This window comes from Ornithodoros turicata, chromosome 3 (assembly GCF_037126465.1).
Source record: "Ornithodoros turicata isolate Travis chromosome 3, ASM3712646v1, whole genome shotgun sequence".
NCBI lineage: Eukaryota > Metazoa > Arthropoda > Arachnida > Ixodida > Argasidae > Ornithodoros > Ornithodoros turicata.
In genome coordinates this window covers 34,139,514-34,283,692 of record NC_088203.1, presented here as the reverse complement: position 1 = coordinate 34,283,692, position 144,179 = coordinate 34,139,514, and the positions used below count along the sequence as shown (strand labels likewise).

General features: G+C 45.7%; 4 protein-coding genes and 1 long non-coding RNA gene across 5 annotated transcripts; 2 read left to right on the top strand and 3 right to left on the bottom strand.

Moving 5' to 3' along the window:
- Positions 1-3,042: 3,042 nt before the first annotated feature.
- Positions 3,043-12,277, bottom strand: LOC135390191 (putative defense protein Hdd11-like). Its single transcript, XM_064620157.1, has 6 exons — positions 12,098-12,277; positions 10,769-10,976; positions 7,130-7,278; positions 6,968-7,068; positions 4,594-4,658; positions 3,043-4,542 (listed from the first exon to the last, which is right to left on the bottom strand). Exons 1-6 carry the CDS (start codon positions 12,254-12,256, stop codon positions 4,406-4,408), a joined length of 819 nt encoding a protein of 272 aa, XP_064476227.1. The 5' UTR covers positions 12,257-12,277; the 3' UTR covers positions 3,043-4,405.
- Positions 12,278-17,771: 5,494 nt separating this feature from the next.
- LOC135389282 (uncharacterized) lies at positions 17,772-20,338 on the bottom strand. Its single transcript, XM_064619345.1, has 6 exons — positions 20,175-20,338; positions 19,922-20,092; positions 19,676-19,826; positions 19,024-19,187; positions 18,275-18,470; positions 17,772-17,924 (listed from the first exon to the last, which is right to left on the bottom strand). The coding sequence occupies exons 1-6, from the start codon at positions 20,336-20,338 to the stop codon at positions 17,772-17,774; spliced, it is 999 nt and encodes a 332-aa protein (XP_064475415.1).
- Positions 20,339-27,585: 7,247 nt separating this feature from the next.
- LOC135390190 (uncharacterized) lies at positions 27,586-28,815 on the top strand. The gene is made up of 3 exons (XR_010421760.1): positions 27,586-27,904; positions 28,455-28,492; positions 28,712-28,815. It is a non-coding gene; the product is annotated as an uncharacterized LOC135390190 (long non-coding RNA).
- Positions 28,816-52,759: 23,944 nt separating this feature from the next.
- On the top strand, positions 52,760-53,407 carry LOC135389281 (uncharacterized). The gene has a single exon (XM_064619344.1). The coding sequence runs from the start codon at positions 52,760-52,762 to the stop codon at positions 53,405-53,407; it is 648 nt and encodes a 215-aa protein (XP_064475414.1).
- A 5,816-nt stretch (positions 53,408-59,223) lies between these two features.
- LOC135388401 (fatty-acid amide hydrolase 2-A-like) lies at positions 59,224-122,929 on the bottom strand. The gene is made up of 7 exons (XM_064617961.1): positions 122,484-122,929; positions 102,968-103,181; positions 97,806-98,015; positions 97,620-97,739; positions 87,733-87,890; positions 64,113-64,208; positions 59,224-63,434 (listed from the first exon to the last, which is right to left on the bottom strand). The coding sequence occupies exons 1-7, from the start codon at positions 122,682-122,684 to the stop codon at positions 62,835-62,837; spliced, it is 1,599 nt and encodes a 532-aa protein (XP_064474031.1). The 5' UTR covers positions 122,685-122,929; the 3' UTR covers positions 59,224-62,834.
- Between the last annotated feature and the right edge of the window lie 21,250 nt (positions 122,930-144,179).

The following is a 144,179-nucleotide window of genomic DNA, read 5'->3' as shown; positions in this document are numbered from 1 at the left end:
CCAGGCTGGAGCACTCATTCTTTCGACTCAGTTGTGTTCAGAGAGCTATCACCCTTGTGCTTTTGCTACCGTTTGCTGTTTATTCGACGACTCGCCGGCCCATTTCGCTTCGTGACAATATACTGAAACGCAAACTTTGGGGAACTTTCATTACGTTGAGTGGGGCGTAAAACATTTGTAACGGTGACGATTATGCATACTTGCAATTAATGCAATCAATATGTACCTATAACGAGTCAAGTATACCCAACAACATTCCTGACATCCCTTCCTATCAAGTACCATCTTCTTAAGACAGGCTTGTGCTACATGGAATATTAACTGAGAGGAATGCACGAGACCCCCTCACAAAACCTGGACACATTACGAATATGTTGCCTGAAATGTCATATTTCATTTCCAAGAAACATCGCTGTAACGCTGTCTAGATGTCGCAAAAATACAACGCAAATGTTGCCTCCACATTATAGTTGTGTTGGAGAAATATGGGTGTAACGCGGTCTCTAACGTTGCAGAAACAACACAAACGTTGCCTCAATATTGTATTTCTGTGGGAGAAATATGGCTGTAATCCTGTCTCAATGTTGCAGCAGCATAACACAAATGTTGCCTCCATATTTTATTTGCGTTGACGGAATATGGCTGTGACACTGTCTCAATTTTAACGCAACATAACACAAACGTTCCCTCCATGTTTCATTTGTGGTGAAGGAATGTGGCTGGAACGCTGTCTAAATGTTGCGGAAATGTTCTCAAGCATGTTTTTTTGCAAAAAAATTTCAAGGACACATTACCGACCTTCGCGCAGTGTTTGAGGTAACGTTTTCACAACTGTCTTGCAAAATATTGCGAGATATAGGGTACGGTCAAGTGCTTGGATGAAGTTCGTATTTGTGGTGAGGATCAAGTTGCTCGAAGGTGACTGAGGAACGTTCAGACACTGTTTCCTAGCAACATTGGAGAAACATTGCACAGCACGTTGTAGGAACATCGTAAAATGGAAAGTAACGTTGGCCCACTTTTGGTAATATTATAATAATGTTAACGAATGTTGCAAAACGTTGCTCCGCATTGGACATTTGCAATGTTGCTTTAACGTCACGGCAACAATGTGTACTACTGGGATCTCGACTATACACCTGGAGGGAGGCATTGGTTGTTCCCATCTTGAAACCAGGCTTGCCCCCAAACTCTCTATCCTCCTTTCGCCCTGTGAGTCTGACAAGCTGTATGGGAAAACTGATGGAGAAAATGGTTGTGCATGGCCTCGACTCACGGCTTGAAAAGCAAGGTGTCTTCCCTGACGAAACGGCTGGATTGCGTCGCCACCGAAGCTCTATGGATCCAGTTCCCGACTTCGTCTGTATACAGTCCAACATGTTCGTGCTCATCGGCAACTCGTCGTATCGGGTTTCCTGGACATCAAGCGCGCGTATGATACCGTCTCGCACATTTGTGTGCTGCACGCCTTGCCCTTTGTTGGGCGGGTGGGGGTATCCGGTGGACTCTTCATCTGGCTCCTTACGGACCGAACTGTCGCTTCCGTACTTTCCAAGGCCAAAGCCCTAAACATCCTGTTCATCAAGGCGTCCCCCAAGGAAGCATTCTTAGTCCAACTCTCTTTAACGTGGTGTTGGCTGGCCTACGATCGGTAATTCCCCGCGAAATGTCGATTTCCGTGTATGCAGTTAACGTCGCCTTTTTGGACAATAGGAAAATGACGCCGAGTCATTCAGCGCCGCTTGCAGCTGGCTTTAAATAATGTCCATACGTACCTCACGCAACTTGGGATGTATTATTCGCACGAAAAGTGCGTCGAGCTGCCTTTCACACGCGAAGAACTATGACAAATTTTCCTCTTTGGGTTGGCGCCAAGAAGGTTGAGCCTGTCCGTTTCCATCGCTTCCTTGGCGTGGTACTCGACTCGGGCCTGTGCTGGGCTCGCCAGATTGAGCACCTTGAAACCAAAGTGTGGCGATGGCTCGCTGCAATTCAACATATTTCAGGCTCAGGATTGGGCTGTGATCAGCGCTCCCTGCTCGCAATTCGCGCAGCGTTCATGAGGGCGACCGGGCTTTACAGCCTTCCTATCCTACGCAGGATCTCAGCAACATTTTTAAATACCTTTCCAGCCCAGTTTGCTCGAAGCCTTCGTCACTGCCTTGACGTTCCAAGAATGGCTGAAACACAGCAAGCCCTGTCTGACGCTGGTGGACTCCCGGATGAGGTGAAACGGCTCGGCACTTCCTGTGCCTGCGTGCTCACATTCTCCGTCACCCGCTCCTAAGGAAAATTCGATACCGCCTTGAAAGCGACTTTTGTCGTGTAGCGGAGAAGACACGCCAGAGTCTCACAGGATATCAAAATTCGGGGGTGGATATCTTCACGCACGTGCATGTTTCAGGATTTTTTAAATGTGGAATGGCTTTAAACTAGGATGATCTCTCATTCTGATCTTCCGTTTTTGCCTGAAATCCCCTAATTGAAGAGTTCAGAAATGAATTTTAGAAATGTAGTTGCACATACTTTCTTCGAGAGGATGTCAGCCTGGCCGTAGAACTAAACTACAAAAACGATATCTATGCTGCTCTCATGGCTTTATTTACCCGGTATATATATATCAAGTTGTAAGCACGATCAAGTTGTAAACATATGCTCAACGTGCAGCCACAAGCTTCGGCTATTTTTCCTTTGTATATATATATATATATACATAGATATGAGTGTTTTACCTCAGCTACCGCCGTTGGTTTGCGGCACGATGGTTGTGAAATGGACGGTGCGTCAACACTAAACTTTTTGAACAATGTAAAATTCTCTAGAATATATCAATCACAAGCTCTCACTGTGAGACTCTACCGGGAGCAATATCACCTCTGGGCTCTGGCCCAATCTTTATCGCTCCCAATGCAGTTGCTGTTTCGTCGGGGCATCGACGGTGATGCAGTATCCAGCGGCGTTCCACCATCACGAATGCGGCAAATTTAAATCACTAATCATTTGGAGGTCCTCATTCAGTTCACCGAAAGTAGAACAAAAGAAATAGAATATTATGTTTTATATTATTATTTATGTTGTGCACACAATGGCCGAACGCGCGTCACAAACGCTATTCACTGCGTGTCTAGTGCCCTCAGTGGTATTCGAAGCATGGAAATCACGAGGAACGAAACATCTCGTCCCTAATCATGAGTTCTTTTAGATGCTTGCAGAGTTAGCGGTGCAACAGTTGCAGTGTGGCAAAAAAAAAAATGCTTGCACTTCACATGTAAACAAAGTTAGCTGTCCGACGGCTGTCATGCAAGATATTTTCTTCGGAGGCCGCGGCGCGGCGCCATCAGTTTGTCTCACTCTCTCACACCTCGGACAGAGTGAGACTGTTAAGCTTGGGAAGAGACCCAGGTGTCATGACCTAAGAAAAAAGCACCACAGCGAAAATCAATCGAGGACAAATCTTAAGATAGAACTACATTCGACAGAAATGTAGAACTTGTGCATGCAAAAAGATGAAATAGTTATATTCGCATAACACATATGTGGCGCCTGTGAGGAACAACAAAAAATCGTGCTTATATATACGTTTCGAATGCTCATCTATCAGGAACTCCTGACGCACAGCAATCAAAACGTTTGCTCTACTGGTTTAGCATCAACAGCAATGTTAGCCCAGCTTTCAATAGGTGTCAAATCAACCTACGCAAACCGTATAAACGAATAAAGCGATCAAATGCCTGTATGGTGATGCTGTAGACCAAGGCCTCTTTCACTTATGAAACACACTTTGCGTGGGTTGTGACATCGTCACCGCAGACAAATTCGTCAACGCTAAAAACGTGCTTCACAAGCCGATTTCCTTTCCGTTTGTTGGTTTCAGCGAAGTAAGCAACGTCTCTAATCACCACAAATCCCAACATTGTACCATGAACGCTTTGCAGAAACAACAGACTGACAGCGAAACTGGCAGAACGCGGGATCACAGAAGAGCGATAGAATCTCAACACGAGAACCTTCCACGCGTGGGACTGTACGAAACGGTTTGGCACGCCCCCAGCAGCCCACGCTGTTGTCACCAGGTTTTGTAATTCTTGCATCCACTTTGCGCTTCCACGGTCGCTGAATGCACACCACCTATTCTCGCTTCCAATTCCAAAATCACACTAATACAAATATAGCCTGAGTTTTCATATCTCACACATTTTGGTCAATGAAGCAGAAAATAGGGGTGTTTAAAATATGCGTGTTTCGAATAATCAATATTTTCTGTTTACATTGTACTGAAGTATAATAAACGCAGTATTGTAGGTCATGTGCACAATATAGATTGGTAGTCCGCCATGATGAGGAAATAGGGCTGGTCAATCATACTCCCTGCTTTGCAATCTCCTGTTGAGGTCAAGTTCGAAGCTTAAACGCTATTGATCCATAGGAAACACAGCACGAACTCGAACGAAGGGAGACGGAGGCGCAGAGCTGCACTTTTTTTTTCTGACGCCGGCTTCGTTGTCGTCGTTGAACTCTCCGTTGAACTCCCTGGCGGACAATCTGCAGACGAGATATGGAAGATAAATTGTCTCTCACATCCAGCATACTCACCAATGTCTAACTGAGGTGATTTTATCTCTGTAGTGAACTCAGGTCTGTCCCTTGCCACTGTGGCTCTGAAATTGTTACCAGCATTAAAAGAATTAAAGAAATTCAATTATGAAGGATTCAAAATAGATGAGGTGACTCGGCAGAAGCTGCAAGCTAGTCCCCTTCAACGAAGTATGAAGACAGTCAGAAGTACAGATGATATGTTTATCTATAACAGAGCATTCATGGTCTAGAGCATGTTAGGAGAAATGGTGCCGCATGTTAGTGCCCTGCTCGGAAGGGGGAGGCGGATGTGGTGGCAGACGCACGTCATTTGGCATATAATACACAGACAAGGACGTGTTTATCGTAGTTCACAGTCGGTGTGTACGCGTAGAATGCATTCTGCGTTAAAGGGACCATGAAAGTATATTTGACAAGCCTACGATCATTTGCAATTTGTTCCTCTGTGCTAAAGCATGCACCCCGTGAAATATGAAGTTGAAAATCGTCCAAATAGCGAAAATATTCTATATTCACCACGGCCGTAAACGGCGGCTACTACGGCCCGCCTGCGAGGCGAACTGGCCGTGACATCATACACAAAGGATGTTGTCGATTCGCAGAGGGGCTTTTGCGAACAAATTGCAAAATTTGCAAGCCAGCTTGCAAACTTCCCCGTGAAATATTCTAATTTGGCCTGAAGATGAATTGTATCTAATGGTTGACACAAAATCCTACCATTGTAATGTAGCGGTTGACTGTTAGCATGGTTATCGGAGCACGTTTTCCTCTCTGAACTACTACTTCGTCAGAAAATCTTTCTGTCGGTGGCCTTTTATGAGCTGGTGCGTATGGAACGATTCCTATACGCTGTGTATGTAGCATCTTCCTCCATCGCCGACAATTTCCCTTTCGCCATATTTCTACTGATTTCGACGGCAGATATACGACGTCGTTGTTGTCCAAACCGAACCTATATGCACCCACGTGGTCCCGCAGGGTGTGCCCTCCCGATCGTCCACTGTTGGCTGAGAGGACTGGATGGCGATGACGTAAGCCCGCTTCGAAGGGATGTATCCGGCGGTCCCGCTCCGCTATTTTTGCATGGTAACTGTGCCCCCGGTGCATGGAATACGGTTAAAATTCGATGTGTGTATGATAGTGAGGATCATCAGAACAGTTTCCGGCAGAGTAGTCAGAATTCGCGCAAATCATTGCATGGTCCCTTTAAAGCACCTCAGGCTCGGCACAGTGATTGTGGCATTGATTTGAAGCAGCATCAAAACTGGTCGACAGTCATTTGTATGGCAAATTTGGATATGGGCGGATAAAGATGAAAGAAGGTAATTTTTGCTCATGTTAGTTGCGTACATGACGGGAAAAACGCTGGACACTGAGCGGTTTTACATTTGTGGAATAGCATGCCGAAACGTTTCTAAGTGAACGCAGTGCGTAATATAAAGAAATTCTTAGTGAGTAGCCAATGCGAAAGAAGAGCAACAAATGGCGAGTTTGTGTGGTCATATCCGGGAAGATTTTTACCATATTCTGAGCACTTGTGTTCTCTTGGTTAAACCATAGGTATCTGACGTGTCCTGGTGGCGCATTTCTAGAGCCAGGAATCTGCCAGGTAGCACTTTTTGCCCAGTTCAAATCTGACTGGGCATCACGTTACCCAACTGCGTCCGTTGTCCTTTCATCCGATTTCCCATATTGGCTCTGAATGTTCCCTACTATACAGGCACGACGAAGTTAACACGGGTTAGTAGACGACGGAAGCGAGACACGAACGACGGCAATGGCCCTAATCTGATTCAAGAGACTAAAACAGGTAGACCTCCGGCAGGCGTGCTCCGGTCGCAAAGGCCACGTCACCCAACGCAGGCACCAGACTAGCAATTTCCGAGCGCTAGACCGTTTTGTCACGAAATAGCCACACGGATTCGCCAAAAGGGCGGTGTTTAAATTTTCGTACAACGTCTGTGCATGTGGGCCGTGCGAACGCGCCGTTTTACATGCTACTGGAAGGACCATGTGAGCTGGGGCTAGATTTTGAACTTTTCGCTATCCCGTAACGCTTGCTAAACGCTCGTGCTCCCCGGTTGTCGGCCAATGCGCGTGACGGAATGAGCGCGCAAATTTTGAAAAATAGCTATAACTATCGCTATGTGCACATCAAGAATGAGCCCCTAGTGTGTAGGATAATTCACACTGCTGCGTTTATTATTGTGCTTGCCTGTTCCGTCGCGAATCATTGCAATGGAAGATCCTTCCAGATGGAACAAAACACGATATATGCAGCCGTAAACGCAGTAAGGTGAATCAGGCTTTTGTTGGAGCATAATTACACAAGGCGTGCGTTAGGACCCCCCGTTTTGCATAGAGTGCTTACCGAAAGAGAAGAGCGAGAGGTGCAGCGCACGGAGCTGTCGTTGTCTTCCACGCTGCCGTGAACTTTTCCTTCTCCTCTTTGCTTCTGTGTGTTATTCCGCTCTGCAAACAAAAAGGAAAAGTTATGAGGATGCCTTCACGTCAACATATCACATCTACTTACCCCCTGGGATTTATCGCAGTCTACCGTTTGGGCAACAGTCTGGTTGAATGCAGAGAAGACACCATTCACGAATTGATCCATCTTCTTTGCGTTTACGCTACGTATGAAGAATCCCCGGAACTTGTTACCAGGCACCGCCGTCAATGAAACTGTGAGGGTCGCACAGCAATTTAATTTAATTATTTGTGTACTCGAACATCACTTATAAACGAGGTATCCTAACCTCAATGGACTCGAACCATTATCCTGGTACGTCAGAGCACTGAACAGACATTTCCCTAGGACGTTACAGTAAGGGTTTTATCCAGTTTCAGAGGGAATGGAATATACATACAGGACATGAAAAATGTTACCAACCGCCTTTGGGGAGGGATTTCGGCAGTCCTAGCGATCCAAACACATCGGGTTCGTAAGATATTTGGTTGAATGAAGAAGGCCTAATACTAACATTGCTAATCCTGATCAACGATTGAAATTTCTACGTTGATCAAAGCTCAGTGGAGCTATTAGTGATATCAAAGACAAAATAGTATTGCCCGAGTGGTATCATTATCGCTTTTGCTGATGTCGAACAACATCAGTTTTGAGTTTTTTCTAAAAAAGCTAAACAAAAGCACAGATACCAGTCTTTCAGGTCGTTTATAGCACAAGTTAATAACCACCAGTTCTGCAAAAGGAAATGGCCACTGGTTCTGCACTTTTAAATATAAAATCCTCAATATCAAGCATTGCACCATCTGAGACAATGCTGAACCGCATCATCTTGACGAAAGCGATCCGGTGCCACCACTGACTATGGCCGCTCCTCCGGCCATCGTCGCTATGTTGGCTGCCGAGATTCACGACAGCTGGGTATCCATTGCAAACATCACACCAGGAGGCAGCACCCTCGTCATCATTGTGACTTTCGAGGAAGATAGGGAAAAAAAACATCATAGAGGTCGGTGAAGAATTTGTACACGACCAGACACTGCTAATCGCGTACATCCACTTCTAGACATGCACCGCTAATCGCGGGCAAGCTCAATAACACTGCTCTTAGCAACAACAAAAAAAAAAAAAGAAAAACCTAGCTGTGAACATGTGCTACCATCAACACTACTCATCACAAAAATGCCTAGCTACAAACAAGTGTGGAGCAATTCCACACACTGCTAATCGCGTACATACACCTGGAAGGCTAATGGCAGGGCATATGTACGTATGTGATTAGCAGAGTATGACTTCTGTTAATCATTGAATTTCCTACCCGTTCATGTTCACATTGAAATGTGTGTTTGCAATTAGCAGTTTCTGGACTTTCCTGGAGTGTCTGGACCCTTTCTTTGCCTGTTGTACGTCGAAACATAAAATGATAGATGATAAAATGATGGAAAATGATACTGCTTCATGAGTCCTGTCGTCACACTGGAGCCAGAATTTACGACAACACCACAGTTTGAAATCCGACTTCAAAAAATTTCACCCATGTCGTCCCTTAACTACATGTTTGTCGACTACCCCGTGAAACAGCCTAATTTTACTGCACTGTGCTCTAATGAAATTGTGACTTGCACGGATATTCTTTGTTGTAACAAAGTTGTGTGTTGCTCTTTCATTCATCTACAGGTTTCCCTCTCCTTTGTGCTGCCGAATACCGATTCTACCTGAATCACGTCAGATTTTGATATCGGGCGTCGACCTACAGAGCTGTGTGCCAAGTACCGTCAGCATGCACAATTAATCATTTTTCCTTTAAACTCATGCGTGCAAAGATGCAAGCAACTTGATGTATCTGTTAATAGTTCATTTGCATGATGCAGATAGCACAATCGTCTATCTGCTGCGTACTTCACTTCGCTATACTTGAAACGAATTCATAAAAACGAACGCAGGTCACTGTTCAGGATAGAAGCGCTAAATGACACGCAAAGACAAAGACCACAGCGCCGTCAACACTACTCCAAAAAGCATGATGACGTAAACAAGAGTCGAAGCCGCGGAAGCCGCAAATGACCAATTTCACAAAACTCCGAAGCTTCTTGCATAACTTCGAAACAAGTTTCCTCAATTCAGAAACCGACGATTTCGCATAATCTGCCTTCGCAATGCTTATTGTTGACATCAGGTGCATTACGCTTCGCTTGGACCGGTTGGATGGCTTGGATTGAATCTGTAATCCACTTGGATCCAAACAAGGATTCAACTTTGAGCATAGTGTGTCCATACACGTTATATTTTGCGCCAAGTATGGGGGAGAAATTTCTGTGCTAATAACTGTGAGACGTCTCGTGGCTGCCGCCCACGTATGACGCGCTGAATAGAGAGAAATGCATGGGAAGATGGCGACTTGCGCCCATCTGTTATGTTGGTGCAACATTGAGACAGTGTTACAGTCATAGTTTTCTAACACAAATACAATATTGAGTAACACTTGTGTTATACTGCTGCAACATTGAGACAACGTCACAGCCATATTTTTCCAACACAAATACAATACTGAGAGAACATTTGTGTTATATTGCTGCAACACTGAGACAGTATTACAGCCACATTAGTTCAATGCAAATGCAATATGAAGACAACATTTGTCGTATGTTTCTGCAACGTAGAGACACCGTTACACCCATATCTATCCAACACAAATACGATGTGGAGGAAACATCTCTGTTGTATTTTTGCAACATTTAGACAGTGCAGTCTATCTCCATATATAGCTCTGCTGCTTGATGAGAATACAGGTCTCCCCCAGTCAGGCGGGAGGGGCACGGTACTTATGTGTAGTCAGCCATGCATCTGGCTTCCCACGCGTCGAAAAATGTGTATATACGGGGCCGCAAAGTTGTTGCAGTGTTGTGTACACATGTTGCTCGAGTGTTATAAATTAATGTTGCAAATAAAGTGGCAGTCGTGCACATCAGCGACGTTTGGGCAACGTGGAAGTATGATATTCATAAAATGTTGCCGTACCATTAGGTGCTACCTGGGGTGCATTCAAGAAATATGTAACCCTTTCCAGTGTTGTTGGAACGTTACACAACTGTTGCCTAAATGTTGTGCTGTGAAAATACGGCTGTAATAATGCAGCGGAAACATTACCTAAATATTGCTTGCGTTGAAGAATATTGTTGTAATGGTGACACAATGCGGAAACATGACGGAAATGTTGTCCCAATATTGTATTTCTGTTAGGGAAACATGGTTCTAGTGGTGTCACAATGTTGCAGGAACGTTTTCCGGCAACGTTGCTGCAACATATTTTCAAGAGGAGTCATGTTTTTGGCACCGTTTGAGTAAAACGTTACAACAATGCTCCGACAACACATTCTGCTACAGAATGTGCCAATTGTGCTGCTGTTGTGCTACAGCTGTCGCCGTAAAGAGTGAAGTCCTGGCGACCTAGCGCTACCCTTCAAATGTCGCTTATACCTACATGCGAGTAACAAAGGTCGAATAATGTCGAAACAGCACTACAGTGCTGGTATGATGACGTTATATATGTACATTAAATTACATACGTAGATTACATTACATTTCTCGTACATTACTTGCTGCCTAACAGCTTCATCTCCTTTTTGTTTTTCTTCGTACTCGTAATGAAAGCATTTTTCTTACATAATGTACTCACTTGGCAAAAATTTCAACAGCGGTTTTTTTTACCTGCGACTTGTTTGGTATCCGCACTGTATGATGCCTCGAGCTTGTACAAGTTGTTTATAGACGGGGTGGGTTTATAGAACGTGACACCGGGCGTCGTAGCGTTGTAGCTTTGATTTTCAAGATGGTGTGGCGTCATTTTCTCGCAAGCATTAGGTGGCGCCCCGTAGCCATGAGCCTTGATTTCTCCCACGAAGAACACCAACGCCAGCTATGTCGTGGTGGGAAGAAAACATCACGCAGTGAGTCATCTATTGGCCAACACTTAACCGAGGAAGTGCCATCTTGACGCCTCTCTCTCGTTCTCTACGTGGGATTACAGCCAGCCTAATTGCCGAAAGAAATTTCAAACGCATCAAGCCTATGGCTACATGTGATTGTCTATATGGCTGATGGTGGCCACTTTTCAGGCCAGGTGAAAGCGCGGCTGTGATTCGTGGGGATTCTAATGATTGCGTCGCATGGATCAGGCCTTCAGGCCTAGCTGCCGTTCAGCTTAACAGCAAAAACATGTTTCCGTGCGTACAAAACGCTGCGCATTCAACCTGAAACGCCTAGAAGTTTAAGAAGTTCTTCACTGGTTCTCTTACAGCCTGCACGAAAATATGACAGCATGGCAAGGTCCCGCACAAGGTCACATGGGTTCCGCATATGGTCTGCTTCTGTACTCAGAAACAACTCAATAGCTAAAGACACAGATGTATATCTCCGCCAGAAAGTGTTCGCACATTGAGGGTGGGGCATACGAGAATGTGGCGGACGTGAAGCAAAAGGGGAGGCGATCCACATGTTTTGTTAGCGCGAATATTTTACGAGTTTACTTTAAAACCATGCAAGTGTGTCAAAGTACGTCGTTTCCGACGGGTCTTTTCGCAAGATGAGCAGTGTACCCGCAACAGTTTGAAGCATGCGGGCGCGCTACGTTGCAACTCTGCGGAGCTATTATCCCGCCTGTGCCACTCACAGACGTGTCACTATTGGTGGGCGGAGTTGACCTGTTCCGTCCCGAAGCATATAGGTTACCATGAGTGGTAAAGATATACAAAATCCGCATATATCGCTTGCATAGTGCACATAGAAATGTCCAGATGTGGAATGGCATGGTATAGTGCCGATTGAACGACGCATGAAAAGTACCCTCAGTTCAAAATGCTGTTGAGGACCTTGAACAGAACTTCAGGTTTTACGTCGAGAAAAAATTAGGACCATAAGCAATACGCCCTTATACTTTACCTTACCTTACGCCTTAACCTATACTTTACACACAATAGAATCTATGATGAGATACAATGCAGCTATTATGCGATCCAAATGAAAGAGCGGTGTGCTTACCGTGAATGTCGTCCCGTGCTTTCTTTTGCCTGAGAGAAAGTCGTGAAACCATGACGCCCTTTTGAGTACCATGGCCAGCATCCAGAATATGGTCTTCGGAATACGGAGTGGAGGAACACGTAGCATCAGGTCCTCTTCTTCGTCGGTAAGTCGTGGCATAGAGCGCTCAGTCGATACATCATCCCTATCAAGAAAAAAAGAAAACGAAACGAAAAGTGAACAAAGGAAACAGAGCAAATTAACACATCGACTTATAAGGGTCCTGGTGGCTTCGTAACGCGTGGCTTATAGCATTGGAGATATTATCGCTTATAGCTCGGAAAAAGTATTCCTCCATGTACAACAAAAAAATCCGTCTACAGGTAGCGTGGATACCCTGTATAGTGTCGTTCCAGTAGTATATGAAAATGCAGCATCTCCCGCAGTAGCTCAATACAATATTCTGAAATGTTTGAATATGCCAAAGAGGACGCCCATTGTAAAAAAAAGGCACGGTAATGTATAGACTGAGAGCTGAGAAGTTAATTCAAATTGCCTGCAAGTCAGCCGAAAACGCCCAAAGTTACTTATTCCAAGTTAAACGCCCAAGTTAAAACGCGTTACTTTTGGGCACACTGTGTGCAGCCATGCTTTTCTCCCGCATGCCTTTCAGATAGGTAGTACAACATGCTGTGTAACAAATGCTTTGTACAAAAATGCGGGTGCAGCTATATCAGATCAGATTTATTCCAGCCCAACAGAGACACATGCCCAGAAATATCCCAAGCAGCACAATGTACTGAAACTCGAGTGCAGTAGGGGTAGACGGTATGTGTCTTATCGATGTTCTTTAGTTTCACGAGCCTGTTCAAGGCCTTCCACCTACCCGTCCACCCCTATTGCACCCGACTTTCAGTACATTGTGCTGCTTGGGATTACCCTTTGCTCCTCCCCCTTTTTTTTAACATGCGTAGATTATCTCACTCAAGGTTACTATTCCACAGAGTCCGTGAAACCTGGAAGTTTATTATGTTACCTCGTAGAGGCACACTTCTGGCTTGGATAGCTGAGGAAGAAGCGGAAGCGGAGGCACAGGTGGATGTAGGGCGAATACAGCTGACTGCAAGTCAATCATACAGAGGAAATGAAATGTACAAGTGAGTATGCAACAATGTCATAAACGCAAGATATACCACCAGATTGTTGACAGTATCGAAAATTCAAACAGAAAATTCAGCGATTGTCCAAACAAATGAGTACGAACCGGAATGTTCCTGGTACAGCATGTGGGGCGGTTCAACTTCGCTTGAACTGCGCTTCTGGGCTGGGCAGCAGAGGCAGGAGCAGAAGTAGAGATGGAGCAAATACGGCTGACGGAATACGGCGCGAATATGGCTGAGCAATTTTTCCATCCTATTCCTTCCACAGCAGACGCAACACCTGGGCTTCGTAGCAACGTTCTTGCACAAGAAGGGAGATCGATAAACGACGGCTGCGTCTTGAGCAATTTGAGCTGTTTTGCCAGATGTACATATGACACTGGCGATGCAAGCGCCCACAATCTCAGCCGCTCTTGAAAGTCAGCTTGCGGAGGAACACTGGATAGGGGAACGCCTCCCCCGTATTCTTGGTTCTGACAACTCGGTTCCGTAGATAGTTCAGATCTCACTCAACACGGTGCCAACGTTGCGAAAAGACATAGATAGACTAGAAACCACGAAAATGTTATCTGGCGCAGCTGTGTTCTCAACGGACACAGAACGCATTTCGTCTTCGAAGGGCACGTTTTGGAGGAAAGTTCAAACAGCAAGTGAGCGCACATTGATTGCTGATAAGTCCTGATTGCTGATTGCTAAATGAGATGGAGCTGCAGGCGCCCTTAGGGCAGCCACCCTGCTCCAAGTTTTCCCCCCGATTTTTTTTTTTCAGTTAATTACTACTACTACTACTGCTGATAAGTTTCCTTGCACCGCTTTCCGTAAGTGACGATGAAGTGTTTGTCTACATTTCTCCATAGTGAATTACCTCTCAAGACTATGTATCCCACATAATCCAAACACATTACCTCGGCTGCAAAGAGTAAAGCGGGAGACGCGCTTTGGTTTTAGCTACATCCGACTGACGTGGTCGTAGCTGGTCATGATGGGCCTGCATCCGCAATAGTAGTCACATAATAACGCAATTCAAGAGTGTGCAAAGTTTAACTATGCTTACTTTTGCTTGCCATTGCTAACGAAATGCATTCATAGATGCATTGATATCTGCAGGAAGTTCCACAGCAGACGCGCACGCCACACATCACAATGCACGCCGAGTGTCCTCATGTCCTCACCGCCGAGTGTCCCAATGTGGCATCCACAGGGCGATTTCCCGGATTTCAAATGCCGCGTTTCAAACGCACATCCTACCAATGTAGCAGAAACGTCACCTGTGGGATGTTGGGAGCTGTTTAGGATATCCCTACAAAGTTTCGTGTTGTGTGGGCATTTTCTCCTCGATGAGACACCCCAGTAAACCATAGACGTCCATGGACGCCCACAGAATAGTGCAAAATGGATATTCGGACATCCATGGGCTCTACCCAGAAAGCCTAGGGATCGCCATGGGATATCCATGGGAGTATGGATGTCCCAGGAACATCCATGGAACATCAATCATAGGATTTGAGACCTCAACAGAATATTGGAAATCATGCATTTTTCTTTAAAATTACATAATTTTTTTTGTTGAATAAAACGCACAGCAGATGTTAAGCCTCACACATCGTTTATTTCAAGTACACACCTCATATATCGTAATATCAGACTATACATAATCCATGTGCAACGTGTGCAACCTGCTGGCTGGCGGGTGCTTCACCAAGGAATACGTTGGGATGAGTACAATGAAAAAGAAAAGTCTGTATTAGTGTCCAAATTGTAAACCTGCAGAATTCAACAATGCATGCCCCTGTGTACGTGCCTGGGCAATTATATCGCTTTGCAATCTGCTGCAATCTGCCAAGCCATTTGCTCAATGTACACGATAGTGTGAATTGGTGTTACTCGGAATCAATTTCACAAAACAACGTTCTTTCTGTAAAACTTTCCTAACTACACACTTCCTAACTTACATTTAACTTCACTCAGCTCGTAAGCAATCTACACAGTTGTACCATGTTTTGCTACCTGATTCCTAAGTAACGTTTTAGATCAGAGCGAAGGGATTGACAATGAGCTAGGATAATCATAACCGCAGCTCAGTGTTATGTGGCATTAATGAAACCAGGAAGCAGTAAACGTAGTAAAAGCTTACGGTTAAAGCACTGTGTCGTGACAGCTATAGGCTCCGTGCGCTACCCAGGGGCGCTGCTAAAAATTGACTTCTGCGCCCTCTGCGGCGAAAGTAGGCAACGTTGAACTTAGTTGGCCAGACGGAATGCTCGCGATTGATAGCGGACAGAGGAAAGCAACAGGTTTACTCGATGACGGAAATCTGTGTTCGCTGTGGGTTTCAGCCTCTTTGTGAGGCGGAATTGTTTTTCAAAGCAGCAAACCTTCATAAGGGTGGCCTACTCTAGAATCGAGGCGTGTAACCGCCGTGGAGGAGGTGAAGAGCCGGGGAAGCGACAGCACTATTAGCGGAAAATGCCTCGCAACAATCTACGACGCATCCCTTCAGGTAAGCGTGCTGGTGATTCTTCGAAGAACAGCCGTCAATATTTGTCATTCCAAGGCTGGAGACGGTCATAATGAATCACGTGTCGTCAGTTTATGCGTGCGTCCGGTAGACGCGTAACCACCTTTATTTGGCAGGTGGATGAGGCTCGTCGGACAATAGTCGGAGGTCATTGCAGCTCCAAAGGGGGAGTGGTTGCCTAATGCAAGAATGCTGCCGCTGTGGCAGGGGCGGATACAGGGGGGCCCTGCCCCCCCCCCCCCCCGAGACATACCTCTACCCCCCATTCCGGCAGATTTTCCTGCCGCTCCCTCCGTTCCGCACACGCCGCACGGTGGCGTTCCTTACAGCTTGCTAAGCTTCGCAACATGTATTTCATAAATAAAGTTCTGGTGTGAAATGAAAGCGCAGCAGCTCGCCGTCTTACATGGCGCCCCCCCCCCCTCCCAGTCTTCTCTCCTTTTTTTTAGTGCCCCCCTCCCCCGAGGATCTTCCCTGGATCCGCCCCTGCGCTGTGGTGACGTTTGTGAATCGCCATGCTTACATCGTCGACGGACGTGCCGCAATGGTAGGGCACGCCGTTTGAAAATACCAGTGCAGGAAGGAAGAGAAGACTTAGCGAATTGTACCCAGGTTAGTAATTGCTTCTTGAACACCGCGTTGAAGTAGAGCATATCAAGGTGAAACCTTCTATAAATAATGCTTGGTTACAGACAACGACGACGTTTATTTGGCCAAGACCGCGCCAGTGCCCCCAGTGTATGTGCTCAAGCATTTCCAGGGTATCAGTAGTCCATGGATGGATATGCTAAAGCTGGAGTCAGGGACAGCTATTGATAAAGAGTGTCGTGCAGCACACTTTGACAATGTCGACACCGTAGAGGAGCAAGCTGACATCGAAAGTCTTTCTAGGGTACTGAAAGGGCCAAATGAGGACAGACAAACATTCCACGCACTGGCCCCACACACAAAAGAAGAAATAGACTTTGAGGCAAGCTTGTGCGAAGAGGAGAAAGTTTTTTTTTTAGTAAATACGTAAGCATTTCAGAGCCTGAAATCTTAAAACTGGCCTACGAAACCCGAAACCAGTCTACAAATTCCAAGTATGCAAGCTGTGGTCGCTGCACAGAAGTTTGCATGCACAGGGGTGGATACAGGATTTTACTGAGGGGCATCCAGCCTTGGCCAGCATGGTAGGCACAAGATATCGGTCAATTAAACACTTTGTGAAGATAGAAATCCCTCTAGATCCACCCCTGAGTCTCTATGTCATTGTGCTGTAGCAAGCAGAATGTTGCATATGTGCAGCATGAGGTTTTGGAACAAACAAAATTTGCACCATGTGAGTTGAGTGTTTTTATTTTTTTATTAAATACAATTTATACTTCTCCAGGTGGCATGCAGCCAGGAAGGTCCGCCTCTTAAGCTCTGTAGCACACAGGGCGTGGACCAGACAAAAAGCTCATGCATTATTGGCGACCGCTCTCTTGAACTCGAAGCTTTTAAGAGTCAAGCAACAGAGTATGGTAAGCCATTAAATGCAGGGAGTTCATTGCGAAGCCTCACCAGTTGATGAATTATACAGGTCTCAGAAAAGAAGGGGAAGCAAGAGACAAATTTCGAAAGAAGCATCATGTTCAAGTGATGCAGGTTAGGGTGTATACAATTTCCTGTAATGCTAACTGCTCTGTAACTATGGCTCTTCCCTTTCAGGTTGGAACGACTTTGCATCCTGCGTAGAACTGGCTATCATGCAGTCCCGATGGGATCGTCGAAATATACAATGAGACCCACCTGCTCGAGATCAAATGTCCATTTTCCCTGCAGAAAAAGATGCTTGTGAACTACGAAACTGAGGAGTGCTTTGTAGATTACCTGCAGTTCTGTGCTGGTAAACTTTGCTTGAAAAAGGCTCACCCATACTACAAGTAGGTTCAGATCCAAATGTATGTGATTAATGTACAAAGATGTTTTTTCTTTGTCTACACAAGCAAGCAAGATATTACTCTACTTGTTCCCCGTGATGCTGCAAGTTTGCCTACACAGAACAAATACGAAATATGTCACTCAGCTTTGGCACCAATGCAGTGGGCACACGATTGTTCAACACATTATAGACCATGATTCGTTGTATCATACGCTCTACATGAATCCTGACCTGTGCAATATTGTAGCAATCCATCATTTCCTCCTCTGTAAATTGTCACAAGCTCCCGTGGCATAGTGGTTAGAGTGATCGCTTTCCACGCCGAGACTAGGAGGTGACACGGGTTCGAATCCTGTCACCGGCTGTGCTGTCTGAGGATTTCCATGGGTTTTCCGAAGACTTTCCAGACGAATGTCGGCATAGTTCCCCTTGAAGTCGGCCCAGGACGCATATTAACCCCCCTGTCCCCCACTCCTTCCTGCTATCCTCTCCTCATCTGTCCACGTCTATACGCCGCTCATAGCCACAGTTGCTTCGCGGAGCTAACACGGAATTTAATAAAAAAATTTTAAAAAATGTCTTCCAGAAAAGAAGGGTGGCATGACTAACATAACTGCCATAGCTGTTTTGATAGTGGGAAAACCTTTGTCGGCAAGAACGATGTCCCCACTTGTTACGTGCTTTAGAAATCCTGAATCCACTGTTATGAAAGAGTCTGAGGTGCGCCCACCATAGCCTTTTGACACGAAGCTAATTGTACCATTTGGCAGCACAGCAACTAAGAACTTTACAGAGTGGGAGCCTTTGTAACTTGTGGAAACCTCAGTTCCCACAACCTCGGGGCGTCAGCCCGTCCGTTCCGTGCGCGAAGAAACAAGCAGCACAACAGAGATTCAATGCAACATACCAGGTTTATTGACCTTCAGCCGTCGAGACAAAGCCAAGCGAAAAATGACACCAGTTCTAACGAGACCCCCGCTTTTATACGACGTTCGTCTGCCACGCCCCCACGTCTGCCACGACGTTCGTCTGCCCCGTCTGCTGTCGCTGTGGCACTGCGTGCCCCGTATCTTTTGATTAGATATCCTACAAACTTGAGAAAAATGCACGCTGCCTCTCTGGAGTGTCTGGTGTTTCTATCCTTACTTCAGTGCAGTCTATGATAAATTTGCATCGTGGGTAATGCACTGTGAAGCACTTGGGAACAGAGTCTTATGGCCTCTGGGCCATCTGGGGTCGTATCTGGGGTCACGTATCACACTCGAGTGCGGCGGCCCGTGGGGCGGTACCAGCCGTGAAGTCGTGGACTTGGAACTTGTTTCTCATGAACTTACATGAACATACTCATGAACTTACATCTTACATCAAAGTTCTCAAAATTAAAGAAAAGATTCGAGACGCAGTAGTTCTGTGCACCCCAAATAGAATGCCTATTGACGTAAAAGATATTCCTAGCTTCATCTTCACCAAGAAAATAAGGAGCTTGTTCGGTAATGTGACATCGGTTTCCCTCACTCGGAAGCTAAGCTAGAAAGTAGGCTGAGCAGCAAAGCAAGCACATTCATACTAATACCACACAAGTCCTGCAAAGCCTGCGGAGAGTCCTTCAAACTCTCAATACCCTGGACAAGCGACAGCCTCTCAGCATTCCCTGTTGCTGTTGACTTCGTTGTGGGTGCAGCAAGAACACTTGCAGCAGCTGTGAGGATATGTGTCACTTGCGTTGACGCACCGTCAGTGGAAACCGCTGAGATGAATACGGAGAACCTTGCTTGGCTGGCTACACTTTGCTCATCAGTCTGGGCTGCCTGGTTATGAAGGAATTGTTTGAATGACGGAGAAGAAATTGGATGAAAGGCACTTATTGACACCAATAAATTGAGGATCAAACTTTTTGCTCTTAGTGCTAAACATTACATATTTTTTTGTCTCTGCTGCAAAATCATCATATGATGTAGTTCGCTTTACAAAGCTGCTGAACAAGGACGACAGATTCAACATATGGCAATGCTTACCACTGTGGCATGTATGGCTGAGAAGACCTCTTGATCTGCAGCCACGCCTGAGATTATTTCTTCAGATGGCAGGACATCAACATCCGTGGCGCTCATGTCTTCCAGCTGGATGCAGTGCGTTTGCTTTCTTTGCTGGCCCCGCTTCTGGGACCTAAATTTGCATATTGTTATCCCGCGCACAGCAAGGCGCACAAATCTAACTTCGTCACAGTTAAAATTTCTATTGATGCAAAGACATGTACTTGCCTTTCGTATCGTGCGAGATCTAGGTCCGCTGTACTTTTAACTGCATAGACAGAGGGAAAGATTGACGGGACGTAAGCCGGGTGGCGCTCAATATCGCTCTTGACCCTGCCGACAAAATGCACGCTGCAAACTCTTGAGCCTTTGTTCGGCTGCCATGGGCTGCCATCCTCGCTGTAACATGTAACCGATTGTTTCGTTACAGCCAGGTTACCCAACAGCATATTAATGCATTTATACTATAAGGTATACGTACTTCTCTCGTCGAACGGCTTGTATCCAACGCTGCCTCCGATCGCGCTCGTAGGGCCGAGACGGGAAGCGGTAGAACTTCAGCGTTGGATTTATTCCTTGGTTGTTCGAGCAGCCCACAATACAGCAATAGGAGCCACGTGAAGCGCCCACAGCGTTCCCGCTCATAACGCCAAAGCAAAATGCAGTTACTTGTGATTACAATGAACGCGCAATGGCAGGTACTCCAGGAGAATGGTCCGCGTTCAGTTCCCTTATGCGCATTTTCGCCAGATGGCGCTCTGCCATCGCTCCGAAACAGTAGTGCACGGAGCCTATAGGCATGGGGAAGGTTTAATCTGCAACCCGCCCAGTAAACCACAAATGTCCCGGTGATGTCCGTGCAATATCGTGAAAAAGGTATTAGGATATCCCAGGGCTTACTTCAGAAAGCCTGTAGACGTCACACGTACGTCCAGGAGACTTAATTTGTCCCACGGTTCTCCACGTTCCAGGAATGTTACATAGGCGTCAGCACAGGATATTTTTATATTCCTAGGATGTGGTTAAATCCCTGAGCTTGTATCAAGGCTTGATCAGCTCTGACGGAACGGACATAATTAAGTGCATTACCCCCTAAGTGAGCAGAAACCACTTGGGTATCCAACAATACATCAAGAAAAATCTTTCCAGGAACAGTACTGCAAGCAATACTGTTCTGCGACCGCAACATGGTCAACCAAAGCAGATCGCGTTAACCAACGTGCTCTCACCCTAGAAGAGCAGGTTCGTTTTTGCCCTATCTGACACATACGCGGACATGAAGGGAGATTTAAGAAAAAATCATTCCGGTACAGCACCGCCAGCGGTACTGCCTCGACGACCTTTTTATCGGCCGCGCATTCATAGACACGACCCACCCAGGGGCGGACCGCGTTATCAAGAGGCCCCTTTCCAGTATATGAGGGACCGACTCCTTTTTGCCTCCCTCCACCGCTTACGCGGATTGGAAGGGAGTCCAGAGCAAAATGATAGAGCATATACCGCAATACAAGATGTTGATAGCACATTCGTTAAGCGTATTGGGGCGTAAAACATTTGTAATGGTGAAGGGGTGCGACTTTGCAAATAACCCATCTATCTGCAGTGTCAAGGTATACCCGATAGCATTTCCAAAATTCCTTCTTTTCAAGTACCATGTTTTTAATTCAAGCTATTGTCCAAACCCAGAGAACACGCGGCTTCATTCGGACATCCGAAAAAGATCCCAATGTCCCTCGTCCCAAGCTTTCACTCTCGCGGACATTTTCGGGATGTGCCAGAAGTGTAATTGCTTTTCGTGCTCGACGAGATCCCACGCACGAACGCTGGCGCACGGAAGATGGATCTTCCCTCCCAAGGTTTGCAGTCCCTTCTCTCTGACTAGATTCCACATTCGAGGAGGAAAGCGCGATGGTGTGCTTTCGTGCCTGCCCGGCAGATGGAGCTGTGACATAAAATTTCCTGTCACTGCTTCCTAATAACCCTAGAAAGCTTTTGGAAGAGAACAAACAAGTAAGAAACTGTCACTTATCTGTTCTGTAAATTCCAGTTAAGATTCCCAACATTTTGTTGACTGCAATGGTAATAGGGGTGAAATACTTCTGATGCGAAACCGTACGTGTCTCTTTAAACTGCATCATTGAAGTGGCGGGAAATGTTCACTTCTTTTGTTTCTGCTAGTTCCTGTTGCTGAACTGAGGTACAAAGCAGAGCAATGGACAACGAAAGAGGTACAGGTGGGCAATTCCGCCAGTTTTACTTTTTTACGCATTTACAACTGTAGCTTTGTTGCCTAACCGTGTAAGACATGTAACGAGCCACATTCATGCACTCGCATTTCAAAGTAAACACTTTCTTATATGAGACGCTATCTCTGTGTTGGTATGGCAAATTCGAAAGCTACCCTACCCTACCCTAGCTGCCCTAAAGCTACCCTACCCGAAAGCTACCCTAGCGTAATACAGGCAGTTGGGCGGAGTTTGGATATCATAGAAGCTTCCACGAACAATCAGCGAGGGTACGGTTCATTCAGGTCAGCTAGTACGGGGATAAAGGTGTCTGTGGATGTTAGTGGTCCGACCCGGAGGACATCTTTCGTATCTTGTCGGCCTACTGAGGATGAGCATGAGGATGAGCAGCGCAGTCAAGACGCTCCAGTAGAACTTGTAGAACGCAATCTTGACCTACCTGTTAGCTCATCTGAGTTGTGCGGAAATGAAGCAACCGAAGAAATTCCCGTGCCGTTCGAGGACGAGCTGCAAAGGTGGGCGATCCCTAGAAAAACATCCAGCGGGAATTTCCAGTCTGGATTATCGGACCGGTTCCTGCCTACAAAGTCAAATGGAGCAGCCCTGTAAACAGGCTTGTGCACGGATGAAAGTCAGCTTGTACCCGGACGGAAACAAGGTGTTTCCGCCATGGTCCATCTGGGTCCGGCTTCCATCCAACAGTGGCTTAGGTCTAGTCCCAGGATGTATCCAGGCTAGACCAACGCAAATTCCAGTCTGGTTCCAGGCAGCTGCTCCGGCGTGGAATGCAGTGACATCCTAGCGGGGAACCCTATAGCTACCTGGTTATTATCTGCTAAAATAACATCAATGGCTGGGCACGGATCCCATAGGCTTCTAACAGGATAAAAAGTGCACCCCGTTACTTACTTCGATAAGTAATCAACAATAATCAACACGTTCTAAAGCAATTTATTGTTTTCCAAACACAATAAACGAATCAACCTGATCCGGACTCAATCTGTGCTAGCTTTCTAGGTGCACATTGAGGAAACCGATTTACTGAATGCAGTTAACATTGTTACTGGCAACACAAACGTAGTGCGATAGACATGACTGTCAGAATTCTGCAGCCGCTGGCAGCACAGCGTCGTACTGGTGGCATAGCATATTGCCACGAATCATCTTCGAGAAACTTCCAGGGCAGGCACGAAACGGTACATCTCATCCCGGTGCATGCTGAAGAAGGAGAAAGAAGCTTCCAGACGCATCGCCTGCTGCACGTGCTGTTTCTAGACTTTTCGGCGCGACGCTTAAATGCTTGTGCGCTCCAGGCTGGAGCATTCATTCATTCTTTGGACTCAGTTGTGTTCAGAGAGCTATCACTATTGTGTTTTGCTACCAAGTAGTCTAATAAACCGTGTGATGTTCATTCGACGACTCGCCGGCCCATTTCGCTTCGTGACATTTCTTTTGGAGATGCAGGGTAATCCCTGCTCAACTGCCTGGAAGAACAGAAACGTCTGAGTCGAAGACAGCGTGGTCTACCTTCGGAATTCAGGCCATTGGGACCCCCAACCCGCAAGAAGATGAACACGACAGCCACCATCGGCAGCGCGGCACGGCAACAGCTGGGCGCATTCGCGACCCGCCTAACCTGCACCACGCAGCTACCAGCCACGCGCACAAGGAACTCGCAAGACAAACGTACGGCGAACGCCAGACTTGAGGCCGCTCTGCTACCACTGTGAAGAAGCCACCCGGGTCCACCGCCGTTTCCCGTACCGACGACTGCGTCTACCCGGATTTTCACCTGACGCCTCCCGCCTTCAGCGCGTAGTCATCCCGCCGCAACTGAAGAGTCTACGGCAGCAGCATGCTTCTGCTGACTCACGACGCGACCAGTCTCCGAGCTCGACGAACAGCAATACAGACCGCCGCGACGCTCAAAACCTTACCAGTGACCTGCAAATACTCATCGACGACCACGAGACAACTGCTTTAATCGATAACGGCGCCGACGACAATGTTAAATGACGACGTTGGCTACGAGGCTTCGCAGGATGCAAACGAAATGCGATGAGCCGACACAGTTCTGGCATCGGGACGATGCCAGGGGCGGATTACTGGCCACTTGTCGGTGCGTAGCGTAGCGTCGTCTCCATAGTAACGCGTGCTGCACGTGACCCGCTTCGTCGTGAGAAGGAAGAAGTGACCTTACTCGCAGCCTGCCACCATCGCCGGGTGTGTGGCGTTCGTAGCCATTGGGCGAGGAGGTCAGCCGACGCAAAACGCTGCGGTGTTCGTCGTTGAAAATGGCGCTTGTGTACGGGTTTCTAGAAGACCAAGTAGCCACTTCAGTGCAGTCAACGAGGACATTTCGTGCTCACAAGGATATCTTCACGTCGTTGTCGGAAGAGCAGTTTGTTTCCTTCTTCCGACTGTCCAAAGCCTCGTGTATACACATACAGGATGTATATGGAAACATTGACATGACATCGAGTGTTCCCCATATAGGGAATGTTATATACCCGCATTAGCTGAGTTCGTGTGTATGTAACCCACCATTGTGAAATTAACCCTGTCTTGCACAAGCATGACATTTCTTTATTTATGAAATATTTGGACACAGCAGTACAAAAAAACTAGCAATACTAGCGCTATTCATTTGTGTGCCTTTTCTGCAGAAGCTTGTGCGCAAAATATTGTGATATTGGAGCCAGTGCCTGCGGGAATGAGCCAGCACGTATTTTATTATCCGTATTGTTAGTAACTCTTTCATTGGGCATACTTGGCATAGGCGATCAATGCTTCCTGCGGTCCACCGTTGTTGTTCCACGATTCTCCTTCGTTCTTCAAGGTGTTGGTGGACATTGATGGTGGCACCTGCCTCCTCCTCCGTCGACATCTGCCTCCGCTCCGCACATTTTGAGCTTGGCTGCTTGTTGTAGCCGGCAACTCTCTGGAAGCCCCAGCAGGCTGTGTAGTCGTGAGCTGTTGCCCGAATCACTGCTTATAGTTTAGTTGTAGAACTAAAAAGGAGGACGAGATCACTCGACAAGCTCAGCAAGCACACCGTAAGTCCACCAAATAACTTCATCCTCGTCAGTATAGCAATCTTCCACGCGCCGTATAGTGCACAGATCACCGTCCTCGTCTTCTACGAATGTGATGCTAAAATAAAATACGAAACTAATTCTCAACACATGTGTAGAGTGAAAAGAAAAAGAGACACCTCCGAGCGCCGAAGGATTCCCTTCGAGCCAGCGACGGCAGCAGACGACACCGCACTGCATTCGCATTGGCTGATTCGTGTATTACGTGCTCATCTAGCGAAGTATGTGCAAGAAGGTTTCTTTCCACGCGGTAACAAAATTTATATTTGTTAGAGGTAAATACAAAGTAAGTTAATGTCGTCAAATTTAGGCTTTTTGCTTGGCAGACTTGAGTCTGCCACCGAGAGTAGCGTCATTACTCCTCGCGCTGGCGAGGCTCGCCTATCCAGCGGACGGCGGTGGCCTTACTGACCACTTCAGATCGTGCGTCGGCAGCGCGCGCTTGCCCGACGGTGGGCGTTGCCACGTTAGGCCGACGCACCGATGCAATGGCCAGTAATCCGCCCCAGGTCTACGGAGGGGGCAATGCCACGAATCATCTTCGAGAAACTTCCAGGGCAGGCACGAAACGGTACATCTCATCCCGGTGCATGCTGAAGAAGAAGAAAGAAGCTTCCAGACACATCGCCTGCTGCACGTGCTGTTTCTAGACTTTTCGGCGCGACGTTTAAATGCTTGTGCGCTCCTAGCTGGAGCATTCATTCATTCTTTGGACTCAGTTGTGTTCCGAGAGCTATCACTCTTGTGTTTTGCTACCAAGTAGTCTAATAAACCGTTTGATGTTCATTCGACGACTCGCCGGCCCATTTCGCTTCGTGACAATATAAAAGAGTGGTACCATTATTGTTTTCAGGAGAACACTCGGTACGCCGTACTTGCACGGTGTACTGTGACTACGTAGAGTATTGTACACTTCACAGAACATTATATGCATTTACACTACCAATAGTGGTCCTCACTCACAGGTGACGTGGTATCATCTTAGTATGCGTGACGGAGCTGACGAAACTGCCTTCTGCGAGGGGCTGGAGATTTTAGATGAATGTGTTCGGCCTATATAAACGTAACAAAAACTTAATCTTGAAGCATCTTTCTGGTGGGTGTATAACACACTGGCTCACTTAGGCAACTTCACTCATTGACAGTTATTATGCCTGCACTCTGACTGAAAATGACTTATGAAACAGTAAAATGGGGTAGGTTATCACAGATATGTCGCTCTGTACTCCAGGCTAATGTGAAATACCATGTGAGGCGACGGCACACACTATCTAATAAAAACGAAGTAATCAAACGTTAACGAAGCCACGTGTTTTAAATGTCAAAGGCCAAATCAGTATACCATTTCCGACATTTTTATGAATACGTGATGATGCCTTTCTCAAGAAAAACACCTTCCTACATAACACGATGGATGCTGGCATCAGTGTGATTCAGAGAAAGCAATTCCTCCTCTTTTCAATGGAAAGGCATTTGCAGGTAGTCTTTAGGGTTGTGGCTATCGTTTGACCACAAATGACGGTGGCCCTCTATTTTTGTGGATAGCTTCCTTCTGGTATATGGCTGAATGTAACCCAAAAGGCTCCATTGCACGGTCCGTCTGTTCCTGATTGTGCTATAGCTAATCTTTTAGGCCTAAGTACAATGCTACCGATAACGTCACCTCATGTTGATTTCGCTTTTCTGCGTGTACCGATATTGGGATCCTCCGGTTTTCTATTTTATATGCCTGCAGATCAAGCTGCAAGCCAGAGAAATCGTTGCTACAAAAATCTAAGTGTCAGCAGTGGGTTGATGTCAGCCAGCACTGACACTACCTGCGAATGCCAATTTAAGACACACAAAAAAGGAAACACAGCCTCTCAATAGTGCGGCTAACAACGTGCAGTAAAACAGCATCCCCAGAAAAAAATAGGAAGCTTTAGATGACGTGACCTGAACACAAGCAGACAAAAAAAAAAAAAACAACAGTAAATAGGGAGATGGTACTAAGGATGGGCAACGTGTGCTAATGTGCACAACAATAACAGGTTTTCAAAAAGAAACAAAACTGTGCAGCTATCACAGTCAGTAAAAGGTTATCACAGTATGTCCAGCAGTGATGAATATATTTTGCTTGGCTAAAGAAAGTACGTCAACTTGTACTTAATTATTTCGCTTGCGAGCAGCGTCCTGGCACTTCGATAACAACACCGCGTTTAGCTTGTCTTCAATGTCTGTGATGCACACGCGGCGTCTTTTTCCCCATGGAGTCTTGCTGCAATAAAAAATATGTGGTGGGTGGACGGATGGATACTGCTTCTTTTCGCTGGAACGGGCTGTTGCTAGGGCAGGGTGGGGCGTTGGTTACGGCATGTCACTAGCGGCTGCGGTCGCAAACTATCACACGGTTTTTTAGTTATTTTGCTAAATAAAATAAACGTAGAAGAAATAACTCGTTGGCTACATTTGATTTACAAAATGTCTGGTATATGTACACATATTAGATAACTGTGTATACTGTTTGTGTCAGCACTTACTCTGCACTCTACATTAGCGAGCACCACTTGCATCGACAGATCAACTGACATTGCTGTGAATTCGCGCGTGCTTGTCGTTTGTATACGTTTGCTCGCAACCGCGCAGTGTCGTTCTGCTCAGGTGTGTTGTTTTTCACTGTTTTTCACAGGAATGGCGTGTCGAGGAAAGAAGATAATGTGCGTTATGAAGGGTAAAAGCAGTGGTGACGGTGTCCGACATTAAATCTTTGAACCCGTGCCATCCGAAAGACTTTTGCGAGCGATCGTCGTACGTGGTAAAGTGGACATCAGAAGATGATGAACGCTCTGATACAGAAGCATTTTACAAAGCAAGGCTCCTGCTTTTGGGATGTAAGTGCTTTTTTTTCGTGATTTTTGCCATATAGACGCGATCTGCATTGTCGTTCGAACATTCGAAAGTAGTATCGACTGTCAGTAGACACTTAATTTATTGGGACGCTACACGGTGTACTTATACGTTGCACGCTTATTCCTTCGCCTTGCACGCCTTGTGTTCTTGCGCCCTGTTTCAACCACCGTGTGAACAAAATGCGAGTGTGTGTCTTTATAGCTTGTGCTGTCTTCCATTGCACTGGATGTGGGGCTACCTGGCAAAAGGTGCATGACCAGAAACATAATTCGCCTTCTGAATTTCTTTTATCTGCTACAAAGAGGGGCACTATTCACATTCTAATCTGTGGCGCAGTGCCAAAAACAAAGCTTTCACCTGTATGATTTATATCTGCGGTGCACATCCTTGTTGTTGCTCCTGAACGATTGTTCACTGTTTTACCACATATCTAAAACGTTTTTGGTTCATAGCTTCATGACATTTCGGGAATTGGTGCCTATTTACCGACGTCCTACTAATAACTTCTGAATGTATGTTGAACTTTTACAGAAAGCCACAACTACTCAGTGTCCTGGTCTACATATAATGTAAGTTATTGTTGTTACTCCACTGTTGCTAAGTGTAAGCACCCTGCCTCACAAAAAGTTGAAAACAGTAATCCAAAGTAATCTTACTTGTGGGTTCAGTCAGTTTGGTGTGTCATGCTTCGCTTTTTCTGGATGTTTATACAAGATGTCGTTTTTGTGTGGCCTGTACTAAATTTGAATTAAAGTTTCTTGTTTTTTTTTTTTCTTTTTGTGATACAGGCTACCATTCCCTAGGGAGAGGACGGGACCCAGGGACAAGGGGGGTCCCTGTGAACGTAGTAATGACCAAAAGTGTATCATATAATATATATCAGCATAACATATTAAACATTTAAGTATACCGTCAACTTCTGTGTCTTGTTTCATTCTACCTGTGAACGACATATTCACCCTATTTGGAAGACCATATTCAGGGACGTGTAGCTTGCGTCGGGAGCGAATTGAACCTTCCGAATTGGAAATATTTGTAATTGGTCCAATAAGAAGGCCAATTGGGGGCTGGGAAATTGGAGGTCCTATTGAATATCCAATTGGGTTGCTCCAATTGGGAGTCCGAAATGCTGATTGGCATAAAGAATTGGAACCAATTGGAAATTTTCCAATTAGATTCCAATCAGATTTTTCAACTGGGTATAGCTCGCCATTTTCTTTTGTTGTACAACAAAAGAAAATGGCGAGCTATACCGGCTGGATCGTTGGTCGGAGTAGTAATTGGCCTGGCCGAGACTACAAGGGGGCGAAACTACAGGTTCCCTGCCCTGAGCCCTGCGCATATTTTTCCCTGCGCGGCGCCAGTGCGGAGGGTTGTCCGCGCGCTTATAACATGCAGAGACATGCAAAGAAGTGTCATACACAAAAAGTACGAGTGAAAATATATTTATTAATGCCAATTGTAATGCCAATCAAGTTGCGATATATTTATTAAAGCCAATTGTGCTGGGAATTGTGCCAATTGTGATGCCAATCAGGTGAAGGAGAAAAACCCAGCCGAAAAACCTTCACGACCTGTAACAGAAGAAACACAATACACATAATAAATAATATACAGGGTGTCCCAGAAAACGTGTCATTGAATTATAATAAAAAAACTACACCACCTAGAGCCATGCGGTCAACGGCATTTGTTCTTACTGGGTTTTTGCCACCTCCTCATGTGAATGTCGTGTAACGTAAGTTTAATTATGTAAATTTTTGCGAACTGAACTCGGAAATTTGCCTAGTAAATGTCACTTTTTTACCCCACCAATGTGAAGAGCGTGTCTAATTTACGCAAATTAATGATAATTGACAGGGATATTCAGGAGCTATCGCATCGGAAAAAATAGCCGAACATTATGCTCTACGGAGGTAGAACAGAATAGCGCACGATGAATTTTTCAGCGCAATCTTTGTCAGTCCGACGAAAGGAGGTTGGAAACCCAGCCCACGCCGACATCGCAGAAAGAGATAACGCAGGCATGGCTTATCACGTCCGACTTTCGCTGGGATAATGCTTTCCCTCTCCCAATTTTAGGAACTTTTACTTTTTCTACTATCACTTTGTGGGCTGGCTTCGGAACCTCCTTTCGTCGGACTGCGAGTGATTGCGCTCAAAAAGACATCGCGCGTTATGGTCCGGTGCTCGAAAAGCATGATATTCGGCTATTTTTTCCGATGGGATAGCTCGTGAATATCACTGTCAATTATCATGAATTGGAGTGAATTCGGCACGCTCTTCATATTGGTGGGGTAAAAAAGTGACCTTCCCTTGGCAAATTTCTGAGTTCAGTTCGCAAATATTTGCATAATTAAACTTGGGGTACATGACATTAACTTTACAAGGTGGCAAAAACCTAATAAGAACAAATGCCGTTGACCGCATGATTCTAGGTGGCGTAGTTTTTTAATTATAATTCAATGACACGTTTTCTGGGACACCCTGTATACATTTATTGCTCTCTAAATATTTCATTCAATGTCTCTATCATTACATTTTTTAGAAACTCTTTTGTTTCCGCTCCTGAAAGAAAACATAAAATTAACGTCGTCACATTTGCTTACCACACGATAACTCACGTTGGACACAGCACTGACCTGAAAAAGTGGATATTGTTATTATATGAAACCACACTTATATTTCAATAATACATACAATGCTGTGGTGGCAGACCCCAGTAATCTGTAAGCGAATCTAAATTAATATCAGTTTATACATTTCATTAATACATACACTGTGGCGACGGACCCCAGTAATCTGTAAGTGAATATCATTTATTATTGTAATTATGCTATAACTTTTACTTACATTCAGGCATTGGTCTTGGTACTGGCGTGTAAGCTGAAAAGATATTATCAATTAATAATACACACACACACACAACAACAACAACTATATACACAACACAATAATACATACATATCGCCGGCGGTGACTCTGGAGCTGAAACATGAAATCAAATTTAAACACCTTTTTCATATTCTTTATAATTCCTTACCATTTTGAAAAAATTACGGACTAGAGCTAAATACTGAAAAAAGACAGCGGCCATGAGAAAAAAGAACTACACTGTAAATCAAAAACTTACTGCTCTGATCCGATACTGGTGTGTATGCTGAAAAGATATTATCAATTAATAATACACACACACACACAACAACAACAACTATACACAAACACACACACAACACAATAATACATACATATCGGCGGCGGCGACTCTGGAGCTGAAACAAGAAATCAAATTTAACCACCTTTTTCATATTCTTTATAATTCATTACCATTTTCAAAGTATGTAGGACTCGATCTGAGTTCTGAAAAAAGACAATATCCATGAGAAAAAAGAACTACGTTGCGGATCAAAAAACTTACCATTTTCGTTGGACATTTTTTTGGAATGTGTGTCAGTCAAGTGAGGAAGAAACTTTTAAACGCGCGCATCCTCATTATCATACAACCTCCTCTCCACTCTTTCCCATTTATTACCGTTCGAGCGAGCCCACCTCCTCATTTTCCCATTCGTTCCCCAGACCAGGAGCTCTCTCTCAAAAATAATTATGTGGAAGCTCTTTCGTCGCTGTTTCGGAAAGAAATGTGAAGAGGAGGAAGTTGAGTCTACCGAAGACAGGAAATGGCGTCTGAAACAAGAAATTCATGAAGCAAAAGCTGAAGATATCAGACGCGTTTTGTCTCACGAACGTCTCCTCAGGATCAAACGAGAGTCTGCGAAAAGTCAATTTGATCAAATCGATGGTGGATGGTAATAAATCTAGTTATCAATACATCTTATTATCAGTTTCAGTTCTACCTCTGCGACACAATGTCCGACGTAAGACCGTTTTCTTTCATCCACCCTGCACGAATTATTATATGCGGACCTTCCATGTCAGGAAAAACTTACTTAGTTCGTAACATCCTTAGAAATCTATCAGTATTCAGTGTAGTCCCAGAACAAATATTTTATGTTAGTAAATATGACGCTAGCTGGCAGAATGAATTCACTAAAATTACATTTAGTGAAGAATTACCAACGACATGGGATGAGAACATACCAACACTGATTATAGTTGATGATCTCATGACTGAAAAGAATGTTATGCAACATATGGTTCACCTCTATACAAGAGCGTCCCATCACAAGAATGCATCAATTATTTTTCTTTGCCAATACTTATTCCATAACGATGTAAACTACCGCACTCTATCACACAACAGCACATATATAATATTATTTAATAATTTAAGATCTCGTACGCAACTCGAACTTCTAGGACGACAAATCTTCGGGAAATCACGGTTGCCATACTTTCTGAATGCATTCGAACAAGCAACAGAGAAACCATTTGGTTATCTAGTGATTGACCTACACCCACTTACCCAGTCTGATAAAAGATTGCGAACAGGTATAACCAAGCTCGAGTCACAATTTGTTTTCATACCAAAATGAAAAGTCTACGTCACCATTTAATTTTCCTTAAAGTGCTTGCAACCTGCACTCCAAAAGAACGGGAAAATATATTGAAGGAGGCTCCTCCGCACAGCATTGAGCTCTTTCCGAAGTTTGCAAGAATATATTGAATGGTAATGTTAAACTTTCACCGAAACTATACAAAGATTTAAAGAAATATAAAGCTACAATTCGATACATCGCACATAAAACATTGCACGAATCACCAAAGAAGCTACAAAAGTTTTTATATCGACAACAAGGAGGTGGTCCCATTACTCCCACTATTACTGACAGGCTTGACTAGTATATTAGGTGGTGTAGCAGGGCGGGCTATAGCTAAGGTATCCGGTGTTTGAAAATGGCAACAAAAATCGAGGTATTAAATCCAGTGGACACTATTTTGGAATCTAATGAAATCGAAGATGTAAAGGTAAAGCGTATGCTAACAGCTATGTACTACACTATAAAAAATCAATTGAAACCGACAATAGAATCAGATCCGCCAATAATAAAACCATTACAAATGGAGGAAAGTATTAGCAGAAAGTTCGATTATGACGCTCTACCAGATAATATTAATATTAAAAAAGTTAGGTGCATAGTGTCAGCGATACCGAGGAGTTTGTCATGGAATGAAAAAGGAGAAATCATTCATAACAACAAAACCATTCAGAGCTCTAGTATAATGGAATTGGTCTTGTACCTATCCGGACATAAACGAGTGAGGCCTGCTTGGTTTCTAAAGGTGTCAAAACTTCTACCATCACACAAGATCAGACAGAAAAGAAAATCAAAGAAGAAAATATTGTGGGAGACCTACAAGTCGCCGCAAAGAACAAAAATATTTCTCAGAAGAATGAGCTACAGATCACCTGACGGCGGGCTCGGAGGGGTCAAACGATATCAAAAGGCACGGAAAATCACAAGGAAAGAAGCACTACAAGAATTAAAAACGCGATGATGTCTATGCTCTCCACAAAGATGCAAGACGAAGATTTAAGAGAAGGAAAGTCATCTCACTCCACCTGAATGATCTACATCAAGCAGACCTCATTTCATTCATCCAGTACAAGAAATACAATAAAGGATTCTCATACATACTGCTTGTGATAGACTGTTTGTCGAGGCAAGTCATGGCCACACCTCTCAAGACCAAGCGAGGTGAAGATGTGAAGAAAGAATTTATGAAGATATATCGAAAGAGAGGGGAAAAACCACGGCTAATCCATGTAGATCAGGGGTCTGAGTTCTTCAACAAACATGTGCAGGCTTGGTGTAGGCGACATGGTATAGCCCTCTATCATTCTTTTTCAATTAATAAATCTTGTCTAGCAGAGCGTGCCATTAGGACTATTAAAGGTCGCCTGTTCCGTTATTTCCGTAGTAAAGGACATCACAAGTACCTTAAAATTCTTCCAAAGATTATAGAAGATTATAACAATTCTTACCATAGAACTATTAAAATGGCACCGAATGAAGTGAATGAAAGTAACGAGGTTGAGCTCTTCAATAGACTCAATAGTAAAAAAGATGATGACAACACAATACCATTCGAAATTGGCCAGCAAGTTCGTGTTCTATTGAATCGATCAATAATTGACAAGGGGTACACAGGACACTGGTCTCACGTTATCTATACAATTTCGAGGTATAAGAAAACAGATCCACCTGTCTTTTACATTGCAGGCCCAGATGGTGTAGAAGAAGAGGGTACATATTATGCAAATGAATTGCAGTGCGTTATTAAAGAGGCTGATGACCCATATCCAATTGAAAAAATTATATCCAGTAAGAAAATTGATGGAGTCACTCATTATAAAGTGAAGTGGGCTGGTTATGACGATTCATTTAATTCGTGGGTTCCAGTGCACGATGTTGCCAGGCTCTGAGTTTTATATGTACCTCCTGTCCAATGATTGTACCGAATTATATCCAACAAATACACTGGACAACTTTACAATTGCTTTGAATGCACCCCTACAACTGAGTGGAAAGTATGAAGTTGGATTACAAGAACTATCTATCTGTAATCTATTCTACAATATACCGCGGAGTGATGATGGTGTCATGCAGGTTGATTACAAAGAATTTGCAGAGGTTCGCAAGACTATTGTCGTTAAAAAAACTATTGAAATGGCCCTTCTAGAGCTTTTTGAAGACTTGAATAGTTCTATCAATTATATTGAAGGGAGATATGTATTCCGTTTACCACATTCTGTTCGGTCAATTAAATTTATAGGTGAAAACTTGCAAGAGACTATTGGAGTGTCATCCATTCAAGGCAATACTGTGATAGGTTCTAAGGTGCGTCGTCAGGACACATTCCTTCGAGAGGAATTCGCTTCGCAGCTATGCATACTAGAAGAAATTTCTATTCTTACTTCAAATGGCTTGATCGCATTCATTCCAGGTTGTTCTATCAAGACAACATTAAATCGCTTTTTTAAAACACACAAAATTGAAGCAAATGTAACAGTCCGAGAGAATAGTTATAGATTGTCACAGTCATTACACAGTCTCTTTGCTATTCCAGAACAGCTCAAGAATCTCCTCAGATTAAATAATTTTAATATAAAAGATGATACAGCCTACTACTATGGAGATCCATTTGAACGCACTTATGACTTGATTATAGAGAAAGAAGTACTTGTTACAAAAAGAATAACTATTCCACCAGATCATTATGAAACTCCGAAATTACTGCTACATACAATCAACAATCAATTAGAAGGCAAAGCTCTACTCACATATAGTAATGACAGAAAGCTCTGCACTATCAACCCAATTCACGGTGTTACTATTAATCTATGAGAATACCTCTCTAATATGCTAGGTTTTGTACCACTTACAACTTTTGCGAACAGTACAAGTGGAAACACATACCTCAGACTTACACCATTATTCCATCATTTTATAGTTTATTGCGATATTATCGAATCATCGCACTTGGGTGCAAAGAAGCTTCCCATATTAAAATTAGTTCCATACTCTGCAAAGGAAGACAATATCATTCATTATGCTTTCCAAAACGTACAATATTTTAAGCTATTGCATAATGAAATAAATTTCATTTCAATTAAGTTGTGTGACGACTCTGGTCGACCTCTCCACTTCAAAGGACCAGGCAAAACAGCTCTAGCTCTACATTTTAGACATGTATCTTAAAGAAATCCCGGAAATCCACTACGGTCACGGACTTGGCAATATTACGCCATACTCAGGACCAATGTTCCAGAGGGGCAGTGGATTCTTTAAATCATTGCGCAAGTTTGCATTACCACTCCTGCGACGAGCACATCCATATGTTCTAAGACCGCAATGAATGCAGCAAAAAACCTGGCACGAAAGCTATCAGATGGTCAACATCTGAAAGAAGCCATTAGAAACAGTGCATCCGAGCTTAAGTCGCAAGTGTTAAAAGATTTCGCTGGCGGCGGTGGCAGACGTAGGAAAAGAAGAAGAAAAGACGTCTTTGACAAGCAACCCAATTGGAGTGAGGAATAAATATTTTCGTCAACGCTGGCGTCCGTTTGTCTGACTGGATAGTAAAAATGTGGGAAATAAGGCAAGATTGCAGTGGGGATAAGTGCGACTGTCCACTTAAAAAAGCCATTAGAACCGGCGCATCGACACGGGAGGTCGCGACGATAAAGGATTGCGGTGGGGGTAAGTAAAAAAAAGCCGTTAGAACCGGCGCATCGACACGGAGTTGTCCAATTTGAAAGAAAACCATTAGAAGTGGTGCGTATCGGCGGTCTCGACACGGGATCGGGTTTCGTACTCGTTACCATAGGTCATGGGAAGATGCGATAAAAAGCTGCTTAGGAAGAGCCGCGAAACGACGACGGAGGTCTCGACACGGGATCGGATTTTGTACTCGCTACCATAGGTCATGGGAAGATGCTTAGAAAGAGCTGCGAAACGATTCATTTCTTCTTAGAAGCGACACACTGTCTTCCAACTTGAAAGAAGTGGATGGGGGGAAAAAGGGGAAATAAGTGGCTACAGGTAAACAATCCTAAAAAATAAAACATGGGAGAGGGTGACAATTGTATTCAGTCGCAAACATGTCACTGGTCAACGTAGTCCACGCCCAGTCCGAATTGGTTTTGAAGGGCGAGTGTGAGCTTTTCAAATCCCACCCACTCAAATTTCTATAGAATCATGCGAGAATCAATTATTCTACCCTGTATCAACAATTACAGGCGGCGAATCTACGATTGAATGGAATATAAGCAACTTATCAGATCTCTATCTCGATGTTTCTAGTATGTACATTAAACTAACTATGCAGATATTGAGAAGCGATGGGAGTGATCCGTATACAAGAACGGCGGATGGTGTAGTCAACGATGTTGTATTCCCCATGAATAACTTGGGAGCTAGAATGTTTAAGTATATTAATGTGTATATCAGTCAGTGATTGGTACCATCAAATTGTTTGAATTCCTACCGATGTATGCTTGATACTTTGCTCCACACCAACACGCATCTTCAGAAAACGGTAGATGATTGCGGAATGTATATTTATGATTCAGGTGAAAATGCCGCAAACGATCCAAATTCGAATGTTGCAAAAGCACTCAATTCTAGAACAAGTGGTGGCAAACTATTTGAAGTTGTCATGCGTGTTAATACGGATTTGACAGATCAAATTAAGATATTATTATCGGGACTGGATGTTAGGGTGTCTGCTGTGCACGCCAGCGACATGCATCGCTTATTGACTGGTCCAGGAGAAACTCATCAACATCAAATCAAGATACACAATGCAGTACTGTCATTACGTAAAGTCAAAGTCACTAACTCAACTTTCCTCTCTCACCAGTCTATACTGAAGAAACATCCAGCGTGTTATACTATGCGAGGTTTAGAGAGCAAAATTAAGACAATAACTGCTGGCTCAGTGGATGGTATTTTCGACAATCTATACACCGATCGCATTCCAGATCGGATCTCAATGGTTATGACACGGACCGACGCCTATCAGGGTGACTTCAAACTGAGTCCTTTCAATTTTGAACATTTCAACGTGAGTTCAGTAACACTAACAATTGATGGACATCGAAAACAACTCTCATACGACTGGGACAATGACCTATGCAGAGGAAGCTATTATGATTTCCTATCTCAACTGAATGATAGAAGCGTCGAGCTGCGTTATCAGAATTATAAAACTAATTCATTCATATTGCATTGGAACCTCAGTGCAGACGAGTCCGTTGGCGGCTACTTTAATCCGATACGTAAGGGAAATTGTAGAATTGAACTTAAATTTGCAAAACCATTGCCTCACGCTGTGTCGATTATACTTATAAGTGAGAGCCCCAAGATATTGACAGTCAATGCTGACCTTCCAGTTCATTTGGATTAAATCACGGACGTTCTAGATCTTGAATTATTGTTTTCAATGAACCCTCAAACTGTGAGAATGTATCGAGGAACCTACGCTGTCGACAGAGTTTCGCCACTTCAAGAAGGTTTCATTGTCATTAATACGCATCCACACGACGGCCCGGGAGAGCATTGGTTGTTGTACATGATGGATCGAAATGATAGATTCATCTATGAGGACAGCTTTGGTCTACCACCAATTGAAGAGGAACTGCTAGATCTACCTGTTGACAAATATTGTGACAAGTGTATACAGAGTCTCTACAGCTCCCACTGTGGCCTATTTGTTTCCGTATTTGCTTCCTGTCTTTGTAAGAATTATTCACTCAAAAGCATTATGTCATTATTTGACAATAACCTTGTACACAACGATCTCAAGGTAATAAAAATGACTGAAGAGGAATACCTCATTTAAGAAAAATTCTCTCATTTATTCAATGTACAAGCACTTTGAAGATAATCCTCCAGACTCACTATCTTGCGAGATCCGTCTTCTTTTCGTTGTGCGGACAATGTAGTGCGAATGCTGAATGTAATAATTCCGAAGGATCGGTCTTCTCAAACCGGCATTGATAATGGCCGGTGAAATCTGTTCACCATCACGGTATCGTCTTAACAAGTCACATTTCACGGCGACAAACTTTTGTAGTCTCTTCCTTAGTTGTCCACGTCTTGTTTTGAGTTGATACGGTAAACATCGCAATATGAGTGTGAAGTCACTCTCAGGTCCATTGCAATTCAAGTATGAGTTTAATTTCATCAGGTCTTTATACATCATCCATTGTATAGTCAAGTGAAATCTCTCAGCCGAGTTGATACTCAATCCGAGTTGGGATGGCATCCGAGAAATGGTCTGATGTTATGATCTAGCCAGTCTGACGATTTCGATGAAATCAATCCCCCGCATCGACATTGTCTCAGATGATTTTCATTTTGTATAAAGAAACTTCTGGGTGGTGTCTTCAATGTTTGCACAATGGGCAAGTCGCCTCTCAGAAGACACTCATAATCTAAAACAAAAAATATCCTTAAGTTACTGGAAAGAGAGGAGAAAAGCTGTAAAAACGCACAGTCCTCCAGGGAGAGTGAATAGCACTCGTCTTTTTCCATCGTTGATTTGGGAGAGAATGAGATGGAAAGGATGCCTATTGCTTTTCTTAGTATGCCATTGGTTAACGATTTTCTATATGCAATTTTCGGTTCCGCCCACATTTACTATAAAATTGTGGCTGGCGGGTTGTTTTTTCCACCAAGTTCTGTTGCCCTGGTTGCAGTGCTTGTTTCCTTTGCCAAAAAATTTGTTTTGGTGTGCTGCCGAGATCTTTGAAAAGTAAGTCTGCTTCTTGCTTATTGTTCTGATTTTAATTTATGGAATGTCTGTTTCTAGTGCCTCGCTGTGGAATCTGTGGGTATGATTGCGTTGAGGAGGTAATTCGTCGCATGGAGGAGGATGTTAACGTTCCAAATTTAGATCCTGCTTTGTTTGATGAAGAGTGGGGATTAGAATTTGATCAGGTTTTGATGGATGGAGTTTTTGAGGATAATACGCCGGCAGATGCCGTGCAAAATCCCGATAGCCCAGAGCCTGTTGTGAACAATCTCGCGGAACATGTTTCGGTGGCTCATCCTGGTGTTAGCGTACCATACTTTCCGTTCTTTGAAACCGCTGTGGCCTTTGAAGGGTACCTTGGACGTTACGTCCTGTTCGCGTCACCGTATGACGACTTTGTCGAGGATCCGTTCGAATACCTGGTACATTACCAGCACGATATAGTTTCCATATTACAACAACATCCCATACTTTTTAAATTTTATATGCGTGTGAAAGTATTGATGGTAAAGCAAGTTGGCGATTCGATGAGCAGCCACTTTGCTTTTCTAAGTGCCGTGTCGCGAGAAATTCATAGTCTCGCGGATATAATGGTTGCGCTAAATGAAATGATTAGCGAGTTGCGCGCAACCTTGAAAATTATCAGGGTGAAGGTAGCAGTTACGTCGCTCGGGACGTATCCGAAATCGAATTGAACATAAGCGCGATTGAAAAAAAGAGGATTGGCTGTAATACTGTAATTCCTACCGAATTGAAAAAAAGAAAGAAAACACTCACAAATGTAAAATGCCCCGACAATGAGTGTTTCAAATACAATACTTTAGCGCGATTGCATCCTCAAAAAATAGATGGAAATGATTGGAAACGATATCGATCTTGTGGATCTCGATTCGAATCCATTGGCACGGGTCAAATGGTGGCCCGGCGGTCCGGTATCGTATTCGGAGATTGCAGAATTTGAAGAACGGAATCAAATTGAAGTGTATGTGTACTCATATCAGGATGGGAGTATCCACACTTCTCGTGTTCCGCGTCTCGCATTTAACGATAAAGTGCAATTATTGGAATTCGATAATCACTTTTTTGGGATAAGGAATTTCAATACCTTGTTGGGTTACAAAAATTGATTTTTTTGTGAAAAGTGTACAAGTGGATTTAGAACACAGGAAAACCTAGTGTCACATAGGAGAGTGTGCAGGAATTTTGAGGAGCTTTTGATGGAATTCCCTGAGCCAGGTAAGAATGTTCTAAAATTTAACAAGTTTGGTCACATGTTTGCATTTCCATATATTATTGGACTCGATACAGAGTCTGTCCTCGATCCTAATACGAATGTGAAAAGTGCCGTGCAGAAGCATGTTATGAGTTCCTTCTGCTGCATTCTAATCGGAACCTATGATTCGAAAATACTCGCAAATAAAAAATATTTAGGCCCCGATGCCCCTTCCAGGTGCGTCGACTGCCTGCTACGTTTTCATAATAAGGTGGTCGATATCAGCCGTTGCCCTGCCCCCATTAAACTCACAGACGAAGAAACTCGTAAACATATCGCTGCAACGCACTGCGAGTATTGTGGTGTGTTATTTAGCGTTGCCAGGAAAAAGGTTCGTCATCACGATCACAGTCGTGAAAGCAATGTCAGCAACTTTTTGGCTAGCATTTGTAACAAATGTAACATCAGTTGCAGCAATCATGGCAAAATTCCCGTGCTCATCCACAACCTTCAGTACGACATCAGCTCCTTGTTGCATTGTTTCCATGCTTTGAAGTAGAAATGCCCGCCCAGGCTCATCGCGACGAGCTCGGAGAAGATTCGCAATTTTGAATATGGCAATCTCATATTCAGGGACACCACGCAATTTTTAAATAGTTCCCTTTCTTGTTTGGTGGATAGTTTGAAGGTGTCGGAAGGAATCGAGGCATTTAAGTGCCTACAGCAAGTGTATGGTAATGACTTTGCCCGTTTAACTAGGAAAGGTGTGTACCCATATTCCTGGATCAAAAGCTTTCAAGTCTACAATGAAGAATGCCTACCGGCCATGGATGGTTTTTATGACGATTTGAATGGAACATACATCAGCGAAGATGACTATGCTTTCGCTCGGGAAACATATGACCATTTTGGTTGCAAGTCATTGAAAGATTATACAATGATCTATTTGGAATGTGATGTCCTGCTCCTTTTAGATGTTATGCAGCATTTTAGACAGCTTTCTATGAAGACATATGGATTGGAAGTGCTGCACTTTGTCAGTCTACCTGGATTCAGTTGGCAGGCTGCTCTCAAGTATACAAAGGCCGAGATCGAGCTGCTTACAGATGAAGATATGTATCGAACCATCGAGTCTTCTATTAGAGGTGGTATTTGCCAACAAGGATTGAGGTATGCTGCTGCCAATAACAAATATTGTGCAAACTTTGACCCGGAGAAACCGCAAAGTTACATCTCCTATTGGGATGCAAACAGTCTGTATGCTGGTTGCAAAACATTGCCATTGCCTATTGGAAGATTCGAGTGGGTGCCCGAATCCGAATTTTTGAGTTTGGACATCATTAACCATCCTCAGGATGCGGAGTATGGTTACATTTATGTGTGCGACCTCGTCTACCCGCCGGAGTTACAGGTATTTCAGAAGTCAGAAGACCAGGTATTTCCCACTAGCTCCAATGAAGCAAAAGGTTGACGAGAGCTGGTTGTCTGAGTATCAGTTGGCTCTAAAAGACCAATTGAATTACAAACCTGCAGTACAGGGTAAGTTACTTCTCACTTGTAATGATAAAACAGAGTATGTTGTACATTATCGTTTGTTGAGACTGTATTGTAAGTTAGGAATGCGGGTTAGCAAAATTCATAGAGTGTTGAAATTTCGTCAGGGTGTGGTCTTTGGTCCATACATTGAAATGAACATTAAGCGACGCATTGCAGCGCAAACAGACTTTGAGAAGAAGATACTAAAGTTAAGCTGTAATGCCCTTTATGGCAGGACGCTCCTTTCTCCCAGGCGATTTAGATCAATTAAGATAGCATTCAGCAAAGAAGAGGCCCAAAGATATAGCTCCTCGAACGACTGCATTCGATTTGAAATTTTGTCTGAGAATTGTGTGTTGTATGAGATGAAGAAAAGGAAGGTAAAGTGTAGCTTTCCATTGCAGATTGGTTTTTATATTTTAGATTATAGTAAGTTGGTAATGTATGAATTTGTCTATTGCACTCTCTTGGAAAAGTTGAATTGTCCCATCACCATCATGTATTCGGATACCGATTCTATCATCGGTGTGTTTCATACGTCAGAGTATGAAGAGGAAATCAAAAAGATTGCAGATGATCACATCGATCTTTCATCCTATCCCATTGATCATCCACTCTATAGCAATAAAAATAAGGGTGCATTGTTCCACTTCAAATATGAGACTGGAGGTAAGATAATTGAAGAGGTGGTTGCTCTGAAAGCAAAAATGTATTCTATCCGATTGAGTGACGATAGTCAAATTGCTAGAGCAAAAAGTGTTAAGAAAAGTATTGCTCGTAAGGAATTGCATCATGATGTATATAAAGATGTTTTGTTTAATAGTGTGAAGGTAAGTCATCCACAAAGGACCATATGTAGTAAGCGCCAATGTATGTATACACTGGAAACGACTAAGCTTGCACTCATGCCCTATGATGATAAGAGATATCTCTTTAATGCTATTGAGTCATATCCATATGGAAGCTGTGAAATTGGTAATGAGTAAGTATATTCTTTATTATGTGTATTGTGTTTCTTCTGTTACAGGTCGTGAAGGTTTTTCGGCTGGGTTTTTCTCCTTCACCTGATTGGCATCACAATTGGCACAATTCCCAGCACAATTGGCTTTACAATTTTCACCTTGATTGGCTTTACAATTGGCTTTAATAAATATATGACAACTTGATTGGCATTAATAAATATATTTTCACTCGTACTTTTTGTGTATGACACTTCTTTGCATGTCTCTGCATGTTATAAGCGCGCGGACAACCCTCCGCACTGGCGCCGCGCAGGGAAAAATATGCGCAGGGCTCAGGGCAGGGAACCTGTAATTTCGCCCCCTTGTTTCTCGGCCAGGCCAATTACTACTGGTCGGAAGCGGAAGTTTGTGACTTCCTACAAAAATGTTTGTCGCATTGCATTTTTACACGCGCGAGAGAAAAAGAGGTGAATTTTTCGTTTTCTGTTTTCCTCGACAGTACAAGTACACTTGCGTGCACCATTTTACTGCTTTTACCTTCGTGAACAATAATGCAGCTTAACTTGTCCAAATCAAGCCAAGCGAAGAAGATGGCGGCAGTCAGTGTGTGGTGTGTTTAGCGTAGGGTCACGTTGTTGTTTCTCGATTTGCCGTGCGCTTCCTGGCGGGTGCAGCTTGCGGACTTGGTGCACATGCATTTTTCATGTCGTGCGCTTGGCGCGTAGTGTGTTTTGTGTAGCTCAGAAAGCCTAATAATGCTATATATTCTGGAGCACAACTTGTATCTCGCACAGGGCGTTTCTTTCTCACAGGATTGCGATGCTGTAATATTGTTGTGTATATTCACAGAAGAAATGCGGTGTGTGATACAACTGCGAAAACTAAATTTGCATATATTGGTTCGCACGAACCTGTTCCAAGTCAAGTCGAATGCTGAAACGGCGGCGCAAATGCAATTTGTGTTTACCCATGCTGTTTAGATCGTATAGTTTGTTCCTGGGGGAGTCGTGTTTCACGTGCAATGCGTTTAGTACATATGCTTTCTTCAACTGAGGCTCTTGGTGACAGGTGAGGAAGGGAGAAAATATATACTTCTTGAGGTGCGCCCTCAGTATGCCGATCGGAGTGGCTTTCGCGTGCGTAATACATAAAAGTCGCTTGTCTTCCTCGGTTTCTATTTCGGATGCAAAAGAAGAACCACTACACGAAATAAAAGTGAGCATTCTTCAAACCAACAAGAGTGACACGGAAAAGGTTAGAATATGGTTATGATGGATATGAGCGATATTTGTTCCTGCAAGGTAAGTGCCTAGAATAGGCCCAGCGGCGTCTAGGGTATGGTAAGATAGCTAGCTAAATATACATGCATGAACATATGCTTTCTGTTTTCTTGCTACTGCATAAAACAGTCAACGCAGGTTGCACACATTCCTGTTCGAGCAATAAAGTACACAAGACATGAACCACCAATCTTGATGCCCAGGTATCATTCAAAAATACATTTGCGTTCACAACAAATATATTACACCGGCTCACATAACAAAATAAACGCAGAAATATAAGGACATTTCGACGCCTATACGGGCGTCCTCATCAGCTCGGATTCACACGAGAATTCTTGTGTGTATCCGAGCTGATGAGGACGCCCGTATAGGTGTCGAAACGTCCTTATATTTCGCTTTTATTGTGTTATGTGAGCCGGTGTAATATATTTGTTGTGAATATGTCTCCTTGCTTTTGGTCTGTTTTCAACATTTGTGTTGCTTGTGTTATTGTTCTTAGCAACCCTCTCCTGGGGCCACATCAATAAAGCAGAGCAGTGCACAATTTCTTGGTGTCATTTATTTGCGTGCATTGATTATTCAACGGAGTAAAAATGTCACAACAAACATTGAATGTGCTACAATGGACATTGTATGCAGTAATCAGTGGTTTATCAAGTATCTCAAGCACGGGGATTGCTGCTAAAAATTTGATGGGGTGGAGACATTATTACAGTTGCATTACAAGAACTTAATGCAGAGTTCGAGGTAACTCGTTACAAGTAACTTGTTACCGTAACAAAGTTCTTTTTTTTTGGTAACTTGTAACTTAACTCGGTACTTCTGTGCCGTTGTAACTTTCAGAGGAACTCGTTCCTTTTTCAGATTGCTTTGCCAAAGTAACTTAAGTTCCAAGTTACTTTTAACTCGCTTTTCACTCACGTCCACATGTTTTCTTGCTTTCTGTTCCTTCATGGCATTTTTTGCCATAAAACGTGATATGCAATCAATGGCAGTATTTTATTCGGGAAGTAAGAACCGCTCCCATTGAAATGAAGCTGAACCATTGTGCGCCCACAGGGGAGTAAGATGCAAACCGTTCGAATAGACCACTACCAGAGCAACGTCATCATGGCATTGGTACACACTGAAACCGAAACAAATCGAAAGGAGAGGGCTGGGTTCCACGAACAGGCACCTGTTCGCTGCCTCCCATTGAAAGAAAAGCAGAACCGAGGCTTACGGGCGCGACCTTGTTCACCTCTTGCTTTGAGCGTAGTTCAGTTCTACCAAATTTGTGGGGCTGTCGAACACTATAACGTCATTTGTTTACAAACAGGGAGAGGTCTATTGTTGGACATAAACGAAAATGATCTAAGCGTGTTGCACTGCTCCGCAGGCAACTCAGTCTAACTCAACTGCTCATGCGCGCTGCACCTGCGTAATGCTATTTTGTGTCCGAAGTAACTTGGAAGTAACTGGTTCTTTTTTTTAAGTAACTCAGTAACTGCGAGCTAGATTTCACGCTGAAGAACTTGGTTATTAACTTAGCTACATTTTGCACACGGTAACTTAACTTGTAACGAGTTCTTTTTGACAGGTAACTTCTCAATCTATGACTTCATGCACCCTTTACCGACATTTGCCTAAGGATGAAGCTGAATGGGCCACTACTGTAGGGGCACATAGGTAAAAAGTTCGGGGCTGTAGGGGGTATCTGGATGATCCACTGTGGCTAATTTTGCTCAGGCAGTCTTCCTTGGCGACTGAAATAGTCCTTGAGTGTGTCCCTTACATGTGCAGCCATCAGTGAGTGGCGGGCCCGTATTGGTTCAAGATCACTCATGGGACCAGACAGTGGAATCTGCTCCGTGACCCCGCTCTCCTCTGCATGCTGCCGTAGATAGTTGTGGAGTATGCATGTTGTCTCTACAAGTAGTTTGACGTGTCTTGGTTCCGCGTAAATTGTAGTGTGATAGATACGGAAGCGGTTCGCAAGTATGCCGAATGCATTTTCTACTACATTTCTGGCCCGTGAAAGTCTCTTATTAAATGCATCTTCTTCGGGGGAGAGATGACTTCCAGGGTAAGGCTTCATTATGTTCTCACTGAGAGGGAAAGCGTTGTCACCAAGAAACACTGGTGGTACTAGCAATGAGCTGTTTGGTAGCTGTATCGATTTTGGTAGCCCTAGCTTACCAGTTGTCAACAGAGTTTGTAGAGGTGTACGAGACCAGATACCACCATCACTTGAAGAGCCTGGGGCACTTGCATCGACATACATGAACCTGTACCTGGCATCTACGACTGCAAACACTACAATGCTGTGTGTCTTCTTATAATTGAAAAACACTGAACCAGACTTCTTCGGCTTAACAATCTTTACATGTTTACCGTCCATTGCTCCTATACAGTTGGGAAACCGCCAATTCATGCTGAAGTCCTGATATTTCTGCTTCCATGCTGCTTCTGTGTTTGGCAGTTCTACAAGACCAGAGAGGTGTCTGCAGATTGCAGTACATGTACACCATATCATGTTGTTAGTAGTGCTGTGACCCATTCTTGCCTGAAAGCTCAGTGACTTTTGGCTGTCTGCTGTGGGGAGAAATGGAGCACCTCGTGTTCATTGTAAGTACTGTTGCAATGTCATATGTTGTGATATTGGTGGGCATCCTTCTACGCTGAATAAATAAACTTTGTTTTGTACTTTTGCGTGAAGCTGTAGCTGCATGCACTTCCAAATATTCTTTATTTTTTAATGGGGCTGTATACCGTCGTTACAATAAGAAAGTATAGGGAACAGTGCTGTATGCTATAAAACAAGCACTGCCATGAATGGATGGCTCATCTGATGTGTAATCTGCATCACCCCCCTCCCAATTAAAGAGTTCCGCTTTAGCACTTGGATGCGGGCCCCTTTTGGTTTGCCGTGACATTCGCAGTAAGCGCATTTTTTTAATAATGTGAATTGACCACACAAAACATTGTCTTATTGTTTGCCACTTTCGTTGGCGAATGGTACGCTAGTCAGAATAGACAAAGCAGATATAGTACCTGTAGCGAGATATCTTAGTGTTACACTAAGATTGTCGTACGGTGAAATTGCGCTTCGCATGACTGTTTCCTGCTTCTGGAGATCTGGCCGTACAATACGTAACAGCTCTTCAAACGAAGCAGTGTCCATACGTAACACGCAGCGATATGCATTTGGATCGGTCAGCTCTAGCTCGGGAATAAGTTGTTGTTGTATCCGCCTGTGTTTGGGGTACAACCAGTCCCTTGTCCACGTTTTCTTTTTCTTTGAGCTATCGTTTTCATCTAGATCATCAATAAGTAGCGCAAGACATAGCAGTTTCCTTTTCGTACTGTTCATTATTTCGCCAACAGTGGTTGTGTCATTCAAGCGCTTGAAGCGTTTGGAGTGTCGTCTGCTCGCTTGTCGTCTGCTCACGTATCGTCCGCTAGGTGGCAGTACCGCCACTCTCAAAATTCTACCGCCGTGTGAATGCTCAACACAAGACACGGGGAACTTCTGCGCCGTAAAAAGTTTTTTTGCTTTTGCTTCCACTAGAATATTCCACGGACATGTCGCTCGTGTGAATACACGGTTACACCGTCCACGGGAGAATGTGCGCGGGAGAGGAGGAACGCGGAAGAGACATTTCGAGCGCGCGCTCCTCGCAGAGTGGAGCGATTTCGTCCGGAAAAATGTGTGGCATATTAGTTTCTCGACGGGAAGAACAGTTTCCAGCGAAAAAAAGTATGAGGGTTCGGGAAATTTCATAGTCCCTTTAAGATACAGCGAAAAGGATGGCGGAAACGAAAAGGTTCGGGGGAAGACATGTTGCATACGTACACGTTGCACGAAGAAAAAGAAGAGACTGAGACCCGTAGTGAAATACATCGCTTTTATTTACACGTCGTCGTCGTCCTCTAGATCGGAACTGCGTTCCCAATACAGATTATCCAGGCTAAGCTTCTTTTTCGTCAGTCTCTCTGCCGCTAAGATGCGGTCGAGCGTCTTCATCTTGTCCTGACACATTTCTTGACGCGCTTGCAACCATTCCAGGCGGTGGACTTGGAAGGCTTCCTCTACGATGGCGCGAATAAATTCGCGAAGTTCTTCGTTTTTTGTATTTCCTCGTCGGCGAGAAACGCAGGAGAATAAACCACACATGGCGTTTTCCACGTATCGGTCAGAATGATGACGCGAGCGCAGTGCGTGCTGCCTTTATATACAAATAAACACGCGCAAAGAAACGAGAGCGAAACCGAAACGGAGAAGCAACCCGCTGCCGCTAGGAGCGCGCGCGCAACAACTTTCATGTTACTCACAAACGTTCTTCATGACTACTCAAAATAACACATAAAAAAATTGCTTCAGAGATGGGCCAAGTTAGGTTCGTAACGCAACATCATTCGCAACGCAACTTCGACGATCTCTGAAGCAATTTTTTATGTGCTGTTTTGAGCCGTCATGAAGAACGTTTGTGGGTAAAATGAACCATGTCACGAGTGGGAATATATGGGATGCGCACTGTCGAATTTAGGCATTTTCGGTAGACACCCCTCACAAAAACACTGTTGGGCGCGTTGCCCCAAATCACAATACGATGTACTCGTTATAAGAAGAAAGGGCATTTCGAGATTCTTCGATCCGGGCATTCGATTTTTTTTCGGTGCAGATTATTTTATGGGATCACTATTGGGAGACGACTAGTGAGGTTCCCAAAACGTACCATATTTTACAAATGAGGCAACTTTGCGACTTTTTATCTCCTCAAAGGCAAACCTTAGAATCCTCAGAACTTAGGATGCAATGCTATCCACCCCTGACAATATGTAAAAAAATAAGCTGAATATGTTGAATAGTTATGAAGATACGCGGCGTCAAACTTCGTAGGAAGCGTAATGGTCGAAATGCCCAAATGTGAATGATAATTGATTAAAAAGTAACCACCAATTATTTTCAACTATTTTCAGCGCGAAAACGCCTCATAGGGACGAGGCTTATGTATGTATGTATGACGAGGCTTTATGTTTGTAAAGAAAAAAATTAGAGAGGTCGACCGGACCACCCTGCCTGATTCGGTGTGAAATCACCCTGTAATGGATGAAGACACACACACACACACAAAACGAAGTGGGAGGAGCTTCCCGGCATATGTCTCATGGAGAGCTGAAACACGTCCGAACGGCATCGCGCAGGTACGTCCGCTGAACGTCTCTGTGATGTACTTAGGTGTTGCATTCGCACGCTTTTGGGATTTCTGGGAGATTGAATTCGGACGTCCCAGGGATGTCCCCAACGTCCCCCGACTGACGTCCTCGCGATGTGCTTCGGATTCGTTTGTGTTGTCTGGGAAGACGTGGCACGACATCATTGATGAACTGGACTTATGTCTACTAATGATGGCTCGCGGACATTTTTGCGCAGAGATTTTTCAACGACATTTTGGATGTTTCCCTCTGCTCCAGAGACATATCCCGGATCTTATCGTGGTCTACTGATGCAGATGGGAGAGGAAGTGACCATCTGCCCATTTATATTTCATGCCCCAGGTATAGTCAGGAGTGATGCACAAAAATGGTCAGACTAGTCAATTGGAGCACTTTCCGAGAGTGCAGCACGGGCTGGGCACAACCGGACATGTCAGCTGAACAACTCACTGATGTGCTCAGTGCCTCCCCCCGCTCGTCATCCCGAACTGAAAAGGTCCCGACGGGTCATATGGGCACCAACCCTTATGTTGAACAGCCCCGGGAGTGTAGGAGAAGGGCGGAACGAAAAGCTCGACGAACAGGTCTGCTTCAAGGAGTTTCAGCAGCACGGCTTGTCCAGAAGGAACTAAAGGCTGTGGATAGAAGGCGTTGGTGCCAGTACTGCGCCGGTCTCTCGCCTTTTGCTCGTCTCTCCAAGGTTTGGCGTGTGGCCCGGAGTCTGAAAGAGACCCCTTCACCTAGAAATCCTTTGGGTGCGCTCGCGTTGTCTCTCAAGAAATCTGAGGCTGACGTGGCACACGACTTTCGTAAGAGTATCTCTGCAATATTTCACACTGAAATATTTCATGACCATACTTCTACAATCCAAGAAGCCATTGCGGGTAGACAGCCAGTGATCAACGACGTGATGGACATGGATTTTCAGTTGCCGAATTCTGAGCTGCCGTACGCCTCTCGCGTGCCAACTCCTCGCCAGGTGCAGACGGCATCACTTATCGGGCCATCCGAAATCTTAGTGATGTGGGTGTTTCCTGTCTGCTCCATGTCTACAACACGTCATGGAGAAACGGGGAAGTACCGGCGAGCTGGAAAGATGCGTTAGTTGTCCCTGTGTGAAAGGGACTATCGCATCTGGGAACGTATGTATTTACCGGAAGGGTGCTGTTCCTCACCGCTTCAGAGTCAACTTTGCCAAATTTCTCTTCCGAAAACAGCTTACATATTAAGTAAACGAGTGTTAAAGGTCCGCATTCCATCTGCGGCCACGACGATGATGACGTAAGCCAGGCGCACGAATTGGAGCGCAGCGCAGGCGATGGTCTCCGAGATCGTCTGCTTGGCGTTCGCATCGCACTATACTAAGTGAAAAGTCTTCAGTAAATACGCTGACTTTCGCTTACCAGTGTGAGTGCAGACGTAACCATGTTACGTGAAACACGGCGTTACGCTCCTGGCTGTACGAACACGTTCAACGTTAACCAGAAACAACATTCCGGGAGCCGGTAACAGAGAAGACGCCGTCCCCTAGCATTCTGCCTCGCCCGCCCGCCTGTCGGTCGGTTGCCAAGGCTACCAAGGTCCCTCCGGCCGCTCCGTGATTGGTATTCTCCATGTCAAAGGGCGCGCAGTGATTGGCCTCGTCCGTGTGACGTTTCCAGAGAGGGAATCCAGGAATGCGTCGTCTGCTCTTGCCAAGTCTTATATCAAACTACACAGGAACAACGCTGCCAATTCGCGTCGGGTTTTCGGCGTTATTATCAGTGATGAACGCGGAGTAAAAAAGCACTACAGTTTCGGAATCGACCGGGTCGGATGCGATAGCCCCTTTAAAACCGAACAAGCAACCTTGTGATCTCTCCTCTTTTCGTCCTGTCAGCCTGACAAGTTGTCTTGGTAAAGTTTTGGAGCGGGTGGTACTGCATAGGCTAGAAAGGTGGCTTGAGGGACATGGAGCTTTCCCTGCAGAGATGACAGGTTTCCGTCGCCATTGCAGTGCCATGGATTCGGTCCTCGACCTTGTCACCTCCGTCGAACAAGCCAAGAGCCAGAAGAAAATTGTCATAGCGGTTTTCCTGGACGTCAAAAGAGCTTACGATACCGTCAGTCACCCCTTTGTGTTGCACGCACCGCTGCAAGCCCAGGCCTTTGACAGAATGTTCTTGTGGCTGGCGGATTTTCTGCGCGACAGGGCACTCTCCGTTCGCAACATAGGGGGCCCACGCCGAAGATTGGTTTAGCTCATGGGGTATCACAAGGGAGTGACTTAAGCCCAATTCTCTTCAATCTGGTAATGGCAGGCCTAAAGTCCTGCGTTGGCCGAAGGGTTAAAATTTCCATTTATACCGACGACATTTGTATTTGGACAATTGGGAAATCAAGGCCAGCCATACGCCGTCGTCTTCAGCTTTCACTGGATGGGATTTGGCGGTATCTCACTGAAGCGGGCATGGATATCTCGCTTGAAAAAACAGCAGCGCTAGCCTTTACTAAGAAGGATATGCGCCAGTGCCAGCTTGCCATTGGTAATAAGCCGCTTAGACAAGTTAAGCACCACAGATTTCTGGGCGTCATCCTGGACTCCAGCCTGTCCGGGAAGAAGCATGTCGACCACTTAGACACCAAGGCCCACCGGTGGATATCTGGCATCCGTCACTTTGCCGGAGCTAAGTGAGGAATGGATGAAAAGTCCCTTCTGGCCCTCCATCACGCTTTAGTTCGTGGCACACTTGTGTGCAGCCTCCTGGTCCTGCATGGCGTCTCCCAGACTCAAGAACACTTCGGTGTATACTTGTTATACAAGCGACTTCGGTGTATACGACTTCGGTGTGTGCCGAGAGCCGCGGAAACTGGAATGGTGATAGCCGAAGCCCGCTAGCTACCGATAGAAATCCTACGGCAGATGGAAACCATTCGCCCTTACCTGCGCCTCAGAACGCACCACCGTCGTCATCCCCTTCTAGCCCCCCTAATGAAAGTGAGGCCCAAGATTCCTCCGTTCGTAATCCACCCAACAGTTCCCACAACCCCTCCGTGGTCGCTTCCGCTCCCATCACTCTCCCTATCTGTCTCTGGCTTCAAGGTTCCAAAGCGTCAAGTGCCACCTTTAGTTCTGCAACAGTTGGCAGCGGATATGAGGGACCTTAAATTTCCTGACCACACTGCCGTTTCACTGATGGATTGGATTGGATTGGATTGGAAAAAGAAAGAAAGAAAAGATCTTCCACACGGAATGGTTCGTCGTGTGCTTTTGTTGTCCCATCAAATGCAGTCGCAGGTGGATATCGTCTGTCACATCGTACGTCATCAACATCGGCGGAGCTGTATGCCATTCTACTGTTTATACAGCAGATCTCCCAACTTCGTCGGCGTGCCAGCGTGGTCTACACTGATTCGCGGGCTGCTCTGCAATGTGTGGCAACCATGGGGCTTCGTGGGTCTCTAGCCCCCATCGTGGTAGACATTCTCCACCAAGTTCGGCGTCTACATGATGGAGGTCATCATATATCCCTGCAGTGGATTCCAGGGCACTGCGGTCTCAGAGGCAATGAGGAGGCTGACAGAGTAGCAACGGCTGCCAACGAGTCCCCGAGAGCCGTGCCCATTGTGCTGTCGAGAAGCGACAGAAGGGCCTTACTAACTGCATGGTTTCAACCCTTGGCTCTGGAGCAATGGCGCCGGGACATCACGGCTCAATCTCTAATGAATTCGGTAGACCCAAATTTAGCGTTTCCTTTCCCTACCAGTCTCCTACGCCATGTTACCTCCCTCCTCCATACACTCCGGCTCAATGTGGCTTTCACCCCGCAATTCAAGTGTATGATCCGATGCTGTGACACGGGCCTCTGTTCCACCTGCGGTGTCGTGGCGACCGCCCAGCACGTTCTTATGGAATGTTCACTCTACTGCCCGCAAAGGCGGACATTGTGTGGTGAGCTTGCCCGCATCAGCGAGAGGCCGCTCACCTTAGCTGCACTCATTGGCCCCTATGAAGATCCTGTGCTCCATCCTCGGGTTCTTCACCTGTTCATGGACTTCCTGTCGACCACTGGATTGCTTCAAACGCTTTAGTTATTTCTTGTGTTTTCGTCCCTCCTTCATCATCTTCACATAATGTTCCCGTGCAATGGGTTAGGGTACCGCAGCACCGCGGTGAAGCACCCCATCTCATCGTCATCATTTAGTGTTGTTGTTGTTGTTGAGCGGTATAAAAAAGAGACTTCAAGAAATGTCGCTAACCTCAGTGCTTTAGCGGGTATGCGACTGAATTCGCGTTAGTAGGGATTTTGAACATTGGCACATTTCTAGGTTTCGCACAACAATATGGTATGGTATGGTATGGTATGGTAATACATTACTACGCACTTTGAACATAGATTGAGAAGTTACCTGTCAAAATAACTCGTTATAATTTAAGTTACCGTGTGAAAAATGTAACTAAGTTAATAACGAAGTTCTTCAGCCTGAAATGTAACTCACAGTTACTCAGTTACTTAAAGGGACCGAAAAGTGAAAAATAACCCCCATATTTTTGCCCACTGTCGTGCACAACATGGTTGTTTGATAAGACACAGAAAGCATTACTTCTCAATTCGGCATATTTTTTACGTATAAATATTTTGAAGATTGCCGGAACATGGACGGTGCTGCCAGCGAACGGTGAAAAAGAGCAACTTGGGTTTCGGGTCCAGGGCTCCCAGGGATTGGTCAACCCTTACCACGTGAGAGTTAATTTTGTAGAGAACAAAGTTGACGCACATTATCTTACAGCTAAACGCCATTTTAAAAATGACGCTCACTTCCATAGCTTTTACGTTAATAAAGCATTCAGCTACTTCGCCGCTACGAGCTACGATCCGCCGCGCCATCTGCAAGGCCATCTGTGTTATCGCGTTTATTGTTTACGTCGTGGGTGGTCATGTTGGTTGCGCGAAGCAGAAACCAGAAAGTATAAGCGAATGACATGTTCGTGGCTGTTCTGTCGATTATTCGAGAGACCTACATATGCCCGGTGTAGTTTTGGTGTTCGGGGATGCAAAAATCATGTTCGTTCACCATCGGCGGCGGGCGTTTTCTACCACAAGGTTCTACAGGAGAGTGCGCGAAAAGGGATGTGGTTCGAAACACTCGGCTATTAGATGTAGCAGTCGTGTCGTGTGTGCTGAGCTCATTTTACTGCCGATGACTACGAAGATGCCGTAGAAGGCGAATTGCGAAGACGTCCGAAGCACACTGATGTTCAGTAACTAGTGATTTTGCTTCACCGAGGTGACGAGTTCAACACAACGTCTTAGGTATGTACAGGCGCCACACATGTATAAATTATAATATAGCGATGACGTATTCCATTTAACTTATGTTATCCTACTTGTCCCGTACTCAACATTGTCAACATCAACAAATTTAATTTTAGGGGCCTTCCAGTGTTGAAGTGGCGCAAGACTGCTTCGTATGTGTGTGATCCAGGCACTCAAGTTGACATGACAGAAATAGCTGAAAGCAGGTATGCAAAATCTACAGATGGAAGCACTAGATTTGTTACGTGTTGCAGACTTTGTGACATTTTTTGGAGTCTTTGGACAGGTGAAGAACATTAGTATGACGTCAACAATAGGAGAAGAAACCGATGAGAGCTACTAGCTTGTTTGAAGGGTACAAGAATACTTCCTGTTGAGATGTAGTTATGACTAAGGAACGCTAATTAATTTTCTAGAGATGCATCCTCTACACTTGAATGCCCAATGAAACAGCAAAAGTTCATTGTCTTTGAAGCACCACTACTGGAACTGTTCAGTGTGTGTCAGAGCTGCAATGAGCCATGCAAGCTTACCACGTCATATTGGTCCTAAATTTGCAGAGTTCCCCTATCTCGGACGCAACTGTCATTTCTCTTTATTGCTCTTCCGATCCCACCTTCTCAGAGGTTAATGTGGTTCACCATACACTGCATGGGCACTGCCTTTTTCTACTCATGCTTTCGGTTTCTTGTTCAGTTGAATAAATCTTCACTTGAGTTTGCAGCCATCACGCTGGCTACTGTGTTTGCCCCTCATCTATATTGATGTGCTATAACGGTACAGCACATCAACATGCCAACAACCTACCAACAACAACCAAACAACCTTGCCTAGTCCTACTTTTGGATGGAAACTACACGATGTGGTAACATCCACATATATAAAGTTTTAGTCGACGGAGATTTGCTGTGAAAGATAGATGCTGTTTTTGACCCACAGGAAGGGTTCAACACACCTGACATCGGGATAAAACGTGGTCAGATAAGCGTTAGTTCTCATTTGACGAGAGCAGCACCATTCGTGGACACGGGCACGATAGTTAGAGGTGAGGCATCGCTCCAATGCGGAGGCACAGCTACGACACTAAAAGTCGTCAACTTCGGGGACCAGTACAGGAACAGGGCAGCTAGCAGGGAGTGCGACGTCGACGAGCGTTGAGAGTCTCTATTGATTTTGTATGTGCATCTCTGGTTTAGCGCACAAAGCAGCCGCGTCGTATTACCCGCGGCTTATCTGCAAAAACATTTTCAAAATGTATCTAAAAACGAGTCCTGCGGCTTATCTGCAAAAACATTTTCAAAATGTATCTAAAAACGAGTCCTGCGGCTTATCTGCGGTGCGGCTAATACGCGTGAAAATACGGTAGTTTGAGTTGTGACAAAATGTTGCTTCTGCTCTTATATTATATTTCAATTAAATGTTACGATGCATTTGTCATGCACACTGAAGCCAGTTGCAGTTTACGGGGCTGTTAAAAGTACTTTACAAAAGTACATCTCAATTACAGTAACAGAGAACTTATGCAATAAATTATTTAGCCATTTTGGAGTATTATGAACACCAATGGTGCATGGTTAACTTTGAACCCAGATCAAGGGTTAATAATACATGAAGTCAGCCCTCAAGTCCTCCTTTACAAATGTTAGTTGGTGACGAGATAATGAATCAGTTACAAGTACTCCGTTTAGCAAAACAGAGTTAATTAAGTGTAAATCCCAATCTTGGTTCAAATATTAATTGACATTTGGAAACGTGGTCACTAAGAAGTATACTAAAACGTTCTGAACACAGTTCAGCTGAATGACACTGATTAAAATTATCTTACTTACTCCCCATATATACAATTGAGACATGAGTATAACCTACAAATACATCTATGCCCACAGGTTACTCAACCCTCCAGGAACAAACTAGTAATTATAATATGCTGTGACAGCAAAGAAAAAGCAATGAGAAAAACTTGCAGCAAGCAAGCAATGAAAATATGCTGACATCAACATTTCTACAAGTCTGCGCACTGAGGGGAAAGCATCCCTAATAGCATGCACGACGCAGATCGAGATCCAGTGGAGTACTTTCTATTGTATTTTCTCGGAGCACCCCATATCCTTCTTGTGAATGGCCGACAGGTGGTATAACGAAATTTCCTGCTGAAATAAGGGTTTTACGTCCAGTTTGCCATTCAAGTAGCGCGTAAAGACCACACGGCGCTGCCGTGTATGTTGCCATGCTCTTCGGTTTCTCGGATGTATGTAAAAGACACTTGCAGTACTTCGGTGTCAAGGCACAGTATTTCGAAATATTCATTAGTTCTGATGCAGTTGTCTGTCTGCTTTTCACACGCATTCTCTACCTCCCGGCAGCAAAAACCGTAGTATCCATCCGTAGTATCCGTCGGTTTGCATTTCACACATGAACACCTGCACGACGAAAAAACAACGCTTGTTTCGGCTTACACAAGTGCTTCTCCCAGATGGAAATTTCACAAAGCAGTCCATGTTCACGACACGGTGAGCTACTGCTGAGGACGAATGTGACTCCGATTAATTTCTGGACGAGGAATCTTCTGCTGCGAAGAACACACTTTCCAGCACGCCAACGCACGAACAGCAGTTCTGTGTGAGCGACAGTTATCGAATGTGGAATTCCAGCGCACTCATGTTCAAGAGACTCGACATTCTCGACGTAGAAAGTGGTCACAAATGCCCACTGCCATTTTCGTTTTCGCCGGATTAGCGCCCGGAAGTGCGCGTATTACATGCGTCCTCGACAGATGGCGCGGGGTCATGCAATTGTTTACAGACTGCTCGGTTTCCTACTAGGTCCCTGGACATGTAATCATGGAAAATTCGATTACAGAAAAACTACAGCGATTTCAGCGGAGTTCTTTGATATTTGAACTTTTGAAGGATCAAGCTTTTCGCTGAAGATAAAGTTTCGATAGGTTTATATTCACTTTTCGGTCCCTTTAAAAAAAGAACGAGTTACCTCCAAGTTACTTCGGACACAAGATAGCATTACGCAGGTGGAGCGTGCGTGAACAGTTGAATTAGACCTTGACTTACCTACGGAGGAGTGCAACACGCTTAGATCGTTTTCGTTTATGTCCAACAATAGACCTCTCCCTGTTTGTAAACAAATAACATAGTGTTCGACAGCGCCACAAATTTGGTAGAGTTGAACTACGCTGTAAGCTAGAGGTGAACACGACCGCGCCCGAAAGCCACGGTCCTGAGGCGATTACGGTAGGATCCCTTAAAGGGACGCGACCCTCGGTCATACTTTTCTTTCAGGGGGAGGGGGGCAGTGAGCAAGTGCCCGTTCGTGGAACCCAGCCCTCTCTTTCTGATTTGTTTCGATTTCAGTCTGTCTACCAACGTCATGATGACGTTTCTCTGGTAGAGGTCTATTCGAGCGCTTTGCATCTTACTCCCTGGGGGCACACAATGGTTCAGCTTCATTTCAATGGCAGTGTTTCTTACTTCCTGAATAAAATACTGTCACTCACTGAATATCACGTTTTATGGAAAAAAATGAAGGAACAGGAGAGAAAGCAAGAAAATAGGCGAACGTGAGTGAAAAGCGAGGTAAAAGTCACTTGGATCTTAACTGAGATTATTTTGGCAACGTTACCTGAAAAAGGAACGAGTTACTCTGAAAGTTACCACGGCGGAAAAGTATCGAGTTAAGTTACAAGTTACCAAAAAAAAAAAAGGAACTTAGTTACAGTAACGAGTTACCTCGAACTCTTGCTTTAAATAACCTGACTATAACAACTATTGACCTTTCACATATCTCTCTGAAACAGCTACCAGCCATAATTACTCAAAATTAAGTTATTTTTGTATTTTCTTTGTCTAATGCTTACTAGTGTCTATTTTTGTGTTTAGACCAATATTTAGCAATGTCTATTAGTATGTTTTGGTCTACGGTGTGTTGTACTTTGTTATCAGTTTGTTTCCCTGCTGCTGTTACCTATACAGTTGTAGTGGCCGGTGGGCTCGTCAAGCTGCAGCTTGCGGATTTTTTTCCCCGGCCCGACCCATCGCTGAATGGGAAATAAACAATTGAACTGAATTTAATTGAAATGAATTCTTGTTGTTTCTCAATGTTGGCGCTTGTCAGGCAAGCTTAGTTTTCTGTGTTAAATTTCAAAGTGTATTGTGTGCGTGGGGTCGCGGTTCGAGCGCGCTTTTTTGTTACTTTCACGCCAGCAAAGCAGAAATTTTTAACTTTTCGATCGCTCGCACGAAGTAATGAGCTCTTGAAATGAAAAAAAGAGAAGAAAAAAAGAAAAAAAAGTGCTCTGGCATTGCTGTTATTATGGACGACTCTCTGTTTTCAAACACGTGACGTCACGAGATGACTGGTTTGAGGTTATATTTTGCTGTGGTGGGCAACAAGCGGTATAAACGCGTCGGTTGAGAGGTTGATAAAGTTGATAGCGCCCACTAGCATGCTTTGCGGGGCGGTCTTACGTAATCAATGACGTAGGGGCTCAGACCGTGTATTTCCTACGTATAGCGTTTAACACGCTGAGAGCAAGACCTTTGACCATTCCCTATAATAACTACCACACGCAGCACATGATTATCTTTGCGGGAAATGTTTATTCCGGTACCTGCGCAATACATTCAGAAAGGTATCGAGTCTGTGAGGTGGACCCAAGGCAAGTAGAGGAGTCGCAAAACCTGCTGGCCTTTTGGGTACTGGAGCTTGCAGTGAATGATGTGGGAATGCCTTTTTTTATTTGATTCATTAGTCACGCACCTATCTTAGTGAAGCATAGCACGCTTATGAAAAATTGCTGGTTTGGTTTAAAAATGGTTTAGACCTACAGTGTGTAGCGAATGCTGACATTCTGTTCTGTCTCATTTACCTGTTCCACTCTATATATTATATATCTTTCATTTGGTGTAAATGAATATAGGTAAAAAGAAATTAAGTCCAATTTCATGTGCATCTCTATCATTACTGCTGCATCAGCATGGCTTGTAGGCAGCAATCGACAGTCGTCGTATTACATCCTTTATAGCTCTACTATTATTATAGCTCTATTGTTTCAGGGCCGCATATATGTGTCCCGTGTTGTGTCGTTGTTTGGATAATTATTGACTCAGAGAAATAATATGAATTTCTTGCTTGTACCTTCAGAACGATTGAGAGTAGTAAGGGCTTTTTGTAATAGTTTTTCTAAACAGCAATTGAAGAGTAGAAATCATTAATAGTATGATAAAGAAAATAATCTAGTGATGTTGGCAACATATTCCTGGGACCTTTGGCACAAACTTAGAGCTTGGGGGTTGCAGGTGCAGCCTCAGACAAAGAGAATGTGAGCATAGAGAGAACAGTTATCATTGCTGTGTGCCTAGTTCTTGTTGTTAGATATTGATAGTGTCCCTTGTTAGCATACTTTGTTCTTTCTTTCACAAAAGTTTGAATTCCCGGTTTCCAGTATAAGTGTCTTTCTCCTTGCATGTCCAGAGCTGTCCTAACCTGCCCAGACCTGCAGTGATGACGTCACACCTGGTGACCCAGGATGTGCAGAACTGGTGGTCACTCTCAGTAGCCTGGTGTGACTCTCTCCAGCCGTCACGGCGCTGCACAACGGCGGCGGGCGCTGCTGATTTTCTTCATAGTGATGTCAATGATAGTTAATTAAATTAGTTATCTCTGTCCACTCTCTTTGCAGTAATTGTTTGCTTTTGATTACCTGAACTTGCCGGCAATATACGGGGTCGTCTGGACAGGTGTATGGACGGCCCCAATGAGTGTAATTACTCAATGTATGCTCCCAATTACTTTGGGGGCCCTAATTACTTTGAACTGTGTCTCACTTTAAACCGTGTCCAGGACAGTCTGTATCTTGCTCTCGAGTTGAGGTCAACGACTACTACTAGACGACACAAAAACATAAGTTTCCAACGCCCAGAATGAATTAAATCAAACAACTCAGGAAAAAGGTGTTGGCTCCCCCTGCACCCTGAACCCTCTTATTTCTGGTCAGGAATGCTACCGTTACGCCGACCCGGCAGGCGAGTGTGAGCCTCTGATGTCGCGGCTGGCAGGAGAACAGCGAAGTATTGAGGAATGTGGTGCATGATTGTGACGCATGATGAATTCCGTCGTGTGCCGGTGTGGATATGCGTCGCAATACGGCTCTTGAACTTGCCGGGTGCAGGAAGCCGTCGAATAATGTGTCCAGGTTGAGGCGTGTGACGTAGCAGGTTTCAAGGAGTCCAAGAGGTCGGATAGGGGTCGAGTCGAGGCTGACACAGTGACGTTGCCGAGACCGGTACGGGAGCGACGAACTCATAATGTTGTCGCAGTCGATGATTGTCGGGCCCTCGCGCAGGCATAGGGCGCCATTGCGTTTGGAGGCTTCGGGGTTACATGCTTTGCAAGGCGTCCGAATGGGTGTGAAATTTGGATAGCGATGCTAGAAGGCCGAATTGTTCACCGGACTGAGGTATCGGTTGTCCGTGTCGTCAAATGTAGAGGAATACCATCTCCTCTACAAAATTCAACAGCCCAGGGTAAACGTACTGATGCCAGGACTGCATGACGCCAGCTAAGCTGATGTAACGTTAGCATCCCTGACCATGATGGTCAGGGATGGTCATGAGGGTCCTGAGTTCTGGAATCACCCCCTTTTCCCTGAGTTTCTGGGATTTGCAAGCTCGCGTGTTTGTTTCGTCCATGCTTACGGCCTGCCTCGACTAATTCTGGATACATCGTACACCAAAGATGTCGTAGTGTCTCGTGCCTGAATGAGTGAGTGAGTGAGAGTGATGTAAGAAAGAATGGGAAGAACGGTGATTTGTTGCCCGTCCCTCCTTCTACTTGAAGCGCACTAATTCAGGAGAAAGTAATGTTGTCTTGGATTTGCCTTAGCACTCCTGACTGGAAACCAAGAGAGTCAGGCACGTTAGCTTCGAGTCATGACGTCAGCACGTTTTGTTTGATTTTGGAGTTGTTTGATTTTGTTGATTCCGGGTGTTGGAGGCTTAGCTGTTTGTGTCGTCTATGTTTGTGGCCTGCCTCGGCTAATGAGGCTTGTGCAAATGACGTCATGCGCGGCTTTTGAGTCACCTGACATGGGAAAACATGCAGATGCGTCACAGGCGCCATACTGCGGGCCGAATGAGGCAGCAGCGTGGTTTTTAAGATGCCCTCTCGTAGTTGCACGCATACCGCAACAATTCACGGCATGCCTCACTACTGTGACTCCGGTGTGGCAATATGTTTTCTAATATCACGTGACCAAACGTGACGTCACTGTGCAAGACTCATTCCCGTTGTTCGCAACTTGTGTTTGTTTTGTCTGCTGTGATCGTGCGTGCTTCGATTGCTTCCTATTCCGTAAAGAACGAGTACTGTACCGTTTGGACTTTCTGGCGCGACGGCAGACAGCGTTGCACGAAGCTTGTAGGATATACCGTTTGTTATGCATTAAGGCTACCGTGTCTATCGTGGCGGCTCAGTTGTTGAGATGGCCCGCTTTGCCATCTTGCTTTCTTGTTATTATTGGAGTTCTGTTTTTTGGATTCAGGTTGGGGCTCCTTTGTAATGGATTTGTTGCTCTGTAGCAGATTGAAGTGTTCGCTGTAGATCGGCTAGTGCAGAACTTCCAAACCTTTCTCAGTCTTCTATTTCGAATGTCCCAGCGTCGTCCGATGTCGTTGAGTGTCCAGTGGGTCGAATGCAGGATGGAGCAGCGTCAATTCTACAACGGCAGTGATGACAGTTAACGGTTCTAGTAGGCAGAATTATGTTCGGCGGTATCGGTTCCGAACACAGAAGCCAATCGCGTTATCGCGATGCATAACAGGCTGCGGTCTCTCCCTTTTATTTCATTCCGAAGGTATGCCCTTGCGAGACATGATCGACACATGAACGCAGAGTAGTAGGACCTAAATTATTGTGCAAAACCTCTGTGTCACAACGGAACCTCTATCCTGAGCACGAATTTGTGATGCACCAGCTTGCCGCCGTTTTTCTATTTTATCAACCTGTGTATGACATTTTTTACATATCTTCCCTATAATATAAGGGGACGAAACGTTGTGATGCACTCCCACCAGTTTGCCACAATTTTCCTGTTTTATCAAGCTTTGCATGCCATTTTTTACATATCTCCCCACCGCGGGTCTCGCCATTTTGCGCGTTATATTTTTCTAATCAGCATTACTTTCGCCCGGTTAGTCTGAAGCAGCCACAGGAGGCTTCCACCCGCCGAACCCTTTAGCTAACTCCTTCGCTACAGCCAAGCAAAGACGGTCTTGGTTTCGACCGGCGACAACCTGGACTGCTGCTGGCATGCCATCATTACCGCGCGTCACCGGCACTACGGTCACCGGTACGCCGACCAGGTTGAACAAACATGTGAAGGATATGAAATATGTGAATCGCGACAACCATTCGTTGTGGTATGGAGCAGGTGCAGAATTCGCCGGCAGAATCAGAACTCCGTCTTCGCCAAGAGTGCTTTCTAGTATATCGCTGAATGCCTTCATTCGTACGGCGTACTCGCGCAAGATGCCTTCGTCTTGAAATTTACCACGGTTCTGGTACTGAACAAAGAATATGGATGCAAGGCTGTGGTGCGACTTCCCGATTGCAGTTAGTAAGAGCTCTTTCAAGGGTCGCAGGCGGCCTCTTTTTGCCTGTAAGAGCTGCGCGAGAGGAAACTTGCTTGCCGCTGTAAAGTTTGCCATCCATATATCCGTAGCATCACGGAGTTCAGGAAACGAGAAATGCTGGGACTTCATCTCGCATATAGTTTCCAGGTACGTGACAGCCTGTAAAGATTGGAGCATTAGCGGTCTGTATAGTAATTCACAGTGATCTACGAAATACGCTACATCACTTCTGTTCACAAGGTGGAACTTTGAACCAATGCATCTCAAATCATCATAGCTCGCCCACTTTCAATTTCCAATTCGCCACCATTTAACGGGTAACGGCAGTGAATGTCATTCTTCTTGAAGGAACATGGAACCAGAATTTCCAGGAATGGTAAGCGTCGGTTTTGTAACGTATCTGATTTCAGCATTTTTCAGCAGCATTTGGTGTCATGATAGAAAATTTAACAGTGCAATTTTGAAATGGTGTACAATGCAAAACTTGTCGCGCGCCAGGCACGCATTACAAGGCAGCCACTGCTGATCAGATATGAAACTGCTGGGTCATCTTTTATTTGCAGGCGACGACGCATACGCAAGCACGTGAGACCCGAGACAAGAGATAGAGGTCACTGCCAAACACGTGCGCTACGAAAAGGGTACTAGAGCCGAAAGGAGATTTGCTTCCATGCTTGTGTACGCCCTCATCTACAAATGATAATGGTATGCAAGACTGGCTTCGTATCTCGTCCCCAGGTGCTGTAATCGTGTGGGAGGCCACAGCCAGCGTGTTCCAAGACAGTGTGATTGATGCTGTGGTAGAGTACACGTAATACAAATTAGGACTTCGCTTACCATGTATACTGCTGCTGTCATAACCGGTTGAACGCGGCTGATAAACTCGGCGCCGTCATATGGCACGTAGTGGAGCTTCACTGACTTGATGTCGACCTGTTCAATAAGGAAGATATAATCAACTTATATTCCCTTTTCAATTGAACAGTTCTGGCGAAAAGCATGGTACGCAATCCTCAGCAAAGTTTGTTTAGCTGTAGGGATAAACAATTAGTGAATCGCCTGACTTGTGAGACTTCTAAACCGTTTTTAACCGAAACAGGCATATGTCCCCAGTAGTTTGAACCGCGGTACATTTAGAGTTATTCGTGACAGAGTCAGGACATCGTGACAGTCGGCAACGTCTTACGGAGTGGACCAAGCCCGATAATACCTCATCATCGTCCCGCGTGACGTTATCGTGATGTCACTAAGTGCGGCAAGTCACGTATGAGCCTCTCTGCTGTCCCATACCTATTCCTCCCGTATTCCTTGCAACGGGACGCGAACAATATCGCCGCAGTAGCGACTGAAGCAAATTATTCTCATAGTTGGGGTCACGCGAAAATGGCGTGCCCTCGTGAGGACGCCCTATGTTGTCACCATACCTCACCAAGTTCATACGTCACCAAGACCTACTATATCATAACACCAATTCTCAGTGCCGCATTTGGAAGCTACCGGGTGCGCTACTCATCGGCCCGTTTATTGCTTCCTCAATTTCTGCAATACTTTGCACTTCAGCGTACCTTAGTATTTTTGTACAAGTGGTAAATGTCCCACAGGCAACACTTCTTTCTAAAGTTGATCATCATCATCATCATTCTACGCGTTCTCATAGCAGGTATTGGTGTCGTCTGCAAAGGTAGTCGCACGACCCCTTCTGCGCGTTCAAAATTCAAATTGCCATTGTCCAATCACGATGTAGATCTCGCGGGCCGATGAGTAGCATCCCTAGCGGAGCGTGCGTACGGGCTCCCCTAGGGGTTGCCGATTATGACATGGTCGCTATAATCTAGTAGGTCGTGATCATCACACACTGATGTCCCGCATACGTCTCCTGCGCGGGGATTCCAAAACGCGTCGATTCCTAAGATTTATGATGAGATACAATGAAACACAGCCATAATACCACTCAAGTAGTCGGAAATTGACAAAGTGAAGGAAAAATAAGTTATATATTTCGTCGTTGTCCATGTAGACGCCAGAGGGTGCTCGATTTGCAGGAGTACACGGCTCGCTCATCCGGCACTGGAAATGAGGCATCGTTGGGCGCGTTAGTTATAGCTGCGCTCCTCTTAGCTCCTTTGCTCCACCGGCGCTCCTAATTCCGTGTTCTTTGAGCGGCTATTTAACGGATCTTGAACGCTTGAACATGCTAGCTGTGCTGCCGTTCCTCCCTTTCTCTTTTTTCTCTATCTGTGCTCCGCTGCCGTTCCATGTCCGCCGTTCTCTTTCATCACTTTACTGGAGAGGAGGGAAGAGATCACGTGACGGAGCATGATACCCATTTTCCGTGCACCCTCCGTGCATCGCGTTTTGGCGCACTATGACCTTAGTTGTCCGTGCGCCATAAAAACCCGAATCATCATCATCACCGCGCACCTTCCTAAACCAGGGGCGTCGACACAGGGCTGACATAAATCCGCGATGTTTGTAACTACTTCAAGCGGATGCTTTTCGCAATACCGACATCTTGTCCTGGTCCCATGTCATAGAAAACATCTTTTTGGGGTCATGTGACTTTGTTTGCATGTCGATTTAGCGCCTGCCGACATATTCCCGTCGGCATAAAGCCAAGGGATGAACGTATCTTGCCAGTGTAAACGATGTGGTGCTTCTCCCACGACATGATAGCCCAATCACTCCTCATCGCATCGGCTCAGTGCGTCTTAACGCAGTGTCGTCATCACATACTTGGAAATAGTCAACGGTAAGAGGCCTCATGTACAACACAGCGCGTTTTACTGAGGGATTGTCGGGAATGCAAATAATTACACAGTACCTTTTACACCTTCATTCGCTCAAAACAAGTGTATTGTTCTAAAAATACCCCTTTTCTATCCCGCAGACTGAAGCAAAAGGTGTCAAAAGAGCATTACTAAAGGTATATTATCACCATAAGTAGTATATGGTCTGGCCGTAGGAATAGCCGGACCACTCGAAGGTGGAGCCCTGCACCATCAGCGGATGGAAGCGGATACCGCGGATATCCGCAAGATGCTTGCGGATTCGGATGAAAATTTAGAACTTTCTGCGGTGTGCGGATCGGATGCGGGTGGCGCGAGGTCGGATGTGGATCGGATGCGGTTACGAAGGCAACGGATCGGTAGCGGATCGGATGCGGATATACCGCGTGCTGTAATTTGTCCACTAGCAATTTATTTGCATTGCGCGGCGACAGCGGGCGGATGCTCGGGTTCACCTTTGACCATGCACGGCCAAGACAGGAGAGAACGTATTCTGACGTCTCGAACCGCACGTGCACCGACAAGGTAGCGTTCCACGCGTTCCAGAAGTCTCTCCCTATCGCGTTTGTTGAAACGTTTCCCGTCGCTTGTCGTCATGAGCCCTTCCGTGACAGCGTGGAAGCATATCCGAAATTATACCAACAAATGCTTGCGGCGGTCTTTACGCGTCCTTCGAAACGTGCGGATTTTGCGGATCGGATGCGGATGGTGCGTTTTTGTCAGCGGATCGGATGCGGATGTAAACTGTTGTGTATGCTGCGGATGCGGATAGGATGCGGACCACGTGTGCGCGGATGCGGGTCGGATGCGGATGCCAAAAATCTCATCCGCGCAGGGCTCTACTCGAAGGCTCTTTATTGCCCCTGGGTCGACTTCACTCGCGAATGATTCTAGCGCGTGGCGGGTGGGCGTGTGCGGAGGGCTACCCGTGCGCTTCCTGTCTCACAGTTTTCCGCCTAGGCCGACTTCTTTCGCAATTTGTACGCCTCGGCCGACTTCACTCGCGATTTTTTCCGCCGTAACAGCTGCGCAGTGGGCGGTTTACATGCAGGTATAGACATGCAAAGGACAGTCATACACAAAAGTACGAGTGGAAATATGTTTATTAATGCCAATGGCGCTGGGAATTGTAAGGCCAATCTGTGAACGGGAAAAACCCAGCCAAAAAACCGTTATAACCTGAAACAGAAGAAACACAAGACAATACAATCCACATAATAAAGAATATACTTACTCATTACTGGTATGATGCAATAGCTTTGAAGATGTATGACACAGAAAGAATCAAACGCAATGTATATAATAGCTTTATTGCTAATCATAGACACAAGTTTTCAATGAATCTATATCACAGGATGCAACTTGAAATCGAATAAGACATTCTAGTCAATATGAAAACAATGAACTTACAAGTTTTATTATCTAAGTCTAAGATTCCTATACGTGAGCACCGTCATTGCAATAGCGGGATTTTAATTTCAATTACATGTTTTGATAGATGTAAGTAATTAATTGTGCACAACAGAGTCCCTGAGAGACGACGGGAACACAGAGGTACGACGCAAATGCAAGGGTAAATAAAATCTATAACAAAGGACACTACTTTTAGTTGAAGACAATCTTTATCAATACGATTACAATCAAAATTACAAGTTCTAGTATAACAAGTCTTAATCGTGATCACCATTATTGCAGCGCTAACAATTTCCTCATTATCATGTGCGAGGGCTTTGTTATGAAATGCACAACAAGGAATCTAAGTTGCAAGTGATTTGTTCCAATATGACACAACTTCTAATTAATCAATTTCTTTTTAGGTGAATAGTGAACATAAGTGAATAAACAATACATGTCAGCTAGCACAACAGCTAGTACTAATAGATAGCCAAGAATGCAGATCATCCAACATGCAAACAACAGATACATGCAATAAAATAATAGCAATATAATCTATCAAAACGAGAAACATTACAAATTTAATACTGTGAGTAGCACAGATTTAATGCTGCAGAACAGAGGGACACAAACAATAGCAAGAAAAAACTAGGAACAGACATCGATATCAGAGCGAACCAGTTTCTCTAAGCGTCACATTCTCCAACACGTAAACAACATAGGAAGATAAGCTATCATTCGAACCATCACAAAATCATCCTCGTGACTCAATGTAATCGGGCACTGTACAATTTTCATTCTAACAGAAACTACAAACTTTGCTTTGTTTTATGAATCCAACACACTGAAAATAGACATGGTACAATGAGAAACAACTAAGGCTCTCGGTTTTTCACCCTTTTCCTTAAAGTGGGGAGACCTTATCTCTCTATCTATACACCAAAGAAAGGAAACTGTGTATGCCTTGTGACTCCAAGGGGTGGGGGTACATTCCTTCCCTTCTTTCAGCAAACAGGATGTTCTCAAGGCCAGCCCAGTTTGTACAGAGGCGATATATTTTATTGTACAATTATCGCAAATACATGTTAGCATTATTCGATTTTGAAGAACACGAGAATTCTATCAACAACACAACTTTATTTTGGGATGATGACTGGGGAGTTTGATTTCTCCACTCTCCACATCTCCATTCTTATCAACGCAACTCAACTTAACTGGGGAGTTTCATCGCCAGGAGCGATACTCTACCCCATTGCTGGTTGCGATGTGGGGAATGAAATAATGAGCCCCTTCACAATTAGGATCGAACTCCCGTGGTGTCCAGAAAGGTGAAGAGAGCCTTGAGGGCAGAGTGAAGGCGCCAGGAGTCTAGCTCGTTGAGGGATCTGGAGAGTACAGTTCAGGAAGGTTGGTAGTGTGGGCAATGGAGAAGCGTGTGCTCTAGACCTTCAACAGCACCACAATGGCTGCAGTGGGAACAGGCAACTTGTCTCCAGCGGTAGCGCCATGTGCTGTGAAGGCCACATCGAGGCGCATTCGATGAACTAACGTGGCATCTAGACGAGAGTTATGTGCAGGCATGCAGAAAGCGAGCGCTGGATCAAGCCTGCTCAGCATGGCGGGGGCGAGAATGTCAGCGGTCCATTGGCGGGTAGCAAGGGGAGTCACGAGGAGTCGAAGTACGGACCGACGATCTCCAATCAGCCGTGATCAGATCTCGACGCGTCCGTCTCCGAGACGAGATAGCTGCTTCGGCAGGGGTGTCAGCCTGTTCATTGCCTTCGACACCACAATGGGCTGGAACCCATTGGAGAACGAGCCTGTGCCCTGCTTTGAAGACAAGTTTGTAAGCCATTAACACATCTATAACCAATGGTGCGGAGGAGCCTCGGACGCCAGAATTTTCGATTGCTTGCAGTGCAGATGTTGAGTCAGTGAATACCACCCAATTCCGCGGGGTAAAGTGAATGATGCGCTGCAGAAAGAAAATTATGGCATAGAGTTCCGCAACGGTGGATGAGGTATGATGGGAAAAGCGACGTCCTTCAACTACGCCTTCGGATGGGATGACGAACTCCGACGCGGAATCCCCATTTCGAGATGTGCCATCGGTGTATGCAGCGGCAGAGGTAGAAAACTCCGCGTCTGCGAGAGCATAGAAATGGGCTCAAAGGACTTGAGGGGGAACCTGATATCTGCGCTCCTGGAGGTCCAGAAGACGTGCGAAAGTGCGTGCCACAGGCAGAGACCAGGGGGCGTTCGGCGGTGTGACGTCCTTAGGTATGAAGCCAGTGAGAGCCTGGCGTATCCTCTGCGGTACGCGATGGAAATCACTTTCAGGACGGTATCGAATTTTCCTGCATGTTGGACTGTAGAGACTAGGTCGAGAACTGTATCCATGGAGCTTCGGTGGCCACGAAATCCAGCCGTTTCTTGAGGGAACGCACCTTGATGAAACCACGATGAATTGAGAATGCGTCATATAGTAGTTCCTTATGATGGGTCGCTTGAATCCAGCGTTGATTAATGTAATCGATACGATCTCGCCGTATTTATATCCGCTTCACTAACTTGCATTTAGTTGCCACGAACTCGCACAATCTCTTATTGACTTCTTGGTATGAAGATTCTTGAGTGGCGTACAAGAGAGTATTTTAAAATCGTCCGGTGGTCCACCGCAGTTCATATGGTCATTCAGTTTCAATAAGTGATGATATTTATTTATTGTGGCGCTCCAAGGGCATTGCCACATTATATGGAGAAATGCATACATACATACAAACATACTTAGAAATAACACGTACAGAAATACATATATGATCTGACACATCAGACCTTTTACTACTTCTGTACAACTTCTAACTCTAACATGTACTCTTCTGTACTTGTATGGCATCTCATCTGCACCAGAAGTCTTCCAAAGAGTGATGACCCAAATTTTTGACGGATTAGACGGCGTCAAGGTGTATATCGATGACGTGTTGGTGTGGGGCACAACGCGAGACATGACCCGCGACTACGTAGGGCTCTTGAACTTGCTCAGCACGAAGGATTAACGTTGAACAAGGAAAAGTGCGTGTTTTGTGTTCAAGAAATTACCTTCTTGGGTGGTAAGATAACCAGCAATGGAATCCAGCCGGATCCTGGAGCATTGAAAAGCGTTCTACAGATGCCAGAAGCGACAAACAAGGAAGCTGTTCAACGAATGCTTGGTCTTCCTACGTATTTTTACAAATTCCTTCCTCACCTCTCGCAGCGAACAGTATCTTTGCGTTGTCTTGTGAAGCAGAGATGTCTATTTGAATGGACGCAGGTGCACAAGCAAGAGTGGAACGACCTAAGAAGTGCATTGGCTTCATCCCCTGTTTTGGCTTTGTACGACCCCAAGCTGGACACAAAGGTCTCGAAGGACACATCACAGGGCGGGCTAGGTGCAGCGTTACTCCAACGGACTGGCTTCCGGTGTCATATGCATCGAGAGTGCTCACAGATTCCGAAACAAGGTACCCTCAAATGGAAAAGGAGGCTTTGGGCATCGTGTTTGGTTGCGAACGTGTATGGTCGTCGAGTGTCCATAGAGACAGACCACAAGCCCTTAATAGCCTCGGTTTTCTCGGAGTCTCAGGACTCGTGAACTGCATGTAACTTCATGCTAGTGTTTATTCTCTTCTTCGTTTATTTCTTCCTTTTCCTTTCTTTTTGTTTTTCGTTACTTTTCCTTTCTTCTTGTTTTTTCTTTCCTTCCTTTGTTTCGATTCCCCTTTTTTGTTTTTCGTTTTCCTCCTTCCTTTTCTTTTTCGTTTTCCCCCTTCCCTCTTTTTTTCCGGCATAGCAAGCCGGCTCTTTGCCTGGCTAACCTTTCCTTTCTTTTTCTTAATAAACATATCCCCCCCCCCCTTAATAGCCATTTCAAAGAAAAATCTTGGTGACATGCCTCCACGTTTACAGCGGCTCTTCATTCGTCTCATGAAATACGATTACGAGTTCCAGTATGTTGCAGGAAAACAACTGCAACTAGCCGACACACTCTCTCGAGCGCCCCTGACGACCAGCGTACAGGACACGGAGTACGACGTGGAAGTGCACGCGGTGTGGACTTTGTCGGTTTTGGTGACTGACTATACGTTAGAACGTCTGAGAATAGAGACTGAGAAAGACCAAACCTTGCGCCATGTGAAAAGTGCTTTGGAAGCAAACGAAGAAATTCTTGGAGAATACCGGCCATTTCAACCAGAACTTTTCAACGTAAATGGTGCGGTACTAAAGGGATCAAAAGTGTGCATTCCAAAGACTCTACGCAAAGAAATGCTAAGCCGTTTGCACGAAGGCCATCTTGGAGTTAATAAATGTCAAGCAAAAGCTCGGGCATTAATGTTTTGGCCGGAAATGACCACGGCAATTAGGGACATGATGGCACGATGCGGTACTTGCAAACGATACGCTTATCGTCAACAAGAACCATTAATGATGCGACAGACACCTGTACAGCCCTGGAGCCGCGTTGGCATTTATTTGTTCCACTATGCTGCGAAGACTGACTTAGTGGCATATGATGCAACGTCGAGCGACCCAGAAGCCGAAGAGCTGCATGACTCTAGTGCCCGGACTGTTTTCGCCAAAGTGGCCAGCGTATTTCCAAGACACAGACTCCCTCTAGAAGTCTGTTCCGACAACAGACAGGGCCACAGTTTGTGTCTAAAGAATTTAAAGACTTTGCGACTAATTTCGATTTCCGACACGTCACCTCTAGTCCACGTTTCCCTGAGGGCGAACGAACTGGCCGAGAAAGGAGTGCAGATTATAAAGAGGTTGCTGAAGAAGACTCATCACGCTAACGAGAATTTTTTTCGTAGGCCTGTTGAACTACAGGACATCTCCTCTAGAAAGTGGAGCGTCTCCAGCAGAGATCCTGATGAGACACCGATTGCGTTCGCGCCTGCCGGATTTTACACCTGGTACAATGGTCTAGGACAGGAAGCATCAACAAAATCATATGAGAGGCAGTCCACTGCCTCCATTAAGACCAAGCAACATCGTAAGAATTGAAGACGGCAACACATGGTGCACAAAAGCGAAGGTAGAGGGTATGGCAGCGTCAAGGTCGTATAACGTGAGGACGGAGGACAACCGTGTCTTCAGAAGAAACCGACAGCACCTCCTGCCTACTTCAGAAGACTTCAGCCCAACAACTGTGGACCTGGACGACAACGGTGCAATGACAGTGAACCAGCAGCAAGCCTCGCCAAGAGATGACCAACCCTCAAGTGCGGCTGCCCCGTCTACAACAGGTGTACAAGACATGTCACCGACAGAGTTTCGCCCTCGAAGGTCGACCAGGACAAGACGTCCACCTGATAGACTGTTGTACACCTAATTACTTTAGCATACTTTTGTATATATATAACCAGTGTAATTGTTAGTTAACTATGAATGAACTATGAAAACCGGGTGTTTTCATTATTTCTTCGCAGAAAAAAAAAATTATAGAAAACGGAGATGCATCGGAATGCAAGACATAGCCATATCTCTTGGATAGCTAGCTCGGTGCACGCCCACCTACTGTATACAAGAACCTGCTAATAAACCGTGTGCGCAGTCGGAACTGACACCCGAACCTGTCGTCATGCTACTTGCCGATACACTTTCCATAGGTGACGGTATACAACCAATACAACGTTGCCGTGGATCGCTAGAGGCCAACGTATCTCTCCAGCATAAACCTCATAGCTACGGTGGCAGGTGCTTGCGTTCGTTGTTGTGAACGACCGTTGAGCAGAAGGCGGTTACATTCGACCACCAAGTACAGCTCACATGTTACACCTGCCAGCGCAAGTGTAGTAAACGATTCACACAAAAAAAGCTGTTCATTATTGCGTGTTATCCGAACGCCTCCAACCAGCAAAAACTTAATGCTTCAGCCCTCAGACGGGACCAGAACTTGTGACCTTGTAGATGCGACTGGCGGATTGGCAGGCGCCACCGCGCTCACAGCTGGCGATGGCGGGCAACTTTACAACAACTTTATTTTGGCTTTGGAGAGTGGGGAGGTTCATCGCCACAGACGATACTCTACCCCATTGCTGGTGGGAATGTGGGGAATAAAATAACGAGCCCCTTCACAATAACGATCGAAGTCCGATGGTGTGCAGAAACGTCAGAAGAGTTTTGAGCGCAGAGCGTTGCTGGGCTGGATTAGGCCAGGGACAAAGCAATTTCGATAGGGAGAAGGGGCGAGAGTCCAGCTGACGAAGAGACTCGGAGAGTGTGGTTCGGGAAGGTTGGTAGTGGGAGCAATGAAGACGAATATGCTCCAGATCCTGAAGCACACCACAGTGGCAGCAGGTGGGAGAGTCACTTGTCTCAAGCGGTAACGCCACTGAGCTGTAAAGGCCACATCGACGCGCATTCGGTGGATTAATGCAGCATCTTGACGAGAGGTGTTTCGTGGCATGCGGAAAGCAAGCGTTGGATCAACTCTGCTCAACATAGAGGGGGAAGAATGTCGGTTGTCCATTGGCGGGAAGCCAGGGGTGTCACTAGGCGTCGGAGAATTGAACGGTGGTCTCCTCTCAGCAGAACAATACTAGTCCGTTTCCGATACGAGAGTGCTGCTTCTGCGGCGCTGTCAGCCTGCTCGTTCCCCACGACACCACAATGGGCTGGAACCCACTGGAGAACTAGCCTGTGGCCTGCTGCGTAGATAGTGTGGTAAGCCATTAACACATCTGTGACTAGGGGTGAGGGATGGGCCTCGTATGCCGGAATTTTCAATTGCTTGAAGTGCAGATTTGGAGTCTGTGAAGACTGCCCATTCCCGCGTGCCCATTGCTTGGCATTGCGCAACACCGGTGACGTATCGTGGGTCAGCAGCACAGCCCGCATAGTTGCTCCAAGGGGATGAAACTCGCGAGTTCCTTTGCGGACTGAAGTGAGGCGCTGCGAGCTTTTCGCGTCATGAAACGTCAGAATTTTTACGTCGAAGCGCGAGTTCTCAACTCTCACCAGCCCATTGGCTCCTGTGGCCACTCCCCCAGTATGCGAGCGCTTATTGGTCGGTTTGAAATTATCACCCGGAGACGCTGTGTCGGCGGTGCCGGAGCAACTCTCCGTAAAGTTTCAAAGTATGGTGGGTGCAGCAGGGACCCAAGCAAAGCATCTATGCCGGTACCGCTTTGGATGATTTTAGTGTCCTTAACATTTGTCGATACCGACTCTGAAAATCTCGGGACCTCTTAGATACTCCTGCAAGTCAATTCAGTGATAGATAAGTGGAAGGCAGGTCTGCCTCGCTTGCTTGGTGCGACAACGATTCAAGAAGGCCCATTAATGCGTTTTTCCGCTACCCACTCGATGACAGGTAAGTCAGTTCCTATTCCATTCTGCCGCTTAGCATAGCATAACACCGCACCTGTGGCATATACGCAGCATTTCGGCCGCTTTAATTTTATTGTTTTCACGTTTCTGATCCCTATTCTGATCTTTCTTGCTCAGGTATAAGCACTCGACTCATACCTGCTTCAGAAAAGCATCTACATGGATACAGTAGAATGGACAAGCCACTCTGAGTGGTTGGAGCATCATCTTTCGACATAGCAGCTGCACAAGTTCCTTTGTGACGGGTCAACCAGACGCCTACAGAAGCAGCAAAGGGAAGGTATGGACATGTTTTCTGTCATGCTGGATCTTTGAATGTGTGTGCCTGTGCAACCAATATACTGTTGTTCCACTGCGAAATCTTCCACGTGAGACATCAGCTGTCAGTGAATGCAAAGTTGCTTCGGCATATCACTCGAACTTCAGAAACAATGTTCATGTCATGTTTGTGTTTTGCGCAGCTACAGCAGACTACACCACTTTGTCATTTGGAAATACCTATCCCGAAAAATAAAGCACTTTGCGTAACAAAAACAGCCAACGCTTCCGTATTTCGTTATTTATTTCACTCGACGCGAGCGAAAATCCACAACCACCCAGAACCGCCAAAGCGGGGGAGAGGGAGAGAACAGATGAGAAAGGGAAAGCAACGCCAGCGTCACAGGTCATCCAGGGAGGCAAAAAAAAAAAAAAAAAAAGTAAAGCAAAAATCTACTCAACTGTCACCCAACGATTGGCCAAACGCTGGAGGTCACGTGAGTTTTTCCCAACACTAGTAATATACTACACGTTCATCCTTGCTCGATCCACAGGAGAATGCGAGTGGGAGAGGAGGAATGCGGAAGAGAAACTTAAAGCGCGTGCTTCTCATAGAGTGGAGCGATTTCGCCCGAAAAAATTTCCGCATATTAGTTTCAGGGCGGGAAGGACCGTTTACAGGAAAGAAACGATTATGGGGGTTAAGGAAATTTCGTACTCCATTTAAGGAATCAATTTCGTGAAGATTTTGTCGCGTATGTCGCATCGCCGAAAACCCAGTGAGATTAAGCGAACAAACGAAATAACAGATATGACTATGCACTTTACAGCGACAGGTGTTATCTCGTTCTTTGTCGATCATTTGCAACCTCCATGACTCCGATGGGATGATAAACGGATCCACCGCCATCCTAAGGCCTGTTTCACAAGAGCGTTTTTCTCGGCCGTGTTTTTAACGGAGCCAAAACGGACCCATTGGAACCTACGTGGCTCGACTGCCCTTAGGTTTCATTTGTGAAGCAACCGGACGACATATTCGGTAGTGTGAAACCGGCCCAAGGCCCATTTCACACTGCCGTTTCTCTCGCGATTCCAAAATAGAACCTACTGCTGCGACGGTTGCGCGTTAATTTCTTCAACGTCCTGTAGCGGGACTTGTTTGCATTGGGAGAGGTCACCTTCGAGTGGCTGTGGTGTTCACATCCCTCTGTTCATGTCATTGATAGACGTGTCATCCTGGGAGGCGCTCTTCCCTAACTGTACATATTGTACCTCATAAGATGTTCAGTTGGAAAATCGTTATTTTGCGGTACGTACTGTACCTTTGTGTTGCAGTTTTGTTGCACGGGTTGATGTCTTACTGTTGTACATAGTGCCCCTTCTGTTTTTGTTGTTATTTTTTTTGTAAATACTTGACTGACAGTTTTGCTGTTGCGTGTCTCTAGCGGAGAGGTTGCATGTCCTGAACTGTATATAGTCTGATTTGTACTGGCTTGTACTCGTTGTCGTTGTGAGGTTTGCTGTAAATATTCGTCTGAATGTTTTGCTGTGGTACTTCGCTGGCGAAGAGTCACATCTTGAACTGTACATAGTCTTATGCATACTTGCACGTTAATACCACATTGTATTAAATTTTCCTCAAGTGTTAGTGTCCGTCTTTTTCCGACTTCAGGGGAACTTTGCCGATATTCGTCTGGGAAGCCTTCGGAAAACCTCCCAGTCTCCAGCATGACCTTGGAAACCACCAACGGGGGGGGACGCTAATGATGTCGAAATTCTGACATGAAGTAGTGGAGTAGTTCCCGTGTAACTTGATGGAATACATGGCAAGAGCAGACGACGGATGTTGAGAGCGCGCCGGAATTCCCTCTCCGGAAATCGGATAAAACGTCACACGGACAAGGCCAATCAGTGAGCGCCATTTGAAGCGGACTGGTTCAATCTTGGTGACCGACCGGCGGCCGGGAGGGTTGGCGTCTGCACGTCGCGGAGGGTCTGTGATGGGCTCGTGGAATGTTTGTGGTTAGTGCCTCACGTATTGCCTCCTTTTTTTCTTTTTTTGGCTATAGTCGTGACGATGCCCACTTGAGTGCGGCCAACAACGGCAAGCTACTTCGACACCCTCCACGTATTCGTACAGCCAGGAACGTAACATCGCCTTCCACGCGAGATCGTCACGTTACACCGGTAAGCGAAAGTTGATGTATTTACCGAGGATGTTTCAGTTAGTATATATTGCGGTGCGAACGCGAAGCAAAGGAGCTTGGACAAGCGCTGCGCTTCCATTCGTGTGCCTGGCTTACGTCATCAAGATATCACTATCGCTGGGGCTTCCTTGGCTGCGGTGAAGTATCACTCCTATCCGCGAACAAACCCACAGTCACCCCTCAACTGAATGAGAAGATTGGGTCATCAATTTACGGAATTCTGTCGCTAGTATTGTAAACTGTGGCCCAAAACTTTGTGGAAAGAGCATGGTGCTGTCAGAAACGTCGTGTAATAACGTGAAAGCTCTCTTAGTTTCTCTCTCTCTCTCTCTATTAGGCATTAACTACTGTCCAGGCCAGTCCGTGGCTCTGTAGGGCTACGTCACGCCGCCATGTGAATGCTCAAAACAAGGTGTAACCACCACAGTAGCAACGTAAAACAAATTAAATTGTTCTATGACACATTAAAAGACTTGCAATACAAATGTACGGCATTGTAAAACGAGTTTCGCAGAAACATTACCGCAGGCGATGACCCCATAGAGCAACCAAGTTTAAAGGCATTTGGCACAATTCCCAAAGACGGTACCATGACTTCCGTATTAAAGGACAACAGAAATGAAAATGTGCCGCAAAGTTCTTTAGCTCATGTTGCAGTGTGTACCAAAACAATCCGGAATTCGACTGGGATCTAACGAAATTCGCTGAGAGACTGTCACAAACGGGATATAAAACTGTGTCCGCGGGGCGATACGAACCCTAGCGAGCGTCGCTCCGGTGCCGTAGCAGACAACGGAAATGACGTGAGTCATTTCTCCTCTTGGAGTTCCTGCCGTTCTTTTTGCGCATGTTTTCGAAGCGGTGGTCCTTTTTCGTGTTTTCGCGGCAAGAAAGTTGCGTGTGCTGGTGCAGTTGGTGCAATGGCTCCTGTCTGTGGTGCGGCGTGTTGCAGACTTCTCTTCGGGAAAGGGAGGTCAGGGTATTTGTTCCCAAAAGACGAGAAACTGCGTAGAATTTGGTGCCTGGCCGCGAATCCGTCTAGGCCTACCTGGAGACCGGCGAAACAGGAGAAGTTGTGCGCTGCACATTTTCTTGACGAAGACTTCGAGACAGATCCGAAGGTGCTCCACAGCCTAGGCTGGTCAACAAAGTACAACAGGTTGAAAGAAGGAGCTGTTCCTTCTGTATTCTCACGGAAACGAAAGGCAGAAAGAGTTAGCAAGGCATTCGAGAAGCGCCAACGCAAAGAGGCAAGTAGCTGAGAAACTTGACTCAAAAAGGCTCTTCCACAGTGTTACTCAAATAGGCTCATTCTCATCCAGGTTATAAATTCACTGTTGGCCACAGAAGAAGCCGGCATCGCTGAAACGTCTTCGGATGGTAACAGAGCGTCTGAAAATACCATGCAGTCTTCAATATCCTCCGATATAATACTTGATCAGGTGCGTCTTCTTGCATTACCATGCTGAACTATTGAAAACTTGGCATGATCAGTGCATCTATGAATCCCTGTTTAGATAACTGCATCTATTCGTCAATATTTTTGCAACTTTTCAATGTACGGTGACCATTTTAGTGTTACAAACTCATTCATTAAATTTACAGGCCAGTTCCTCTGCTGTGAGTGTGCACAGTATACCATTTAGTACAAGTGAGACTACATCCCAGGTACATATGTCTATAATAATGACATGTTTTGTAAGCATATGACCTCTCCTGTTAGTAACATGATATAACAATACATGTTGTCGTACAGGATAGTTATTTTACAAAATGTGCTGATCATGCATGTTTCAACAGGGCGTTGTCAGTTATGCCTTGATGTGCTGCACCTCTGAAACACCTAACAGTGACAGTCAACAGGCAAGAGCTTGTGTGTACAGGTATCATGCTTTGCTTCCCCATGATTATAGTTTTTTCCACATGATCTTGCAATTCTGTGCAGGAACCAGATGTCTGTAGCTTGCCAGATGTGGGTTATGTACCAAGGAACGACACCACACATGCAACCCAGCTAATAGAGGCCGTGCTCACAAAAAATGCACACACCCAGACAACAGGCATTTATAGAAACCGTGGTATGAAAAAGTATCAATAGTCCTGTTATGTACGTATGTCAAGTGTAGGTTAGGGTCCACATATCTTTTTACGATTCCCAGCTGTTCAGGTGGCACTGGACATTGCACCAGCCCAACGAGAAGGAAGCTCGAAAAGCACCCAGACACGTCCCACTCACTGGCGTTCTACTCCTGTTCATAGTGAGGACGAGTCGGATGAGGAGCCTGATTGTGTTCGTCTGGACAAGGGAGACGTAACATATGAACCTTCGCAAAGCTTCATGGACGAGTAGGTTATTTCAGCACTATGTTAAGCGCTTTCTTGTTTTGCAGGTTATACTTCCCCGATGCCATGTGTTGTTGAACTTTCTAGGTTGAGCTTCCATGACGAGGTCCTGGGTGCCACGAACAACCCCGTGAACAGGATTTCAGAGCGAAAGTTCATCGTCTTTGAGACAGCTTTAGATGTATTGCTCTCAAAGTGTCAAAAATGTTCAGAGAAAGTGGTACATGTCAAGAAGAGATGTGATGGAACTCTGCTGAGTGTGGAAACTGCATGTGCAAGTGGGCACGTGTGCTCTTGGTACAGCCAGCCCCTCTTAAATAGGAAGCCCCTTGGGAATATTTTACTCAGTGCAGGCATCCTTTTCTCTGGTGCCAACATCAAGAAGACCCTGAGGTTACTCACGTCTGTGGGGATATCTTGCTTCAGCTACAGGACATTTTTCAATGTACAGGGGGCATTTTTACTACCCGCGATAGAAAAGGTAAAACAGGAGTATAAATCTTCACATCTGAAGAGTCTTATTCACTGTGTATTCTGAATAGTGCTCATGATGGCCATTTTTGTGCAGGTTTGGCAGCGTCACCAGACAGTCATGCTTGAGGCAGCGCAAGGGCAGGGCTTGACATTAGCAGGTGATGGGAGGGCGGACTCTCCGGGCCACTCAGCAAAGTATGGAACATACACGATGCTCGACGCCGCACGGAAGCAGGTGCTCCATATTAAAACTGTGCAGGTATACCGTGGCCCATAACATTTGTAGATGACTTAAAACAACTTCTGAGATGATCAGTGGGGAGTTTTATCGCCAGGGGTGACACTCTACATTTAGATATACCAATGTGCTTTTTTTTCCTATCAGAGCAATGAGGTTGCGAACAGTCATGCCATGGAGCTCGAGGGCCTGAAACGCGCACTGCAATTTCTTCGGAATCAGGGCATGGTTGTCCACAGGCTAATTACTGACAGACACGTGCAGATTCAATGTTACATGCGAAAAGAAAATCCGGACATTGAGCACTTGTATGATGTGTGGCATGTAGCAAAGGGTACATTCTGTTGGATAATATGTGATGTCTCAGAGTAGACTCTATGGCTACGTTCCTTTGTAGGCATCAAGAAGAAACTGACTGCAGCGTTCAAATTAAAAGCTGCAAAGGACCTTGGTGACTGTGTTAAGGCCATCATCAATCACCTGTATTGGTGTGCTATGTCCAGTCGAGATGACCCACGTCAAATTTTGCCAAAGTGGACCTCCCTGCCAAGGCACATTGCAAACATACATCAACATGACGACCCACTTTTTCCGCAGTGTGCACATGGGGAAATGCGACGCACAAAGTGGCTTCCCCAAGGTGAGATACGTCATAAACAGAAATTTTGAACAAGAGATAAACTGATGTTCTGAGGCTGGAATTCTAAAGCTTGATATTCATATCCTATTGTAGATTCTTCAGCGTACACAAAATTGAAGGAAATTGTACTCGCAAAAAACCTTTTGAAGGACCTTCCCCAACTTTCGACAGTAGAGCAGACTTATGCTGTGGAATGTTTTCACAGCACACTGAATCACTTCGCACCTAAGTCAACACACTTCACCTATGCATGCATGAAAGCAAGGTAAGTGCAACATGTTCGAGGTGATGCACATTCCTTAAAACTATAAGTCTTTCTGCCATAGGACCTACATTGCAGTGATGCACTACAATGAAAACAGCAAGCGACAACAGGCTGTATCGGCTGCTGGGAAGCTCCGCTATGCTGTAAAGTTTCCTCGGTCACGCAAAGAAGCTGTTGCATTTCCAATTAAAGAGGAATGCACTTTTGGTAATCACATCTCATATATGCTGTATTATGTGAAAAATTGCACAAGAACTTCGCTGTGGTCTTTTTAATTTATAACAATTATCATTTGCTGCAGCCTATGTGCATGATCTCTTGGAAGCAGTACTCCAAACTACGGCACACTACAAGACATATGCGGAAGCGAGGAAAAGCACCAACAGATATGCCCCTCCACCCCTTTCTCATGCTTACAACCATGAAGTGAGCATCCAGGCATTAGTTGACAGGCACACCGCACGCTTCAACATGCAATGGGCTTGACCAAACCGTCTGTGTTCCCAAAAAGTGGAGAGAGAGCAAGAACAGGAAGAGGCCAGTGAGATTGCATCTCAGGTATGTCCGTTTGTCAGAGATCAGCTTTTTATGCACACTACCCATGCAAATTTGAATAGAACTTCATTGCTGCTTTGCTGAATGCTGACACAGGATGCTTCCAACACAGGTTATGTGCTTTCTTCATTCGGGGTTGTTCTCGAGTGAAGGGTTTCAAGACGTACACTGAGGTACAGAGGGCAAACTGCAGGACAGCCCGTCCACCACTCTCACATGCCTACAGCTCCAACATTGAAATATGAGAAGAGAGCACCTGCCCAAAACAGCCCTGTATTGCATTTTACAAATATTGTATTGTGGAGAAGTGTGCCATTACACTGTGTGGAGTAGAGCAGCGCTGCTCCGTCGGCACACTTCTACAAAGTAAAATTGTACATGATGGAAATTGATGTTCTGACGCTGGAACACATAGAAAGGACTAAAAAGAGCCACCAGCTTCCGTGGCATATTGGTTAAGATGATCGCTTTCTACGCTGAGACTGGGAGGTGACATGGGTTTGAATCCTGTCACCGGCTGTGCTGTCTGAGGTTTTCTCTAGGTTTTCCAAAGACTTTCCAGACGAATGTCAACACTGTTCCTCCTGAAGTCAGCCCAGGACGCATACTAACCCCCCTGTCCCCCACTCCTTCCTGGTGTCCTCTCCCCATCTGTACACGTCTGTACGCTGCTCATAGCCACTGTTGCTTTGCGGCGCTAGCACCGAATTAAAAAAAAAACAGAGCCCTGGACTGGTAATCTAGGTGACGTGGGTTCGAGTCCTACAGCTGGCTAACCTTTTCAGTGATTTCCTTTTTCATCAGTAAAACTGTAATCGGATTACACTTGAAAAATTACTTTCATGCAAAACTAATCGATTACTCTCAGTGTTACTCGAAAGAGTAATTTATTGTTAATAATGCAGTTACTTGTAACATGCCACTTACAGTTCTGCCTGTTAGTGTTGGTCATGACTAGAGAATACTTGCTTCAAGTTAGTGTGTGCAATATCAATATATTCCAATAAATGTATATGCTGGCACATTTTTGAGTTGTGAAGGACTGTGTCTTGGAAAGGGACAACATCAGTCAAAGGGACACGTTGAACTGCAACTGTGGCTTTTTTTTATTTTTTCATGAGCTGAAATAAAGAAATTGATATTCATATTAAACAAATTGTGTGGAAATGCATGCTACTGCATTTCTCTTGTACAAAAACAATGCTGTACAGACAACATAAACTCTATCATACCTAGTGTTGTGCATGGCGGAATCCAGTGTAGTCGCCGTCTTCAGATGGGAACTCGTCACGAATTCTTCGGATTGCACAACTTGGAATAACAACCCTGTTTCCCTCCCCTAGGCGGTGGTAGATCCAAAATATAAATTGCCGGTACGCAATATACCTTTTTGCCCTGAAAATTAAAAGGCAACATAATGTCTTTGCCCACATATCGTAGCTTTCACCTGCTTACTTGTTTCTTCTGCGGCCTCCCAAGGAGTTGCTGTCTGTGCCCAACATTTTTATTTTCTGTAGATCAATTGTATCTGCATCAAGGCAGTGCTTGTGGAAGAGGTGGTGGTATGTGATGCACAGCACACTTGCATCCTCCATAACATCTTGCACTCTGCCTTGTTCATTGCAGCAAACAGAGGATATCTCATCTTCCATGGGCATACAGTTACCACAGGAGCACCTGTTGACATGCAATTCGTGGCACTGTACATTACACCGTCCAATACAATTTAGAAAGTATATTCTCATGCATACATAAGCTAATAGCGGGTTTTAGTATGTCACGCCCTATCGCCTTTCGTACGATATACAAATATCGCACAATATAATAAAGGCAAGGTCGACGTTTTCGAAGTACTTGCGTTTTACTACAACGCGCAGTTGAGGATAATAAAATTACGGGTTTTCTATGGCTGTTGAACTTTGCGGGCACGATGCATGCGTATTACTTACAAAGGAACGCCAACACCAAGTTGAGCGGCATTTAGACATGAAGGGAAACATGGCACCAGCAACCGCAAGCAACGCACATGTGCAACATGCAACAACGAACAACTGTAATGTTGGGTATCAGAGGAACGGGAAGTGAGTTATACGATACTTCCATGCTTGTGAATAGTTTATGTATCTCTTATGGTCGAAATCATGCAGAATGTGCGGACACTTACCAGTCGAATTCTTCCACACGTCGTCCGACGGCGGCGTGTTCTTGGGCATCCCCTGATTCTTCGTCTGATCCTAGCTGTGGGTCGAAGATATACGGACGAACGCCCAAGTCATCCGAGAACTCATTCTCGGACTCCCACAATGATGACGAAGATTCAGAGTCCGACATTTCGAGCGCGATACGCAATACGGCGGCAAAGCTTCTCTTTCGCCCAGCTGACCGGCTTCCCCAGAGTAATGTGTGACGTCAGACCTGCCTCGGCTGATCCCAAGATGCTTTGCGATCTCCGCGGGCAGCTCCCATGGGCGAGCGGTTCAGCGCTTCAGTAATCGTTCAAAATATACCAATCCGTTCGTCGTTGGCATAAAATACTGGCGGTTCTAGTATTAGCCATGCGAAATGCATATAGTATGATGATTTTCCCACAGTCACCGATTTTCATTTCTGTTGTCCTTTAAAGCGACAACGAGTTGACAGGACGGACGACGAACCACAAGCTGCGCAAACGCTTCATCTGGAGGCACATGAAGAGATATATAAGCGAGTACGTCAGGACTTGCCAGAAGTGTCAGATAAACAAGGCCAAGTACAGACCGAGACCTGACCAAATGACAATCACTCGCCACGCAACCGTCGGGGTCCGTCCCGTCTACTTGCTGTCGCTTTAATATGGAAGTACACCAACCAGTCCAAATGTTATTGTATTGGAACAATAAATACGACCAAATCTGTGCGTGTAATAGAGGTTGGGAATACACAGGAAGAGAGCAAACACGAAAATAAACTATATCTAACTTTGCTTTCGGGTACAAAATCGAAGATAGACAATAATGCACACGTTTAAATGTCCGCGTCTCTTCGCGTTTCGCAACCCAGCTCTCTCTTTGCTTTGTTTCTGCAGCGTCAAGTCCAAATTTGACAACTTACAACTTTTCTAATGATCCATCTTAATGTTACACAAGATATGCATCTGTTTCTTGTTTTATCTATGTACGCTGTTGCTTCGGAAGAATGCTTCCAACCATGCGAAACATCGCTGTTATATGTTATTTAGGTACACCGCATATGATTTTCGTTATTATGTATTGCCTCATGTCCATATTTTCATCTGTTTGCGTGCTTTCCAATGAAGGTTTCGAAGTTAGACACCTCGGAAGGAAGAGCGATGATATAAAAAGGTCACGATTGATTAAAGGAGCAGCCTAAGACAGAGAAAAGGCAACGGCAGCGATTTTATAAATTGAATTGCGCTGTAACAAATCAGTGATGGGCAAAGTACCTCAAAATTGTACTTAAAGTAAAGTACCAAGTACCTGGCGTCATTAGTACTTCAAGTACAGTACAAAGTTCTCAATTCGAAATGTACTTCAAGTAAACTACAAAGTAGTAGGCAAAGGTACTTCAAGTATTTATCAAGTACATTGCGAATTTAATTTGTATCACTTTTGTACTTTTGTATTTGTATCACTTAATTTCACTGTTTGGTATCTGTGTCTTGCTTTTCTCGCAAAACTTTAGCAAGCATTCTTGACAAATGCTCTAAAGCCATAAGGTCCTAGGTTAAGTGCTAACCCGTGAATATGAACTTAATCAGATGTCATCATTTGCAGTCACATGTTGCATGCAGACAGCTGTGCTATGAGTTTGTATTATACCCTGACTGATCCAAGATTACCCGCCCTAGTGTGGTGTTCCGGTACTAATCTTCTGCAATAACAGGATTTTCAAGGAACAATTTCAAGAAAACAAAAAGTACAAGCCAACGGAGATTATGTATTTCTGGCTATTCCATGCTGCTTTTTGAAATACAACATGTTTAAAAAAAGAATATGAGAAAGTAAGAAAGGATGAAGCACAATGTAAGCCATCATTTTTATACGACTGTGATCTGATAGCAATGTAATCCATGTGACCAATTAAAAAAACGTAAAATGTAAAAATGAAAGCATGTGTGTCTTTCAGAGTGTTCATCATGTAATGCAATCACACATTGTGATATAAAATGATTATTAATTGCCAATGAAGGAAACAATATAGAAAAAGCATAGAACCCTGCATTGGGATAACTGAAATGACAATTGACCAAGTCATTGTGCTGCCGGTTGCAGTGTCATAATGTGTTGGAGTTGGAGTTGGACGGACTAAAAATAATACGTCATAATGTGTTCGTGTCTATGCATTCCATCCGTTTTACGTAATCATAGAAGCTTTGATACTTTTCCAACATTTCAAGCCTCTCAACAATACATTTGCTTTAACAAATATGCTCTTTAACAGCACAAAAATCATTTTGGTAAAATGTCAGACTGGGACTCTTGGTATTGCCTCCCATTAAAAGCGCTAGAATGACGTCAAGAAGACGAAAACACATAGGTAGCGCTATCTGTGTGCAACAACAACAATTTTATTGCGAGATGATGAATGGGGCGCTATCTGTGATTTCGTTTTCTTGTTGTCAATCTAGCGCTTTTAGTAGGGCGCATTTTTATACTCTTTTGCGATTTTCTATCTGGAGTCCAAATTTGGGTGCTTGATGGGAAAGTACTCGGAAAAAAGTACTTTACGTACGGTACAAAGTATACAATTTAAAATGTACTTAAAGTAAAGTACAAGTACACAGAAATGTACTTAAATTACGACTTGAGTACTTGGTACTTCAAGTACTACCCATCACTGTAACAACAAATCATTGTTCAGTCGAACATTTCACGTGAATTACTTTTACACAATGCTTGACAAATTAGAAGCGGTTTCCAGCCAATCGAATCTCCTTTCCATTGTCCTTAAAGTCTGCGTTCCCAAATGAGATTGTCACTGTCTTGCCAAAGAAATTCTGGTCTCCCACAGTATCGTTTGGAGCGCATCCTGTCTGTAACGTCACGATATCGTGCTCGCGTGGGGGCGCCACTGCAAGATCTCGGCACCATTACCCCAAACGTACTGTCGCACATAATCTAGATCGGCGTGATATCCAGGTTGTCGTAGTCCCACTGGATACGCCTGCCCCGTCCGCACTTCATGTAGGACTCCAGGTTTTCATTCGACGCCGTCTCCCACAATACCCACTGAAGTCTCCAATTAAAAGGAAACATTGCTCCAAATGATTTCTGCTTGAATAACGTTCGTCTATGAGGGCAGCTATTTCGACGCTTGTCCATGTTGCCTTCTTCGTGTGTGCCGCCCTCATCGTCTCGCCATCTTGCCAGCCCGGAACCGGCAGGGCGAGTAACGAGTAGGCAATGGCGAAACGGAACCACTGCGCCTGCACCAATCCTCCTTGAAGTGCGCGATCTCGTTCCCAAACGGATGACAGGTATCCCCGTTGGCAATCTCGGTTGCCAAGACACTTTGTGCGCGCCTGAGGGCGATCACGATCGCTGCGTAATCACGATTGCGCGCGGTGCGTATCCTGCGTCAGTGCGTTTGGGGTATTAATCGCAATATGTGTACTTTATACTGGAAAAAGGATACAAGGAGAATAACAAGAAGACTATGAATCAAGTGTATAATCCCTTTCACGAATTGGAACAAATGTCCGTGGTGTTAACCTAGGTTGCAGAGACCCTTCTAGAGATACACTGTCGGCACGTAAGTGTGGTCACGATCACGGTTGCCTCAGCCTGTTCACGGTTGCACACGATGTTGATCGTGCACCAGTGTGAAGGGGTATTTTGGGCAAGCCATCCGCCTATGGCGTCAGCGGCTCCGTCTCTACCTATTACCTATCTGTGTTCACACAGCATTATTGAAATGACATACCGCTGTATCCAGGTTCAGACGTTTGGATTCTTGAGGCCCAACCAAGACCTTCAGCACAGGTAATAGGTCTTCGACGTATCGAACCATAGGTCCTACGTTGTTGAACTTAGATACATCTCCATCCAAGTCAGGGTAAAGGCCATTTAACGAGACCGAACCTGCAAAGTGGGAATACGTAAATGTGTTACAGCAATTGGGATTTGCAGTCATTTCAGGATCATTCGTGAGATTGCTCCTGGACCGAGAATGTTATCTTGTGTCCATTATTTTTGATACGGGAGTCATGAAAAAAGTAATATATGTGAATGCACATGAAATATGTGTGCCACAAACGCCTCACCAGCGGTATCGGCCAGCTAGGTTTTACCATGCACACTTTCCGAATTAACAATGTATTTGAATAAAAAGCTATATGAATGAGTAAATGCGCCCTGTACTCTCAACCCATTCACGACTTTTCGCATTATTCTGACTGTTTAATACATTCAGCGCACCGGCAAGCAACACAGTAAACAACATAAGACTTGACGTTGATTATTCTGACTATCGGGTGAAGAGGTCGTGCCTCGTTAATATGGACAACTCGAATTATGGACGATTTTTGTCAGTACCAAACTTTTTCAGTGCATTTTCGTCTCGTTAATACGGAAACTCGCTTTTCGGACAATGGACGGTCCAACGAGGTACAAACCATATGTAGTCCATGCACTTTTGTCCCGTTATTATGTACAGTATCGGTACCGAGGGCAAGCCTCTCCCCACATTCTAGATGAGAAGTTTCGAAAGTAGGACTTTGCGTGGGGAGCCATGCCATCTCATTCGCAACCGTCCACAAGAACTATAACAGGAAAGGGGTTTTTTTGTGGGCATGAAGAGCCTGGAAACTCCTTTATGACGTCGAGTCTGTTCTGAACACGTCCACGAACGATTGGCCCTCGTGCAAGGAGTTGGGCCTTCAGTTAAACATAGTGCAGTCCCTCGTCAGCTTACGACATCAGAGGCAGTACAGTTGTCAGGCTGTGGCGCCGACGACTTCAGCAACACCCAGCCAACGCTCACGTCTGCTATGGCTCAAGCGTGACTACAGGCGGCTCTTCAAATCTTTGAGGACAATGAGCAGAACGCTGTATACCGACGTGTTACCGACGTTTTACTAATGTACAACGAAGTATATGTTCAAGGGGGCCCTAATTCGGGAATCGATCTTATTTTGTTCAATAAACTTTCAGCATTATTTTATTTCTTTGTATTTGATAATATAGACGATTTGCTTTATACACGGCTTTGGTCGGGGACGAAAGTGTCCACATTAACGAGGCACGACGTATATGTATGGAAATAAAACAGCCACACCTGAATTGGAATATAAATGAAAGGCACGTGGACGTAGCTCAATATCCTTCCTGCTGCGCTACTAATACGAGACTTTCATCCACCACTCGTTGAGACGATCATAGTGTCATCGCATACCAGCAGATGGCGCTAGGGGCGCCAACTGGTCAGAGAACTTTATTAGGAGAGTTTGACCATTGGGAGGAGTCTGTTTTAAATCGCGTCATTTGACATCACACGACGGGCGGCGCGAATGAAGGCAGGGGGGGGGGGGTTGACGAACAGGAAGGCTCACACGTCTGGTTCTACAGTTCCCTGCACTAGAACGGACAAGGTCCACTGCCTTCAGAAAGTTCAGGAGGGCTTTCCGTACGGATTTGCGGCGCTGGAGGTTGCCGCGCGCATGGACGATCTCCTCAATCTGCCGCCCTGATGTTCCAGGGCGCTGCCTTTCATCCTTTCCCCGAGCAACGTGCCGCCAATCTAGGCAGGCGGACCGCACGAAATCCCCACGTCACCTGGAGCGTCAGCGGAGGCAGAGCCTAGGAATTTCCACGTACCGCCGCGGCTCGCCTTTCATTCCTGTAGTATAGCATTCCAGCAAGGTGGCCGAAGGTATGACGGGCCTGACGACAATGCAAGCCCGGTCTTCGGGCGGCAAAATATCAAAGAATGGCCAAACGCTCCCCATAAACGGCTCTGCAACCAATACAACGGAAGTCACGCTGTGTAAGAGGGGGCGAGTCAATCTCGGCCTGTAAGAACGAGCCAAATTCCAGGTTCGTTAGAGAACATTTAATGACTGGGTAGTTTCTTCGAGCATCGTCCGCCGAATACCATCCCGAAGGTCCCGTGCTCGCGCTGCACACCTCGGCCCGTGTGGCCAATGTCCACGCATCTGCGTCATCATCGACGATGATAGTCTTCAGTGTAACACCTCCCCACCGAAGACGTTGCTGGGCGTTGCAGCCTGCTCTCATATCTGACAACCAGTCCATCCGGTGACGAAACGAAACACAGCACCAACACACAGACCACGCAGACAATTCAACGAGTACCCCCGTGGTACATTCCAGTACCGTCATGGCCGACCAATCCCAAGGTACACAGTTAATTACCCGAAACACCTCCCCACACACAACGCATAACCCCAAGATCTCATTCCGGACAAGCACAGCCCCTTTTACTGCAACTAACTCATCTGGATAACGCATCCGCAACCACATTTGAATTACCTCTAATGTACTCAATCTTCAACTCATATTTTTGAAGTGCCAACGCCCACCGTGTGAGACGAGCACTCGACGGAGCTGAACGGGAGAGATACACAAGCGGGTTGTGATCCGTTCTGACAGTGATCGTCTTGCCAAACACCCAAGTGTCTAGCTTACCAAGAGCCCACATAATCGCATAAGCCTCGCGCTCAATCACTGCCCACTTGACCTGCGTAGTTGTCAATCTTTTGCTAAGAAACGCGATGGGCATGTCCATACCCTCTGTACGTTGCGAAAAGCAAGCAGCAATAGCTAACTCTGACGCGTCTGTCGTCAGGCAGTATTCCCCGTTAACATCTGGAGCGGCTAATTCTGTAGCTGACGCCAGCGCCCCCTTTATGCTTCCAAAGGCATCCCTTGTATCCTGCCCCCATGGTATAACCGAGGGAACCTTCCGTTATGTAAGGTCGGTCAACTTCGCTACCTTATCTGCAAAGTGATCAATGTAGTCCCTGTAATAGTTGAATAGCCCCAGCACCCTTCGTAATTCAGTTTTTGTTTTGGTAGCTCGAGTTCTCTAATAGACTTTACCCTCTCAGGGTCCGGCGCGTGCCGCCCGGAACCGACTACGTGTCCCAAATATTTCACCTGATTCTCTGCAAACTTACATTTCCGTGGGTGGGTTAGAACACACGAGGATGGAAAATGATGAAACCGGCTGGGGGAGAGGGAGGCAGGGGATTTTCACACACACTGTAGGTCGGCAATGTCGGATTTCACACCTTCGAACTGCACTGAGGACTGCGTAGACAACGTTATTTGGCCGCTTTTCTTACTTGCTTTAGGAAAAGGCACAACACAAGATGAATATTGCATGGATTTATCATCAACGCTTTTTGAGAAGTGCGTCTGTCCATCCACCTATCGCTTCTCATTCCCGCACGCCTGCCGTTGCATCAGCCACGCCCTCTCAGTTGACTTCACGTACGATACCAGTCCTGGAACTCAGCAACGCGAAAGAATCATGTTGAGCATTCTGCTCGTATCCAGATAACATATCGTATCTAGATAACATCCAGAAAACATATAGCATCCAGTAACATCCAGTAGCGTACCCACGTAACATCCATATATTTACGATAAACCATAAATAGAGTTATATCCACTTGTATAGTTATGCACTGCAGGAGCAGATAACATTACATTCTGCTCTTCCAGCCATGATACTTCATACCGAATTCAGAGTTGCTTTAGTAGAGAGTTTTAACAAACAGGGTCTGGCAGCACCCGATCGCCCCCAAGAACACACTGACGTCCCCAGGCTATCCCACCGATGTCACTCAGGGATAGGAATGGTGTCCCTGGGACGTCCCTGAATGGTCCTCAATTTGTCAGAAAAGTGTTAGAATGAGACTACACGTATCATCCTCAGAACTTCTTCGGCAAATCCCCCAAGGACACTGCTAGTATGGTTTCAGGAGTACAAGCAGTAGTGAATAATTTATTTTGAGAAGTGAGGGCACGTTTGCAGCACCCAGTCAGCGTGTGTGTTTGTTTTTATATTTTTTCATCCTCGGTCACAAGCTTCACATTCGTGGTTTCTGATCTTTATTTGTTCAGCGCATTTCTCATCACGAACAATGAGTGTCACAGTTTAAAAAGCAAAAAAAAAAAGGTCCTTACACCAGCGAGCCCACTTAGAAAGGCATATGCTGCAGCAGCATTTCTTTTCCAAGAGAGAACAGATGCAACTTTAGCTTGTCTTCCGAATTCCGGCAAATTCGGGGGTCCTCCTCGCATCTCAGTCAATTTGAAGGGTGAGGCATCTAAGTTTAATTTGATTTTGCACACAAGCAACAATGAAGTGAGAAATTCCTTGGAGTATTAAATCACTATCAAGGTAATGTCCGTGTTTCTTACTGCTTTGGTTTGAGGCATGCGTAGTAAGTGAAGCTTGGGCAGCCAAACGCTATCATTTGTTGTCTCTTCGAAATTAAAATGCTCCGTGCAGCCTCCCGCCAGGGACCCTTCGCGGACACCCGTGCAACAAGACTGCAGTGAAAGGTCTAGCAAATTCTATGCTTTACTGAACGTCATACCCAGTACGTGCACGAATTCCTTTAAAATCCGACGATCAGTATTTGCACCCTTATATCTGTTTTTATTTTGTACTTTTTGTTCGTAATTGTTTCGCAACTTATGCATGAGAACTCCTTCTTTGATTGCATTTGGTAATGAGAAATAAATCGGGAACTTGATTACTGTTAGCAGGTATTAAAATGCACAACGTAGTATTAAAATAACTTTCTTCTCCTGTGCTTGTCCTACGGTTGATGACCGCAAATGACAATCACTTGAAGCTCTTAGAAGGACGGTCTGTGGACCTCCCCCGTTCATCTCATCACGGACGAGGACGTGATGACACTTTGAGGACATCCTGAGGACCGCGTGTGTTCCTGGGGTAACAAATACGGTGAATTCGAACCTGTTGTATCCGGAGAAAATACCAGCATGAACAGTGCTAGCAAACTGAACCGGAGACGCGTTCGCTCCCAGACGATGCCCGTTGCAATGGGGATTAAAGTAAATAAGCGCCCTATACGTCTTTTCCGTTTTCGCCAGTGCACGGCCATGATGGCCATTCATAATTCGGCATTTCAGGTCGCGAAAATCACAAAAGAGACACACTAGCTCAGCTCAGAGAGACATATTGCCTGAGCCACGTGCTACAAACTCACGTGAAGGTCGACATGGCACGTCGCTGAGCTCGATCATGCCTCATATTAGCGCACTCGCCAGATAGAATCACACCCCCTCGCATCCGTGTGGCCCTTTCGCTTTGTGACCTGCTTCTTCACGCCTAGTTCTTGGATAAATAAAATTGTCATTGCTGGTCTGAGCCTCGTCCTGTCTTGTTGCTGTTCCGCCCTCGTCCTTCCTCAAGCTCAAGGAAATGTTGCCTTCTGCATCTGCACACCAGCTCGCTTGACTCCTTGTGTTACGTTCAGCGTCACGCCTTTGGCCATGCTGTGTTCGCAATTGTGGTATTATCCGTTGAGTGTGCTACTATGCGGCACGATGGAGCTTAGCGATACGCCATGTCGACCCTCACGTCCGTTCGTAGTCTGCGACTGAGCTTACGCCTTATCACATGATTGTGATCGTGAGTATAGTTCCGCGACTCAAAATACCGAGCTATGTCAGACCATTTTTAGAGGAAGAAGAAGATGAAGATACACATTCAGAAGAAGTTCGGCGGCTCTCCGCATTGTGTATCATTTAAAGGGTTTTCAAAGGTACTGTATGCTTTTCTATCATATTATACAGTTGCGATCAAGTACTCTCTCGTACTCTCTCTCGTACCTCTCTCGTATTCGCACGCCTGGAACAATGTTTGCTGCTTCAGCAATGGAAGTCCATTTCGCCGGAGACTAGGGGGGGGGGGGGGGGGGTTTCTCCGTGAGCGCCCCACGCAGAGCCGGCCCCGGTAGCTCAGTCGGTAACGTGTTAGATTGTTGAGCGCATGATCCCGGCCGATGACGGTAGCAGTGTGGGGCAGGTAAACACTGTTTCCAACATCGTGTATCGGAGATTTCCGGCGCACGTCCAAACGATCCCTGGTGCTCGAACTTATCCGCAGTCCCGCCCTGTGGCACGTGCAGTGCACATTCTCATGCGGGTGTCATACTAGCACACGATGCAGCTATGATGAAAATTTTCAACCATAAGTGTGTTGGATAATGGCGGCTAAGCGGAGAGATACCGCGGCCGCGCGCGCCGACTGTGCAGGAGAACGTGGTTTGCTGAAACGCATGAGTGTCTCCATAATGGTGTGTGCAGTTCTGTCGGTATTTTATTGTGACGCATTCCATTCCTGTTTGTAACACAGGATAATCCCACCTCCTGAGTGTTGGGCTCAGAATAATTAGGGTTCTGGAAAAAAATGGTGCGTGGTTACGTGTGCGGGTATTGGTCCCGCGGGATTCCGGGCGCCCAAAAATGCAGGAGGCGCAAGAAAAAAAAAAAGAATAATAATAAAGCAAAGGATCGTCGTTGTGGCCAGCTGATGAAATGGATTGTATCATTCGCCCTTCTGATTTGTTGAAAGTGGGAGACGTATGATGTTTTAGTTAATATTGATGTTAATGAACAATAAAAGCTGCACGCCATTCAATGCGGAACATAAAAGCGGTTACATTCGCTGCACAGCCTGTGCAGATTGCCGTCTGTTCATTCTGTTCATCTCTCTCTCTCTGGCTTTGTTTTGCGGAGTACAGATAGCGCGACAAGATAAGGAAGCAATTTTCCAAGGTCCTGCTACCTTCAGCGTATTTCTCTCCGATAGGTAGGAAACATGGTACCCGCATTGTTTTACAAAAGGAAAGATTGCACAGTAGTGCGCAAAATGGCACATTACCCAAGCAGCACAATGTACTGAAAGTCGAGTGCAATAGGGGTGGACGGTAGGTGTCTTATCAATGTTCTTTAGTTTCACGAGTCTGTTCAAGGCCTTCCACCTACCCGTCCACCCCTATTGCACTCGACTTTCAGTACATTGTGCTGCTTGAGAATCTACTGAAAGTCGAGTGTATAATAGGGGTGGACGGTACGTGTCTTATCAATATTCTTTGGTTTCACGAGTCTGTTCAATGCCTTCCACCTACGCGTCCACCCCTATTGCACTCGACTTTCAGTACATTGTGCTGCTTGGGCACCTTCTGTATTCATACCAATGAAACAAAACTCGTATAAACGTCAACTGAGCTTATTATCATGAGGCTCCGACTTCACGCTTGCCTTATCTCGGTGTTCTCGGATGTAGTTCCCAAATCAACCTGGATACTAGTATTTTCCTATTGTTGGTCAAAGGTTTTGCAATGCGTTCTCTCATACTTGCTATGTCGATGGACCGTATCTTCAGCAGAAGCGAAGGGAAACGAATCAATGAATCACAGGTCGTACAGCTCACAACGACAAACCAGACCAGGGGTCAACAGTAAAACCGTGTCTGACCAACAGTAGAGAAATAATAGCATCCAGCAAACTAATGCTTTTCATGATCTTTCGTTCATGCCCCCCTTGATTGTACATATCTGCTATCGTCCATTTCTTTTAATGTGCCCTCAAAGATACTACGTCATTCCCCAATTTTTTACACCGGTAACACAGACGCTATATACAGGGTGTCCCAGAAAACGTGTCATTGAATTATAATTAAAAAAAACTACACCACCTAGAGTCAATGGCGTTTGTTCTTACTGGGTTTTTGCCACCTCCTCATGTGAATGTCGTGTAACGTAAGTTTAATTATGTAAATTTTTGCGAGCTTAAGTCGGAAATTTGCCTAGTAAAGGTCACTTTTTTAACCCACCAATGTGAAGAGAGTGTCTAATTTAAGTCAAATTAATGATAATTCACAGCGATATTCAGGAGCTATCCCATCGGAAAAAATAGCCGAACGTCATGCTCTACGGCGGTCGCACAGAATAGCGCACGATGAATTTTTCAGCGCAATCTTTGTCAGTCCGACGAAAGGAGGTTGGAAACCCAGCCCACCCCGACATCGCAGAAAGAGATAAAACAGGCACGGCTTATCACGTCCGACTTTCGCTGGGATAATGCTTTCCCTCTCCCAACTTTAGGAAGTGTTACTTTTTCTACTATCACTCTGTGGGCTGGCTGCCGAACCTCCTTTCGTCGCAGTGAGAGCGATAGCGCTCAAAATGTCATCGCGCGTTATGGTCCGGTGCTCCGAAAAGCATGATATTCGGCTATTGTTTCCGATGGGATAGCTCGTGAATATCACTGTCAATTATTATGCATTTGAGTGAATTCGGCACGCTCTTCATATTGGTGGGGTAAAAAGGTGACCTTTACTTGGCAAATTTCCGAGTTCAGTTCGCAAATATTTACATAATTAAACTTGGGGTACATGACATTAACTTTAGAAGGTGGCAAAAACCTAATAAGAACAAATGCTGTTGACCGCATGATTCTAGGTGGCGTAGTTTTTTTATTATAAGCCAATGACACGTTTTCTGGGACACCCTGTATAGTCCATTAACACGCCTAATGTCTAATTTCAATCACCTTTATCATCAGCATGGTGTCGACATTTTTGTTACCTGTAGTTTATTTTCTAGTGCTGTAAGAGCTATTGTTTAGCTCTTCATTATATGATTTTTCTACTGTTTCTTATTTCGTTTGTGGTCGAGCACCACGAAGCTTTCTACACAAGCTCCTGGATGGCGCTTCAGCAAGTGTCTCAACCTTTGCCACCGATAAGGGGACGTTGCCTCGATGGAGATAAAAGGCAGAGAAGGTGAATAAACCATGTTGTTGCATTGAATTTCTGTGTGTGCTGCTTGTTCCTTAGCGCACGGAACGGACGGGCTGACGCCCCGAGGTCGTGGGAACATAGGTTTCCACACGTTTTAGGTTAATCTGCACCATTAGGTAGACCTTTATAGGTTGTTCATGGTCACTTTACACAAATAAACTTCAAACTTGAAACTTGAATACAGCGAGTGATATTGGTTTTATGTTACTCATTGGCTCAGGACGCTGCCGGACCATTTCTTCCGCCCACACAACCTGGGACCATTTTTTTCCTGCACCATATTTTCTTGGACCATTTTTTCCCTGCACCCGCATAATTTGTACCTACCACGAAAATGTGTTTCGAATTTTCTCGATAGTAGCGCTTGGAAACACGTAAACACTCCGCAATGAAGTTACGTGCGTAGGCTGTTGATAATACAGCATAAGTGCAAGCAAGCTAGTGGATAAATTCCACACTAGGAAGAGCGACCGTGCTTGTCTCTCGTTCTTCCTAGTGCCCAACCTCAGACTTCTATGAACCATGTTGCGTAGGCTGCACCACCGCAGTCATGACTCCAGTCAATAAGATCCTATGCGTGGGAACGAAAAGTCGTGTTTACGCTAAACCTTTGTTTCGCAAGACTTCCGTGGGCTGTTTCTACTGTGCCTCAAAACCTAAAAATAATTCCGAAACAAATTCCAGCGTGCCGTACGTAGCACGCATTTCGGACGATAGTTGTTACTGTGGATGCGAGCTGTGGGTAGACAAGAGTCAATGCCTATCCACGTCCACCTTAGTATGACATCATACAAGGATAAGGCAGCATGGCGATGCCTGCGAGTTTAGAAAGGGAACATGTATCTTTCCTTATACGTTAGTCATCAAACCCGGTAAAGAATCCGCATTTCAGATATGGAGTTGTATTTCTCTTAGATAAGACTATGGCACTCAGTTTCGCAATGCCGTCGAAGCTGTGGCGTAAGGGCACACGATGAGGGAAGTTTACATGGTTTACTTACCAGATGTAGGCTTGTGAGTGAATATCCCGCAACATGCTGCAGGACATCGAAGGCTGCCAAAGATGTCCGTGCCAACGCCTACTAGAGAAGCAGCCGAAGCCAATAGTGCACTTTCTCCCCCTACAAGGTGTAAGACAACTTCAGTCCAAAGAGCTCTACCATGTTTCAAGGCTGCGCATTTGTTACCAGAACTTCCACCGGGGATCCGATTGGTATCGTATGGATTGTTCGTACGACCGTAGACTCTGTTGCTGCAGTCGCTAGAAAAGCACATTTCAGGTACGTTGGATACTGCCAGGGGTATCGCTCCCGCAACACGGAGAAACTCCACTGACTTAGCGTCATCATCAGCCCTGTGGCCTTTGAAGTACCAGGATCCAGTGTCTTGCAGATGATCTGTACAAATATCAGTTAAGGAAAAATTTATGAACGGGAGCGTTCACAATGGTGTCATTCTTCGCCGGCGATTTGGTGGAGCTCGTAATCCGGTAGTAGCTGTAGACTTTGTCGCGTTACTTGCAAACCATCTGTCTCAGTGCGCTCCTTATAGCCTCATTCCCAACGACGACACAACAGGGGTGGTCTGCCAAAAACGCTCTTCCCATTGGGATGAATACTGGTGGCCGCCGTCTTTAATGAGTATGTCTGAGCATAACGTAACATTCCATATAACGAGTCATCCGGTAAACATCTGACCAGCGTATCAACGTTCCAAAGTTCAAGGAAAAAGAAGATTGCTTGCTTCCGCGTGCTATATGCACACTTGTTCACGTGAGGAGTGCTGGCCGATGCGGTATCTTTTCTACACCGGTTCCCGAGCTGGAGAAAATGAACGGGCACGAAATGAACATGAACGGACACGAAAACGCACTCCGCACGTGCACAGTTTCTGTGACTACCACGGAGTGGCAGCACTAATGGCAGCGCCGATTCATTGAATCGCGTGTGTATAAGAATACACACATTCGCCGGAAGGCGCCCTTTTTTATATACATTTCAATTTAATAGAAGATGTATTGATTAATATCACTACGTTTTCTGCGTATATGCTGTGAGACTGCCCTAAGCTTCTTAGTCTAAAGCCACGGGGCGACAGGTGTCTTCGTCAATTGCTGGCGCGAATTGCGTAATTATTTCAGTTTAGCTATATAAACATTTTTAATGCACGGATACTGGGCGTGCATATGAACGAACGATTCTCACGGCACTCGGTTCTTCACATGAACATCCCTAGTTACGAGGAAGAAATTGCACAACGTCATGAGAATCACCAATGTATTTAGTCAAATGAACATTTGTTCATCTCAATAATGCCAGGTGCTGTAACCAGCTCTGGGAACACATTTTCTAGCACGGGCTAAGCTAGACATCCTCATTATATGACTGGTGATCACGAAAAGCAAGAATAAAGTAACAATATTCATTTGCATGCACTAATGTCCGCCGAAATCCGTAACATATAGGCCCTTTTTTATCCCTTACACATGTTTTACAAAAAAGCTCTAGGAGCAGCCTTGTTTTTGCAGTTGAGCTATACGGCCAGGTGGACATCTCTCAGGAAAGTATGTAACGCATACACGCGTGTTTAGTGGGCACGTAAAAAATAAAAAGAATCACCTATAATTTGAAAATAATGCCATTGTCGAGAGCATAAACGTGCACAGTTCAATGGAACAGCCACTGTTGCCCGAAATACCGCATACACGCGTGTTTAGTCCGCACGTACAAATAAAAAGAACAACACCAGTGTGCCGAAGACGATCCCAACGTGTTGGCAATGAAGCACTTTGTTGGGCGACTTTATTTCTACTGACTGGGTTGGGGCTTCTACTACTGGGTTGACTACTGAAGTTGTTGAAATGATCCAGAATTCTTATTAAAGGACTAAGTTTGCAATGCATATTGACATAAAAGGTAGGGTAACATCTGAGGGACCTATTCGGTACATGAAATGAAATGGACGACAGAAGCTCAGGACAATCAATCCGCGAATGGAGAAGTGTGTGCAAAAACGTGAAATTATTGACACGTCTTACCGTGTACGCTAGGGATACTAGAAAGTGTAATTTATCAGTTTGCGAATAGCAGCTGCAGCCAAAGATGTTTTCACAAATGACCGGTGTATTTTTACCAGAGTAGCAAATAAATATGAAACAATTAGCACATGACACTGATTGAGAATCAACAGCATCCATCATGAAACGTGCAAGTTACACTGTGTAAACGTTCGAGGGCATTCTGAAATTAGTGTCTGTGTTTTTCGCAGGTTCTAAAAAATCCCAGTTGAATTTGCGCAGGGGTAAAGCGTAGTTTGACACGTCGTACCGTGTACGCTAGGGATACTTGAAAGTGTAATTTATCTACAACATGACTAATTACCTTTTTCTTTAATTGGGGAATTTCGGACAAAAGCGGGATAGCAGAATGGCAGCCGATCCCGAAATTATTTTTAATGATCCTGAAAAGCCCACATGCTTTGAAATATCCATTGCCGAATGATGCAAGTGAGCAATGCAAATGAACCGGGACCGCAGGGTGAGGGCGGTCCAGGTACTATGGTTCGCCAGGACAGTCCTACTCACAGTCTCGAGAAGTGCCCCATGGAACGGGATGTACCCTATGTGTGACAACATCTTATCGCGAAGCATCAGAAGATCGTGCGCTCACCGTAACTAACCGGAGGAGATGTCGCCTTCCAGTGGACCCAGTCCCACGTCAGTATCGGCGGCAACGAAAACGCGGATCATCTAGCGTCCTCGGCACACCTGAGTTGCAGCCGTTGTTTACCAACTCCGGACGACACCGACAGGCAAATGGCCGTTCAGCAGCTTGTAGAACTGCAACAGCCTGGTGTATGTGACATCATGTACCATCATCGCCCCTTTCTTCCCATGAAAGACCTCCCTCGAGGCATACAAACCATGTTCCATAGGCTACAGACTGGATCTGTTTTACCAACTCTCAACTATTCAGGGTCGGCTCTAGGGATGACGCCGGCTGCGGCCACTGTCAACAACCTGAAACAATCGCCTACATCCTGCAAGAATGCCGATCATATGATTCTGCGCGCGAAGCCCACCTCCCTCACTCCAGCTCTAGCACGCAAGCGGACGTCCTGTGCCCCGGTGGTTCTTATGCCGAACGTTCTGCTAAACTAAGAAACCTTGTTCTCTTACTGCGGTAGGCGTGTCCTGCCCAAGGACCCGTCTAGCCCTTTGCACACCCCGACGGACTCAGGCACCCTCTCCGCGTCTCTGTGGGGCCAACAACAGCGAGGAGCAAGGGGAAAAAAACTATGTAATTCGGGATTATGGTAGGCGCGAGCTGTGTGGTGCAGTTCATTTTTCAGAGTATGCAGGACACCAACATTCCGATATGAAAATCCTGGGAATATCCCTGAGAGCAACGTCCTCGAGCTTGAGGTAAGACTGACACAGAGGCCAGCAGACAGTCATTTACTGCACATGTGGACATAACTACACAGAGTGGGACAAGGATAAGACGAGCCTAACGAAGGCGAAAGGTTGGATGCTATCCGTCCCGGGTAAGAGACGTTTAAAAGGGACAGTCATCCCTTCGGACAGAACACTGGGCTGTCTCACCCAGCCCTTTCTGGTGGCAATGAGAGCAGATTTCTGAAGGGTTCCCGATAAGCCGTGTCCCTATTTCAGGAATGGTTTTGTGTCAGAAAGATTGGGGAACAGTTAGTGCAAAGATTCAGGTGAGAGGAGCGGATGTTGCCCTCTTCAGTTCCGCACCGGCTTTCCCGCTTCCTTCTTTGTTCTCCGAGGAGTGCATATTTCGGACACGGAGACACGCCAGCGACAGAAAATCCTCGACTTCGGCTGCCGTGTACGTTTCGCGCTCGGTGATCTCGTTTTGCACATTCCGACGAGCTGTTCGGCACGAAATGCAACCCTAGACTATCCACAAACTCTTATAAACTAGGCAAAAGTTCCTCCCAATCGCTTGACATCTTTGCAGAAAATATCGACATCGTCTAGTTTAACTGTCTCCACATCATGTATTCGGTAGACCCAAATTTGTCGTTTTGTTTCCCAGCTCGTTTATGACGCCATATTACCTCCCTCCCTCGTAGACTCCGCCTTAATGTGACTTTCACCCCACAATTCAAGTTCATGACCAGTGCTGTGACATAAGCCTCTGTTCCACCTGCGGTATCGTGGCGAACACTCAGCACATTCTTTTGCACTACTGCCCGCAAAGGGGGATACCGTACGTTGAGCTTGCCCGTATCAGCAAGAGACTACCCAACTTGCACTCATTGATCCCTATGAAGATCCTATGCTCCGTCGTCGGGTTCTTCACCTGTTCATGGGCTTCTTGTCGTCCACTGGATTGCTCCAGACGGTTTCATTTTTTCTCGTATGTTCATCCTTCCTTCACCATCTTGCACGTACAATGGGCACCGCACCACCGCTGTGAAACACCCCATCTCATTGTCATCATCTATTGTTATTGTTGTCTTCCCATCTCCAATCCTTCCTCACCGCTAAAGCAAACCCCAATCAAGAAAGAAGGAAAAAGTAGTCAAGTTTGGTTGATAAACTCGTTGACACGCTCCTGTTTTCACATCCTGTGCGCGCACAGAAGCCGCAGAATTACGGACATTTCTATCAGCCCATTATCGATATTACATTGATATATACAGGCATTGATATATTTTGCGCTGCGCCGCGACCAGCCGCGAAAAAAATACGTAAACCGAAACCAATTAATTACTGCAACAAATGACCCGCTTCGGTGGCAGATTTTTCTGTAAAAGGTGTCCACTGAAGGTCCCAAAAGGGGTAGTACCCATTTTAATGCCGACAGCGCCCTGCTTTAGAAGTTACGTTTTTTTACGAAACTCATTTTAATTTTAATTTAAATAATGAGCGGCTCCAATTCGTTCACACGGTGTGCAGCTTGTAGGTGGTATCGGACAGATACTTGTAAAAAAGAAAGCTCGTGGATTGGTGCACCCGTTCGCGAATTATTTAGCCCGGGGATTTAACTGAAACACCCGGTATATATATATATATATCAATGTAATATCGATATTTATATCGACATGAATATCGATACTTTTACCTATAAATGTGTCGATATTTTAAGAGTATCGATAACATCGATACAAATATCGACATCGCTCCATCCCTAACAGAGACACTCTGTCACAACGTATTACAGTGGCCTACGCATGTAATATATCGATTTCGCTGCTCGACTGTATGTAAGACGTTGATGATTCATTGTAGACCATACACAACAGGCAAAAGATACGTAATGTATTTTCAAGCCATTCAACTGGAACATACGCTCCGCACTTGAAGAAAAAAGGATACCTTCCAACCCAATGTAGTTTTTGACCGTAAATGGAACACCTAGGAGGGGCTGGTTCCGTGTCATTGCAGCTCCACCGTCGGAGGTTAGAATCCTGTCGATCTCTTCCGCTTCTTCTAACGCAGCCTCAAAGCATTCATCCACGATGGCGTTGAGCATCGGCTGCACCTCCTTGATGCGTTTGATGTAGGCCCGTACAACATCTGCGCATTTGACCTGTTTAGAAAAGGGACATGTGCGTAAAGCTCATGAGAAACAAGGAGACCTCTTCCTTCTAGAGGTTTCGTAGACCACTGTGGATAGCGACTGAGGGGGAAAGGGAGGGCACTTCGAAGCAGTCGAAGTGGTGAGAGAAATAAGCTATCTCTTCGACCGCGTTGACATGGATCACCATCATATTATGTTTTTACACAATAAACACTGCCCTAGCGAATGTACTGCGCCCACAGCAGACGTCTGATTCCTCCGCTCGCGCGAAGCCCGCCGCCTTTCTTCGGAGGCCACGTGACAAGCCAAGAGAACGAGCCTCGACGAAGCACCTGCATCTAGAGTCACTAAATAAGCTACGCTTCAGAGTATCGACCCGGAGTTCCAAGAGCGAGCATGCGCCATCTTGTTTCCGCGCCACGCTACACACGCGCAAGCACACTGCGCACGTTAGCGCACGATGCCATCTATCGTGCGCGGGTGAAATGTTCTTTTCGATTTCAAGGAGGAGTTGACGGCCTCGATCTCACCTTGACATCCTCGGGACGCTCTGGTTGACAATGCATGGATTATCGCACAACAATCATACACGCTTTTCTATCCCACAGAGAGCATTATGTTAGCCGTCTGATCCTCAAACTTCACTAAATTTCTCTAATCACTGACAACGTTGGAAAAACGAGCTCCGTGAAACGAGCTCCGTAGAAAAAAGAAAAGAACCGCCTTAACTTGCCATCGGTAAACAGATACCATTTTCAAAACGTTTGCTTTTCTGTTTGATATCCTGGGATGAATAGCTGCGAACAAGTAGTACTTCACTCTGTAGAGAGCAGACGAATTTTTCTCAGCCAATGAGGCGCATTGCTGGTGCGACGTCACAGGACTGACGCAGTGGCCAGGAGATGGAGTCTGAAAACCTCCAGCCGCTGCAGCGTTTTTTACAGTTAAATTGCCTTGTAGTGGGACCTTGTTGAGCTGAAATATTTTTCATCGGCCACGAAGTACGAGCCGTTTATAGACAGCTAGAATAGCCATTACATGCGTCTTTAAAACAACACAACAGCATGATTCCCTAATCGTTCTTTTTTTTTCTTTGGTGCCTTCGTTTCTCCGAAAGGTCTCTGAGCCCACCCTATTGGTTGGACCTGGCCTCTATTGGTTGGACTCGGCCTCCATTGCGCGAATCTCCAGGTGGCAAGTCGATGCTGACACGATGGGCAGCGATCACCTGCCTGTCCTGGTCAACATTCTGCACTCCAGAACGGAGCGGTGCTCCGCACGGTGCGTCAAGCGTACTGACTGGGCCTCCTGCCGATCTGCTCTGGAGACCGACTTTGCAGACTCCATGCCGATGAATGAAAGGGACTTCTGTCAAGCAGTCGTTCGTGCCGCGCAGTCCTCCACCAGCGTTGCGCGGATACCGGAAAAGTTCATTGCCGTCGATGCGGAGTACGAGAGGCTGCGCGCGCTCCGCCGCCGCGCGGAACGACGCGTCCGTCGCACTAGTCTGCCGGAACACACGTCTGAGGCGCGACGTGTACAGAAGGCTGTCCATAGGCATCTGGTCAAACCGGCGCGTACCTACTGGCGGAACTTTGTGACTTCACTGTCGCCGCGCACGCCGCTGTCTCGGCTGTGGTCGGTGCTCAAAGGTCTCCATGTCCCCGTCTCTCAGCGCCAGCCATTTCGATCGCTTTCGCTTGCCCCCGGGCGTCAGGAACTCGAAATAGCGGAGGAGTGCTGCGACCGCCTCGCCTCAGACCCCACCAACTCACTAGCCTCATCCAAGGATATCCCCGTAGTTCTGGAGTCGTCGAGCGAACCTCTCCTAGACATTCCATTCTTCCTTGCTGAACTTGAATCTGCGCAGGAGAAGGCACACGTGCATACCTCGCCAGGCGCGGACCGTGTGTCTTACAAGGCGCTCAGAAATCTACCGCTTTCCGCGCGCCAGCCTCTTCTGAGCATCTTCAACGCGTCCTGGGTAGCCGGTCCCGTCCCGACAGAATGGAAATGTGCGATGGTAATCCCCATCTTAAAGCCGGGCGAATCACCACACAACATCGATTCATTTAGGCCAATTGACCTTACCAGCTGCATCGGGAAGACTTCCGAGAGAATGGTCCATTCGCGCCTCGCCTGGTACCTTGAAAGTACGGGCTTCTTCCCGCAGGTGATGGCCGGATTCAGACAAGGTAGATCTGCCGTTGGCAATTTCATCGCCGTCACCTCCTCCGCGCAGCAAGCCCGATCTGAAGGCCTACATACCGCCGCTGTGTTCCTCGACGTTCTGAAGGCTTACGACAGCGTACTCCACAGTACTGTTGTGGCGACACTCCAAGAGGCTGGCGTGGGGGGCCGGATGCTGTCGTGGATTCAGGACTTCCTATCGGACAGATCTTTGTTTGTGCGCACTACGGAAGGGGACACCCAATCCTTCCCTGTTCGCCGCGGCGTCCCGCAAGGTAGTGTGCTCAGCCCTCTTCTGTTCAACGTTGTCATGGCCTCCCTACCAGCTCACCTCCGAGGCAACATCAGTATCACCATTTACGCCGACGATATATGCCTGTGGACGTTTAATGCTAACGCTTTTCTCTCGCACCTCCCTCTAAATCGCCACTGAATCTTTTATTAGTCGAACCTGCGTCAACTTTTCAAAGACGCAGTAATGTGCGCTTATTATTTTCACTGTAGAAAACAATTCGACTATTGGCGCAGTAACCGAGAAATTATTTAGGGAGCCAGCTCAACAATACCTCACTCAGCATACCTACTTGCTCTGAATCATAGCTGTGTGCCTACTGCCTACGACTGTATAATACGTATGTGTGAGCAAATGTGTTTCGGATTCGGGCAAAACCTTAGAGGATAGACCTTCGAAGTTATTCAATAAAAAGCGGCCAAAACTTTCTTTTCTGATAATTGTAACTCATCATAAAATATGCATGTCTAATAAAAAGGTGTTGTGCAAGAGATGCGCATGGGTGCCTAGCGCGTGCCATGTGGATCAAACTGCCTTCAAATCAGCGTCAAGCACTGGAGGCAGCCATGTTGTCCAACGCGTTGGTGCCTTCCACGCCAACTGCTCCAGCGATGCTGCTTGACCATCACGGATTTTTGTGAAAAAAAAAAATCAAGGTGTTTCGTTGTGGCAGGGGGATATGAATACGAAATATTAGCCCCAAATATTTAAGGGTAGTTAGCTCCCGGAGGGAACGCCTTTGTAGCGTGCGGTGACCGTCATAGTGCACCGAAATAGTTCAAACTTGGATCACATCGTAAACGTACTTTACGTACGTATGTCTGATGGTTGAGAGTCATTGATCTGTCTCTAAAGGTTTCTGGCATGTCGGAAAACACCGCTTAGAGTAGGACCAAAGTTTGACTTTCCTTTTTTTCTCAATAAAACTAGCTAGGCTTTCCAGAGAAACTAAGTCCTGCAGGTGAAGATCTGCCCAGGCGTACATATGAACAAGAAAATATTATAGCTCTCACTAAAATTTAGTTGCCGAAAAAATTCGGTAAAGTCATGAAAATGGCTTGGAAGTGCATACTTCAGGTGGTAAATTTGTTGTGGCAGTATCAAGCTAGAAAGGTGTGCTTTACACAGAACTGTAGGGGAACACTTTGAGAATATATACGCAAAAATTCAGAAGTATTTCTTGTTGTTCTTCTTCTTCTCCTGCACACCCGCGCTGTGCGCTCGTCGCCAGAGACAGCACGCTATTACCGTTCTCCCTTGAAAGGGCAATGGAAAATTGAAATTATCACAGAATGGACACTACAAGTGCTGGGATTTATATCCAAGAGCACGATTACATGTGCCAACTTGAAATTTCACGAAGGGTGTCATTTTTTGAGCGGTGCATGGAGTATAGTTCTTTGACATCCGACCTTGCCATGTTTATGGTGTTAAAGCCTGTCATGAGTCAGTGAGCTGGAAATAAAGCGGCTCCTCAGGTTTTCTGTCTGTATGTGTGAGTCATCGGTCTGCATACGATGTATGCAAGCAAAACTGGAGGGTCGATGGGGTTTCATTTTTTCGTCTCTTGCTATAGGTCAGACAGTGTCTTCCATGTATTTCTCTGGTGCGTCTTCCTTAGAGCGCGATAGTCAATTGTTCAACCGTTTGCGAATGCGCGTTGTTACTCCAGTGTGTCGTATGTGTTGGTCGCACTGAAGTATGGAGGAGGCGGAAATGCTGGCGACGGCTATCACAAGCACAGAGGGCATACAAATGTAAGTACTGGATGCCTTGTATAGACTTACATGCCATCTGTGCCGGTGTGGCTCTTATCGGTGTGGTTAGTATCGGGTGCCGTGCAATCGGGTCGCAGACGTATTTTGCCATGTTTAAGCCAGCACATCTTCGCCCTTCTCACCAGATTGTCCTTCTTGTTCCATAAGCAGCAGCGAAACTGCAGTGCGCTGTTAGTGAAGTGTTACAGGCGAGCGCGAAGCAAGGCTGGCCCATTTGTCATCGCTGTGTCTACTTTTATCTTTGCGAAAGAAAACTTCCATTCACGAGGAAAAACACAAATACTCGGGCGCCCCATACTAACAAATATTTCCGTTCCCTAGTCTATCGACACTGTTGCGTAGCCAAATGCATACAGTAGTGCGTTCGTCTCTACTGCAAAAAAATAAAAAATTTAAAAAATAAATAAAAATTCGTAACTTTACACAACAGTCTAACTGTGACTAACGGCATGTGTGCGGTCGAGTAGTTCTTGTAAAAATCCTTTAGAGTGCACGCCCCACAGTTCGCATCAGCGAAAAGAGAGCGACTTACATTACAGGGATAATAAACTACAAAAGCCCAGTTCGTAACTGTGCAACGTGCACACCGAACGCATTTTGTGCAGCACACGGGTTATGGCACATATGCCGGCAACAGAGATAGCTGATGGGGTAACTTCACCAATAATCTTTGCAGTTACCGTGGTACGGGGAGCATCCCAATGAAGACTACTGAGGGATGCTCGCATGTTTTCTGTGGTGGGTAGTCCAAGAGGACTCCCAGTCCCAGAGCAAGAGGGTTAGCACGCCTCTCCCTCTCCTGTGCCACCATCATCCCTCCTCTCCCTCCCCTGGGTGCACCCTGCTGCCATTTGAGAGCAGGCTGACCGCACCTTCCCTCTTCATAACCCCCCCCCCCCCCTGAGTTAGTAGTCACTTGTACAGTGAAATTGCGGAAATTTTTCTTACGGTGTAACAGAAACATTACGACACGGAAAGGACTTTGTTTCGAGTTTGCAAGGTTGTCCTATGTTGCATGTAATGGACATATATAAAGGCCTTCTTCATACATATTCCCTATCATAGTTTCTATTTTTTCATTGCCCTTTAAAGGGAGAACGTGGATAGCGTGCGGTCTCTGGCAACTAGCGCTCTGCGCCGTGTGTACCGCAGACAAAAATTATTTATTAGGTTTAACAAAATATACTTTTCCAATTTCTTATATACGTATTCTGTAGGCGCTCCTCTACAGTTCTATACCCAGCCCATCTTTCTAGCTTGGTATCGCCGCAACAAATTTTTTTCCGCAACAAGCGATTTTCTCGACTTTACCGAATTTTTTCGGCTACTAAATTTTTAGTGAGCGAAACTATTTTTTTCTTGGGATGTACGCCTGCTCAGCTGTTCACATGAGGATTTCAATTTGGAGCTTTTAAACTTTAAACAAAAAGCGTTTACTTTGAGGATTTTAATTTGCCTAGAAGACATAGTTATTCTTATTTAAAAAACGTCAAATTTTGGTACTTTTAGCGTTGTTTTCAAACATGCCAGAGACGCCCCCTTTGGTGACAGATGAATGCCTCTCAAGTAGACGTACTCAGAGAGCTTTCACGATGTGCCTGACAATTTTGAACTATTTCAGTGCACTTTGACGGTCACCGCACGCTACCAAAGTGAACACGAACATGGACAAAGTGAACAAGGTTATCCCTCCGGGTGCTAGCTGCTAAACAACATAGCTGGATCACGAGAGGTAGCAAGCGAGCTGGGGGTATAGATCCACAACTTAGAAACCCGAGACTAGGGGACAAAAAACGACAAACACAGACAAGGTCTCAAACACAGCTGAAAGTTTACTTAACAGCACAAACATATAAGGGGTTCAAGTAGGTGAGAAGGAAGGGTGAGGAGAACGTAAGAGAATCCCCAAAACCAACGGGAAGGTCAGGGAAGGCTTGCTGACACAGTTCCCAGCAGATGTAATGGATAGCGTTTCGTTCATAAGCCTCTCACTGGACATTACAAAGGTTTCATGCCATCTGGGCGCACAACCTCTACAGACTTGTAGGTGTTTTACCAATTCGGAAGAACAATCGTTATTTTTTACTTTGAGGGCATGCTCCCGCCAGCGATCATTAAAGCAGCGTTTACTTTGGCCGATATAACAAAAACCACATTCCAGAGGTATCTGATATACAATATTAGAACGACAGTTCACATACACAGTTCTGTGGGTTTTACACGAAGTTTCAACGTTTTCAAAAGGTCTCAACGAGTCTAAACGAAAATCATTTCTAAATACAAGGTTGACATCAAATTTCTTCGCAACAAAAAGCAGGTTATGAGAAATTTTATGAAAATACGGAATTACGACACGATGACCAGTAACATTATTTTCTTTTAGGGAAACGGAAAAAAGCTTGTTTCCAAGCGTCATTAGACCATGAAAAATCATACAATGGGAGTAGCCCGCGTCCCTCAACCGAGACAGTTGGTGGCGCAGAGAAGAATGTAACTGGTGAACACAAGACTTTTTTACAGCATTTGACAGTAACCCGGCGATGACTCCAAACATGACAGTTTTTGAATGGCAGCTATTAGCAGACAGGTTAGGTTTAGGAACTAATTTGCCATAGTTCCAGCAAAGATAAGGGCTGAACAAAAGTCGTACATCCAAAAATTGTAGCTCGCCATTCATGGGGTACTCAACAGTAAAATCTAGTTCGGGAGCGACAGACTTGATAACACGTTCACAGTCAGAAGTGATGGACTCTTCGTTTGACAACAGCAACAAATCATCGACAAACCTTCTTACAAGAAGAGAGGCAGTGGAAACAGTTGAAATAAATGACATGACAGCAGAATCAACAGTACGCAGGTAAATTTCTGACAATACCGGTGCAATGGCAGAACCAATACAGATGCCAGTCTTTTGGGTAAACAATTATCCATCAATACTTTAAGCATAGATGGGTAGAAATCCAGCGAACCGGTAGAATGTAGGAAGGGAGTTGCCTCAGGACAGAAGCCGCCGATATTTCGAACAGAGACTCTTCTTCTTCTGGGCGCCCAGAAGAAGAACAGTCTCTGTTCGAAATATCGGCGGCTTCTGTCCTGAGGCAACTCCCTTAATACTTTAAGCAGTTGATTGAAAATACAATTCTAGAACTCGAAGAAAATCCGAGACAGAAATACCCGCTTTTGAGTGGAAACGCACCAGGTACACTCTAAAAAGTCTCTTACACGGTTTAACAGAGTATCAGCTCGGAGAGAATAATACAGATCCTTAATATCCAGGGACAATGCGTGACATTTTTTACCTTGAAAAGATGCCAGGGCCTCAAGAAGACTCTCAGAATTTTTCAAGACAAGTGGGCTAGGTTCGTAAATTGAGGAGAGACAGTTCTTAATGAAAGAAGATACAACTTTTTGCTAAGTGTGGTTCTCATTTACGACAATTCTCAGAGGCATAACAACCTTGTGATCTTTCAATAAAAACTTGACCGAAAGGGTCAAAGAACGGGAAGCGGAACGTATAGCCTTACAGATAGCACTCATATCGTTTTCCATGAGCATTGAACAAATCGCCAGTTTTGATTTCTGCAATTTGCCCGGGAAGGGTTTAAGCAATTTCACAACTGCATCCGTCTTTTTAGATTCAAAAAGGCTCACAGGTAGGACAGCAAACTTTGATGATTTGTCCGTTTGCAATAGATATAAACCTTTCATCCGAAGTTCATTTTGAATGGTTGTTATGGGCAAGGTACCTCGTTTCGTTGCAGGAAAGCTTGAATCAACGCATTGGGACAACCGTCTCATAGCTTGCTCACAAAAGGCAGATGATTTCTCAAGGTCATTCAAACCGGAGGAAACTTTGAAAATGCAAGCGGCAACATCAAGCTTTGACGGCCTTTAATTTAAACAAAATTTTGGTCCTTTAGACAAAATATTCGATGTTCTTGACGACAGGGGAACGTTTCTGGGGTTAACAATGTTGCAATGTGAATCATGATTAGGTTTGGGTCTCATGGGGCAGGGAAGCATGGAGATGTCTGTGTTTGTCGTTTTTTGTTCCCTAGTCCCGGGTTTTTAAGTTATGGAGAGCTGGATCAGTTGGCGTGGAATGCACCAGTACGCTGACACAAAACGTCACGATGGAGTTTGGTATTCTGAGGCTGGAACACAGAAGAAAGGACAAACACACAAGCCTTATAGGTAATCCAGAAGATGTGGGTTCGAATCCTACAGCTGGCTAGCCTTTTCAGTGACTTCCTTCCCTCCACAAAACGTCACTTTTGTATTTTTTGTGGTGCATGGTGTGTTTAAATGAAAGAATTCTTTTAAAATGATCAATCAAATAAACTGGTAAAGAATAGCCAAATGACTCATCTTGGTTTTCATATCCTGACTGTTTGACTGTTTTGCATATTTTAACCAGACTTGTACAGTAACTTGATCGAGTATTTAAGTTCCGTATCTGAAGTACTTTCGCGACTAACTTGCTCGCAAATACCTCCAAATGTTAGTATTTAGTAATTTAAGTTAAATACTTTTTTTCAAAAACGACTACTGATTTTCCAAGATACTTTGCTTCTTCCTGAATCACACTGCGTTTGAGCGAAACATTCTCCTTTGTCGCGGCACTGCGCATTTTGTGCTGTACATATGCTTTAGCGTCTGGGTTATGCGGGACGTCCACGTCACTCTTAGAAAGGGTAGCGTGCAGCGCCTCGGGGTTGGGAGCATGCATGAGGCGATGTGTTGTCCTGATAAGTATGCGGGGTAAACAAGTGAAACCCCTATCAGGCAGGATAGAATACCCGTACCGAAAGCCGTAGGGCGATTCCACGCGAAATCATCCAGCGGACCCGCTCGGCCCTCACAAAACTATCGCGAATTTTTACGAAAATTTTTTTAGCAGTCCCTAATAGTGCAAAACGACACACCACGAAACATTTCTTCCCAAATATCAATGTGGCGGGTGCTACACACGAGCAAAGTTCGCAGCACTGGCGAAAACCGTGCCTGGCGTGAACGGCAGCTGCGGCTCATAGAAAGCACCTAGAACTGTGCGGTTTTCTTTTGCGTATAGAGGAAACCATGCTTTACACGGCGCTCAAATCCAGGTTGTCGTGCTGTAATCGGTGCTGGTATACAAAGGCCGGAAGTTTCGCAATTTTCCTCCTACTTCGCGATTTTTTTGTGGAAAATCAAACCATTAAATTTTAATGAATATTTTTTCCTGTCAAGGCCCTAAGGAATACTTCAACAGGAAAAATCGCCAGACACGTAACTTTCATAGTCATTGCAGGAAAAAAAGAGGAAGTATGCGATTTTTCAAAAATTCGCTACAATCGAGCGTAAAACACGCAATGAAGAGGTCGGAAGAGACGCCTGAAACCAAAACAGTTTTATAGAACGAGCCTTCCTCTACAACATATTAAAAAATCTCGAGGGTGTTTTTTCGTATACAGGAGAAAATAATTTTTTTGTAGTAGAGGGTATTACGACCACAGTGACCCACGTTGCATGTGTCCAGTGGGGTGCTATACTTGTTTCTTGGGCTCCTGTTTTAATTCTTTTGATTTTCACTTTTTCTCTGGTCTGGTTGGGTTTTAATGAGCAAGCAATATGCTGTGGTACAGACTTCTGCAAGGTTACCATAGCCTTTGCTTCTGTAGCATAACACGCGTATTGCAATCCTGGGTGGTTAAGTTTATGGCATTGTTTCCGGTGTGCACGGTGCCGGCAACGGAGATTGGGGATTAGCGGTGATGGGCAGGTCTAAGTAATACTTTTTGTCGTGTGAGCTAAAGCCCTGCGGAGATGAACTTTTTCACATCCGCAGCCTATCCGAAAAATCCGCGTCTCCCACGGCACGCAGCAATAGTTCAGTTTCTATGCTCGATATATCAGGCCAATTTTCCAGGAAATAAACGTTCCCGTCAGCACAAAGCAGAAAAAAAAAAAAGAAACAAAAAAAGCTGTCACCAAACTTCGTCCACACGGGCGACTTCCTCTCTCTCGTTCCGACAGTGAAAACCCCGGAGCGGCATAGCTTTTTAGCGAGGACAGGTCCTGAGCGTCCATGATGCTACCAAAGGATACACGACAGCAAGTACAGATTTAGCTTCCACGAAAGATTATACGGCACCAAGCACAGCAACACATTTTGCACCAAACGGGATAAGTAGAGTTTATTGCAAGTGAAACGCAAGATCGGCGCCGAACGCGCACCTCGACTCGAGACGCCAGAGCCAGAGATCTCTCTCAGATGCGCGAGCTGCTTTCGTACACCTTGTACTCTATCTTCTGTACCCAGTGTGAAGCAAACTGATGGCGCAATCTCGCGGTTTATCCGAGTCTGACCCGCTCCTGATCCGGCGCCATCCACGTCCGATCCGCAGATCACAACAAGCGTCCATATTTCATCCGAACCCAAAAGTTTCTTGCGGATATCCGCGGGTATACGCTTCCATACACGAGTGGTGCGAGGCTTTATATAGCTGTGAGCCTCACTGGAACCTAGGACAGCATGGACGATGAACCACCACCACGATATTCCGTCGTTTCCAGTACTGCCATGTAAATGACTTTTTTGCACGTTCGTCTTTTCCTCTAGCGTTATAATTTGTTAGACTTTTCGTGGTTGATATTTTTGCTGAATTGTTCAGCATTCAGTTAAAGGAAACTTTCATCAACTGAACCTGCATCTACGCGCCTATAATATTCATACTGGTGAATTGGAACTCCACAGCGCTCAACTGGAGCCATGTTCCTTTGGTCCGGGTGGCTGTCATATTGAAAACCAACCAGAAAAAAAATCGGAAATACGAATAATTAAAACGGGAGCCCAAGAAACAAATATAGCACCCCGCCGGATACATGCAATGTGGGTCAGTGGCCGTAATACCCTCTACTACAAAAAAAATATTTTCTAGAGTATACGAAAAAACACCCTCGAGATTTTTTAATATGTTGTAGAGGAAGGCTCATTCTATAAAACTGCATTGGTTTCAGGCGTCTCTTCCGACCTCTTCATTGCGTGTTTTACGCTCGATTGTAGCGAATTTTGGAAAAATCGCATACTTCCTCTTTTTTTCCTGCAATGACTATGAAAGTTACGTGTCTGGCGATTTTTCCTGTTGAAGTATTCCTTAGGGCCTTGACAGGAAAAAATATTCATTAAAATTTAATCGTTTGATTTTCCACAAAAAAATCGCGAAGTAGGAGGAAAATTGCGAAACTTCCGGCCTTTGTATACCAGCACCGATTACAGCACGACAACCTGGATTTGAGCGCCGTGTAAAGCATGGTTTCCTCTATACGCAAAAGAAAACCGCACAGTTCTAGGTGCTTTCTATGAGCCGCAGCTGCCGTTCACGCCAGGCACGGTTTTCGCCAGTGCTGCGAACTTTGCTCGTGTGTAGCACCCGCCACATTGATATTTGGGAAGAAATGTTTCGTGGTGTGTCGTTTTCACTATTAGGGACTGCTAAAAAAATTTTCGTAAAAATTCGCGATAGTTTTGTGAGCGCCGAGCGGGTCCGCTGGATGATTTCGCGTGGAATCGCCCCGTAGCGACAGAAGGCACGTAAAATATTAATAACTCGGTATCAGGTCAAAGTAAAGATAAGGAGAAAAACAACAGCAAATTCTATCGTTTCTGCGGAGCATTCGTTCGCATCTGTGGAGCGCCTGTTCAGTGTTGGGGTTAATGTGTTTAAAAAAAAAGGACGGGGCAGGCTATCGGATACTGTTGAAAAGCAGTTGTTCCTGCGAGCTAGTAAAGCTTTTTGGTGATGTCATTTTCAACTTCAAGCTCTTCGTATTTCTTTGATAGCGAATTGTACCTGTAACGTCAAAGTGTCTTGAAAGTATAAAGAGTTAGCTTCAACAGTTTTTGTTACTGTGTCTATATATATTTTTCAACAATGAGTACTTAGTACTCTACTCACTTTTTTGCACGGTACTTAGTACCTTAAAACTTAAATACTTTATGTGGGTATATTGTACAGGCCTGATTTTAACCTTGTATGACAAGCATATGCTTCGTGCGAAAGCAATGTTGCAGATCTCAGTAATTTGCAATATCAGGAATTACAAAGACGGTGAAGAGCATCAACAGTTTACTATATACAAATTAAAAACAAGACTTTCGTGCAGTAGGCTGCACTTCTTCAGGTTTGAGGACCAGTTACAAGTGGCGAAGGATATATCGAAACCATGTCGTATGGTACAAGAGAAAAGGGTGACGGCTGAGAGAAATGCAGGGTTCGCCAAGAAAAACTTCGGGGTTTGTAACGAAGATAAAACGAATAAGAACAGTGTCGTGAAGCTAAAGTAGATGTTAGAGGACGTATTATGCATGCCCCAAAATTTTATGTCGATACTGCCATTTGGTCCGTTTCTCTGCGGGTAAATCGTGAAAATTAGAAAACCGCCGCTGCCTAATCGGCTAAACCTGTGTTTCAGCTCCTTTCCGTCAGATGGCGAAACGGTCGTACGCGGCGTTGCAGACGTCATCGAAACCAAGTGAACAAGTGGAACGCCGCGTACGTTGTTAAATTTAGATTATAAAATATTAGCAAGGGCAGTCGTGGGCCGAATACAAGGAAATATGGAAGAATGGGTGTCACTATCACAGGGTGCTGCAGTTAAAGGTCGAAGAATCCAAAGGAAAATATGGGAGCTAAGAGATGTTATAGAATGGACAAGCAGAAGGAGAATAAAGAGTATTCTCATGACCTTAGACCAAGAAAAGGCATTTGACCGGCTTAAACACGCATATGTAAGAGAAACATTAGAAGGAATTAGGACGGAAAATCCAATCATAAACACAATAGGAGCCTTGTATGAAAACGCCAGGAGCAGACCACTCATCAATGGGCAATTGGGAAAGAGCTTTCAGGTCAAAAGAGGAGTAAGGCATGGTTGTCCCCTTTCTCCCCCGTTGTATGTGTTAGCCTTTGATAGGTTATTACGAGAGCTGAACCAGTCTGAGGCAGTGGAAGGGTTTGGATTACCTGGGGCAGTACAGTGTAAAACTATAGTGGCCTACGCAGATGATCTCAGTATGGTAGTTCAAGGCGAAAAGGAAGTTGAGAAAGCTCTATAGAAGTAATGGAAGAATATGGGACAATGAGCTGGGCGAAAATAAATAGAGACAAATCAAAATGGATCTATTTAGGTGGGGAGAAGCCGAGGAAAGATCTGGGTTTGAGCACTGTGGAGGAGACCAAAATCCTCGGAGTCAGGTTTAATAAGGACGGGGTTTCACACAACAATTGGACGCAGTTGGAAAAATACTTGGAAAAATTGAAGGAAGACTATGTTGAACCGGGAACGCCACTTACAGCTCGAGCGCTGATTGTCAAAAGAATTATGATACCGAGATGTGCGTACCTGTTTTCTGTCGCTTACCCTTCTCCTGAAATATGCCGTAGAATTGAGAAACTCTGCTTTCAGTTCATATGGGATGGGAAAACGCAATGGGTAGCGCAAGAGAAAATGAAGCTGTCTATTGAAGTTGGGGGCCTACGGATTGATGATCTGAAACAATTGTCACAAGCACATGCTTTACATGGAATATATAGAATGTTGGATGGCAAGGGCATCGGACAGCAGGTGGCAAAATTTTGGCTGGGAATAAACATAAGACATTTTCGCCAACACGGGATAGATCATAGGAGTCCAATGTTGGAATGGCAGCCAACAATGTATGAAGCAGGGAAGCACACTTTGCTGCAATTGAAAATATTAGACAAGAGCAAGGACTACAGCGGAAGCTCAGTCGCTGAATTATACAGAGATCTGAGGGGGAAAGAAATGGAGAAATATACATCTACAATAACAGCGGAAGGTTGGAAAAGAATTCTTAGTTACTGGTTAGAAGGCGAAAGAAAATCACTCCTGTGGAAAATGGCGCATGAGGTCATACCAGTGAGGAACAAGTTTTATCTGTGGGGTAAAAGCCGCAGAAGGGACAGCGAGGTTTGCGGTCAAATAGAAACGGTGAGGCACGCAGTCTTCGAGTGTAAGGTACCGGTATACCTGTGGTCCTGTTTTAAGAAATATTTTGGATTAAGTAACTTAACGTTCGAAGAAGCTGTGGGAATACATGTTGGCAAAGTAACCAAAAGAGAACAGAAATTTTACATGTTAGTAGCAGTCGAAATCGCATATCAAGCTTGGGTAAACAGGTGTAGAGTGGTGCATGGTGGTGACTGCTGGGGTAAAGAACGAATGAGAAATATAATCAGTTACTACGTACGAACTTGGCTTGGGAGGGAGCGGCTAAGATTAGGAGCAAAAACTTCGCGAAACAGTGGCAGTGTAAAGGGTTCAGAGTAGTGGAGGGTATTATTAAATTTAAATTCGCAGACTAGTTAAATGAATTTAGAATATACTAACGCCGCAACACAAGGAGGAAATCTAACGAAATTTTGGGGTGAGTTAATTGTAGAGCACAGGAGTGTTGACGCTCTTCTGAAGCACACGATGCAGCGTTACACTCAAGTGCAAAAGCAATGGGGGCAGAGTTTTAAAACTGGCCTCAGTTGTTGACTTGGTTGGCGAACATAAAGCAAATCAGTAAATTAAGGATAGAGGGAGTGGTAGGCTAAAAGATAAGGAAGATGGGCTCACTAATTTTTTGACTCATCTAATCAGTCAACAATACAAGGAGCTCTGGTCTCCCTTCAAATCCGCGTAAGCGCTGGAGGGAGGCAAATGGGAGCCGGTCCCTCATATACTGGAGAGGGGCCCCTTAATACGCGGTCCGCCCCCGGGTGGGACGTGTCTTTGAACGGCGCGGCCGATAACAAGGTCGTCGGGGCAGTATCCCTTGCGGTGCTGTTTCCGGGAAAGAATTTTTCTTTCGCCTTCTAAAGGTCCATGACTTGAAAACCCGAGACGAGGTATAGGGACGATAACAGACAAACGCGTTTTGTGTTTGATATCGTCCCTACCTCGTCTCGGGTTTTAAAGTCATGGATCGTCACCACCAGCTCGCTTGCTACCTAACATTCCTTTCTAAACGTAGATGGGTAGAAATCCAGCGAACCGGTAGAGATGTAGGAAGGGAGTTGCCTCAGGACAGAAGCCGCCGATATTTCGAACAGAGACTGTTTTTCTTCTGGGCTTCTTCTTCAGAGAAGAACAATCTCTGTTCGAAATATCGGCGGCTTCTGTCCTGAGGCAACTCCCTTCCTACCTTTCCTTTCCAAAGGTAGCCCTCCTGCTTGGTGAAAATACTCATAGGGAGCATTGATACCAAGACTACCGAGGGATGTTCGCATGTTACCTATGGTGGAGAGTTCTGTTCAACTATCCAAACACACACCAAGAGGGTTGCTCACCTTTCCTAAATGATACTGAGAAACCCCCCATACAGTTTCAGTGGAGGTAGCGGTTATGCGTTGCACTGCAGTTTAGGCATTTATAGCGGACGCTCGAGACTCAAATGCTACTGGTACGAGAGGAACGGGGCGTCAGTTGACTGCCGAATTCTGCGGGACTTGGCATCTCGTCTCGCAACACCGGCCGTGTTATATGTTCGGCTGCAACTGCTTGGCTTACCCTGAAATTGCCATAGTGCGCACCTAATATAACACTGCATATTAGTACTTCAGTAGCTGGATTTTTAGGAAACCTGTAAAAATGTTAGGCCCGTATTAATTCTAACAGATTGTCTATAGACATTCATGTGCTTTGAACTGACATCTAATGGATGTCCCAAATGTCCAGTAGTTACGTCCATTAGACGTGCTTAGTTAGAGGTGGGAATGGGTTTTACATGTTGATAGTACGTCCATGGAATGTCCAATGGATTAAAATGGATATCTGTTAGACGTGCGCGATATCCAGGACGACTCGTCTTATGGATGTTCATAAGACGTTTCTGGTTATCTGGGTACATATGAGCATAGATTGAGAAGTTACCCGTCAAAAAGAACTCGTTACAAGTTAAGTTACCGTGTGCAAAATGTAACTAAGTTAATAACCAAGTTCTTCAGCATGAAATGTAACTCGCAGTTACTGAGTTATTTAAAAAAAAGAACGAGTTATTTCCAAGTTACTTCAGACACAAAATAGCATTACGCAGGTGCAGCGCGCGTGAGCAGTTGAGTTAGACCTTGAGTTGCCTGCGGAGGAGTGCAACACACTTAGATCGTTTTCGTTTATGTCCAACAATAGACCTCTCCCTGTTTGTAAACAAATGACGTCATAGTGTTCGACAGCGCCAAAATTTGGTGGAATTGAACTACGTTCGAAGCTAGAGGTGAACAAGGTCGCGCTCGAAAGCCACGGTCTTTAGGGGATTAAGATATGGTCCCTTAAAGGGACGCGACACTCGCTCCTACTTTTCTTTCAATGGGAGGCAGCGAACAAGTACCCGTTCGTGGAACCCAGCCCTCTCCTTCCGATTTGTTTCGGTTTCAGTCTGTCGAGCAATGTCATGATGACGTTTCTCTGGTAGAGGTCTATTCGAACGCTTTGCATCTTACTCCCTGTGGGCGCACAATGGTTCAGCTTCATTTCAATCGCAGCGGTTTGTTCTTCCTGAACAAAATACTGTCGTTGATTGAATATCGCGTTTTATGGCAAAAAACGCCATGAAGGAACCGGAGAGAAAGCAAGAAAATATGTGGACGTGACTGAAAAGCGAGTTAAAAGTAACTTGGAACTTAACTTAAGTTACTTTGGCAAAGTTACCTGAAAAAGGAACGAGTTCCTCTGAAAGTTACCACGGCGCAAAAGTACCGAGTTAAGTTACAAGTTACCAAAAAAACGAACTTAGTTACAGTAACGAGTTACCTCGAACTCTGCATATGAGATACCCACATAGTACGCCGAATTTAGATAGCAAGTGATGAATTTAGGAAACCGAGCACGTCAAGTTTAGCGGAATGAAGCAGCCAACGGAAGGCCACGCCTTCCATGACCAACGGATGGCAGCTTCCTTGTTGTCACGCTTCTTTGAGCGAATCTGACCCCCCTGGCTTCCATCGTTGCCAAAAAATATGGAGGAAGCGCGCTGAACCCCCTATTCCATGAGCAAGCGGCAAAGTAAGTAATTCGGCACAAAACTAAATAAACGAAAGATAAACATTCGTTGTAGAGGAGACTTCTTATTCTAATCACAGAAAAACGATATAGAATAGTAAAATGGGCCTGAAAACTGCACCCTGACAGGAATGTGAAGTAGTAAACTACTGCATAGTAGTAAGAAAGTAGTTAGAAACTTCTTGCAAAAATGGTAGTTACAACTACTAGTTAAACTTATTTTTGTATTTAACTGCATTTGTTAGGTGATCTAGGCTCCAGCAGTCTGGAGCCTAGATCACTACGTTCACATAATCCCCTCCACACTCTAACAAAGCGGCCATTCACTCCGGCCGTAGAAACCCGTACGGACCCTTTCTTCCCTCCGGGCTGTTGACACACAATTCGCATGACCCTTTAAACACGTCACACCTAACCCATTAAATACCATGCCAATGATGAGGACGGTGCCCAGAAGAAGAACAGTCTCTGTTCGAAATATCGGCGGCTTCTGTCCTGAGGCAACTCCCTTGCTACATATCTACCGGTTCGCTGTATTTCTACCCATCTATGTTCTCGGGGAATGTGCGCCCTGTGCCGACTTCTAATGGAACTGTGCCGACATATGTCTGATAGCGTCTGAGGAATACCCAGGATGGTGCGCTATGGCCTTTTGCTCGCGCGCCATAGAAACTCCAATCATCACCATAGTCAAATCCTTGGAGAAAACCCAGACAGCACGGCCGGCACCAGCATTCCAACCCGGGTACCTCTCAGTCTTGATGTGACATGTCCCCGCACGTCATTACTTTGTAGCATTACGTTCTTCCAATGACGAGCGCCGTTCACAGCGCACCCTAAAGTGAGGAAAGGGAAACACCACAGCTACAGTGTGCTCCCCGCGCATGCAGTGCACATGCGCTATATCGTCTCCTTCTATTGGGCAGTTAGCTTTCGGTTGCGGTGTTTGTGTCGAGAAAGTTGAAGTTGATTCACCTCGTTCTGTTCTGGTTACGTACTGCCTTTGCGGAGAGCGGGGCTCTGTTGCCATGGCGAAGATTCACGGTGAGCACAAACTCAACTGAGAACGCGGCATTCTGAATCAGCCTTTAGATACTCGAATGATCGGGAGGAGTTTGAGCGGTGCATGCGTCTTTTTTATGTCACGGAGTAACTGATAAAATTTAGTAACGCCCGGAGCTTTGGGGTTAAGAATTGCAAAAACCTAATATATATCACGAGTAAAAAAAATCACCTAGAACGCTGAAACTTGACTGATGTGAGTGCGTTTATGTTTATTGATGGTCGTGTCACATAGGAAGTAAACCTGTTCAGTAACGTCGCTATTACAGGACCGTTGAGTTCGGAACATCCGATTTTGGGGAAAGGGCTACGCTAGGTTTCGCATCCTTTGGGGTTGTAATGCCAGGTATGTCAAAATCCTTCGTTCACCACATAAGATATTGGATAGGCTAGAAAGCGCTGCCTCAGAGTTCGCCAGCGCCCCTAAGCCCCCAAAATGTCTGCCAACGAAGCCCGAAAAGCCAGCGTATACTGTTGTCGTCCCCTCCCCTTCTTACGGTTTTACAATAGCCACATCTAATGAAAATCCTTCACAAGACCCAGTGAGCTGCAACATACCAATCCTGCCGATGTAATCGCACTCAGCCACAAATACACACACACACACACATAATTGCCCTCACAGAACACTTTCTTCGCTCTCTCTCCAAAGCGAAAACAATGCTGATAACGGAAGGCATCTCGAAAGAATTTGGAGATATTCGCATGCGCTTGTAAACCGCTTGTAGTACAAAGGTGAAACCAGAGAAGGATGCTTCCATTTATCGTTGCTTGGAAACCAGCGGTGCAGAGTTAGAATTGCCCCTGTTTCTTTTTGAATTAAACAACTGAGCACGCTACGCTTATCGGACAGAATATGTGCCGTGCTACGTTCTTGCTAAAGATTTAGGACAGCTTCACCAACTATAGGACCAAACTAAATAAATAAAACGAGGGTGGTACCTCTTTCGTCCGAATCTTCTCCGCTAGAGTCGTTGCGGGCTGCAGCAACAACGGGTCCGATATTGGAGGAAGTGCTTGCTGCGGAACTCTGCTGTACCATAGTCCAAAAACGAAATGAACCACATTGTCGTAACAGTATAGGAACAGTTCCTGAACGAAAAGGCACACTTTGAAGAAAAATTCCAGCGTCCGACCTAACATAGCTCTAGCATGCAGAGTTGGCGACGCCGAGAATGTAACAGAGTACGCTTCCTTCTCAGTTGTCCATTGTTCGTGCAGGCGGAAGATAAGATACCAATGGTCTCAAACAGAACAAACAATGCAGCCGAGGGCGACCAGATATGCTGAATCCGCGTCCAGTGCTTAAACGTGTAAGCACGAACTAAACTGACACCGCAAAACATAGTGTGTTCGTTTCACCTGCAACTTTTCCTTGCGGGAAGCCGAAGTGCGCTCAGCATTTGGCTTGGACCTGGAACTATGATTCACGTTATCACGTGGCGTCGTACATGTATATGAATCAGTTTCATGTTCGCACGCGCGTGTAATCTGATATGCATCGAGATTGGCGTACGTCGCGAGATAATGCGCTTTCCCAGAAGCGTTGTTTGATGCATGACACTGCGGAGACAATGTCGCCTCCTCCAACACTGTCGCTAGGGCACTTTATCCATATAGTTTATTTATTTATTTCGGTACTGCAAGGAAGGGCACCACAAATTTGCGACTCAGGTGAACTCGCCGTGCTGAGTAGTACTTGGGTGCCTCAATACTCACCCTAAGTCTTACGAATGCTGCGCAAAATTGTAGAGGCAAAATACAAATTGCAGAAGAAAAATGCAGACATGTTACTGAACAGCCAAATACACATTATATAAAAATAAACATCCAAATGAAAATACTAGAGTGAAAGAAAAAAAAATGAAGCCACACATTAATTACACTTTTTTGCAATCAAGAAGGGAATAAACGCTTGCAATCGTTTTATAGCACTGGTCGTAATAATGTACTTCTCTGTTTTATCATTCTTTCCATAGCTCCCACCTCAAATTGTTCGTTGGAATAAAATGATGATGATGGCTATGATGGTCGTGATGGTAAACATAATCATAAGGCCTTCGATAGTGCGTAAAGACTGACAAAGGTTGATGATAAAGATTAAAGGTCCGTATTGATGTGTTGTCCGGATTGCTGCACTTGAGCTTTTCTGGTTGTGGTTCTTTTATTTAACACTATTTCTGCTTACCAGATTTGATGCGGGACTGTTTTCATGCTGTTGTAAGTGAAAATTGTTACTGTAAGTCATTGAAGTAGACCCACTACTAGCAAACTGCTATGGGTCTGTACGTGTTCGGTTCCTTTACCATTGTCCATTGTCGCAATAAACAGCCAATTCAATTCAATTCAATTCAAGATGGGAATAGGGTACGAAATAATTAGACAAACCGATAGAAGCTACGGCACCGACTGTGCTTGTCTTCGGTTTTCCTTGGGTTTTTCCCTGGGTTTTCTGGCTGACTTTCCAGACGGATGACGGCAGGCTATATTGTTGAACCAGGACGCATTCCCCTCCACTCCTTCCTGCTGTCCTCTCCACATTTGTCCACGTTTGTATGCGGCTCAGTGCCGCAGTTGCTTCGCGGCGTAAACACGGACGACGTGTCGCCTCTTGCCTTTTTCCTTGCGGCCAACATCTAACTCGGCATTTCAGTGCTGCGCAACAAGGCCTCAGGTGCGACCACGAGGGCGCATTAACTTGCTCATCACCAGGACAAAAAAAGAATGACTTTGAAATCATTTTCGAATAATGCAGCGGCTGGTCCGGGTGTTGGAGGCGTAAGCACCTAAACGGTTCCTTTTTTGACTATACATACAGGGTGATACCTTTTAATCGATAAGATTTTTAGAAATAGACGCGTTAATTTTTACCGTGCACGACTAATGTGTTTTGTATTTCCAGCTGAGGAGTCCCAATACGGGTCCAAAATTAGCTTCCGAATTTAATTATTAGCTTCCTTCGCGACTAGTTAATAAAAATATACATGTGTAGCGCTATCAGGATTGGTTGTGATATCAAACCTCTCAGACAGGGCGCGAAAAAATATTGTCCACTTTACTCGTTTTTGTTTTTAGGTTTTGGGTTACTGTTGTCTACTCAGAAGGCTGTCTGTTCCGCTTCTTGACGAGCCCTGGTGAAAGCAGGAGCAAACATTATGCCATTCGTTTGTTCATTTTTCCACCTGGTAGCTGCTTATTGATGTCCCGATGTGCGGTCGATTATGATGCCAGTTGCGCCACGTGACCACAAGTGAGGGATTGATCACTTTTCAGTGATCAATCCGTCGACAATAAGCAGACCGAAAAGTCTGAGATTTCGATTCGCGAATATTTCCAACAAAATATATCGACAAACAGCCTTGTGTTCAACACATGCTGACGGGAAAAGTATTAACTGTGCATCGTCTCTTAAATGCGCATCATCAAAAGGTTAATGTGAAATAATATATCTTGGTTGTAAGTAGTTATACACTTTATGCTACAAGATGACTATGTGAGGGAACATAAATAGTGCACTGTCTTTAGAGACGGGTTGAGGATTGGGCTAGTTGGTAATGAGACATCTGAACTGAGAGCACAAGATACACAGACAAAGAACGGAGAAACAGACAGGACGGGCGCTAACTTCCAACTCAGTTTATTAAAGAAAATGAGCAAAAAAGCAGAAACCCCATCACAGCCCACGTGTCACGTGGTTGGCTTATCACTGTAACACTCATGGATGTGAACCTATCTATCGAGAGTGCCATATCATCGCAAGAAAGAAGACTAAACTAACAAGGGAAATAATAGAAGCAGAAAAGATAAATAACCATCAAGATGTATGCGTTAGCACACCTTCTGTATCTCTAACCGAAAAGGAACTGATCTTCCTCAGAACCGGTGTGCTCAGAACCGGTGCGCCCAGAAAGTGACAGTGTGCTGTGAGGGGGTTTCTGCTTTTTTGCTCATTTTCTTCAATAAACTTAGTTGGAAGTTAGCGCCCGTCCTGTCTGTTTCTCCGTTCTTTGTCCGTGTATCTTGCGTTGTCAGTTCAGATGTCTTTAGAGACATTCCACAACGAGACGCCTGCGGTAAAGTGTTGCCTACAGAAGGGTACGATAGCGGAAAGGTAGTGGGGTAGTATTTACATTACTTTTATTTGGTATCGCGTTACTTTTTAGAATTTATAGCGACGCCAGTATTGCGCTAACTTTTGTGGAGTAGTGGGTAGCGGTATTCCGGTAGTTCGTTTTGATAGCAGGCACAACACTGCATGGTAAACAGATACACAGTGCAATCTGACCACGATATTGCGAGATGACGAGTCCGTATGTTGCCGGATAGAGTTGAGTTGAAAGCACCCAAAGGAATTTGCATGAGCGCCCGCTTTGTCACCCAATCTTCGAAGTCTAATTTGTCAGCCATTAATGTGAAAGCCAGATGATCTCTTCTAAAAGGTCAAATGACCATCGGATATGTGACAAAAGTCTACTTTTCCAGGTATTTCTCAAGGCAAAAACTACTAAATATGCCAAAATCATGAGTAGGTTATGGTGGTAAAAGGTCAGTTTCGTTGGTCCGCTTAATTCGAGTTTACCCGCACTACCTGCGGACGCATTGCGGGTACGCCTAGGGTTGTCAATCCCGAGCCATTTTTGCAGTCCCGGCTAGAGCCCTGCGCGGATGAGATTTTTGGCATCCGCATCCGACCCGCATCCGCACAACCGTTATCCGCATCCGCAGCACACACAACAGTTTACATCCGCATCCGATCCGCTGACCAAAACGCACCACCCGCATCCGATCCGCAAAATTCGCACGTTTCGAAGGACGCGTAAAGACCGCCGGAAGCATATGTTGGTATAATTTCAGATGCCTCCATGCTGTCACGGAACGACTCACGACGACAAGCAAAGGTAAACATTTCAACAAACGCGTTATAGAGAGATTTCTGGAACGCGTGTAACGCTACCTCGTCGGTGCTCGCGCGGTTCGAGACGGCAGAATGCCTTCGCTCCCGTCTTGGCCGTGTATGGTCAAAGGTGAACCCGAGCGTGCGCTCGCTGTCGCAGCGCAATACAAATAAAATTGCTAGTGGAAAAATTACACCACGCGGTACATCCGCATCCGATCCGCATCTGACCTCGCGCCATCCGCATCCGATCCGCACACCGCAGAGTTCTGAATTTTCATCCGAATCCGCAAGTATCTTGCGGATATCCGTTTCCATCCGTGGATGGTGCAGGGCTTTTGGGGACTTGTTGCTGTCAATCCCGGGATCCCCGGACGGGATTTCGGGATTGTGACGAGTTCAAATTCTGCTTCCAAGTATATTTTCCTTGCCCCGGGCCAGAATTATCTAACCCGCATCCGACCCGTACTCGCAGGTTTAAATCCGCACCCGAAACGCATCCAGCGTGCCGTTACAAATTCAGATCCGCATCCGCACGCAGCCGGCATATTCTTTCATTTTTTTTTTTTTTCCCCAAAAGCTCAGCTGCACCCGGCCCGCTACCCACAATGCGATGACCATTTGCGAGCAAACTGAGAGGACTCCCTGCTCTATGCCTGATGATTAGATATGCCTGTGTGCGTGGTTTGTTGTACGACATCAGCGCAGGGGGCAAAAAGTCGCGTGTTGGTTTGTGACTTGAGGCATGATGATACGAAACGCGACATAGACAAAAAAGAACACACAAGCGCTGTTGCTCCCTAACGGTATGAGCCTTGTCAGCGACGTTTTACGTCATGTTTCGAGCCACTGCAGTACAGACGCGTGAAAAATTGAGCAACTCGGTGTACTTTCTAATAGTGTTTTGGTAAAATGCGTCGACCGCACCCGACCTAGCTGCTGCCCCCTCCGCCGTCAGCAATGACGCCCGCACCGAAAACCTAGACCCACCACCAGCAACACCGTGCGGGTCACCCGCGGGCCTTGCAGGACTCTACTTCCAAGTCCATTTACCCCAAGTGACTATATCGGTGACTATATCGACGTGTTGTGCGCAGTTGTTGTGTGCTTTGTTTTTTTTTTAATTCCGTGTTAGCGCCGCGAAGCAACGGTGGCCATGAGCGGCGAACAGACGTGGACAGATGGAGAGAGGACAGCAGGAAGGAGTGGGGGACACGGGAGTTAGTATGCGTCCTGGGCCGACTTTAGGGGGAACTGTGTCGACATTCGTCTGGAATGTCTTCGGAAAACCAACTTCAGGCAGCACAGCCGGTGACAGGATTCGAACCCGTGTCACCTCCCAGTCTCGGCGTGGAAAGCGATCATCCTCACCATTATGCCATGGGAGCTGGTGTGCGCTTTGTCAAATCTACCTATTCCTGAAGGAAAGCGCTCGAAAATTCGCAGTGTAACCGCATTGGTAAAATAGTGACGGCGAAATGGTTACATTTTACTTCTTTATTTTTTTCTGCTATGATAATGCCACTTCTTTGTATTCATCTCCATTTCACTGGTGCACGTGATAAGAGGGCGAGTTGAAGTAACAGGAAATATTACTTTATGGTTTCCTCAAACGGTGTAACACTCCACTTGAATGAAGAACAGCAACAACAACAACAAAAAAAAAAAAGAATGAAAAGAAACGAAACACTAAACGGTTTACAACACCGTTGCTGCGTGCTTATCACATTGTACAATGATTAACACACGACGTGAGTAAGCACACAGCGTCGAGAGGTGGTGTCCCCCAGTTCGGAGCGAACTTTTGTGCAAATACTGACTGCCGAACAGAAGGTCCGTTCAGCTTCTGCGATAGAAGGAACGACAGTCAGCAAATATCTGTACGCACGTGTAGAGAGCGGTCCTCTGCCACCTCCAGTCATAAAAAGTGCCATTCCTTACGAATGAGTGAGGCTGTGTCTGATGGCCTATAGGTGTTTCATTTTCCTGTCATATTTGCTCTCACGAAATCCCGGGATTTTCAGAAAGAAGTCCCGGGACCTCGGGACGTAAAAATGGCCGGGGTCCCGGGATTTCAGAATATCCCGACTGACAAACCTAGGTACGCCAGCATTTTACCCGCAGTGCGCAATGATACCGAATTTCTACCCATGCATCGCAAAGCTGCTCGGGTATCTGCTGGTGACTCCCGGTATACCCACACCCCTGCTCACCTCTATTAATAGTTACTGACACCCGAGACTTTATGCACAAAAAGTTCCAAAATACTGCATGCAGGCAAATATGCGGCGCAAAACGTCCAGATATGCACAAAATATGAAGATATAATATTACGCCGGGAACGTTCCTCCGGAAGCTTTTGCGTACCATACCATGGAAATACCTAATTGTCTAAAAAACGTTATACAAATGAAAATGAACATCCCTCATTGGCAGTTGAAATAACCTGAAATAACGTGAGCAGTGGCAAAACAAAGGGAACGGCAAACAATTAAGAAATGTTAAAATGCAATCGTCATATGAAATGCCGATGAGAAAGAGATATTTATCCCGCAATATGCGATTATATGGCGGACGAAACATTCTAGATGTGTGTCGTCGTGACTGGTAATGCGTAGAGAAACGTTAGAGTATCCGTTTGAACGCGTTCAAAAAATTATGCATATTCCAAGAACTCCCGGGTCCTAATAATTACGAATAGTAATACGTGAGAATCAAAGTAGTATTACTTATTAGTATTATAATACTGGTTTCGGACAAGTATTATATACCGGTATGCGTATATGCATCTGTATCATAGCGCATAAATGTTGTAACTATAGCATTATGTCACATAGAAAACGTTAAGAGAGGTCTACAATAATGTCAGCGTTCCGGCTCATGCTCCGGCTCCGACGGCCCAACGAAGTTAAAGGGACACTTCGCAACCAAATGGATTTCGAGCTGGTGGTATTCCCACGATAATTTACACGAACAAAACACAGTTGTGAAATATCTCAGTTGAAAACGAAGAGGGAATCATACAAACGATTTTTGAAATTTGAAAAAGGCTGGCTTCGACCAGCGAGCGTCGATGGAGGTGTTTCTTCTTTCCTTCTCTGATCAGACGACACCGTGCATTAGTCGTACCATTCCTGCGCTGTTTCCTGACTCGTGGATGCCGACTAAATGCTGTTTCCTTCCATCAGTGTTTGAGTATTTTGATCCCAAGTCTTGTCCATTGCTTTGTTCCGGAAATGTAACAACGGCTGCGACCGGCGTGGTATACAACTTGTCCGCGCCATACAGAGTGACGTCAATGCGGTGGCCTTGGGAGGGAGAAATGTCTTCTAACCTCTCTCCACTTTCTTGTTTCGGTTTGATTGCTTTCTTGTTTGAGGCATAACTCGTCACATGAGGAAGAAACAAAGTTTATGGCAGGTATGCAGTACATGTTATGCACCCACTACGACGTGCAGCAATTTTTTCTCCGATCGTTCTGAGTTTCCCTTTTAACATCTTTGTCTTGACGAAGCGCGAAGCCTCCGCCGCGGCATTGACATTGTTGTAAACTTTCCTTGGCGCTTTGAAATGATTAATTTAACGTTTAATAAGTGCCGCCTTTCTAATTACTACTCCTGCTTCAGTTGTCCCACGTCTCATTTAGTTCGCACTTATATCAGTTCGTGCCCATCCGGCTTTTCATGTCTAAACGTATTATAATACATAGTTATATTTGTATTATAATGCAAAGTATGAGTATTATACATATAATATATTATATATTTTTTTTCTCCTTTTCCCTAATGTGCTGCTTCACCTAACGTCAAGAAAATTAATTCAAAGACATCTACTTGTCCAGACGTCTAAACACCAAGTGGTCAACATTATTTACCTCTGAGGAGATTTTGCCATGACTGCTTAGCACAAATTTAATTAGCGGAAAATTCAATTTTTCAAATTGAACTTCGTAATTTGTCAAGTCAACATCACGTTTTTCTGAAGGAAACAGAAAGCGCATACTGCATTTACCCCACTGTATTGCAAAATACAATCACTGCTGCGATGGCAATAGCAAAAAAAAAACTCCAAAGAAATGCGAAAAGCGTCGTGTGGAAACGCTAAATTACCGGCCGCGCTCAGGCCTCTCAAAGAAGCGATGCGAGGAGGCCGTGTACCTCCCCATTCACTTTCCCTTATTATCCAAGCTTCTACTGATAACGGCGGCATGGTCGCTACGCAAAGTTATCTGAAAGAAGAGTGAGAATGAAAGAGGAAGGGGCAGTTGACCGTGTTCCCTCTACCACATTTTGCATTAATTTGGCGGAGAACTGGGCTCGCCGACAATTTTCGCGCTTCCAAACAATGTTTTTCGCATATATATATATATATATATATAAAGTAAAAAAATAACCGAAGCTCTGTAGCTGCACGTTCAGCATATGTTTACATTTTTACAAATTGTATTTTTTATATGTACTTGCTGACTTGCACTGCGGCCTCCACAGGTGGCGTCGTCACCGTGGAACATTGACGTCTCGCCGAGACGCACTGTTGTGCCGACCCAAGATCGTGTCACTTCCCTACGCCAGGCTGACGAGCTCCAAGTAGAGCGAAACAGCTGTCCTTGGCTGGGAGTGCACGATCAAATTGTAAACATATATATGTATATAAAATGAAAAAAATAGCCGGAGCTCTTATATATAATAGCTCTTATAAGATAATAGCTCTTATAAGAGCTCTTAATATATATATATATATATATACATGAATGTATAACTGAGTACAGATGGACGCGAAAACAAATAGACTACAAGTAATGAAGAGACTTGGGAGGCCGTATAAGGGTTAAAAACACTTGCTACTTTTATTACATTAATAATTGAGGGGGCGCTAGGAATAGATTTACAGTTAGGGGTCGACGTTTCGGCAGTCAGCGCTGCCTTCAACAGAACTAAACTTGGAAATAGGTGACAAGGGCTTATATACAAGGGAAAGGGGGAAAATGAGAGGGGAACAGTGCACGTGGAGCGGAGTTGGTGATGTTGCAGGAGCGTTGTTGCTAATGGTCCATTGAGCACTTGCAGGAGCGTTGGCTGTCTTCCAGGAGAGTACTCCTTGGTCGTCTGATAAACCTGAAAAGATAAGAGAGATACGGCAGAAAGAACGAAAGAGGGTCGGGGGACTTGGTCTAGGAGCTAAGGCTGCGAACTGTAGACAATACGTCGGGGTCTTCGTTTATCGTGGACTGGAATTTGTGGATTAGGAATGATTCACGCTGTTGCCTGCTACGGTCTGAGGGGAAACCAGATTGTAAGATGTACACGTGGATGTCTTTGAATGAGTGGCCGGTTTGACTGAAATGACGCGACACAGGGAGATTTGGTTTCTTTGTAATATCGGACCTGTGATTATTAAAACGAATTCGGAATGATGTTGTAGTTTGGCCAATATATCGGCCAAACTACAACATCATTCCGAATTCGTATTCTTAGGCACCATATGCAGTGCCGAAGACCAACTGCTTGAAGACGGACGAGCGACACCCATTGCAAGCATATGGTCGAATTCGGCACGTGCGATGTTCAATTTTTCGGGCGCCAGACGACGTGGGCGGGCGAAGACGGGGGCGCCGGAGGTGTGGATGTGGTGGACTACGTCATGGGCCACGGGCTTCGACCAATCCGGCGCTTGAGATAATGAAGGAAAATCCTTCAGCAGCGCAGCGAAGGGAGAGGATAAGGCACCGATCACCGTGGCAGTGCTGATGGGTGTCTTCTGGGCATCAAAGGCGCGTACAGACAAGCTTGTTGATGTGTCCACCAGTCGCTTCCGTGCCATGTCCAGTGTTAGGCGAAAATGCTGAAGAAAATCAGCGCCCAATATCGCGTGGTCGACGGCGGCGACTTGGAATAACCAAGCGAAACTTCGGCGCAGTCCTAAATTGAGAGTGGCGGACTGCTGCCGGAAGACAGGGATTCCCGTGTTATTCACAGCCGTGAGGTGAAAAATGGGCTTGCGTTGCTTATCTGCCGCGGAGGCTGGGAGCACGCTAACCTCGGCCCCCGTGTCGACCAGGAAGCGGTTACGAGAGGTCTGATCGACGACGAAGTATAATCGGCTGCTGAACGGGACGGAGACGGCCGCAGCCGTTAGCGGCCTCCGGAAGAGTTTCCCTCCCAGGTACAAGGCAGAATGCAGTGGCGGGCCTCTGCGCCGAAACGGCGATGGTACCTACAAAGGCCAGGAGCAGGGGAACCGTCGCGGGCATGACTTGGTGGGCGGGCAGTGGGTCTGTTGCTGGGGGAACGGAAGCGCCAGGAGCTTCTGCGCCGCGAGCGTGCCCGTGGTTGTTGTAGGGCAGAGACGACCATGGCCGATAGGCGATTGAAATCTTCCCTCAAGTTGGCAAGGGAATCGCCGCCAGAAGGGATCGGCACGGGGTGGGTATGGGCTGGCTGCACGCCAACTGCAGCGGGGATGGCGGCGATGTGTGGAGAAGAAACCTCCATGATTTTGTCCGCATGAGCAGCCAAGTCTGGAAGAGGAAGGCTGGTAGCTGTAGCTAGTATCATCTGCACATTGGCAGGAAGTCGTTGGAGGAATAGCTCCTTCAAAAGGGCAGGGTCGAAAGATGGAGCCCTGTCTCCAAGGAGCGACTGCATGTGGCGAAGGAGCTGGCTGGGCCGGCGGTCGCCCAGCTCTTCGGTTGCCAAAAGCTGTTGCAATCTTTGCCGTTCGGAGGCTGTGGTCCGGTCGAGAATAGCAGTTCGCGGCGTGTCATAAGCGTTCTGCGTGGGGGGAGTGGCAAGCAGGTCGACCAGCTGGGCGACGACATCCTGAGGTAGGACGCTCACGACGTGGCGGTACTTCGTAGTTTGGTTGGTAATGCCAGCCAGCGCGAACTGGCACTCCACTTGCAAGAACCAGACTTGCGGGTTTTGCGGCCAGAAGGACGGGAGGCGCACGGCGAGATGTTGCACTGTCGAAGGGGTCGATGCAGCAGTTGAACCCTCGGGGTGCGGGGCGATAGCGGAAGAGGTGGCAGGGGCGGCGGACGGCTGCCCTGCACCGGGTGCTACGTTGTAGTTCATGGACGTTGCGAACGTTCGGGTCACCAGTGTTGAGTCAGAGAAAGGACTGCAACGGAAGGTTCTTTATTGCCGGCTGGGTGCCAACTGAACTTGATCAGGGTGGCCGAGTAGAATGGTCAAAGGCTGGCGCGTAACACGAGGGGCGTGCAAAACTCGATGTGCCTGCGCACGGCGCACGCCATCAGTGTCGTCTGCTACAACTTTTTATATGTACTTGCTGGCTTGCACTGCGGCCTCCACAGGTGGCGTCGTCACCGTGGAACATTGACGTCTCGCCGAGACCCACTGTTGTGCCGACCCAAGATAGTGTCACTTCCCTACGCCAGGCTGACGAGCTCCAAGTAGAGCGAAACAGCTGTCCTTGGCTGGGAGTGCACGATCAAATTGTAAACATATGCTCAACGTGCAGCTACAGAGCTTCGGCTATTTTTTACTTTTTATATGTACTTGCTGGCTTGCACTGCGGCCTCCACAGGTGGCGTCGTCACCGTGGAACATTGACGTCTCGCCGAGACGCACTGTTGTGCCGACCCAAGATGGTGTCACTTCCCTACGCCAGGCTGACGAACTCCAAGTAGAGCGAAACAGCTGTCCTTGGCTTGGAGTGCACGATCAAATTGTAAACATATGCTCAACGTGCAGCTACAGAGCTTCGGCTATTTTTTACTTTATATATATATATATATATGTCTGTAACTCAAACATCGCCATGCCAGTACTGGACAGCTGTTTCGGCCTTCTTGGACCTCATCAGCAGTACGCAGGCAGGCAACGTTTGAGTGGATGGCGTCAGAAGGTCACGTAACACGTGATTCCTCCCGTCAGGGTGAGATAACTCACTCACTGAAAGCCCAGTGCAAAGCCAGTGAAGTATAAAATGAAAAAAATAGCCGGAGCTCTTTGGCTGCACGTATAGCATATGTCTGTAACTCAAACATCGCCATGCCAGTACTGGACAGCTGTTTCGGCCTTCTTGGACCTCATCAGCAGTACGCAGGCAGGCAACGTTTGAGTGGATGGCGTCAGAAGGTCACGTAACACGTGATTCCTCCCGTCAGGGTGAGATAACTCACTCACTGAAAGCCCAGTGCAAAGCCAGTGAAGTATAAAATGAAAAAAATAGCCGGAGCTCTTTGGCTGCACGTATAGCATATGTCTGTAACTCAAACATCGCCATGCCAGTACTGGACAGCTGTTTCGGCCTTCTTGGACCTCATCAGCAGTACGCAGGCAGGCAACGTTTGAGTGGATGGCGTCAGAAGGTCACGTAACACGTGATTCCTCCCGTCAGGGTGAGATAACTCACTCACTGAAAGCCCAGTGCAAAGCCAGTGAAGTATAAAATGAAAAAAATAGCCGGAGCTCTTTGGCTGCACGTATAGCATATGTCTGTAACTCAAACATCGCCATGCCAGTACTGGACAGCTGTTTCGGCCTTCTTGGACCTCATCAGCAGTACGCAGGCAGGCAACGTTTGAGTGGATGGCGTCAGAAGGTCACGTAACACGTGATTCCTCCCGTCAGGGTGAGATAACTCACTCACTGAAAGCCCAGTGCAAAGCCAGTGAAGTATAAAATGAAAAAAATAGCCGGAGCTCTTTGGCTGCACGTATAGCATATGTCTGTAACTCAAACATCGCCATGCCAGTACTGGACAGCTGTTTCGGCCTTCTTGGACCTCATCAGCAGTACGCAGGCAGGCAACGTTTGAGTGGATGGCGTCAGAAGGTCACGTAACACGTGATTCCTCCCGTCAGGGTGAGATAACTCACTCACTGAAAGCCCAGTGCAAAGCCAGTGAAGTATAAAATGAAAAAAATAGCCGGAGCTCTTTGGCTGCACGTATAGCATATGTCTGTAACTCAAACATCGCCATGCCAGTACTGGACAGCTGTTTCGGCCTTCTTGGACCTCATCAGCAGTACGCAGGCAGGCAACGTTTGAGTGGATGGCGTCAGAAGGTCACGTAACACGTGATTCCTCCCGTCAGGGTGAGATAACTCACTCACTGAAAGCCCAGTGCAAAGCCAGTGAAGTATAAAATGAAAAAAATTGCCGGAGCTCTTTGGCTGCACGTATAGCATATGTCTGTAACTCAAACATCGCCATGCCAGTACTGGACAGCTGTTTCGGCCTTCTTGGACCTCATCAGCAGTACGCAGGCAGGCAACGTTTGAGTGGATGGCGTCAGAAGGTCACGTAACACGTGATTCCTCCCGTCAGGGTGAGATAACTCACTCACTGAAAGCCCAGTGCAAAGCCAGTGAAGTATAAAATGAAAAAAATAGCCGGAGCTCTTTGGCTGCACGTATAGCATATGTCTGTAACTCAAACATCGCCATGCCAGTACTGGACAGCTGTTTCGGCCTTCTTGGACCTCATCAGCAGTACGCAGGCAGGCAACGTTTGAGTGGATGGCGTCAGAAGGTCACGTAACACGTGATTCCTCCCGTCAGGGTGAGATAACTCACTCACTGAAAGCCCAGTGCAAAGCCAGTGAAGTATAAAGTGAAAAAAATAGCCGGAGCTCTTTGGCTGCACGTATAGCATATGTCTGTAACTCAAACATCGCCATGCCAGTACTGGACAGCTGTTTCGGCCTTCTTGGACCTCATCAGCAGTACGCAGGCAGGCAACGTTTGAGTGGATGGCGTCAGAAGGTCACGTAACACGTGATTCCTCCCGTCAGGGTGAGATAACTCACTCACTGAAAGCCCAGTGCAAAGCCAGTGAAGTATAAAATGAAAAAAAATAGCCGGAGCTCTTTGGCTGCACGTATAGCATATGTCTGTAACTCAAACATCGCCATGCCAGTACTGGACAGCTGTTTCGGCCTTCTTGGACCTCATCAGCAGTACGCAGGCAGGCAACGTTTGAGTGGATGGCGTCAGAAGGTCACGTAACACGTGATTCCTCCCGTCAGGGTGAGATAACTCACTCACTGAAAGCCCAGTGCAAAGCCAGTGAAGTATAAAATGAAAAAAATAGCCGGAGCTCTTTGGCTGCACGTATAGCATATGTCTGTAACTCAAACATCGCCATGCCAGTACTGGACAGCTGTTTCGGCCTTCTTGGACCTCATCAGCAGTACGCAGGCAGGCAACGTTTGAGTGGATGGCGTCAGAAGGTCACGTAACACGTGATTCCTCCCGTCAGGGTGAGATAACTCACTCACTGAAAGCCCAGTGCAAAGCCAGTGAAGTATAAAATGAAAAAAATAGCCGGAGCTCTTTGGCTGCACGTATAGCATATGTCTGTAACTCAAACATCGCCATGCCAGTACTGGACAGCTGTTTCGGCCTTCTTGGACCTCATCAGCAGTACGCAGGCAGGCAACGTTTGAGTGGATGGCGTCAGAAGGTCACGTAACACGTGATTCCTCCCGTCAGGGTGAGATAACTCACTCACTGAAAGCCCAGTGCAAAGCCAGTGAAGTATAAAATGAAAAAAATAGCCGGAGCTCTTTGGCTGCACGTATAGCATATGTCTGTAACTCAAACATCGCCATGCCAGTACTGGACAGCTGTTTCGGCCTTCTTGGACCTCATCAGCAGTACGCAGGCAGGCAACGTTTGAGTGGATGGCGTCAGAAGGTCACGTAACACGTGATTCCTCCCGTCAGGGTGAGATAACTCACTCACTGAAAGCCCAGTGCAAAGCCAGTGAAGTATAAAATGAAAAAAATAGCCGGAGCTCTTTGGCTGCACGTATAGCATATGTCTGTAACTCAAACATCGCCATGCCAGTACTGGACAGCTGTTTCGGCCTTCTTGGACCTCATCAGCAGTACGCAGGCAGGCAACGTTTGAGTGGATGGCGTCAGAAGGTCACGTAACACGTGATTCCTCCCGTCAGGGTGAGATAACTCACTCACTGAAAGCCCAGTGCAAAGCCAGTGAAGTATAAAATGAAAAAAATAGCCGGAGCTCTTTGGCTGCACGTATAGCATATGTCTGTAACTCAAACATCGCCATGCCAGTACTGGACAGCTGTTTCGGCCTTCTTGGACCTCATCAGCAGTACGCAGGCAGGCAACGTTTGAGTGGATGGCGTCAGAAGGTCACGTAACACGTGATTCCTCCCGTCAGGGTGAGATAACTCACTCACTGAAAGCCCAGTGCAAAGCCAGTGAAGTATAAAATGAAAAAAATAGCCGGAGCTCTTTGGCTGCACGTATAGCATATGTCTGTAACTCAAACATCGCCATGCCAGTACTGGACAGCTGTTTCGGCCTTCTTGGACCTCATCAGCAGTACGCAGGCAGGCAACGTTTGAGTGGATGGCGTCAGAAGGTCACGTAACACGTGATTCCTCCCGTCAGGGTGAGATAACTCACTCACTGAAAGCCCAGTGCAAAGCCAGTGAAGTATAAAATGAAAAAAATAGCCGGAGCTCTTTGGCTGCACGTATAGCATATGTCTGTAACTCAAACATCGCCATGCCAGTACTGGACAGCTGTTTCGGCCTTCTTGGACCTCATCAGCAGTACGCAGGCAGGCAACGTTTGAGTGGATGGCGTCAGAAGGTCACGTAACACGTGATTCCTCCCGTCAGGGTGAGATAACTCACTCACTGAAAGCCCAGTGCAAAGCCAGTGAAGTATAAAATGAAAAAAATAGCCGGAGCTCTTTGGCTGCACGTATAGCATATGTCTGTAACTCAAACATCGCCATGCCAGTACTGGACAGCTGTTTCGGCCTTCTTGGACCTCATCAGCAGTACGCAGGCAGGCAACGTTTGAGTGGATGGCGTCAGAAGGTCACGTAACACGTGATTCCTCCCGTCAGGGTGAGATAACTCACTCACTGAAAGCCCAGTGCAAAGCCAGTGAAGTATAAAATGAAAAAAATAGCCGGAGCTCTTTGGCTGCACGTATAGCATATGTCTGTAACTCAAACATCGCCATGCCAGTACTGGACAGCTGTTTCGGCCTTCTTGGACCTCATCAGCAGTACGCAGGCAGGCAACGTTTGAGTGGATGGCGTCAGAAGGTCACGTAACACGTGATTCCTCCCGTCAGGGTGAGATAACTCACTCACTGAAAGCCCAGTGCAAAGCCAGTGAAGTATAAAATGAAAAAAATAGCCGGAGCTCTTTGGCTGCACGTATAGCATATGTCTGTAACTCAAACATCGCCATGCCAGTACTGGACAGCTGTTTCGGCCTTCTTGGACCTCATCAGCAGTACGCAGGCAGGCAACGTTTGAGTGGATGGCGTCAGAAGGTCACGTAACACGTGATTCCTCCCGTCAGGGTGAGATAACTCACTCACTGAAAGCCCAGTGCAAAGCCAGTGAAGTATAAAATGAAAAAAATAGCCGGAGCTCTTTGGCTGCACGTATAGCATATGTCTGTAACTCAAACATCGCCATGCCAGTACTGGACAGCTGTTTCGGCCTTCTTGGACCTCATCAGCAGTACGCAGGCAGGCAACGTTTGAGTGGATGGCGTCAGAAGGTCACGTAACACGTGATTCCTCCCGTCAGGGTGAGATAACTCACTCACTGAAAGCCCAGTGCAAAGCCAGTGAAGTATAAAATGAAAAAAATAGCCGGAGCTCTTTGGCTGCACGTATAGCATATGTCTGTAACTCAAACATCGCCATGCCAGTACTGGACAGCTGTTTCGGCCTTCTTGGACCTCATCAGCAGTACGCAGGCAGGCAACGTTTGAGTGGATGGCGTCAGAAGGTCACGTAACACGTGATTCCTCCCGTCAGGGTGAGATAACTCACTCACTGAAAGCCCAGTGCAAAGCCAGTGAAGTATAAAATGAAAAAAATAGCCGGAGCTCTTTGGCTGCACGTATAGCATATGTCTGTAACTCAAACATCGCCATGCCAGTACTGGACAGCTGTTTCGGCCTTCTTGGACCTCATCAGCAGTACGCAGGCAGGCAACGTTTGAGTGGATGGCGTCAGAAGGTCACGTAACACGTGATTCCTCCCGTCAGGGTGAGATAACTCACTCACTGAAAGCCCAGTGCAAAGCCAGTGAAGTATAAAATGAAAAAAATAGCCGGAGCTCTTTGGCTGCACGTATAGCATATGTCTGTAACTCAAACATCGCCATGCCAGTACTGGACAGCTGTTTCGGCCTTCTTGGACCTCATCAGCAGTACGCAGGCAGGCAACGTTTGAGTGGATGGCGTCAGAAGGTCACGTAACACGTGATTCCTGATAATATAATATAATAATAATAATATAAAATATAATATAAAATGAAAAAAAAAGAGCTCCGGCTATTTTTTTCATTTTATACTTCACTGGCTTTGCACTGGGCTTTCAGTGAGTGAGTTATCTCACCCTGACGGGAGGAATCACGTGTTACGTGACCTTCTGACGCCATCCACTCAAACGTTGCCTGCCTGCGTACTGCTGATGAGGTCCAAGAAGGCCGAAACAGCTGTCCAGTACTGGCATGGCGATGTTTGAGTTACAGACATATGCTATACGTGCAGCCAAAGAGCTCCGGCTATTTTTTTCATTTTATACTTCACTGGCTTTGCACTGGGCTTTCAGTGAGTGAGTTATCTCACCCTGACGGGAGGAATCACGTGTTACGTGACCTTCTGACGCCATCCACTCAAACGTTGCCTGCCTGCGTACTGCTGATGAGGTCCAAGAAGGCCGAAACAGCTGTCCAGTACTGGCATGGCGATGTTTGAGTTACAGACATATGCTATACGTGCAGCCAAAGAGCTCCGGCTATTTTTTTCATTTTATACTTCACTGGCTTTGCACTGGGCTTTCAGTGAGTGAGTTATCTCACCCTGACGGGAGGAATCACGTGTTACGTGACCTTCTGACGCCATCCACTCAAACGTTGCCTGCCTGCGTACTGCTGATGAGGTCCAAGAAGGCCGAAACAGCTGTCCAGTACTGGCATGGCGATGTTTGAGTTACAGACATATGCTATACGTGCAGCCAAAGAGCTCCGGCTATTTTTTTCATTTTATACTTCACTGGCTTTGCACTGGGCTTTCAGTGAGTGAGTTATCTCACCCTGACGGGAGGAATCACGTGTTACGTGACCTTCTGACGCCATCCACTCAAACGTTGCCTGCCTGCGTACTGCTGATGAGGTCCAAGAAGGCCGAAACAGCTGTCCAGTACTGGCATGGCGATGTTTGAGTTACAGACATATGCTATACGTGCAGCCAAAGAGCTCCGGCTATTTTTTTCATTTTATACTTCACTGGCTTTGCACTGGGCTTTCAGTGAGTGAGTTATCTCACCCTGACGGGAGGAATCACGTGTTACGTGACCTTCTGACGCCATCCACTCAAACGTTGCCTGCCTGCGTACTGCTGATGAGGTCCAAGAAGGCCGAAACAGCTGTCCAGTACTGGCATGGCGATGTTTGAGTTACAGACATATGCTATACGTGCAGCCAAAGAGCTCCGGCTATTTTTTTCATTTTATACTTCACTGGCTTTGCACTGGGCTTTCAGTGAGTGAGTTATCTCACCCTGACGGGAGGAATCACGTGTTACGTGACCTTCTGACGCCATCCACTCAAACGTTGCCTGCCTGCGTACTGCTGATGAGGTCCAAGAAGGCCGAAACAGCTGTCCAGTACTGGCATGGCGATGTTTGAGTTACAGACATATGCTATACGTGCAGCCAAAGAGCTCCGGCTATTTTTTTCATTTTATACTTCACTGGCTTTGCACTGGGCTTTCAGTGAGTGAGTTATCTCACCCTGACGGGAGGAATCACGTGTTACGTGACCTTCTGACGCCATCCACTCAAACGTTGCCTGCCTGCGTACTGCTGATGAGGTCCAAGAAGGCCGAAACAGCTGTCCAGTACTGGCATGGCGATGTTTGAGTTACAGACATATGCTATACGTGCAGCCAAAGAGCTCCGGCTATTTTTTTCATTTTATACTTCACTGGCTTTGCACTGGGCTTTCAGTGAGTGAGTTATCTCACCCTGACGGGAGGAATCACGTGTTACGTGACCTTCTGACGCCATCCACTCAAACGTTGCCTGCCTGCGTACTGCTGATGAGGTCCAAGAAGGCCGAAACAGCTGTCCAGTACTGGCATGGCGATGTTTGAGTTACAGACATATGCTATACGTGCAGCCAAAGAGCTCCGGCTATTTTTTTCATTTTATACTTCACTGGCTTTGCACTGGGCTTTCAGTGAGTGAGTTATCTCACCCTGACGGGAGGAATCACGTGTTACGTGACCTTCTGACGCCATCCACTCAAACGTTGCCTGCCTGCGTACTGCTGATGAGGTCCAAGAAGGCCGAAACAGCTGTCCAGTACTGGCATGGCGATGTTTGAGTTACAGACATATGCTATACGTGCAGCCAAAGAGCTCCGGCTATTTTTTTCATTTTATACTTCACTGGCTTTGCACTGGGCTTTCAGTGAGTGAGTTATCTCACCCTGACGGGAGGAATCACGTGTTACGTGACCTTCTGACGCCATCCACTCAAACGTTGCCTGCCTGCGTACTGCTGATGAGGTCCAAGAAGGCCGAAACAGCTGTCCAGTACTGGCATGGCGATGTTTGAGTTACAGACATATGCTATACGTGCAGCCAAAGAGCTCCGGCTATTTTTTTCATTTTATACTTCACTGGCTTTGCACTGGGCTTTCAGTGAGTGAGTTATCTCACCCTGACGGGAGGAATCACGTGTTACGTGACCTTCTGACGCCATCCACTCAAACGTTGCCTGCCTGCGTACTGCTGATGAGGTCCAAGAAGGCCGAAACAGCTGTCCAGTACTGGCATGGCGATGTTTGAGTTACAGACATATGCTATACGTGCAGCCAAAGAGCTCCGGCTATTTTTTTCATTTTATACTTCACTGGCTTTGCACTGGGCTTTCAGTGAGTGAGTTATCTCACCCTGACGGGAGGAATCACGTGTTACGTGACCTTCTGACGCCATCCACTCAAACGTTGCCTGCCTGCGTACTGCTGATGAGGTCCAAGAAGGCCGAAACAGCTGTCCAGTACTGGCATGGCGATGTTTGAGTTACAGACATATGCTATACGTGCAGCCAAAGAGCTCCGGCTATTTTTTTCATTTTATACTTCACTGGCTTTGCACTGGGCTTTCAGTGAGTGAGTTATCTCACCCTGACGGGAGGAATCACGTGTTACGTGACCTTCTGACGCCATCCACTCAAACGTTGCCTGCCTGCGTACTGCTGATGAGGTCCAAGAAGGCCGAAACAGCTGTCCAGTACTGGCATGGCGATGTTTGAGTTACAGACATATGCTATACGTGCAGCCAAAGAGCTCCGGCTATTTTTTTCATTTTATACTTCACTGGCTTTGCACTGGGCTTTCAGTGAGTGAGTTATCTCACCCTGACGGGAGGAATCACGTGTTACGTGACCTTCTGACGCCATCCACTCAAACGTTGCCTGCCTGCGTACTGCTGATGAGGTCCAAGAAGGCCGAAACAGCTGTCCAGTACTGGCATGGCGATGTTTGAGTTACAGACATATGCTATACGTGCAGCCAAAGAGCTCCGGCTATTTTTTTCATTTTATACTTCACTGGCTTTGCACTGGGCTTTCAGTGAGTGAGTTATCTCACCCTGACGGGAGGAATCACGTGTTACGTGACCTTCTGACGCCATCCACTCAAACGTTGCCTGCCTGCGTACTGCTGATGAGGTCCAAGAAGGCCGAAACAGCTGTCCAGTACTGGCATGGCGATGTTTGAGTTACAGACATATGCTATACGTGCAGCCAAAGAGCTCCGGCTATTTTTTTCATTTTATACTTCACTGGCTTTGCACTGGGCTTTCAGTGAGTGAGTTATCTCACCCTGACGGGAGGAATCACGTGTTACGTGACCTTCTGACGCCATCCACTCAAACGTTGCCTGCCTGCGTACTGCTGATGAGGTCCAAGAAGGCCGAAACAGCTGTCCAGTACTGGCATGGCGATGTTTGAGTTACAGACATATGCTATACGTGCAGCCAAAGAGCTCCGGCTATTTTTTTCATTTTATACTTCACTGGCTTTGCACTGGGCTTTCAGTGAGTGAGTTATCTCACCCTGACGGGAGGAATCACGTGTTACGTGACCTTCTGACGCCATCCACTCAAACGTTGCCTGCCTGCGTACTGCTGATGAGGTCCAAGAAGGCCGAAACAGCTGTCCAGTACTGGCATGGCGATGTTTGAGTTACAGACATATGCTATACGTGCAGCCAAAGAGCTCCGGCTATTTTTTTCATTTTATACTTCACTGGCTTTGCACTGGGCTTTCAGTGAGTGAGTTATCTCACCCTGACGGGAGGAATCACGTGTTACGTGACCTTCTGACGCCATCCACTCAAACGTTGCCTGCCTGCGTACTGCTGATGAGGTCCAAGAAGGCCGAAACAGCTGTCCAGTACTGGCATGGCGATGTTTGAGTTACAGACATATGCTATACGTGCAGCCAAAGAGCTCCGGCTATTTTTTTCATTTTATACTTCACTGGCTTTGCACTGGGCTTTCAGTGAGTGAGTTATCTCACCCTGACGGGAGGAATCACGTGTTACGTGACCTTCTGACGCCATCCACTCAAACGTTGCCTGCCTGCGTACTGCTGATGAGGTCCAAGAAGGCCGAAACAGCTGTCCAGTACTGGCATGGCGATGTTTGAGTTACAGACATATGCTATACGTGCAGCCAAAGAGCTCCGGCTAT

Excerpts from the sequence above, each read along its gene's own strand:
- LOC135388401 (XM_064617961.1), bottom strand. The coding sequence starts at position 122,684 with ATGTTAGGTCGGACGCTGGAATTTTTCTTCAAAGTGTGCCTTTTCGTT. Across the intron at positions 97,740-97,805 it reads GATCCCCGGTGGAAGTTCTG|GGGGAGAAAGTGCACTATTG; the intron begins GTAACAAATGCG and ends TACACCTTGTAG. Across the intron at positions 64,209-87,732 it reads GTCTGAACCTGGATACAGCG|GTCGACATCAAGTCAGTGAA; the intron begins GTATGTCATTTC and ends CTTATTGAACAG.
- LOC135389281 (XM_064619344.1), top strand. The coding sequence starts at position 52,760 with ATGGGGCTTCGTGGGTCTCTAGCCCCCATCGTGGTAGACATTCTCCAC.
- LOC135389282 (XM_064619345.1), bottom strand. The coding sequence starts at position 20,338 with ATGAGCGGGAACGCTGTGGGCGCTTCACGTGGCTCCTATTGCTGTATT. Across the intron at positions 20,093-20,174 it reads CAAGCCGTTCGACGAGAGAA|CGAGGATGGCAGCCCATGGC; the intron begins GTACGTATACCT and ends TACATGTTACAG. Across the intron at positions 19,827-19,921 it reads GATCTCGCACGATACGAAAG|GTCCCAGAAGCGGGGCCAGC; the intron begins GCAAGTACATGT and ends ATGCAAATTTAG.
- LOC135390191 (XM_064620157.1), bottom strand. The coding sequence starts at position 12,256 with ATGCCACGACTTACCGACGAAGAAGAGGACCTGATGCTACGTGTTCCT. Across the intron at positions 10,977-12,097 it reads AGCACGGGACGACATTCACG|CTGGCGTTGGTGTTCTTCGT; the intron begins GTAAGCACACCG and ends ACCACGACATAG. Across the intron at positions 4,543-4,593 it reads ATCACCTCAGTTAGACATTG|ATTGTCCGCCAGGGAGTTCA; the intron begins GTGAGTATGCTG and ends TCTCGTCTGCAG.